This window comes from Dendrobates tinctorius, unplaced genomic scaffold (genome assembly GCF_039654945.1).
Source record: "Dendrobates tinctorius isolate UK_male_01 unplaced genomic scaffold, ASM3965494v1 ptg000189l, whole genome shotgun sequence".
Classification (NCBI taxonomy): domain Eukaryota; kingdom Metazoa; phylum Chordata; class Amphibia; order Anura; family Dendrobatidae; genus Dendrobates; species Dendrobates tinctorius.
In genome coordinates, this window is record NW_027361856.1 from 2409419 (window position 1) to 2553597 (window position 144179).

The 144179-nt window shown below is 46.8% G+C and overlaps 2 protein-coding genes across 2 annotated transcripts; one reads left to right on the top strand and one right to left on the bottom strand.

Moving 5' to 3' along the window:
- Positions 1-4440: 4440 nt before the first annotated feature.
- LOC141055621 (galectin-related protein-like) lies at positions 4441-28667 on the top strand. Its single transcript, XM_073552266.1, has 4 exons — positions 4441-4561; positions 22510-22598; positions 23084-23258; positions 24631-28667. Exons 1-4 carry the CDS (start codon positions 4535-4537, stop codon positions 24772-24774), a joined length of 435 nt encoding a protein of 144 aa, XP_073408367.1. The 5' UTR covers positions 4441-4534; the 3' UTR covers positions 24775-28667.
- A 7753-nt stretch (positions 28668-36420) lies between these two features.
- Positions 36421-112414, bottom strand: MAX (MYC associated factor X). Its single transcript, XM_073552267.1, has 5 exons — positions 112048-112414; positions 107957-108026; positions 82120-82227; positions 68775-68898; positions 36421-39640 (listed from the first exon to the last, which is right to left on the bottom strand). The coding sequence occupies exons 2-5, from the start codon at positions 107990-107992 to the stop codon at positions 39453-39455; spliced, it is 456 nt and encodes a 151-aa protein (XP_073408368.1). The 5' UTR covers positions 107993-108026; positions 112048-112414; the 3' UTR covers positions 36421-39452.
- Positions 112415-144179: the final 31765 nt, after the last annotated feature.

Sequence of the window (144179 nt, forward strand, 5' to 3'; positions counted from 1 at the left end):
TGTGTACGAGGTCTACGGAGTGAAGCCATGTGTGTACTGAGTGGAGCCATGTGTGTGCGAGGTGTACGGAGCGGAGCCGTGTGTGTGCGAGGAACAGAAAGCGGAACCGTGTGTATGAGGTGTACGGAGCTATGCGTGTACAAGGTGTATGGTGGGGAACATTCATACCTCACAACTGTCTCGATTTTAAGAGAGAGTCTGCCCTGGTAGGGAGCTTACTTTTCCCGTGGACACAGGAGTACACGGCAGAGCCCTGAGGAGCACTTTAAAATTCGCACGTGACGTTCCACCTGAAGTGATGTGCTGGAAGCTGACCAGAAATTAGGTAATTTCGGGAGGAGATTGTGACGGAACCATGGAGGCACTTCAAGGAATGCTTCACATCCATCACCATCTCCTCCGACAGCGCGGACAGCGGGATCGCCTTGGACTCGGGGATGTCAGCCATGTGAGTGGATCATGATATGTCCTGCATCGGGAGGCTCAAGTGGGCACTACAATGGGAGCAGGGCTGCTATAGTATCTTCATAGAATCTTTCTCTGTTTCTCTCTCTCTCTGTTCTTTCTTTCTCTCTCTGTTCTTTCTCTCTGTTCTTTCTTTCTTTCTCTCTTATTTCTTTCTTTCCCCTCATCCTTTCTCTCGCTCTCTGTTCTTTCTTTCGCTTTGTTCTTTCTTTCCCCTCTTTCTTTCTCTCTAATCTTTCTATCTTTCTCTCTCTAATCTTTCTTTCTCTCTCTCTGTTCTTTCTTTCTCTGTTCTTTCTTTCTTTCTCTCTGTTCTTTCTTTCGCTCTGTTTTTTCTTCTTTCTCTCTCTCTGTTCTTTCTTTCTCTCTGTTTTTTTCTCTCTCTCTGTTCTTTCTTTCTCTATAATGTAGCCCCCTTCATATGGTATAATACAGCCCCCCAAAGTATATAATGTAGCCCCTTCAGAATATAATGCAGCCCCCCTCATAGGGTATCATGCTGCCCCCGTCATGGGGTATTATGCTGCCCTCCCTTATGTGGGGTATCATACTACCCCCATCATATGGGGTATCATGCTGCCTTCCATCTTACGGGGTATCATGCTGCCCCCCCTCATACAGGGTATCATACTACCCCCCTCATACGGGGTATCATGCTGCCCCCCATCATATGGGGTATCATGTTGCCCCCTCCTCATGCGGGGAATATCATGCTGCCGCCCCCCCATACGGGATATCATAATCATGCAACCAAGATTCACTATATAAATTTAAAAAAAACTATACTTGCCTCTCCTCCTCGCTCCCACACTGATTTCGGCGGTGGCTCTGCTCTGATGTCAGGAGCTATGCTGCAGTCAGACAGGCACACAGCGGGGACGCGATGAAGTGACGTCATCGCGCACCCGCTGTGTGTCAGAGGAAGAGGGTAATGATGAGAGAGGGAGCGTCATGTGACGCTCTCTCCTCCATTATTGCGGCGCGCACTGGGGGGCCGTGCTGACGCCGCAATAATGGAATATATATATATATATATATATATAGATTATATATGGGCAGCATGGTGGCTCAGTAGATAGCACTGCAGCTTTGCAGCGCTGGTGTCCTGGGTTCGAGTCCCACCAAGGAAAACATCTGCAAGGAGTTTGTATGATACCCGCGTGTTTGCATGGGTTTCCTCCGGGTACTCTGGTTTCCTCCCACATTCCAAAGACATACTGATAGGGAATTTAGATTGTGAGCCCCATCAGGGACATTGATGATAAAACTGTAAAGCGCTGTGGAAGGAATATGTTAGCGCTATAGAAAAATAAAGATTATTATTATTATTTTTGGCAACAGAGCGGTCATCTGCTGAGGTTCTCTGTTTAGGGGCCCACTCAGAAGTTTCGCCCCCCCCTGAACTAAAACCCTAGCTACGCCTCTGGTCAAAAGCTCAATATTCTGTTCTCCGTAACTACTGACATTCCTGTGGCCGAGTTTCTCACCAAGGGCTTCTGTAGAATTTTGGAGGACACCAAGGCCACATTAGTGAAGTTTTCGGAACCGATGAAGAGACACGTGAGCAAGAGGTGTTTAGAGTCGCCTCTGTTTAATGAGTTGGGTCCTCGGTTTATCGGTCCTTTTCAGATTCTTAAACAAATAAATGCCTTATCCTCTTGTTCTCTTTACGGATCCTCATTTCATTCCATGACGGGGTACTACTCCTGCTGCAGTCAGCTCAGAAAATATTTTCTAGGTAGAAAATATTCTGGCCACACAAAGGGTAAGATGGAAAACCTTTTTTCTTGTGGATTGGAAGGGGGTTCGGTCCTGAGTAGAGGTCTTGGGAGCCCAAGGAGAACATCCATGCCCATCTCCTTATGAAGACACTTCTTGCGGGCTAGAAGAGGGGGCATAAAGGGGGGTAATTTAGCGTCGGTGTCCCTGCATGATTCCTATATTCCTGTCACCTGGCAGGGATGCTGACTTACTTGCCACCGCGGCCTTCGGCCTGCCCTTCCTCCTGCTGCGACCTCCCGGGGTTTGCCTGCATTTGGCAAATCCCAGGGTACTGCCTGTAGGATATGCTCACGCTCCCGGTCTTGTAAAGAGGCAGCACGCACCATCCTAAAGTATCCCAAGCCAATTGCTGGGAGACACTTATTATTTAAGGGACCTCCACCTTTTTGGAAGTTCCTGAGCGACGTGTTCACTCTCCTTGTCTGCATGGTTGCTAGTTCTCAGGTCCCCCAGGTCCCCTATTCTAGTGTACCTGTCTGTAAATGCCTGTACCTGCCTGTATCTGCCTGTATACCTGCCTGCATCTGCCATGCATGTCTGTATACCAGCTGTACCTGCTAGCACTTACCGTGCCTGTCTGTATACCAGCTGTAACCACCAGCAATATCAATGTATCAATTTCCTGGGATGAATGGGCAGGGGCCTCAGTGGATCAGATCTGCAGGGTAGCAACGTGGTCCAGCCTAAACACTTACTGCAGGCATTACAAGTAGGATGTTTTGTCTAGTCAGCAGACTGCCTTTGGGAGCAGGGTCAGAATTAGCGGCAGCCAGACCAGGCAGCTGCCTAGGGCCCCCACTCCTCCAGGGGCCACCAGCCAATGACCGCTATGGGATCCGTAAGAGGCCCCCCCATCGCTCATTCAACTGTATTGGCATCATACTAAACGTCGATACAGTTGAAAGCAGTGATGGAGGAGAGAGCGTCAGATCACACTCCCTCTCCCATCACTCTCTCTGCTTGTGACTCAGCAGTGGAGCTGATGAGACCGAAGAAGAGCCTGGAGCAGCGCGGGGAACAAGGAGGAGAGGTAAGGTGTGTGTATGTGTGTGTGCGCTGCATTATAGTGTGTGTCTGCACTATACTGTGTAGGGGGACTGCATTATAGGGTGTGTGTCTGCACTATACTGTGTGTTGGGGGAGCTGCACTATACTATGTGAGGGGGAGCTGCACTATACTGTGTGTGGGGGAGCTGAACTATATTGTGCGTGGGGAGATGCACTATACTGTATGTGCTGTGAAGGGGGGCTGCATTTTACTGTATGTGGAAGAGGGCTGCATTATATTGTGTGTGGAGGGGGCTGCATTATACTGTGTGTGGAGGGGGCTGCACTACAGTGTGAGTGTGTAGCTGCATTATAGTGTGTATGTGTGTGGGTCGCTGCTGTATACTCTGAGGTGGGCTGCATTATATTCTATGAGGGGGCTGCAGAATAATCTGAGGGGGGCTGCAGTATACTCTGAGGGGGGCTGCAGTATACTCTATTAGGGGGGCTGCAGTATACGCTGAGGGGGGCTGCATTACACCCTGAGTGGGGCTGCTTGAGCTTATATGAAGCTAACATCTGTAGAAGGAAAGTCAATAAAATTGGGTTCCATCCATCCTGGTGTACTTGGTAGAAGACACTGGTCTTGTGGGTGAGGGTGGGGGGTTATTTATCCTAGTATGTATTTCCTGTCCCATAGAGGATAAGAGGACGTCCTCCTATGGTGCTGTCATGGTGGACTAATTCATCATTTTTATACATTTCTGAATTTTTTATTCACCATTTATATATAAAAAAATAACAATGAAAATTTGGTGTTGCTGAAATCGCACTGAAATGGAGAATCACATAACCAGGTTATTTTTTACTGTATAGTAAATGCTGTAACAGTAAAACCCCAAAAAGCAATGGTGGAATTGCAGCCACTGTTTTCCCACCATTTCACTTTTTCTAGTACAATGTATGGTGTCATTCAATGCTAGAACTCGTCCTGCAAGAAAAAAAAGCCCTCATATGGGTTGGTCGGCAGAAAAATAAAAAGTTATGGAGGAAAAAAACAAAAGCGCAAAATGGAAAATTGTCAGTGTCCTTGGTGATGGTTTAGTGTCTCCTTGGTTACCATCTCAGCCTTGCGACATGGCTGCAGTTTGTGGTGGGTGGCTGAGCTGTCAGAGGCCTGTCTGGGGTAGATAAGCTGCCCGCACGTCTCTTTCCTATTGTAGTGTTTATTTTTAAAAAGCGAGCCAAAACTTCACGTCTGACAAGAGGAGTAGTCAATTCCGCCATTGCCAATCACACCATGGCCGAGACAGCAACCTGCACCAACGTGAGTATATCACCGGACTACTACGTATAATACCACATTTATTGGTCTTATAGCTGTTGTTTGAGCCCATTTTCAAGATCTAGCAAAAAACAAGGAGCTTGAGGACACTACAAAATATCTACGGGGGCCTGCCGACCAACACACCTAATTACACGAAACATGAAATGAGAGAAAAAAGAGGTTTGCAAAACTGGACGCGATCAACCCCAAAATCAGAGAAATTAGAAAAATAATAATAATAATGTATGTCACATAAATATATGAGAAAAATGATAAATAAATAACAAATAAAAATTTATCATTTTTCTCATATATTTATGTGATATACATTATTATTATATTTCTAATTTCTCTGATTTTGGGGTTGATCGCGTCCAGTTTTGCACACCTCTTTTTTCTCTTATTTCATGTTTCATTTTCAAGAACTCTGCTTGTTGTCAGTGACTAATAAGATTCTTATTTGCAATCAGTTGCCGAAAAATACCGTACTTATCGCAGCTGATCACCTGCTACAATAGCATCCAGCCCATTCAGTTTGTTGTATTTCACACTACAACACCAGTTCTGACCGCAGGTCTTCTGACCCTACCAAACAGCCTCATAGACCCGACCTTACAGCCTCATAGACCCGACCACATAACCTCATAGACCCGACCATGCAGCCTCATAGACCCGACCTTACAGCCTCATTGACATGACCGTACAGCCTCATAGACCTTACTGCCTCATTTTTTTTTTTTTTGATCTCTGGAGGTACATTATTTTGAATCAAGTCAGATTTTCGATTATCCTATGTAGTTTGCACTCTATGGAGATACAATAATGTTTTCTTGCTGGTTATCCTAACCCCCCATGTTGGAGACCAATTAGTCCTGTCTTTTTAATATAATTATGTTAATTTTAATTGATGATTAATAAAAATTGTATTTTTACATTTATCATTGTCTTCACTTCTTGAGTCTTCATGGTACCTCCCATGACGATTTTTGTTGAGATATGCCTCATAGACCTTACAGCCTCATAGACCTTACAGCCTCATTGACACGACCGTACAGCCTCATAGATCTGACAATACAGCCTCATAGACCCGACCATCTGCACTCATAGACCCAACCGTACAGCCTCATAGACCCGACCTTACAGCCTCATAGACCCGACCGCATAGCCTCATAGACCCGACCGTACAGCCTCATAGACCTGACCTTACAGCCTCATAGACCCGACCTAACAGCCTCATTGACATGATTGTACATCCTCATAGACCTTACAGCTTCATAGACCTTACAGCCTCATTGACACGACCGTACAGCCTCATAGATCCGACCATACAGCCTCATAGACCCGACCGTCCGCACTCATAGACCCTACCGTACAGCCTCATAGACCCGACCTTACAGCCTCATAGACCCGACTGTACAGTCTCATAGACCCGACCGTACAGCCTCATAGACCTGGCCGTATAGCCTTATAGACCTGACCCTACAGCCTCATAGACCAGACCTTATAGCCTCATAGACCCGACCTTACAGCCTCATAGACCAGACCTTACAGTATCATAGACCCGACCGTACAGCCTCATAGACCCTACCGTACAGCCTCATAGACCTGACCTTACAGCCTCATAGACCCGACTGTACAGTCTCATAGACCCGACCGTACAGCCTCATAGACCTGGCCGTATAGCCTTATAGACCTGACCCTACAGCCTCATAGACCAGACCTTATAGCCTCATAGACCCGACCTTACAGTATCATAGACCCGACCGCGCAGCCTCATAGACCTGACCTTACCACCTCATTGACCCCACCTTACAGCCTTACGGATTTAAAGCTGTAAATTCGAGTTGGGAGACCCGAGGTCAGAAGGGGCATTGCCATCGGAATACGGAGCATGAAATACCCTAGTCTGAACCTGGCCCAACAGGATTTCTGTCTTCGGATGCAGAAAGAAATCTTACAACTTACTGACAGCAAGCAAAGGTGTAGGAAAGTGTGAGAAATTGATCTGTAGAATATATTAACCCCATAAGGATGCAGCCATTCTGTTCATAACCTTTTTACATTTCCATCAGATTAGCCATTTCAGAGCTCGTTTTTTTGCAGGATGAGTTGTAATATGGCAAAATGAGCAAAAAAATGACAAGTGGAGTGAAATGGTGGGGAAAAAAACAAGCAATGCAGTAAAATGACATGGGAACATGATTCCCCCGGGGTCAGTATGATTATGGTGATGTAGATATTTTTAATATTTTACTTTCTAGCTTCTTTAAAAAAAAAAAAAAAAACTCAAAATGTGAGGGCTCATTTTTTTTACGTGATGAAATGACAATGCTGTTGACATAATATGGTTCATGTACAATTTTGTCATCGCTAGTTATTTCATTTTTTGGTGTGAGATGCACTGACAAACAAACAGCAGTTTCAGTGCTTTGATTTTTTGTTTCTCATTACATTTTACACACTGGTTAAACAAGTTTACATTTTGATAGATCAGACTTTTACTGATGCGGTAATTCCATCTAATATATATATATATATATACACATAAATATATATATATATTTATATTTTTTTCTTCTTTACGTCATTTTATTTTTAATTAGGGAAAAGTGGGGCTATTCAGATTTTTTTACATATCTATATATTTAGCATATTTTACTTATTTTTTCAGATCCCAGAAGGGACTTAAACCTTCTTAATATTATTAACAAATACAATGCTGGTCACCATTATCGGCACTCCATTTTTTTCATAGACTGTACAATATCTTCAGAAATAAATGTAAATGTACCATAGTTATATCCTCTTGATTTTTTAATTGGTGATTCAAGGCTATATAACAATAAAACATTGTTTTTCAACTTACGTGTTACAATTTCAAAGAATGCAAAACAGAAGCCGCGGAGACACCATCACATGTTTCTCAACGCAAGCAATGACTAGCCAGGTCTTTCACCGGGAAGGAACAACCACGGGAAGGGCAGTCTCCAATGAAGGAAACCACCTATGCCAAAACATGGTATCCATCCACAGACAGCTGTTTCGGGGTATTTGCCCCTCATCAGTGTGGAGTAGGAAACTGGCTAGTAGGAGCAATGCCTAGTAGAATACTGTGAAAAATGAGGATGATTGACCTCATGGAGATCAACATCCAACACTGCGGAGACACCATCTCCACACTGATGAGGGGCAAATACCCCGAAACAGCTGTCTGTGGATGGATACCATGTTTTGGCATAGGTGGTTTCCTTCATTGGTGACTGCCCTTCCCGTGGTTGTTCCTTCCCGGTGAAAGACCTGGCTAGTCATTGCTTGCGTTGAGAAACATGTGATGGTGTCTCCGCGGCTTCTGTTTTGCATGCTTCTGCATATTTCCCATAAGGGATGGGGGCAGTGCTCTAGAATCACTGCGTTGAGAAACACGTGTTGGTGTCTCCGCAGTGTTGGATGTTGATCTCCATGAGGTCAATCATCCTCATTTTTCACAGTCTTCTACTAGGCATTGCTCCTACTAGCCAGTTTCCTAATCCACACTGATGAGGGGCAAATACCCCGAAACAGCTGTCTGTGGATGGATACCATGTTTTGGCATAGGTGGTTTCCTTCATTGGAGACTGCCCTTCCTGTGGTTGTTCCTTCCCGGTGAAAGACCTGGCTAGTCATTGCTTGCGTTGAGAAACATGTGATGGTGTCTCTGCGGCTTCTGTTTTGCATGCTTCTGCATATTTCCCATAAGGGATGGGGGCAGTGCTCTAGAATCACTGCGTTGAGAAACACGTGATGGTGTCTCCGCAGTGTTGGATGTTGATCTCCATGAGGTCAATCATCCTCATTTTTCACAATTTCAAAGAAGAAACAGAATAAACAGCATGGGCAACAATAAAGGCACCCCTAATTAATACTTGATTGCATGCCCTTTAGCACTGATGACGGCCTCCAAATGTTTCTTGTAGCTTTCTATAAGCTTTTTGCATTTCTCAGCAGGTATTTTCTCCCACTCTTCCTTTGCAGTTTGTTCAATCTCCTGAATGTTTGCAGGGTTCTTTTTCCCAATGGCAGATTTCAATTGACCTTAAAGAATTTCAATGGTATTGAGGTCAGGACTCATTGCTGGCCATTTTAAAACCATCCACTTTCTTTTTCAACTATTCCTATATACTTTTGGATGTCTGCTTTGGGTCAATGTCTTGCTGAAGGACCCATGATCTATGACTCAAACCAAGTTTTCTTACACTGAGTAAGACATTTCACTCTAAAATCTCTTGATAATTCTCTGATTTCATGATTCCTGTGATACAGCCAAGGTCTCCAGTACCAGGTGCAGCCCTACAGCATTATGAATCCTCCACAATGCTTAACTGTTGGTAGGGTGTTCTTTTCCTTATAAGCTTCATTGCATTATTTTATCTGTTGTGGTGTGACGGGTGGTCGAGTGGTTAATGAGAGATATATGTCACATGGATGGATGCTCCCTGCGATGCAACCCAGAGTATTGTGTTGCTAGTGTCCATGAGCACTAATATGGCATTTAATGCACTGGGTCCGGGTTGTGGGTAGCTATGAGAGATGGGAGGGTCTGACTACCCATATTGCCTCACCTCTGGGTCAGGGTGTTGACTGTACCCCTGTTTTCCTTCAGGACTTGCAGAAGTTTCAGGACCTGCCGTGAGGTCATGACCATGTGACCAGCCCATGTGATCCATACCTCACCTGTGGGTGTGGTTACAACCCACATAATGGAGGCTGTGTTTAGCACATGGGCAGAGAGTGTTTGGGAGTCTGGGAGTGTGCACAGACCTCCATGTGTCCAGGTGGAACATTACAGAGTGGTCTCTGTGTTCTCAGGAAGGAGAAGCCCGCCTTTGTGTACGGCTCAAGACGGAGCCTCCGGGCTAGACATTGCCCTGGCCTGTGTGTGCACAGGGCCTGAGGGAACAAAGCCCAGCTAAGTGCTGTTAATGTTGCTTTTCGAGTTTCGACTGCTGCGAAGGCTGGAAACCGTGTTTGGTTGCTGTGAGGTTTATGGAGGAAATAAAGCGAATGGACTCATTTTAACCCTGAGTGTGCCAGTGTTTTACCTCCAAGACCGGCAGCGTGAGTAATCCCCATCCACTCATATGGTGGAACGTTACAATTAGTGCTAGACTGTGGGCAACGGTCCAGGAAGCACGTGTGGCAGTGCTGGCGATTCGGAGCCAGGAGAGCGTACGGTCTGACAACTGTGAGTAAAACTGACCGGGGTCAGTGAGAGCTATTTTTGGGATGCCTCTGTGGATAAGAGGTACCCGGGAACCTGTGTGGCTGACACCAACAGGTAACAGACCTGAGTCTGTGGTACGCTGACCAGGATCAGTGAAAGACTATATGAGAAGTGGCTATAGGATGGATAAGAGGTACCCGGGAACCTGTGTGGCCGACACCAGCAAGTAACGGACATGGGTCCACAGGTACTGACCGGGGTCAGTGAGAGACTGTGTGTGTTTTTGTTTATTTTCTCTCTATAAAGCTGAAGGTGTTTGCTGTGACTCGGCGGGGTCACAAAGTTTTTTTTTCTCAAGTCAACTTGCCGTGGCTCAGTGGGGTCACGAAAGTGAAAAGCGTCTGGATGTAACTCGGCGGGGTTACGAAGCTTGCGGTGGATCAACGGGTCCACAAAGTCTGTGGTGCGGAGCCGTGCAGAGACTTGTGACAGCGGGAGCTGCAGTTGCAAGTTGCAGCAAGAGGTTCTGCAGCAGCAGGAACTGCAGTGGCAGCAGAAGTGGCTTGAGAGCGTCAGCCGGAGGTGCCGGCGGTTTGTGGCTACAGCCAGAGCTGTGGCAGTGCCAGTAGGAGCTGGTGAGGTGCCATAAGGACATCAAAGGTCCAGAGCGGGCTACCTCTTAAAGGGCCAGTTCAAGCCCAGAAAAACCTAAGTGTACTGTTGGGGCGGATAGACTGCTGTGTACAGGCCTCTAGAGAGATGGAGTCCCAAAAGGGGATAGTGGCCCAAAAAGGGGCGGAGCTTTCAAAAGGGGCAGCACTGGTTACCTCAGTGGACATGTCTGGGGAACAGCTGTGATTGTGTCTGACTTATTCTGAGTGCGGCATAGACTTTCCATTTGACAACAAGCCGCAGGTGTGTACCGTGATGCTACACCGTGAAGGAGACTCTGGATGGCTGGACTCAAAGAGTCAAGTGACTCTGACGGGAATTCCTCTTGTTTTCTGTCTGACCGAGAAAAAGGTCAAGGTTCGCTGCAACCATGGGGCCACTGTGGACTATACTGTGGACAGAGTGATGATTGAGGTGTCCAAAAGTGTTGAGTGCCAAGGTGGCAGTAAACCACCAAACTTATTGTATCCCTTTGAGAGGGGCCGGGACTTTGTGTTGTTTGAAGATGCATGGGAAGTTGATGAAGTGTGGGGCTGGAATTAAAACAGACCTGTAGTAGACCCGCAGAGACCATAGAGGTGGATGCAGGAACAGGTGGACCTCTGAAGAGGCAGAGTATGGGTGGGCAAGAGAGCCCATCTGAAAATCTGATTAAAGAACTGATGGTGCGACACGTGCTGGTTGTAACGCTAGCGGTACCTAAGATAGAGAGTGGACCCTCTGGATCGCGGATCCGGAGCCCCAGGGTCGAGCACACCAGGTGAAGACCGACCCCTATACAGGGATCGTTTGGGGCAGGACCACAGAGGACGGAGGCGCGACAGCCGGAACCAAGAGGGACGGCTCCAAGGACAGAAGGAGAGGGAAGGCAATGGTACGTTGGAGGACCTAGACGGGCAGAAGAGGAGGACGGCACCGGAGATGGGAGACAGTGCACAGGCAGGCTGGGAGGGAAGGACGCAGGAGACAGAGAGCGACAGGGAGTGTCAGGCGGAACGCGGAAAGCTACAGTAGAACTGTAGAGGCCAGAGAGTGCAGGAAAGCTACACGATCGTCAGGCGTCCTCCTAACTGCGAGGACGCCTGAAGTACAGCAGCCCCCGGATGCTCGTCACCCAAACCCGCCCTTCGGCGCCGCCCATCGCAGGGGAGACCAGGCCCGCCCCTCAGCGCCGCCCATCATGGGAGAACGAGGAAAGACGGCGGCGAGCGCGAACCAGGGGGCGGGAAGGAGGAGCCGAGGAGAAGAGGAACTGACGGCGGCCACGTGACTGAGCGGGAGCGCGCAGGTGAGGGGATGCCGCAGCGGCCGCCGCAGCGAAAGGGGCATCGGCGGGCATAACCGCCGATGTCACAGTACCTCCCCCCTTACGGCGTCCCTTAGCGAGATTGGCCAAAAACTTTTTTAGAACGCGAGGGGCGTTGATATTCTCCCGGGGCTCCCAGGACCTCTCCTCGGGGCCAAAACCCACCCAATCGATAAGAAAAAGGGTCTTACCCCGGGCTTTTTTCATAGCCAAGATGTCCTTGACCTCGAAGACGTTATCAGAGATGGCAGGAGGGGGAACGATGGAAACCGGTTGGAACCGGTTCAGGACTACGGGTTTCAGGAGCGAGACATGGAAGGCGTTGGGCACCCGGAGCGAAGCAGGCAACCTTAGTTTGTAAGCCACGGCATTAATACGTCCAATCACCTCAAACGGTCCAATGTACCGAGGACTCAGCTTGTAAGAGGGAACTCTCAGACGGATATGTCGAGTTGAAAGCCAGACCTTGTCACCAGGATGGTACGGGGGTACGTCCTTCCGTCTCTTGTCTGCATGCTTCTTGATTCGGTCGTTGGCACTTTTGAGCGCATCCCGGGTCTCTCTCCAAATCTGCGAGAATTTTTTAGCAAGAGAATCAGCTGCGGGTACCTCGGTAGAGGTAGAAAAAGGCAATGGAATATTTGGGTTCTGACCGGTTACCACAAAAAAAGGTGACCTGGTGGTAGATTCACTGGGATGATTATTGTGTGAGAATTCAGCCCAAGGTAAGAGCGCAACCCAGTCGTCTTGATGAGCGTTGGTAAAGTGACGTAGGAAGGTGGTTAACCCCTGATTAATTCGTTCCACTTGCCCGTTGGTCTGAGGATGATATGCGGAGGAAAAGTCGAGAGATGTACCCATAAGCCGGCAAAGTGCCCTCCAGAAGCGGGAGGTGAACTGGACCCCCCGATCCGACAGAATCCGCTGAGGAAGACCATGCAGCCTGAAGACCTGGTGGATGAAGATCTCAGCCAACTTTGAGGCGGACGGTAGTCCCGATAAGGGAATAAAATGGGCCATCTTAGAAAAGCGATCTGCCACGACTAAGATGGTGGTACATCCGGCCGAGCGGGGCAAATCGGTCACAAAGTCCATGGCGATCTGTTGCCAGGGGGCTTCAGGAACTGGCAACGGATGAAGAAGACCGGCGGGCAAGGTCCTAGCCACCTTGTTCCGGGCACAGATTGTGCAAGAGGCCACGTAGTCCATCACATCCTGGCGAAGCGTAGGCCACCAATAATACCGGGAAAGCAGGAAGAGAGTCTTCTTGGTCCCCACGTGTCCAGCAATTTTGGAGGAATGTCCCCAGCACAACACCTCTATACGTTTGCCTGGAGGGACGAAGGTCTTACCGGGCGGAGGGGTAGCAAAATTCACAGGAGCCACGGTGATCATCCTGGAAGGCTCGATGATACAGGATGGGATTTCGTCCCTCTCAGAAGACTGCAACGACCTGGAAAGGGCATCGGCCTTGACGTTCCTATTACCCGGTCGGAAATGAAGTTGGAAGTCAAAGCGGGAAAAAAACAAGGCCCACCTGGATTGTCGGGCATTGAGCCTTTGGGCGGATTGCAGATAGGCCAGGTTTTTGTGGTCTGTGAGGATGGTAAAGGGATGTACAGCTCCCTCGAGTAAATACCGCCATTCAGTTAAGGCCATCTTAATGGCCAGTAATTCACGGTCTCCAATGGAGTAGTTGCACTCCGCCGGTGAAAAGATTTTAGAGAAAAAACCGCATGGAACCAGCCGTCCGGACGAAGCCTGCTGGGACAAGACCGCCCCAGCTCCAGTGGAGGAGGCATCCACTTCCAGGACAAAGGGTCTGCTGGCCACAGGCCGATGCAAAATGGGTGCTGAGGCAAAAGAACGTTTCAGAGTTTGGAAAGCTTCCTCCGCTTCAGGGGACCAGCTGTTGGTCTTCGTTCCTTTACGGGTCAGGTTCGTGATGGGTTTGGTAACCGTGGAAAAGTGAGGCACAAACTGGCGGTAATAGTTTGCGAACCCAAGAAACCGCTGGATGGCCTTAATCCCCACAGGACGAGGCCACTTGAGAACCGCATCGAGTTTTTCGGGATCCATGCTTAGACCGGAGTCGGAAACGACATATCCCAAGAAGGGTAGTGACGACTGCTCAAAAAAGGCATTTCTCGATCTTGGCGTAGAGTTGGTTCTCTCGGAGACGATGCAAGACCAAGCGTACACTCCTGCGATGAGAAGGCAGATCGGGGGAGAAAACGAGGATGTCGTCCAGGTAGATGACAACACAAGAATAGAGTAGATCCCGGAATACCTCATTGATAAATTCCTGGAACACAGCGGGGGCATTGCAAAGGCCGAATGGCATGACTAGATATTCATAATGCCCGTCACGAGTATTGAAGGCCGTTTTCCACTCGTCCCCAGCACGGATTCGGACCAAATTGTAGGCTCCCCGCAGGTCTAACTTCGTGAAGATCCGGGCTCCTCTCAACCGGTCAAAAAGCTCCGGAATCAACGGAAGAGGGTAACGATTCTTGATGGTGATTTTGTTCAGGCCCCGGTAATCAATGCAAGGCCGCAGTGATCCATCTTTCTTCCGGACGAAGAAGAAACCTGCGCCTGCAGGAGAGGAAGACTTTCGGATAAACCCCTTGGAGAGGTTTTCGTGGATATATTCCGTCATGGCAGTGGTCTCGGCTGGAGAGAGAGGGTATGTTCTACCTCTGGGAGGAATCGCTCCAGGCATCAGGTCGATGGGGCAGTCATAAGACCGGTGCGGTGGCAGGGAATCCGCCTCTCTTTTGCAGAAAACATCAGCATAAGCGTGATATGGCACAGGAAGACCAGGGAGGTCTGTAGGCTTGCGCTGAGGCTGGGGACGAACCAGGTTACGTAAACAGCTTGCATGGCAGGCGTGCCCCCAGCGCAGGATCTCTCCGGAGCGCCAATCGATAACAGGCTCATGCCGCCTGAGCCAAGGTAGCCCCAAAAGAATGGCGTGGGACAACTGAGGCAAGACATAAAAGGCAATCCTTTCAGAGTGGAGGGCGCCAACTTGCAGGTTTACTTCAGTGGTTACCGAGGTGACGAGCCCAGGAAGAGGTTTGCCGTCAACGGAGGTGATTGCTCGAGGATTACTTAGGACGACCACGGGAATCTGGAGCCTGTCCACCTCCTCCTGGTGGATGAAGTTGCCTGCCGCGCCCGAGTCCACATACGCCTCCACAGAGCTACGCCCCCGTCCTGAAATAAGCAGAGCTGAAACAGTAAGTGGAAGAGAGGGGGTAGAATCACCTAGGGGGCCCTCTCCTACCTGGCCTAGGCGGATGCGTTTCCCGGTCTCTCAGGACAAGTGCGTATGAAGTGGTTGGCCCCTCCACAATAGAGACAGAGTCCCTTGGACATTCTCTCCCTACGCCGTTGTTCAGACAGCTTGATGCGATCAACTTGCATGGGCTCAGGAGCGGTGTTACTAGGAGGGGCAACGGTGCGCGGAATAGGAGCTTGGTATAACCTAAAGGACCTCTTCTCCCTAGCCGACTCTCGGGCGCGCTCCTGAAAACGCAGATCAATACGAGTAGCCAAGGAGATGAGATCCTCCAGGGTGGTAGGGAGGTCACGCCCGGCCAACTCGTCTTTGATTTTACCAGAAAGTCCTCTCCAAAACGCACCAACCAGGGCTTCATTATTCCACCCCAGCTCCGAGGACAAGGTCCGAAAACGGATGGCGTATTGCCCTACCGTAAGGGACCCCTGGCAGAGGTTAAAAAGGGCCTCAGTGGAGGAAGCAAGGCGTCCAGGTTCATCGAAAACCTTGCGAAATGTCTCCAAAAAACACTGGATGTTGGTCACCACCGGGTCATCCCTCTCCCATAATGGATTCACCCAAGCCAACGCCTCCCCCTCAAGGTGGGAGATTATAAAGGCCACTTTAGCACGGTCCGTGGGATACTGTTGGGGCGAAAGATCAAAGTGCAACCTGCACTGATTTAAAAATCCCCTACACAATTTTGGGTCCCCACAGTACCTGGGTGGTTTACCGAGACGGGGAGGGGGAGTAGAGACGGTGTCCCGGGCTAGGGTGGAAGCGGCCGTAGAGGACTGCAAAGAAAGCAGCCTATCATCCACGGAGGCCATATACCCCAAAATGTGAGACTGAGCATCGCGCTGTTGTGCGAGCTCCTGCTGGAGACTGACTAATAGGGGCGCGTGTGCTGGGTCTGCGGTCTGAAGAGCGGAGAGCCGGGTGTCCATGGACTTCATGAATGACATGATACGGTTCTGATTTTCTCTAAGGAAGAGCAGTTCCTTTTGAGTGGCAGCCGCGGCACCGGCGGGGTCCATGGCCTGACGATACTGTAACGCTAGCGGTACCTAAGATAGAGAGTGGACCCTCTGGATCGCGGATCCGGAGCCCCAGGGTCGAGCACACCAGGTGAAGACCGACCCCTATACAGGGATCGTTTGGGGCAGGACCACAGAGGACGGAGGCGCGACAGCCGGAACCAAGAGGGACGGCTCCAAGGACAGAAGGAGAGGGAAGGCAATGGTACGTTGGAGGACCTAGACGGGCAGAAGAGGAGGACGGCACCGGAGATGGGAGACAGTGCACAGGCAGGCTGGGAGGGAAGGACGCAGGAGACAGAGAGCGACAGGGAGTGTCAGGCGGAACGCGGAAAGCTACAGTAGAACTGTAGAGGCCAGAGAGTGCAGGAAAGCTACACGATCGTCAGGCGTCCTCCTAACTGCGAGGACGCCTGAAGTACAGCAGCCCCCGGATGCTCGTCACCCAAACCCGCCCTTCGGCGCCGCCCATCGCAGGGGAGACCAGGCCCGCCCCTCAGCGCCGCCCATCATGGGAGAACGAGGAAAGACGGCGGCGAGCGCGAACCAGGGGGCGGGAAGGAGGAGCCGAGGAGAAGAGGAACTGACGGCGGCCACGTGACTGAGCGGGAGCGCGCAGGTGAGGGGATGCCGCAGCGGCCGCCGCAGCGAAAGGGGCATCGGCGGGCATAACCGCCGATGTCACACTGGTCAAAAGAGAGCAGGACCATCAGATAGAGCTGTTTAAAGAGACTGTAAAAGAGCATGTTGAATGAGAAAGGGTCCTAAGAGAAGCAGCTGAGCACAGAGTGGATGAGCTGGCGAAGGAAGTCTCTGAGCTCAGAGGTCACCTGTCAGCGTGTCAAAAAATAAGCAAAGTATAGTGAAAGATATGGAGGTGCTCAGAGAGGCCGAAGAAAAGCATCAGCAGGAGCTTCTCCAGGGAAAGGATGAGCGTTGCTGCCTGGCAGAGGAGCGAGAAAAAGTTCTTAGAGAGCTCATGATAGAGAAGCAGACTAATACCCAGCTCCAGAAATCCATGGATGACGGGGAAATTGAACTGTTATGCTCTCCCGATCTGATCGTTATGAAGGAGAGTGAACTGGAGAGGCTGACCAAAGAAGAGGCCTCCATGGAGGAAGAAATCGAGCAGGGGAAGAGCCATGCAGATGGCCATACAAGGGACGTCGATGTCTTGGAAAACTGCACTGATGCTCAGGACGAGGAGGTCCAACAGTATGTCCAGGAAGGGGAGACTTCACTTTTCAGGTGTATAATAGAGGTACCCGAAGACATGCGAGAAGCGTGTGCCATTGAGGATGTGCATGAGGCCTTTAGAAAAGCTATAGAAGCATGTAGTGCGAACTGGGCACCAGAGACGAAACAGTTAGTCATACTGTCAACCAGGGAAGTCACAGTGAAGCGGGTGGCTGTCCTGAGGGATATGCATCTACAATGCCTCCGAACGAAGCAGATGATCCTCTTGAGGAATAAGGAAGCCGCTTGACGTCTAGAGCGTGCGAGGAAAGTTCACAGTCAGCGGGACATTGCAGAAGGCATCATTCAAGTGCACAGAGATCTGGTGAGGAAGGTCATTGGAAGGTTTGGGTAAGTGATGCAGGAGATGGTGAATAGGTCCGGTGTGATGAGAGTGAGGATTCCGGCTGATGACGAAGCCCAGGACATGGGTGAAGATGGGATGGTTCCATTCCTTGTTGTCGGATCCATGGAGAGCCTTGGGAATATCCGGATGCTCCTGGAGTATTGCGTGGCCTGTATGAAAGAACTAGAGCAGCTAAGACTTGAGAGGGAGCAGATCAACAGAGAGCTGCAGGAAATGGAAAGATGGCCGCCATCTTCAACTCGCAGTATAGAGAGGCGAAGAGGTTCGCTTAAGACTGGAAGTCCTCAAGCTGGAGATAACAGAGAACATAGAGACAAATGGAAGGACTGCTCTCCAGGCAGTAAAGACCATAGGAGAAATGGCCAGCAGAGAGATGACAGTAGGTGGCCTGACGGAAAAGGTAGAAGTAGTGACACCTCAGTTAGCTCTGGACTGAGTGACCTAAGCGGAAGACCCTGTAGTGGACATGGTGACAAAGAGTCAGACCAGACAGATGGTATGGGTGCAAGAGAATTGCGATGCCGGATTGACCGCCGGGGGTGCGAGTGGTTTGACAAGCGGTCATCTCTATTAAAAGACGTGATGGATGATGGGTATCTACAAAAGGGTTCAGTAGCAGGGCCCGACTTTGACAGACCGTTTGACTGGCAGAGACGACAGAGAAGGATCTCTGGTCGAGTAAAAGAAAGTGCCAAGCCTCACCGCTTTAGGCAGAGGGGGGACATGTGGTGTGACGGGTGGTCGTGTGGTTAATGGGAGATATATGCCACATGGATGGATGCTCCCTGCGATGCAACCCAGAGTATTTTGTTGTTAGTGTACATGAGCACTAATATGGCATTTAGTGCACTGGGTCCGGGTTGAGGTAGCTATGAGAGATGGGAGGGTCTGGCTACCCATATTGCCTCACCTCAGGGTCAGGATGTTGACTGTACCCGTTTTCCTTCAGGACTTGCAGGAGTTTCAGGACCTGCCGTGAGGTCATGACCATGTGACCAGCCCATGTGATCCATATCTCACCTGTGGGTGTGGTTACAACCCACATAATGGAGGCTGTGTTTGTTTAGCACATGGGCAGAGAGTGTTTGGGAGTCTGGGAGTGTGCACAGACTTCCATGTGTCCAGGTGGGACATTACAGAGTAGTCTCTATGTTCTCAGGAAGGAGAAGCCCGCCAGTGTGTACGGCTCAAGACGGAGCCTCCGGGCTGGACATTGCCCTGGCCTGTGTGTGCACAGGGCCTGAGGGAACAAAGCCCAGCTAAGGACTGTTTATGTTGCTTTCGACTGCTGTGAAGGCTGGAAACTGTGTTTTGTTGCTATGTGGTTTATGGAGCAAATAAACCGAATGGATTCATTTTAACCCTGAGTGTGCCAGTGTTTTACCTCCAAGACCGGCAGCATGAGTAATCCCCGTCCACTCACATGGTGGAATGTTATACTGTAAACAAACTGTTGCTTTGCATTGCCAAAAAGTTCTGCTTTTGTTTCATCTGTCCACAGAACATTTTCCCAGAAGGATTGTGGTTTGTCAGGGTACTCTTTGGCAAAGATCAGCGGTTCCGTTTATGTCTTTTCTTCAGAAATGGTTTCTTCCTTGGCCATCGCTCATAAAGCTCTGCTTGGTTTATTGTGCAGCGTATGGTACTTGCTGAAACCATGACCCCAGACTGTTCAGGTGTTTGGATGTTTCACACGGTGTTTTTTCCACCATTCGCACTAACCTTTGAATACATCTCTCGTTAATTTTCCTCTTTCCCCCATGTCCAGGGAGGTTCTTGATGGTTCCATGTTTGGCAAACTTCTTAATAACATTGCTCAATGTTGAAACTGGGATACCATTGTCTTTGGAGATGGCCTCATACCCTTTGGAAGTCTCGTGCAAATAATAGCAGATCTGATGTTCTCAGACAGCTCCTTTGTCTTCACCATTGTGAGAAAGGAACAGAGTCTACCATGTGACTTTTTAAAACATTAAATTAGAAGTTTAGTATAGTTCTTCTGATTTGTTATGTCGCTTACCCCATATGCAGGGCATTTCAGTAGCTTAGGTATCTCATTCTGTGCATGCGCCACCTCGGGCAGCATTTTCATGAAGACCGCTGGAGATCGATCTGCACATGCGCTGGTACGACTAACAAGAGCACCGCCCGCAGCTAAGACAGTGCCAGCCCAAAATTTAAATGAATGCAACAAAAGCAGTGGAGGGGTCATAGCTGAGCCCTCTGACCCTACCCACAGTTCCTCCCACAAGTCCCGCCACAAAGCACCAAGGAAACAGAAATTTATCATCATGATTTACCTAAATCCAGGCTACAGATTTTTACACTAAATGCATGCATTAAATCAGTATGACAGCACCATTCTGCCCATACCTTCAGTTTAACATGTTTGATCCTGATGACAGGTTCGGTTGGTCCACTACTTCTATATTGATGACCTATCCTATGGATAGGTTAATCGATATCAGATTGGAAATGTATGCGAAACCTGATGGGATTGGTGTATTTACTTTGAAAGTCCCCATCAGAATAGCTGTAAAATCCCAATATGAAGATGAGCATGTTATTTATTAATTAAAACATGAACTCTCATGAAGACCAGGAAAAACTTTGAAAAGGAATATCCAGTCATTATGACATGGATTTTCAAAGAAAGCACACCAGCCTCATCAGGTCAAGGAAATCTAGGAATTAAAGTATGAAGTCTTTAGTGTGGAGTCTGGTGACAGCAACTTCGGGCATTGGCATTCTCAGATGGTCCCCCCTTCTGAGCAGCTGTGTGTACAAAGGATGTTTTTACATTGAATAGAAATTCTGAAGAAAAATAGAGAATCACACTTTTTTTTTACCAGACTGGAAATGTGAAGCTGCATGTTTTCCAGATGTAATTGTTCAGTTCTTGGAGGATAGGCAGGGCAGGCGGGAAATTTGAATGCAAGAAATCCTTATCTGTGATGGGCACGAGGCGGTCACTTTTTGAACTCTATATTTTTTACAAGCTGCACTCCTCTACAGTTAGGCTAGAAATTGCAAAGTTGAGTCATGGTAAAACTACTGCAAAAATATCTAGCACCCCCCAGTGTGAACATAACCTTAAAGCATGTGTACACAGAGGCTTTTTCACAAGGATTTTGAAGCAGACTTGTTCCAAGTCTTTAAATACATTTTGAATACTCTTTATTTTCGAAGTAAAATCCAGTTTACGGTACATACAACTAGATTTTTTTAGGACTATTTCTGCCGAGATTCTGAAAAATCAAGGGAATGGAGGCAGATCCTCAGGAGGTTCTGTGTCCCACCCAAAGTTCTTAGAAGCTAATTTACATGTTAATTAAAACATAGATTTCACATGAATGGATCGCAGATATGAAGGTATAATTTTATTCGACTTTCTATGACCAATAGGTCCATATGGACAGCTTAGCAGGATGATCCACTGACAGATTCTGTGCAATACCAGTGGATGTCTGCACTCCACATTTATGGGGTCAGCAGAGCGGTGGTGACTTTTCTGTCCTCTGCTCCTCAGCACTCTATGACCCCGCTCTGTAACTTTATAACGCTGAGTTGCTGCGGTTCCTTCTACTTCTCAATAATATCACTCACAGGTGATAGGGGAAGATTGAGGAAAGAAGAAATGTTAAAGACTTGCTCCACTGGTTGGTCCTATTACAGGACCGTGCTGGTATCCTTGAGCTCTGCACCACCGGCCGTTCTGTCACATTAGTCAAGGCAGTCAACAAGGCGAGGGGCTGGATTTTATGCACCGGGGGGGTATGGGGCTGGATGTTATACACTAGGGGCAAAGGCTGGATGTAGGTGGGATGGGTAATATACAATGGGGGAAAGTGAAGGATGTTATACAGTACATCTGGGGCAAGGGGCTGGATGTTATTCACAGAGTGTAGGGGGGGCGGATGAGTATACACCAGGGAATGTTGTATACTGGGGGCAAGGGGCAGGATGTTATACACAGTGGGCTAGGGGCTGGATGTTATACACCTGGATCAATGGTTAGGGATAACACATAGAGGGAGCAAGGGGCGGGATGTTATACACCGAGGTTGAGGGGTCTGATGTTATATGCCGGGGGGGTCAGAGGACGGGATGTTATACACCGAACGTGAGGAGTAATGGTTCTGCATAGTATACACCGGGGGCGAAGGACTGGACCTTATACACCGAATGTGAGGGTTCGGATGTTATACACCAGGGGCAGGGGCTTGATGTTATTCACTGGGTGTAGGGTGGGCGGATGATATATACCAGGGGATTTTGTAGACCTGGGGCAAGGGACTGGATGTCATACACCGGGGGTGGGGGGCCAGATATTATACACCAGGAGCTGGGGGCAGATGATATACACTGGGGGTCAGGGATCTGGATGTTATACACCCGGGGCAATGGTTCCAGATGTTATACACCGGGATGAGGGGCCGGGTGTTATACATTGGAGGTTATGGGGCCAGATGTTATACACCATTGTCAAGAGGCAGGATATTATACACTGGGAGTGAGGGACCAGATGTTGTACACCAGGGGCAATGGTTATGGATAGTATACACAAGGGGGCAATAGGGTCAAATGTTAACCACCAAGGGGAAAGGGACAGATGTTATACACTGTGGGTAAGGGGGACTGATGATATACACTGGGGGCAACAGGGCCAGATGTCATATACCTGGGCAATGGGAATGAATGGAAATGCCGATAAATGATTAAGACGTGGCACCTACCACTTTTGTCCACATAGCTTATATTACATGAGACAGACAATACAATTTGTTTCAATTACAACCCCTTCATACTGACAAAGCTAATTCCCTGCTGTAATACATTTTAAGGGAGAAAAATATGTTGGTGATATAAAAGGAGGGATGAAGCCGGCCATGAAGATCACCATGATGGGAATGGTAGATATCAGACCTAAGAGGTAAAATGAAAAGAATTTTCTTGTTTTACTCTAAATCCTGTTTTGGAAAAGTAACATATTTTGATTTTAGAGAAGCAATAAAGCAAAGTAGGACCCTGCTCATTTCATATTTTTAGGCAGTTTTACAACTACTTTCAGCCTACACTGACAATACTGCCATAGATAATCCATATGGTACCACTGCATAGTGCCTGATCTACTAAAGGTCTCGCTAATAGTGAAATTAATTCTCTAAATAATACCACTATCCAATGCTAAACAGGTTTTTAAATCCTGGGGCACAATTTTCCATAGTTGACCTCCCTAAAATATGCTCTTTAAAAGTGTTGGGGGAACCATGGCAAAACAAAAAATCAAAACTGGAAACAAATAAGCGATGGCTGTCGGAATACGGCAACTATAAAAATTTTCTACCTTTCAACAAAATATTGCAAGCACATGGGCATTTATTTGGGGGCCACTGATTAACACAGCCTTGTGCTTAGCTTTACAGTCGATTTGCTGTGCAGGCCTAAAGATTTGGAGGAGGATGTCGCTCTTCAACTAACCATAAACTTCCAAGACAGATCTGTAATCAGGAATGCTAAATTTGCGGGAGTTTGGGGTGCAGAAGAGAGAAAAATTCCATATTTCCCATTCACTGCTGGAGACAACTTTAAGGTAAGGGTCAAAATATTAATATTAGATCGAACTTGAGCCACCACAATATTCAGCAACACTGTTCTGTAAGATTAGAAAGATTTTAATCTTACAGTAAAAAAATCCTACTGCCCTGATGGTAAATGCCCAATCCATAAAGATTAGCTTAACAAATTATATACATTGATCTAGTGGATTTACAAGGGAGCATAAAGGTGTGTTCAAATTGAGTCTTTCTGCCGAGTTTTAACGAAAACTGAGTGGAAACTCAGTTTTGAGGAGGATTTTGAGTGATTCCGCTCAGTTTCTGCTTCAAAAACTCAACAGAAAGATGTGTGCACATTAGGGTGACCGCAAAAAATCGATGTCGGAATTTTGTCCGTCTGGACCCCACAAAACGATTCCCCTTTCCAGATATTGAGATCGCCAAAATTTGAGCTCGATCAAACGACGTTAACCCGTGCTGCTCGTCGCTCAAAGTTTGAAAAAATCCAAATTGAGGTATTTTAAGATTTAGGTATTTTGCATAGTCTGTTAGACTATAAAGAATGTGACAACAACATTGCAGAAATAGCCCTGACCAAATTTTCGAACCATTTGTGGTATTTGAATGCAGAGTTGGTGGGATTATCGTTTTTTGATCCCACCATTACAGACAATGAAAAGTTGTTAATGGCTAATAAATTGCTCAGTAGCACAGATGAACCATCAGAGCACGCTAGGGTTGTAAATCCAAAAGTTAGGAAAGAAAAATTAAAAGAGGTAGGAAGTAACCGACTTTAACGACCTTCTGACAAAAGATGAAGAACAAAAGCAATATGTCCTGCAAGTTGTAAGCAAATGCCGAGCATTATATTCTGACGCTTCAAAAACTACTTTAACAAAAGCTCTAGAATAGATTAGATAACTATGTAAAATTATCAACTCATGTAGGTTAGCGTGCTCTGATGGTTCATCTGTGCTACTGAGCAATTTATTAGCCATTAACAACTTTTCATGGTCTGTAATGGTGGGATCAAAAAACGATAATCCCACCAACTCTGCATTCAAATACCAAAAATGGTTCGAAAATTTGGTCAGGGCTATTTCTGCAATGTTGTTGTCACATTCTTTATAGTCTAACAGACTATGCAAAATACCTAAATCTTAAAATACCTCAATTTGGATTTTTTCAAACTTTGAGCGACGAGCGGCACGGGTTAACGTCGTTTGATCGAGCTCAAATTTTGGCTCTCTCAATATCTGGAAAGGGGAATCGTTTTGTGGGGTCCAGACGAACAAGATTCTGACATTTTTTCCCCCCCATATGAGATCCGGTCACCCTAGTGCACATATATTACACGCCTGTGACTATACTTGGCTGCTGGACAAAGCTCGTTCTTTCTCATTACAGATGGAGATCGTCTGTCAGCACCGACAGATGCAGGTTTTCTTAGATGGACATCGTCTCTGCGACTTCACACATCGTGTGCAACAGCTCAAAACGGTGACTGGCCTTAGAGTGACCGGAGACATTAAACTTACCAAGGTGGCATAAAAGGGAGGACATTAACAGATGCTTATTTGTTTGGTACCATAGTTTTACTTGCTTGGTTCCTGTCCCACTACTACACTAGTACCATTCAACTCGTTGCTTAGTACCAGTCCTCTATCTGCCTGGCATCATTCTACTCCTTGCTTAGTACCAGTCCTCTATCTGTAGGCACCAGTCTACTCCTTGCTTAGTACCAGTCCTGTATCGGCCTGGCACCATTCTACTCCCTGCTTAGTACCAGAACTCTATCGGTCTGGCACCATTCTACTCCTTGCTTAGTACCAGTCTTATATCTGCCTGGAACCATACTACTCCTTGCTTAGTACCAGTCTTCTATCTGTCTGGCACCATTCTACTCCTTGCTTAGTACCAGTCTTCTATCTGCCTGGCACCATTCTATTCCTTGCTTAGTCCTAGTCTTCTATCTGTCTGGCACCATTCTACTCCTTGCTTTGTACCAGTCTTCTATCTTCCTGGCACCTTTCTACTCCTTGATTAGTGCAAGTCCTCTATCTTCCTGGCACCATTCTACTCCTTGCTTATTACCAGTCTTCTATCTGCCTGGAACCATTCTACTCCTTGCTTAGTACTAGTCTTCTGTCTGGCACCATTCTACTCCTTGCTTAGTACCAGTCTTCTATCTGCCTGGCACCATTCTATTCCTTGCTTAGTCCTAGTCTTCTATCTGTCTGGCACCATTCTACTCCTTGCTTAGTACCAGTCTTCTATCTGCCTGGAACCATTCTACTCCTTGCTTAGTACTAGTCTTCTGTCTGGCACCATTCTACTCCTTGCTTAGTACCAGTCTTCTATCTGCTTGGCACCATTCTACTCATTGCTTAGTACCAGTCCTTTATATGCCTGATACCATTCTACCTCTTGCTTGGTACCAGTCCTTTACATGCCTGGCACCAGTCCTCTATCTGCCTGGCACCATTCTACTCCTTGCTTAGTTCCAGTCCTCTATCTGCCTGGCACCATCCTATGCCTTGCTTAGTACCAACCTATCTACCTGGCACCATTCTACCACTTGATTGGTACCAGTCCCTTATTTTCCTGGCACCATTCCATCAATTGCTTAGTATCAGTCCTCTATCTTCCTGGCACCTTTCTACTCCTTGCTTAGTACTAGTCTTATATCTGCCTGGCACCATTCTACTCCTTGCTTAGTACCAGTCTTCTATCTGCCTGGCAGCACTCTACTACTTGGATAGCACTAATCTTTAATCGACCTGGCACCACTCTACTCCTTGCTTAGTACTAGTCTTCTATTGGCCTGGCACCATTCTACTCCCTGCTTAGTACCAGTCTTCTATCTGCTTGGCACCATTCTACGCCTTGCTTAGTACCAGTCCTTTATATACCTGGTACCATTCTACCACTTGCTTGGTACCAGTCCTTTATATGCTTGGCACCATTCCACCTACTAGTCTTCGATCTGTATGGCACCATTCTACTCCTTGCTTAGTACCAGTCTTCTATCTGCTTGGCACCATTCTACTCCTTGCTTAGTACCAGTCCTTTATATGCCTGGTACCATTCTACCAGTTGATTGGTACCAGTCCCTTATCCCTTATTTTCCTGGCACCATTCCACCTACTAGTCTTCGATCTGTATGGCACCATTTTACTCCTTGCTTATTACCAGTCCTCTATCTGCCTGGCACCATTCTACTCCTTGCTTAGTACCAATCTTCTATCTGCCTGGCACCATTCTACTCCTTGCTTAGTACCAGTCCGTTATATGCATGATACCATTCTATCTCTTGCTTGGTACCAGTCCTTTACATGCCTGGCAACAGTCCTCTATCTGCCTGTCACCATTCTACTCCTTGCTTAGTACCAGTCCTCTATCTGCCTGGCACCATTCCATGCCTTGCTTATTACCAATCTATCTGCCAGGCACCATTCTACCATTTGATTGGTGCCAGTCCCTTATTTTCCTGGCACCATTCCACCAATTGCTTGGTACCAGTCCTGTATATGCCTGGCACCATTCTACCACTTGCTTGGCACCAGTCCTCTATCTGCCTGGCACCATTCTACTCCTTGCTCAGTACTAATCCTTTATATGCCTGGCAGCATTCTACCACTTGCTTGGTACCAGTCCTTTATATGCTTGGCACCATTCCACCTACTAGTCTTCGATCTGTATGGCACCATTCTACTCCTTGCTTAGTACCAGTCTTCTATCTGCTTGGCACCATTCTACTCCTTGCTTAGTACCAGTCCTTTAAATGCCTGGTACCATTCTACCAGTTGATTGGTACCAGTCCCTTATCCCTTATTTTCCTGGCACCATTCCACCTACTAGTCTTCGATCTGTATGGCACCATTTTACTCCTTGCTTATTACCAGTCCTCTATCTGCCTGGCACCATTCTACTCCTTGCTTAGTACTAGTCTTATATCTGCCTGGCACCATTCTACTCCTTGCTTAGTACCAGTCCTTTAAATGCCTGGTACCATTCTACCAGTTGATTGGTACCAGTCCCTTATCCCTTATTTTCCTGGCACCATTCCACCTACTAGTCTTCGATCTGTATGGCACCATTTTACTCCTTGCTTATTACCAGTCCTCTATCTGCCTGGCACCATTCTACTCCTTGCTTAGTACTAGTCTTATATCTGCCTGGCACCATTCTACTCCTTGCTTAGTACCAATCTTCTATCTGCCTGGCACCATTCTACTCCTTGCTTAGTACCAGTCCGTTATATGCATGATACCATTCTATCTCTTGCTTGGTACCAGTCCTTTACATGCCTGGCAACAGTCCTCTATCTGCCTGTCACCATTCTACTCCTTGCTTAGTACCAGTCCTCTATCTGCCTGGCACCATTCCATGCCTTGCTTATTACCAATCTATCTGCCAGGCACCATTCTACCATTTGATTGGTGCCAGTCCCTTATTTTCCTGGCACCATTCCACCAATTGCTTGGTACCAGTCCTGTATATGCCTGGCACCATTCTACCACTTGCTTGGCACCAGTCCTCTATCTGCCTGGCACCATTCTACTCCTTGCTCAGTACTAATCCTTTATATGCCTGGCAGCATTCTACCACTTGATTGGTACCAGTCCTTTATATGCCTGGCACAATGCTACCACTTGGTTGGCACCAGTCCTCTATCTGCCTGGCACCATTCTACCACTTGCTTGGTACCAGTCCTTTATATTCTTGGCAGCATTCTTCCACTTGCTTGGCACCAGTCCTTTATATGCTTGGCAGCATTCTTCTTCTAACTTGGTGCCAGTCCTTTATATGCCTGGCAGCATTTTGCCACTTGCATTGTAAAAAGTCCTTTATACACCTAGAACCATGTTCTGTTTTTGGAAGCTTAAGGCCGGGTTACCACAATCCGGAGCTAGCAGCGCTTTGGAGGTAGTGTATGTTCGCTGCCGTCTATGGAACACAGGTGAATCCGGATGTGATCACTGAACCGTTCGGATTTACCGCAGCCAATACATTCTATTGATGTAATTTCTGTTGCGGAGACTTGCAGAATGTCAGTGTCCAAGGGTGATCCACAGGCGACTATGCACGCATAATGGACATGGGATTTCTAGAAATCCCATCCACTTTTCTGTCACTGCTGCCACATAAATACGCAGCGTCAAACCTGCAGCAGTTCCTGATCATGCGCACGTACCGACAGAAGCCTTCATTAGTATTTCTGATGCTCAGATGAAACACTGTTCCAGTAGATTGATAAAAAAAACTATCCATTTTTTCACGTAAAAAGGCATACAGACTTCTGAATCAGGCCTAAATCCAAATAGCGGACTTGAATGCAATTAACAGATTTGACAAATATCTGCCCTTGTTGTAGATACAAGATCATCTGATTCTGTCAGGGTGCTATCTTATGTAATATCACAATATTGTGTAAGCTTTTATTATCATGGAAAATTAATAAAAACTGTATCTCTGCCTCTTGAGTCAAAACTGAGAGGGATTATAAAATGCTTCAATAGTAAAATCTCACATTTGTAGCTGATGGCAGGTGTAATGGATTAACATACATGAAGAAAAGAAAGTCCCAAAACATGTAGTACTGGCAGAATGCTGATAAAGAGGCGCCACTGCCTCAAAAAGACAAATTATATAGCACTGTAGCAAAATTACACTATTAGGCTGGAGTCACATGAGCATTTAAAAATTTGGTCTGATGTTGAACCAGGAAAGTAGGACGAGTGTCAAGCAAGTGGCGATGCCAGTACAGTGCGAATTTTGTCACCTAGCATCCGAGTGACATGCGAATACAATAGAGAGTTTTCAAAGGAAATATTCTTCAATACGTATACCGTGGGGCAAATAAGTATTTGATCCCTTGCTGATTTTATAAGTTTGTCCACTGACAAAGACATGAACAGTCTATAATATTAAGGGTAGGTTAATTTTAACATTGAGAGACAGAATATCAAAAATAAAATCCTGAAAATCACATTGTATAAATTATATAAATTTGCATTTTGCAGTGAGGAATAAGCATTTGATCCCCTACCAACCAATTAAAGGTCTTACTTCTACAGCCCAGCTATACACTCCTAATCAATCTATATTTATACACTGCTCAAAAAATAAAAGGAACACTAAGATACCACACGGTAGATATCACTGAATGAAATATCGCAGCTGCAAATCTTTATTCATTACATAGTGGCATGCGTTGAAAACAAGAAAACATAAAAATGATCAATGTACAGTATGCCTTGCGAAAGTATTTGGCTTCTTGGAACTTTTCAACCTTTTCCCACATGTCATGCTTCAATCATAAAGATACAAAATGTACATTTTTGGTGAAGTTGGACACAATTGTGAAGTTGAATGAAATTTATTGGTTATTTTAAATTTTTGTGGAAATTCAAAACGGAAAAGTGGGGCGTGCAATATTATTCGGCCCCTTTACTTTCAGTGCAGCAAACTCACTCCAGAAGTTCATTGTGGATCTCTGATCCAGTGTTGTCCTAAATGACTAAAGAATGACTAATAATTACCTGGGCAATACTAAGGAAATCCTGAAAACATGACCTGTTGGTGGCTCTAGAGGACCGGAGTTGGGGAACACTGGCCTAAGACGTTTGTGAGGCCCATTAATGAACTTGTTCTCATACTGCCAATCGAGGATGTTCCAGTAGGATGAATAGGACCGGATTCTGCTTTGAAGATCTTCCCTATTCCAAAAATGGAAATAATAAGACAATACGTTTACGTATTTATTGTCACATGCTAACATGCCTTTATTGTTACAGGTTGTGGAAGTTTACTTTCAAAGGACATTAGTTCTATAGTAAAATCCCTTATGGAATTTCAGATACGGAGTGTGCTGTTCCCCAGATATAATTACTATTCAGCTGTTTCAGTTTGTATATTTTACAGTATAGATTTTGCATTGCTTCATCAAGTCAGGTGTATTACTATTGTTAGACATATCACTATGTCTAACAATATCTGCAGGCCAGCTTGTAATCAGCGCATGAAGTCCCTGCCATGCGCTTACAAGCATAAAGCAGATGCTGGCATTGGACCAAGATGCTGCGAGGGAGCGCAGAAAGGTAATTGTAATAGTTTGTTTTTTTTAATATTATTCTGATGGGGCTATGCATACCAGGACGGGGATGGGGGCCAATCATACCAGGATGCTATTAAAGAGAAATGAATATTCATCGCCCTCCACGCCCATGGGCGTGGAATGCAGTGAATATTCATTTCTCTTTAGCAGCAAGCACTGGAGTTAGCCACAGCTGCCGGCTTCTGCCTCCTGTGACCCGCTGCCGCTCCCCCACCACAGCCAGAGCCAGTACATCTGGTCTATAAGACACCCCCATCTATTTCCTCCACATTTTTAGATGAAAAAAGTGCATCTTGTAGTCCGAAAAAATGATACATCACGCATATATTTGTAGCTGTTCATTCTATACATTTATATCCATTCTACAGGGTGGGACATTTATATGGATACACCTAAATAAAATGTGTATGGTTGGTGACCCAGATCGGCGTGCTGAATTTGCAGAATGGGCAAAGCAAAAATTGGAACAAGACCCTCAATTTACACAGAACATTGGACCCCAAAAGTTGTGCAATTTCTCCTGAGTATGCGGATACCCCATATGTGGGGGTAAACCACTGTTTGGGCGCATGGCAGAGCTCGGAAGGGAAGGAGCACCGTTTTACTTTTTCAACGCAAAATTGGCTGGAATTAAGATCGGGCACCATGTCACGTTTGAAGAGTCCCTGATATGCCTAAACAGTGGAAACCCCCAAGTGACACCATTTTGGAAACTAGAGCCCCTATGGAACTTATCTAAATGTGTGATGAGCACTTTGAACCCCCCAATTGCTTCACAAGTTTATAACGTAGAGCCGTAACAATAAAAAAATATTTTTTTTTCACAAAAATCTTTTTTCCCCAATTTTTTATTTTCCCAAGGGTAACAGAAGAAGTTAGTGTTATTGTGCAATTTGTCCTGAGTACGCTGATACCCCATATATGGGGGTAAACCACTGTTTGGGCGCAAGACAGAGCTCAGAAGGGAAGGAGCGCCAGATTTTACTGTTGTGGTTTGCAGGTGCCATGACCCACTGGGAGAGCTGATGAGGTGCGAAAACAGCAAAACCCCCCATAAGGGACCTCATTTTACGAACTACACCTCTCAATGAATTTATCTAGGGGTGCAGTAATCATATTGACACCATGGGTCCCACAATTTACTGAACGTGGCAATACCCCATATGTGGCTGTACAGTGCAGTGCTACTTAGCTATGCAGAGACTCGGGAGGAATGGAGCACTATTTGCCTATTCAAGTGAATGGGTCCGTGCACATGTCAGTGTGTTTCCATGGACCTTGTGTCCGTGGGCAAAACACGCTGACATGTCCTTTTTTTAATGTCAGCACGGGCCACAAAACATCCAGCATACATGTATATGCATAGGCGCCGGGGAAGAAGCGTTACAGAAAGCGCTTTTTCCCGGCGCCGGGTACTGAACATGGCTCTCATCATTCTCCCCTGCTTGTGCCGATCGCCGGGGGATCGCCGATCTCCGGTACCGGAAATATCAGGCTGTGTGAAAGAGGCCTTATAGCAGGTTTTTATGTTTGGCTGCCGTCACACGCTAAAAGACGCTTTTTATAGCAAAAAAATCGTTTTTGCATCACACATTTTGAGAACTATAACCTTTCCATATTTTGGCCCACAGAGTCATGTGAGGTCTTGTTTTTTGTGGGACGAGTTGACGTTTTTATAGGTACCATTTTCAGGAATTTTCAATAATGTCACATGGTCCTCACAATATTCATGGTTATACTGTGATGTGGTATCTCTACATACGTGTATTCCGCACGGTGTAGCTATCAAAGCTTTGCAGCTCCATCTGACTCGATATAGTAACTATACTGATGATCTGATTAATTTTATTTTGGCTGTCACTGTTTTTTTGTTGTCACACAATTTCTTTTCCTATGATGGCAAGTACTATCTGCAAAAAACAGGTGTGACGATGGGGGCTAAATTTTCGTCTTCCCTCGCTAACCTTGTCATGTCTTATTGGGAAATGGAGTACATTTTTTCTTCATCTAATCCCTTTGTTGATTGGATGGTCTGGTATGGCAGATAAATCGATGATACCCTCATTATATGGGGGGGCGATGTGTCTGCCATACCAGATATATCCGATACATCAATTCTAAAGAATTTAATATTCAGTTTACATTTAGACATGATTCTACTCATATATCGTTTTTGAATTTAGATCTCACAGGTATCAATCAGGCTACTATTATTACAAAAACGCATCATAAACCGCTATGCGGTAATACTATCTTGCATGCTAAAAGCAGCCATAATAAACACACTATTAGATCTGTGTCAGTTGGAGAATTTACACGGATTAGGCGCAACTGCAGTGACAAACGAGATCTTCATCTCAGGAATTCATACATATATAAAAAAAAAAAATCAGAAATCGTAGCTACCCTAATTGGATGGTAGATAGGGCTATACAAATCACTGACAACAAAAGCCGCAGTGATCTCATTTCTTTTTCTAAAAATCCATACAAAAACAGTGCTAAAAATAAGCCGTATATCTGTTTCCAGTACAGTTGTCAATTCTCGAAACTAAAACAAATAGTAAATAAATATTTACCAATTTTATTTGAGGATGAAAAACTTGCTACAATTCTCAAAGAGGGAGTTAATGTAGCATCACGTAGAGAGAGCCCCGACGATTGGTAACAAAATATCACCTAGTGTTTTTTCTTCGAAAAATAAAAGCTGTACTTGGCTAAAATGTACAGGATTCTATCAATGCGGCAGTAATTACTGTAAAATGTGCAAATATGCAAATGTAACTAAAAGTTTCTATACCCAATCCAATTTGAATAGTTAGAATATTAAACAATATATAAATTGCAATACCTCTCACGTCTATAAAATAGACTGCAAGGCATGCAATTTGAGTGATATTGGATGCACATACAGAAAGTTAAAAATCAGAATTAGGGAACATTTATATGACATTGTTCACACCACCAACCAAAATCGAGGAGTATCTGCTGCATCTAGACATTTTATTGATAATCATGCACGCTGTGTTTCTCATTTCCAGGTGCAGGGTATAGGAGAAATTACTATGCCTGGGCGAGGTGGAGACCTCAAGCGGCGTCTCCTCACTCGGGAGGCATTTTGGATTCACCATCTCAATACCTGCTATCCAGCGGGGTTAAATAAACGGAACGATCTCATGCTGTATTAGGCTAGTTTCACACTAGCGTTTACTCGATGCAGCGCACGTCGCCGCTAAGCCCCGCCCCTTGCCGGCTCCCTACCGGCCCCATCCGGTCATCACCGCCTACTATCGCACATGGACGCTTGCGATCTGCGCACCCTATCTTTAGCATAGGGTGCGCAGATCGTGCGCTGACCGTGCGCTAGTAGGATTTTGGCGTGCGCTGCGCACTTTTGAAGGTGCGCCCGTGCGCGCCGAACGCAGCATGTTGCATTTCGGCGCGCACGGTGCACCTTCAAAAGTGCGCAGCGCACGCCAAAATCCTACTAGCGCACGATCTGCGCACCCTATGCTAGAGATAGGGTGCGCAGATCGCAAGCGTCCATGTGTGATAGGCGGTGATGACCGGATGGGGTGGGTAGGGAGCCGGCAGGGGGCGGGACTTTTGCACACAGCCTAGAGCGTATCCCACAAAGTCAATTAAAACATAACCTTTAATGAACCATTAAAAGGACTTAACACACAAAAACATTACAAAAAAGTGCTCATGTGAACCAGTGCTCAATAAAAAATGGTTTGGTCTCACCATTGGTATTAGATATAGCATTCCAGCATCAGGGCGTATCCTGCTGGAGAGACGATCCACTCATGGGGAGCTGAGACATGGGAAAACCAGTGTTAATGTAGAGTATTCCCCTACACTCCCTGTCGTACCAAGTGGACTCCACTTGTAGTGACAGGGACAGTCACACTAGTTTTTTAGGCACCTCGCCACTGCACAGCTTGTGGACTTAACGGATAACACTAATTCTATATATCCTTTCATACTGCTTTATATCTATTTGACTCCCCTGATGAATCCCCACCATTGGGGAAGAAACGCGTAGGAAGCTTCTGTTTTTCCCCTTATCAGTGGGGGTGTCCACTACAGGATCCACTTGGGGCCTGTCCTTGTTCGGACAGGAGTAACACTGGGGCACGACAGGGAGTGTAGGGGAACACTTTACATTAACACTGGTTTTCCCATGTCTCTGCTGCCCATGAGTGGATCGTCTCTCCAGCAGGATACGCCCTGATGCTGGAATGCTATATCTAATACCAATGGTGAGACCAAACCATTTTTTATTGAGCACTGGTTCACATGAGCACTTTTTTGTATTGTTTTTGTGTGTTATGTCCTTTTAATGGTTCATTAAAGGTTATGTTTTAATTGACTTTATGTGGGATACGCTCTAGGCTGTGTGCAAAATTTTTTGTGGGACAAGATGATGTTTTCAGCGGCACCATGGTTATTTATATCCGTCTTTTTGATTGCGTGTTTTTCCACTTTTTGTTCGGCGGTGTGATGATAAAGCATTGTTTTTTTGCCTTTTTTTATGATGCTCCCAAAAGGGGTTCACTAGTGGGACAGTTTTATCGGTCAGGTCAGTACGGACTCGGGGATACCCAATGTGTAATTTTGTTGTTTAGATTTTTTCAAAATGTATTTAGTGATGGAACAAATATTGATTTTTTAATTATTTTTTTTTTAACTTTAACTTTTACACTTTGTCCCACTATGGGACAATCATTTTGTGCAGACTGACCGCTTCTATAGCATGCTTACTGCACACTGACCTGAGAGACTTCCTGACATACACTGCGCATGACAGGAAGCTTCTTAGCTCTGGTAACCCGTATGTCATCATGACATCGGGTCACCATGGCAGCGATCGAGACCCCACGTCATGCCGCGGGGTTTCCGATCCAAAGGCAGAGGGGCTTGTCAGCCCTCTGCCTGCTCTCAGAATGCGTGTTCGATCGCGGCATTTTAGGGGTTAAAGTACCGTGAGTGGTCTGTGACCACTCGTGGCACTTAGTGCCCAGTGTCAGATGTGAGAATCAGCTGACACCAGGCCGATAGCTATGACGTACTATACCATCCATGGTCAAATTGCGCCAGGTCACATTGACAGTATAGTGTGTCAGCTGGCAGAAAAGGGTTAAAGACTGCATTTTGTGATTACTTGTGTTATCTTTGTTTAATATTTACATTTGTTTGGTGATGTGAAACATTTAAGTGTGACAAACATGCAAAAGAATAGGAAATCAGGAAAGGCAAACACTTTTTCACACAACTGTATATCTGCATGATCCCTATGGGTGAGTGTGCTGTGCTGTTCAACAGGAGTAATCCACTCCCTACTGTGGCAAGTGGCACAGCAACACACCCTACTTTAACTCCCAGCAGTTGCCTGTTATAGAAATTGGTTCTGCCAATTTGAGTTCCGTTTTTGACAATTCCTGTCCATTACCTCCTGGTATTAACTTTATTGCCAGACGGTTCCAACGGGAACTCCTTGGACCCAACCCACGGAATCCTGTGTGAGACAAGATACCTGTAGGCCTGGGTAACTCCTTGGACCCAACCCATGGAATCCTTTGTGAGACAAGATACCTGTAGGCCAAGGTAACTCCTTGGACCCAACCTACCGGATCCTGTGTGAGACAAGATACCTGTAGGCCAAGGTAACTCCTTGGACCCAACCCACAGGCTCCTGTGTGAGACAAGATACCTGTAGGCCAAGGTAACTCCTTGGACCCAACCCACAGGCTCCTGTGTGAGACAAGATACCTGTAGGCCAAGGTAACTCCTTGGACCCAACCCACAGGCTCCTGTGTGAGACAAGATACCTGTAGGCCAAGGTAACTCCTTGGACCCAACCCACAGGCTCCTGTGTGAGACAATGTACCTGTAGGCCTGGTTAACTCCTTGGATCTGGTAGACGGAATGGCTAGTGTTAATATGGCTTCCATGGACAGACTTAAGAGCCACCAGGCCCCTATTCCAAGTATTTTATAATATCATGCACTATTAATTTATGTAAAAAGTTGGTTGAACCGACCATGATGATTTTCAGACAAAACAAGCAGAGGCTTTTAAGGATAAAATAAGATTTTATTTATAGTTTTATTGTAAAGGTGAACATTACTTTGAGATGGCCAATTAGACTTATATACAATATACCTAGTATTTCAAAGAGGATGGAGGCGGGAAGAAAACATAAAAAGTATCTTGCTTTACTGGGCACACAAACTTTTTAAAAACGTAAAGAAATAAAAAATAACAGGAAATGATAATTTACTATTCACCAACATTGAACCAATAATAATATATATGTGACAGGCTTGGCCATCCTGAACCTCTCTGGCAGATGTGGTGTCAGTCGTAGAGAATATTAAAAAACAAATACGGTAATAGTAATAATTTGTATAACCTGCAAAACTGAATGATTGACAACTAGACATATACATAACCTAATGATGCCCCACAGTGAGGGCAATCTAACTCATCTCCTGCATGCACACGTAATACCACACGAACCAAGACGTCCTTCTCAGACGCTCAATGGAAAATAGCTGCCACCAACTTCATATAATGTGCTATATAATAGCTGAATTAAAGGGGTTGTTGATCTGCAAGGGAAAAAAACCTCAATGGATGGGGGGGGGGGGGATAAAATATCAAAAGAATTACTTCCATACTCAATTGCTGGTAAATAAAGACTAGAGAAGAGCACCAGCATGGCAATGCTAGATTACATTGGTTATTTTCTTCTATTTTATACCCCCCACCACCCTCTTAGGGCTCATTTTTTCTCGATCAAATGAAAATGATTTGAAAGTCAGTAGATGTTCATTGAGTGCGGAAATCGCAGTGCACCTGATACCACAAGATATTAGATTTACCTATACATAAAACAATCATATTAAATATATATAGATTTTTAATTAAGACTACACAGTACTACTATAATAATGTGCAGGCGAATTAAAGCCATGTCTCTGGTTGCTACCGCTACAAATCCATGGTGAATGTCACCTTGCCAAGTGGCAAATATAGTTTGTTACATGGCTACTAGGGTGCTGAATAACGAAGCATACTTGTCAGTGTACGGGAAATTAACACCCCCCTCACCTCTGCCGAATAATCAGGACGATGCAACGATTTACATTCGCTATGGTACCTGGAGTATTATTCTAGGTTTTAGGTGATCCAAGACTACAGACTACATTATGGCAATTTTTATTTTTTTTTCCCCAGAAAGAAAGGGTTCATTGACTCAATTAAATGGCGGTGTTCAAAAGACAAAAAAAAACAAAAAAACATTACAATGGAAAAAAAAACACTAGAAAAATAATGATAAAACCAAAATCAAAAATTCTAAAACAAAAAAAAATAGGGAAAAGCTGGAAAAAAATAGACTTGGCCAATTACGAACAGAACACTCCCTTAATGAAGTCTCAAGATTGGAAAACAGGAGATGGAAGATTATACTCCTAACCTATCAATTCAATGGCTACACAGCACCTCCGATCTCACACTATAGAATAAAGACTAACGGTGACTCGATCGCTGTGATCGAGCTGTTCCAATCGTGACAAGACCTTAAGTGATCCTTGGATACAATGATCAAAGCTCTATTCTCAAACAGGAGCCTTTCATCTACAACAGGTAGACGACTAGGACTTTTCACTGAGGAGGGGCATACGTCGGATGGAAACATTACACAAAACGACTACCTGTCGAATTGGGAAAGTCATACAGAAACACGCACGCACAATTTGGACGTTGGTCAAATCAAAAAGGTTTTTTCAATGCAAGTACGATATCACAATACCGTTAGGTCGTTCTTGGGAAAACACATTTGTAAACATGAGGGCATCTTCCTGAGCATCACCATAGCACATGCTCGGCAAGGAGAAGTGTGCCTATCACTGCATAATGGCAGCAACCTTGGTCTTCTTGGATTAGGATTCACATTACAGATCAGAGTGAGCAGAGGAAGTATGTGATCAAGGAGACCCAGATTGTTGTTTTCTCAGTCTCTGGTTGGGATTCTTCGTCTTAATTATTTCCTGTCAACCTGAAATTGAGAATCCCAACCAAAGACTATGAAAAGACAACAATCTTGGTCTTCTTGGTAGAAGAGGATTCACATTACTTCACCTGTCCCCTCCGATCTGTACGGTGAATCTTCATCTACCAAGACTAACAATATTTTTTTCATCTCCGAGTCTCTGGTTGGGATTCTTCATCTTGATCAATTACTCTACCGAATCTGATCTGTAATGTGACTCCTCATCTGCCAAAAACACAAAGACTGTTCAGTCTCTGGATGGAATTCTTACTTTCTATCACATCCTTTGCCCTCTCTAATCTGTAATCGAAATTCAAAACACCAACCCAGAGACTATGAGAGGAAAACAATCTTAATCTTCTTGGCTTATTAAGATTCACATTTAAAATCTGATGGTTGGCAGAGGAAGAAATCAGTAATAAGAATCCTAACCAGAGACTATGAGAAGACACCATGAATCCTTCTTAATTTGATTACAAAGCTGTTTGATGGGCATGAAAACAAGTGCAAAAATATATATTTTTTTTTTAAGTTTGCAATTTATATAATGTAAAATAAAACAATTAGCAATTCAATTACAGAATTTGTGCCAAATTATTTTGGCTCAGGATGTCAAATGCTTGGACAGTTATTTTTTTATGTGGCACATTAACTACTCCAAAAATGTAAAAAGAAAAGGTCTGTGTGATGTTCTAACCTGCCATGTTCACCTTGTGATGCCTGTCGCACAAATATCAAACTGTAGACAGGGACTATGGGGTAACAGCTCAACAGTGAACATTGACGAGTGCAGAATTGTTTATTCGTAAGCATGGATGGGTTAACGAGGTTTAAATAACATATAGGAAGAGGGGAGATGTATAAGTGAAAAACGATGCAGTTCGGTTGTTCAATGGGAATAGGAAGGAGAAAAAAGTATTGGGGAGTGGACAAACAATAAGATTAGGCAGAAGTCCTTACAGGAGCTGAACAGGGGCTATTAAGGGCTATGGAGGGTCTGAAGTTGATAAGCTTGGTACAGATTGCTGGTTTTATTGCTTGCGTTTGCTTAACTCGCTTCCATCCGGATCTTCTTTCTGCTTTGGGGTTCCTCGGGTTCGGACTCTGAGCTAGAGTCAGATCCTCCATCGAAGGCGGATATGGTGCTGCCATTGGGATTGGTGTAAAGGCTGCTGTCGGAGGACGAGTAGTTTGACTGAAGCCGAGAATTAGATCTTGTTTTCTCCAACGCACGGACTGTGGAAACAGACCAGATGCCAAGTTAGGAAATTTCGCTACAGAGCATCGATAAAAGCGTCAAGGGGATACCAGGTGGATAAGAAGGAAATGACTAAAAATAATCAATTTTATAGTTAAATTAGGTTTAACCCCTTTGATAGTAACACATCAGGTCCACAGATATGAAGCAAGCTCAACAGATGAGCCTGTAACACACCTGGCAGATGACAGCTGTGTAAGGCAGCTGTGTAGGCAGCAACCTACCGTAGCAGCAGCAGTGAGCTCAGATCATGGTATTGCTTATGTGTGTAAGCACTGGCTCCGATTGGGGTGCCGATAGGCAGTATGGTGCCTGATGGACGCCCATCCACCTTCCATCTTAAACCTCTATCTTTTGTCTGAGCTTGACCCCTTCATGCCCAAGCCTGTTTTCACCTTCATGACCAGGCCAAATTTCTACAATTCTGACCACTGTCACTTTATGAGGCCATAACTCTGGAACGCATCATCACCCGAAAATTCAGAGATTATTTTTTATGACACATTGTACTTTATGAAAATATCGAAAACTTGACAAAAAATTAGAAAATGTAGCAATTTTTCAAACGTTTGCAATTTTAAACCAGATCATACCACACAATTACATAAATAACATTCACCACATGTGTACTTTACATCTGTGTCATCATTGAAACTATTTTTTTTTTTTGTTAGGAAGTTAGAAGGTTAAAAGTTTAGCAGCAATTTCTAATTTTTCTGACAAAATTTCCAAAATCAATTTTTTAGGGCCCACATTGCATTGGAAATGACTTTGGAGGGGTCTATGTGACAGAAGATACCCAAAAGTGACACCATTTTAAAAACTGCTCCCCTGAAAGTGCTCAAAACCACATTCAAGAAGTTGATTAACTCTTTAGGTGCTAAATAGCAATTAACCCCTTTATGACCTTGGATATATAGGTAAGTCCAAGATTGTTTCCCTGCATTTGATGCGGCTTCGGCACAAAGTCGGCATCTTTCCCTGCACAGAACAGCTGACATGTGCCTCTAACAGCAGCAGGTGAATACGCGATCCCCCAGCGGCTGATAACATGTTAAATGCCACCGTCAATCTCTGACAGCGGCATTTAACTTGCACAAACCAGAAGCGTGCCATAAGGCACACTCTTCGGCGCCCCTGATCATGGAGCGCTGATAGGTTGTCATTACAGCTGGGTGTCTGGGGAAGACCGCCGTGCCATGGCCTGCGTTCAAAGGAGATCATGACTTTTGCTACATACAATCGCAACTTCAAGTCTCCTAAGGGGTCTATTACATTAAAGTAAAAATTAGAAAAACATGTTTTAAAAAATATTTTAAAAAATGGGGGAAAAAAACCTCAAAAACTTCTAATAACCCCCTTTTTCCCCATTGAATAAAAAAAAACACATTTGGTATTGCCACATGCAGAAATATCTGATCAAAATATAAGGTAAATTAATCAAATCGGTAAACGGCATCAACGAAGAAAAAAAAAAAAATCAAAAAGCGAGAATTACTTTTTTTGGTTGCCACAGCTTTGCAATGAAATGCAGTAACAGGCAATCAAAACATCGTATCTACACCAAAATGGTATCCATAAAAACGTCAGCTCAGTGTGCGAAAAATAAGACCTCACCCAACCCGAGATCCCGAAAAATGGAGACTCTACGGGACTCGGAAAATCACACCATTTTTTTTTCTCCACTTAAATAAACACAGAACCTAGACACGTTTGGTGTCTATAAAATTGTAATGACCTGTAGAATCATAATGGCAGGTCAGTTTCGGCATTTAGGGAACATAGTAAAAAAAAAAAAAAAAACCCTAAAAAAAAAACAATTGTGGAATTGCACTTTTTTTTGCTATTTCACTGCACTTGGAATTTTAATTCCTGTTTTACAGTACATTATACTGTGTCAATCAACAGTACAACTCGTTCCACAAAAAAACAAGCCCTCGTACAGCTATATTAACAGATGATAAAAAAAAAGGTATGGCTCTGGGAAGAAGGGGGGAAAAAAACAAAAATGCAAGGTGGTGAAAAGGTTAAAACAACGTGGAAAGAAAAAATGGACATTTAATTTTTTTTTACCACAAAAATGTTGCATTAGCCCCCAAATTTTTCATTTTTACAAGGGTAACAGGAGAAAATTGACCAGACAGTTTGTTGGGCAGTTTCTCTTGAGTAGTGATGAGTGACTAACCTTAACAGTGGCGGGACATGCAGCCATGGCGATGCAAACATAGTATTAGAGCACACTGAAAATGCTCTGCTAGCATTCAAGCAAGCTTGTATACTCCTGAGTCCACAGATAGCTCTTATGGGGTGAAAAACTACTGTTTGGGGAAATGGCAGGGCTCGGAAGGGAAAGAACACAATTTGACTTTTAGCGCAAAAAATTGGCTGGAATAGTTAGTTAGTGGACACCATGCTGTGTTCGCAGGGCTGCTATGATGCCAAAACAGCAGAAACTCCCCACGTGACACCATTTTAGAACGTACACGTCTTGAGGAATTCATCTAGGGGTGTAGTGGGTATTTTAAATCCACAGATAATTCACAAAATTGTTTAACATTGGGCTGTGAAAATGAAAAATTAAATTTTTTTCACTAAAATGCTGTCATACCCCTAAGTTTTTAATCTTCAAAAGAGCATATAGGTTAAAATGGACTACAAAATTTGTTCTGTGATTTCTCCCGAGTTTGCCAATGTCCTATGTGTGGTCGGAAACTACTTTTTAGGTACAATGCAAAACTCAGGAGGGAAAAAACTAAATTACTTATCAGTAATGGTATTTTCAGAGCCCATTACAGCACCACGTGAGAGAGATGGGATCCACCCTTCAAGGACAGTAACCTACTGAATAAAAATGGGGAACCTTCCCCCCGCATCATTTGAGTTACAGAGCATGAGAGGACTTCTAAGACAGTTACATGAACATATCGTCACCAGACAATAACCCCAATACCTTTTAAACTATACACCTAAATTTAAATAATGCCAGCGAGAGGGAGGAAAATTATAAGGGTGCGGTTATGGGCTCTGGAAAATAACATTACAGGTAAGTAATTTAGTCTTTTCCTCTCCCACCATGACAGCACCACATGAGAGATTTACGGAGTAACTAAATCCACCTTGTGAGGGACCACCGATTGTAGAACCCTTCTCCCAAAGGATAGATCAGTAGAGGAGGACAGATCAAGCCTATGTTGATTATATAAGGATGAAGGAGAGGGCTATGTTGCTGACTTTCATATTTGTTTGAAAGACACCTTTGCCTTCTCTGTGCAAGAGGTTGCAATAGCCCGAGTAAAATGAGCTCTTACACTACCGTTTAAAAGTTTAGGGTCACTTAGAAATTTCCTTATTTTTGAAAGAAAAGCAGTTTTTTCCAATGAAGCTAACATTAAATGATTCAGAAATACACTCTATTCATTGCTAATGTGGTAATTGACTATTCTAGCTGGAAACGTCTGGTTGGTAATGCAATATCTTCATAGATGTATAGAGGCCCATTTCCAACAACCATCACTCCAGTGTTCTTATGGTACTTTGTATTTGCTAACTGTGTAAGAAGGCTAATGGATGGTTAGAATACCCTTGAAACATGGATTTTTGTGAGTACTCACCATAAAATCCTTTTCTCCGAGACGCTCATTGGGGGACACAGACTGTGGGTGTATGCTACTGCCGTCTGGAGGCCGACATAAGTATACAAAAAACAAGTTAGCTCCTCCTCCGCCGCATACACCCTCGCCCCGATAGCAGGCGGAAACCAGTTTAGTGCAAAAGCAGTAGGAGAACATAAAAGCGAATTAGCCTTACCGCAGAAAATCATATGTCTTGAAAAAGGACCACCCAATAATAAACCAAGAATTACACTAATCAAATAAACAAGAGCCAACTGGCTATCAGGGTGTGTCCCCCCAATGAGCGTCTCGGAGAAAAGGATTTTACGGTGAGTACTCACAAAAATCCATGTTTCTCCTTCATCTCATTGGGGGACACAGAGACTGTGGGATGTCCTAAAGCAGTCCCTGGGTGGGAGCAACTCACCGATCCAAACCGCATGCCCCCCTATTTAAAGGTGTGCCACTGCTGCCTGGAGAATTTTCCTACCTAGGCTCGCATCTGACGAAGCCTGAGTATGCACATTATAATGTTTCGAAAACGTGTGCAGGCTTGACCAGGTTGCCTCCTTGCATACTTGCTCTGCCGAAGCCTGGTGCCGAAGCGCCCGAGAGGCACCCACTGCCCGAGTAGAGTGCGCCCCAATAACTGTTGGAATCGGCGTGCCTCTAATACGGTAAGCCTCTTGAATAGTTAGGCGAATCCATCTGGCTATGGTTGACAGTGAGGCTGCGAGCCCCTTCTTGCGCCCTTCGGGAATCACAAACAACGAGTCTGTCTGGCGAAAAGGTGCTGTCCTTGACACATACCTCCTGAGGGCCCTTACTAGGTCCAATGTGTGGAGCGCCTTTTCCACTCTGTGTACTGGAGCTGGACAAAACGAAGGCAAAACAATGTCCTCATTAATATGGAAAGAGGACACAACCTTCGGCAGAAACGGCGGCGGTGGTCTAAGGACTACCTTATCCTTTAAAAAAGTCAGAAACGGAGCTCTACAAGATAGGGCTGCCAACTCCGAGACCCGCCTAATGGAAGTTATGGCTACCAAAAATACGACCTTTCTGGAAAGGTATGACAATGAGACTTCTTGCAATGGCTCAAAAGGAGTTTCCTGCAAGACACCCAGAACCAGGTTAAGGTCCCAAGCATCTATGGGCGCCCTAAAGGGGGGCACCAAATGAGAGATACCCTGAATGAATGTCTTGACCTGCATATTGGTAACGATCTTTCGCTGGAAAAGGACAGACAAGGCCGATATCTGCCTCCTCAGGGAACTCGGGGCCAAACCTGCGTCTAGGCCTGACTGCAAAAAAGCCAGGATGTTGGAAACCGAGAAGGACAAAGGCGCAACCCCGTGCTCTCGACACCAGAGAAAGAAAACCTTCCAAGGGTTATGATAAACCCTCGCCGAGGCCGTCTTCCGGGCGCTAACCATTGTAGCAACCACCTCACGCCCAAACCCCGCCTGGGTCAGAATCCAAGATTCAACAGCCATGCCGTCAAACACAGGGCCCCTAAGTTCAGGTGGCAGATCGGCCCCTGAGACAGTAAGTCTGGCCGTTCCGGTAGACGCCACGGCACGTCTGTGAGGAGCTGTACTAGATCCGCGTACCAAGCTCGACGGGGCCAGTAGAATTGCCGTGACCCTCTCTGTCTTGATCTTTCTGATGACCCTCGGGAGAAGCGGCAGAGGAGGAAACAGGTATGGGAGCCGAAACTGGTTCCATGGAAGGACCAATGCGTCCACTACAATTGCTCGCGGGTCCTGAGACTGAGCGACAAACATGCCCACTTTGGCGTTCTCCCTGGAGGCCATCAGATCCACGTCCGGAGTCCCCCACCATTGGCAAATCTGCAGGAAGACCTCGGGGTGCAGGGACCATTCCCCGGCCACGACACCCTGCCGACTTAGGAAATCTGCTGCCCAATTTTCCACGCCTGGTATGTGAACTGCTGAGATTACCGAGTGGTGCCTCTCGGCCCAACGGAGTACATGCTCTATCTCGCGCATGGCTGCCCTGCTGCGCGTGCCTCCCTGGTGATTCACGTACGCCACTGCCGTGGCATTGTCTGACTGAACCCAGACAGGGCGTCCTGCTAGCCAGTGCTGAAAATGCTGCAACGCCAACCGCACCGCTCGAATCTCCAACAAGTTGATTGGGAGACGAGCCTCTTGGGGCGACCACTGCCCCTGGGCCGTGTGATGGCGAAACACCGCTCCCCAACAGAGAAGACTCGCGTCGGTCGTGATCACCAACCATTGGTCTGGGGGAAAGGGTTTCCCCTGAAGAGAGGAGTCGCGCGTCCACCACTGAAGTGCTCGTCGGACTTGAGAGGACAACCTGCACTGAAGACCGAGGGAGAACGGACTCCTGTCCCAAGCTGTCAAGAGAGCGTGCTGCAGGGGACGAAGATGAAATTGAGCAAACGGAATTGCTTCTATTGCCGCTACCATCCTCCCTAGAACCCTCATCCCGTATCGAATAGTGTGAGGGCCTGGTTGTTGAAGACTCCGAACTCCCTGCCGGAGCACCCGAGCCTTGTCCTGAGGGAGAATTACCAACCCTCGGGAAGTGTCGAAAATCATCCCTATTGCAAAAAAGGGGGAGACAAAAAAGCGCAATAGGGTCTTATCCACATTACAAAAGACAGTATATCATGAAATATGCTCACCTGGTTAGGATGAGATAAGAGCGTGTAGGTAGCGGCTGCTGCAGATCCACAGGTCTTCAGCGACCAAAGAAATCATGAATCCAAAGGGAGTTTGTAGCTATATTCCGCGCTGCCGCTTTAGACAAATTCCAGGAGAATGCTGTATGATTGCAGTGATTTTATTCTACGCGTTTCAGGGGTCTCATGCCCCCTTCATCAGGAAATACCACAAATACATACAGGTATCACAGACATAAATAGGTTTGAAAGGATGCTGGATTTCAAAAAAATGAGTGCCAACAAGTCAGATGGTGCAGTGTCAAAGTTCAATGACACCACATGATTAACAGTTAACCTAAGATATATTACAAAAGAATACGTATTTTAAAAGATTTTTTGATTAAATTTTCGTTTACAAAACAGATAATAAAGTCAAATTTACGATTTAAACAAAAAAAAAAAAAAAAAAAAGGGAAGGGGGGAGTTTATTCCTGTTTAGAGGTGGATACCTTACAAGTGGACTATCGTATGGAAACAGCAAACCGCTTTTTTTCATTGAAAGCATTGCAATCTTTATACAAAAAGGGAAAAAAGTAAAAACATAATTTTAATTCTTTACCAATAAAAAATATATAATTTTAGTTAAATTCTAAAAAATTAAATATACAGTTATTTTTTAGTATAGAGGAAATGGGTTTAAAAAATAATAAAGGATGCTAAAAGCAGCAACACACGAGAAGCTGCACAGCAGTCAGCGCTGCTCAGAATGAGAACGCGGACAGCATGGATTCATTACTTCACTGATACAAAGATCATGGGCAAATTTTAGATTTAACATGAAGCACATAAAAAAAGGGGGTTAATATCAGATGCAGCAACACACAGGACGCTGTGCAGGAGCCCACTACTGCTCAAAGTAAAAACGCAGGATAAAGCAGCAGAGTGAATGGGTGGCTTCATTAATAGATAAGATCACAGGCAGCTTTTGTGTTCAACACGTGACACATAAGTCTTTTCACTGTGAAGGAGTGGCAGTAACATTCTTGCACTGTTCACTAATCTCTATGGCTAGGCAATATATGCATGGGAGTTGAGTTAAAGGAGAAATGAGGTACTATTATCAGCCGGGGTCATTCTTTCATGTCAGACTAGTAGAATTAGTAGCGCTTACCTGGGCTTAATTAAAGAAGAAAAAAAAAGAAAAAAAAAACTCTTCAAAAAATACAACTAACAGAGATAATGTTTAAGACAGAGGTATGAAAGTGATTGCTCCCAAGGGCAAAAGGAGCTAAACCTGATAGGAGGCTATACAGGATTTTCATATATATAACACTCTTTTAGAGCTAACGCACAAGCAATATTTAAGTAAATACATAAATAATTTTTTTCATTAGACCAAGGAGGCACAGTATTGTAAAATTAATTATAAATATAAATATAAAATTGCAATTAGGTATTGCATTAAGTGCAAACAAATCTATAAAAAATATATGAAAACCACAAGGCGGGGACTGCATAACTAGGTTATTATCAACAAGGGAAACTGACACAAATAGTGCATATAAAATTTTAAATTTAAATAGAACAAAGAGAAATTATCGCAAAGAACTCAGAAGCCATCTATACACATGAGGGTTTTTTTTTTTTTGGTTACAGAGCATGTGAATATGGGTGTGAACAAAAATTCCACTGTCTAGGTAAAAACCTCAGTTATTTCACTTAAACCCTGTGGTTTCAGACTCCCTAATTTGTAGATCCAATAGGCTTCCTTTCTATTTAATTTTGTTGATCTGTTCGGTGCACATTTAGGTATATGATCGATAGGGCTAATTTTATTAATCTTATCTATTAATGAAGCCACCCATTCACTCTGCCGCTTTATCCTGCGTTTTTACTTTGAGCAGTAGTGGGCTCCTGCACAGCGTCCTGTGTGTTGCTGCATCTGATATTAACCCCCTTTTTTTATGTGCTTCATGTTAAATCTAAAATTTGCCCATGATCTTTGTATCAGTGAAGTAATGAATCCATGCTGTCTGCGTTCTCATTCTGAGCAGCGCTGACTGCTGTGCAGCTTCTCGTGTGTTGCTGCTTTTAGCATCCTTTATTATTTTTTAAACCCATTTCCTCTATACTAAAAAATAACTTTATATTTAATTTATTAGAATTTAACTAAAATTATATATTTTTTATTGGTAAAGAATTAAAATTATGTTTTTACTTTTTCCCCCTTTTTGTATAAAGATTGCAATGCTTTCAATGAAAAAAAGCGGTTTGCTGTTTCCATACGATAGTCCACCTGTAAGGTATCCACCTCTAAACAGGAATAAACTCCCCCCTTCCCTTTTTTTTTTTTTTTGTTTAAATCGTAAATTTGACTTTATTATTTGTTTTGTAAACGAAAATTTAATCAAAAAATCTTTTAAAATACGTATTCTTTTGTAATATATCTTAGGTTAACTGTTAATCATGTGGTGTCATTGAACTTTGACACTGCACCATCTGACTTGTTGGCACTCATTTTTTTGAAATCCAGCATCCTTTCAAACCTATTTATGTCTGTGATACCTGTATGTATTTGTGGTATTTCCTGATGAAGGGGGCATGAGACCCCTGAAACGCGTAGAATAAAACCACTGCAATCATACAGCATTCTCCTGGAATTTGTCTAAAGCAGCAGCGCGGAATATAGCTACAAACTCCCTTTGGATTCATGAAAATCATCCCTAGGAATAGAATCCTCTGAGCTGGGGTAAGGGATGACTTCTTCCCGTTGATCAACCATCCTAGGCGAGATAGGGTATCCAGCGTGATGCTGACGTGATGCTGACATTTTCCTCGCACGCCCGAAAAGACGGACCCTTTACTAAGAGGTCGTCTAAGTACGGCAAAACCATTATGCCCCGAGAATGAAGAATGGCCATGACGACCGCCATTACCTTCGTGAATATCCTGGGAGCCGTGGCTAACCCGAACGGCAGAGCCACAAATTGGAAATGCCGACCATCTATTGCAAACCGAAGGAACTTTTGATGCGGGGGAAAAATAGGGATGTGCAGGTAGGCATCCTGGATATCGATTGAGGCCAAATATTCTCCCTGCTCCATGGCCGATATCACTGACCGGAGGGATTCGATCCGAAAGTGCCTGACTCTAATGAACCTGTTCAGGAGCTTTAGGTCCAGAACCAGTCTCACTGTTCCGTCCTTCTTGGGGACCGCGAACAGATTGGAATAAAATCCCTGAATCTTTTCTCCCTCTGGTACCGGGACAATGACCCCGTTGCATTGAAGACTCCTGATGGCCCCTAGCAACGCCTCTGCCCGGGATTCTGATTTGAGAAGCCGGGAAGGAAAAAATTGTCTTGGAGGATGTCCGATAAACTCTATTTTGTACCCGGATGAGACTAATTCCGCCACCCATGCGTCGTGCCACCTTGACCCAGACGTGGCGGAACCTGAGCAGACGTCCGCCTACTCTGCTGTCTTCGGGTACCTGATGCCTCGAGTCATTTTGCTGAGGGCCTCTGGGACCTGGCCCCCCTTGACCTGGGCGGTCGGCCCCGCATCCTACCCAGTGGGTTGGCTTTATACGTGACCTGATGCTCTCTGTCTTGGATGTAGCGAGCTGGGGCGGCAGAACTGGCCGCTGTTGCCCATCCGGGAGTGCGAAATGCTCGAAAGCGCGCCTGCGGTTGACGAAAAGGCAGTCTAATCTTCTGCTGTGGGAGAAAACTCCTCTTTCCCCCTGTGGCATCCGAAATGAGTTTGTCTAATCCCTCTCCAAATAGTCGGTTACCCTGATACGGCAGGGAAGTTAACGATTTCTTAGAAATTGAATCAGCCCGCCATAGCCTTAGCCACAAGGCTCTCCTAATGGCGATAGCGTTTGCCACCGCTAGTGCCGCACAATTAGCCGCATCTAAGGATGCATTAGATAGTCAAACGCCATCGCGATCTGATTTGCTATCTCAGACACCTCTATCGGCAAGTCTCTATCCTTAAGGACTCTATTCAAAGACTCTGACCATGACATCATGACTTTGGCCACCCATGTTGCCGCAAATGAAGGCAAAAGCGCTGACCCCGATGCCTCATACACCGAGCGTGCTAAACCTTCTATGAGCCGATCCGTGGGGTCCTTAATGGAAGAACCACTAGGCACTGACAACACTGATCTTGAGGCCAGGCGTGTCACTGGGGGATCCACAATCGGAGATTCCACCCATCTCTTACAGAGCTCTGGCGCAAACGGGTATCTCGTCTCTAGCGTTCTTTGTCCCGAAAAACGCTTGTCTGGACATTCCCTGTGCCGCTGCACCATGTCCTCGAACTCTGGATGAGTGCTAAACACTCTATGTGGTCGCCTGGCCTTTTTAAAACATTTTATGCCCTGCGGTTAGGGAGACATCCTCCTCAATACCCAGAGTCTGATTGACAGCTTCAATGAGACTGTCTACCGTTTCCCGACACCCCGGGGTATCCAGGTCCAAGGATTCCTGCATGTCCTCATCCAAACTCTGCTTGCTCCCAGAAAATGGTGATGTGAGCGAGACGCCGCACTCACGGATGCCGAAGCACCGGAGGGGCCCGGAGACGCCATTTGGGTTCTCTCCCTGTACGTCTGCTTAGAGAGAGTGCGGCCCCTGCAGGCCGGCAGCCCTTGTGAGGTGGATGAACCCTCCCAAACAGGCGAGCCGTCATCTCTACCCCTATCCGGGGCCTGAAGGGTCTCAATCGCCTTCGTAAGCGAAGCCACAGACCGAGAAAGTGATAACGCCCATTCCGGGGGATCCGGACCTCTGGGCTCCGTTGGAGGGGAGGGCCCCTGGGAGCGTTCGGAACTACAGGCTTCACATAACTTAATAGACTGCGCTCGCGGGAACACAACCCCACATGTTGTGAGTTCATTTTCCCCTTCGTCACTGGGGTCTGGTGAACTCCCTATTCTGGTAAAGGAAGGTAATGAGCCTGATTATCAGGCACCTGAGTCTGAGGATGACTGGCTGAGTGGAGTCACGGACTGGATATAAGGCTGCCGACGCCCTTCTGCCCTGCGGGTGATTTCTCTGTGGACTTCTAGGACACCAGTCTGATTCCTGCTCCTCTCAAGCTAAGTTTTCTGTTTTGCCTGTTAAGCTTTTGGTTTTGTTTTCCTTGCTTTTCTGTATTCTGCCATTCCCTGCTGGGGTGAGCTGAATCTCCTTTTGCCTGTAGCTCTGTCTTCAGTATATTCCTGAGTACTGACATAGCTTTTTGAAGCCTAGCGTCTTCAGGGCCTTTTTCATTGTCAGTCTGTTGGCTCTTATTTTCATAGGGTTTTTCACGGATTGCAGACAGCAGCCTTCCTGTCCTTTTCTGTCTAGTTAGCTTGGGCCCCTCTTTGCTCAGTCTATCTTTCTGTCTGTGTTAGTATTTTCATCTTGCTTCACCGTCATTATATGTTGGGGGCTGCCTATTGCTTTGGGGTCTGCTCTGGGGCCTATTTAATTCTCTGGCTGTGATCGAGGGGTCTAGGGCATCGTAGGAACCCCCAACGGCTACTGCTAGTTGTGTTGATAGGTTCAGGGGTCTGCAATCCGATAGCTGCCAACTTCTCTGGTTTTCTGGACTTAGCTAGCATTTCTGTTTTTTGCCTCCTACGGTGACTCAATCATAACACCCACAGGAAACGCATGCGGTATAAAAGGACGTGTGCTTTTTCCCTTTCCCAGACATACTGCTGAAAAAGGCCAATTTTCTCTCTCTTTTTTTTTTTCCCTAAGGCTTAAGGGAAATTGAGGAGAAGGAGGGTAACCTGCCCTAGTGTGGCTCCGGGACGGGGTCGCACTGACCCAGCTCCTCGTGTCTCCCCGCGCTCCTGATTCTGGCTGTTACATCCTCTCTGGGTAGGCTGCGAATGCTGGCCTACCTTGTTCTGAAGCCAGGGCCCCGGATATGACGTCACGTAGGGGGGCGGGCCTCCTCCCCGCGGCCTAGGCCGAAGCCGCGGGCTAAATTTGGACACTGCCCGCCCGTGCATGGGCGCGCCATCCACGCATACCGGACTACAGGTATGGGATGAGGGAGAGAGGAAGGAGGGAAGAGGAGGGGGAGGAGGGAGGACGGAGGGAAATGGCTGCTGATCACAGCCCTATGCAAACTCTGCGGCTCCAGCACCTGTGTTGCTGGGGCATACGGACTGCGCTGAAGCCTCTCACTGCCCAGGGGCCCTCCCCGCACATCCATACCTGCCCTGAGGTCATGAGGTATCCATCTTCGGACGGTGCAGGCACCCTAGCTCCGTCCGCCTTGTCTGGGCGAGGAGAGGGACCGTCCGCCGCCGCCATGCAGCACTGCCGTCATGCGTTGGTGGAGCAGTGGGGGCCGCACAGACTAGTCTTGTGCCTCTGTGCAAGCCCATGGTTTCGATACCTAGGGGTGGACAGGGCTAAGTCTGGCATAATGTCCCACGTCGCGGGAGAGGAAACGTGGAGGGACACTCGTACGTGGTCGCCCGTTGCTGGTTTGGGGAAAATTGGATCCTTTCAATAGGATGCGTTGCCCCTGTCTTATCTTCACAAAATAAAAAAGAAAAATAGATGTCTGGGGAAAAGTCCCAGAGATGTCCCTCGGTGCGGGAAAGGATACGCGGAGGTGACAAGCAGACAGTCCATCCATGTGTATAAAACGCAGCGCTCTATGTACAATCCCTGGCACCGAACATGGTGCCCCTCATAGACCAGCACACTGCTCTCCTGAAATACTCTATGCTGCTGTCACCCTGCTCCTTCCGCCATAATATCAGGCCCCTGTCGCCTCACTTTCACACATCGCCAGGACAGGATCTGAGGAGAAGAATGGGGTCTTCAGTCACCGAGGATGGCATGCAGCAAGGATTCTGGGAGCAGGGTGACAGCAGCAGAGAATATTTCAGGAGAGCAGTGTGCTGGTCTATGGGTGGCACAGAGGGAGATATATGGGGAGGAGCAGGGTGACAGCACCACAGAAATCCAAGAAACATTTCTTGCAAGTGCAGGGGCTGCAGCTGGTCCGGTGTTTGGGAAAGAGCAGCTCGGTCTCCAGGAGCTCGTCCTGTATCCTCTCCTGCAGCTGGTATGTGCAGAGTGAACATCCAAGCCCTGTTATGCTGGAACAGTACAGCATCCAGGGCATGCAATAGAGTGTAAATGGAGCTAAAAGGAAAGCACTGGGCTCTAATAAAATGGCTCCTGGCCAGACCTACAGCTGTGAATTGAGCTGCCCACAGAGGCGTGCCCAGTTCACTCCTTTTTTTTTTTTTTTCCCTCAATTATTTTAATTGAGTTTGAACAAGAAAACAAGTCAAAAACAAATGACAACCATAGTTACAACCACCATATATATGAAACTAGGGGAACGAGAGGAGAAAATAAGGAGCAGAAAGTGGGGACCGACAAATGAAAAACAGGAAAGGAAGGGGGGGAAGGGGTGAGGGGAGGAACAGGCATTAGTGGCATCGATAGAACTATGTATAACAGCAAGTACACATAATAAATCTCAGTGTTCTGCAGTACAGTAATATATTCCAAAAAGGAAAGAAAACAAACAACTTCCAATATCTAATATCCGGCATCTTAATTATATACGGCTAAGCAGGCTGGAGCGGGGCAACCGTGGAGTGTCTACTATGTATCCAGGGGTGCCAAATGTTCTGTCTTTTTATTATGGCGGTCATCGAGTGAGCTAGTGCTAGTTCAAGCTGGCAGTGAGTGTTAATTCTATCAATTAGTCCTGCAACCTCTGGGGGGGTGGGATCTTTCCATCTAGCCGCTGTCAACACTCTAGCAGCTATCAAAATATGTGACAGCGTACCTCTAAGAATATGAGGAATTTCGTTCAGGCCAATGTGTAAAATGGCCTGGCTTGGGGTCAGAGTCATCTGGATACCCAAGACTTGTGAGATCAATAAATCAACACCCCTCCACCAAGGCTGGAGCACCGGACAGGACCACCAAGTATGCTCAAGAGTACCCCTCATCCCACACCCTCTCCAGAATTCACCAGACCCACCAGCTCCAAAATGTGCCGTTCGGACCGGGAACTGGTACCATCTCAGGTGCGTCTTTTTCAACTGCTCCAGATGGTTCACACATGAAGAGACCCGTACAACTTCACACAATCCTTCCTCCCAGTCAACAGGTTCGGAGAGAAAACCCAGATCCCGCTCCCACCTGATCATATAGGGCAGTTTTGTATTATCCGGCGGGTCATTCAGGGCTCTATATAATAATGAGATACCTCTCGGGCCAGAATCAGGCAGCAGAAAATAACCGTTAACTGTGTTATTTAGTTGTGAACTGAAAAATACAATACAGAGTCCGGTGAATTATGCAACATATGACGTATTTGTAGGTATTGGTAAAAACACCTCCGAGTGGCCGGAAACTCAGCAGCCAGTTGGTCAAACGGGATTAACCCACCACTCCCCACCAGGTCTCCCAGACTCACAATTCCGGCAGCAACCCATGACTGAAGATTAAGGTATGGAATATGCATCTCAAGGGCCTTTAACGATATGGAGTGGCGTGATAGTTTAATAAGAGATGGGACCACTGTCCTCCAATGATGTAGCGCAGCTTTCATAGTTGGCAAAAGTGGGGAATATTTAGTAGTTTTAATAGCTTCAGCCTCCAAAATATATCGGGTAGATCTGGCGGTAGCATAATAGTTTTCTATTTGAAGCCATTTATGGTCTCTGTCCGCTTGCCACCAGTCTCTCAGTCCCATCATTATAGCGGCTTTATGATACTTTAACAAGTTTGGTACCCCCAGTCCCCCTTTTTTATACGGGAAATACATTAGGGCCCTGGAGATCCTAGACTTTTTATATGACCAAATATAACTATATGCCATAGTTTGTAATCTTAGAATTCTTTTTTTTAGGGATTATCATTGGTATGCACTGGAGCAGGTACAATATTTTAGGTAGGACAATCATCTTAAAGGCATTAATCCTTGCAATCCAGGAGGTCTGGACAGCATGAAGCTGCTCCAATTGTTTCTTAAGCTGTATTTCCAAACTAGTAAAGTTCCTATCCACAATCTGCTCAGAACCCGTCAGTGTAATGCCCAAATATGGAATACCCTCTCTCATCCACTTAAACGGAAAAATGGCCTCCAGCCTTGTCTTTGCCGCACAAGGAACCGCCACCGGAAACAACAGGGATTTTGTGGGGTTCAGTTTATAGTATGAGACCTTGCTAAATTCCCCAAGTTCACAAATAATCGCAGAAAATGAACATTCTAAATTTACACAGGATAGAATGACATCATCGGCGTATAGACCGACTTTGTGCTCCACCTGTCCAACCCTAATCCCACAAATGCCCGCCGACATTCTAATGCGCTCGGCAAGCGGCTCCATGCACAGAGCAAAAATAACAGGCGAGAGCGGGCACCCCTGTCTCGTACCGTTCGTGATCTGGAACGGGCCGGACAAGAAACCAGACGTCAAAACCCTGGCGCAGGGGGTCGAGTACATGGCACAGATTGCGGATAATATAGGGCCCGACAGTCCAAATTTCTTCAGGACTGCTCTTAAATATCCCCAGTGCACCCTGTCAAAAGCTTTTTCAGCATCAAGTGACAGGAATGCACTGGGTTGGCCAGACAGCTCAGATATTTTAATCAAATTCAACATACGTCGTATGCCATCCTTCGTCTCCCGTCCTGCAACAAAGCCCACCTGATCTGGTGACGCTATAGTCGGTATAATTAGTTTCAGTCTAGATGCTATGATTTTAATAAACAGTTTGATATCTGAATTTAACAAAGCAATGGGTCTGAAATCTCCAGGATGTGTGAGTGATTTCCCCGGTTTTGGTATAGTGGAAATAGTGGCCTCTAAATTAGGGGCCATCACAGTACCAGCGTCTCTCCAGGGTGTGAACAGACGCTGTAGATATGGTGTTAATTGCTGAGAAAAGGTCCTATAATAATCATTCGTTAAGCCATCCGGGCCTGGGGCTTTATGAAGTTTAGTCTGTTTAATCGCCTGCTGAATTTCTGCAGCCCCGAAGGGGGCGTTTAAATAATTTAATTGGTCAATGGTAATACATGGCAAATTAACAGAATCTAAGTATGCATCAATAGAAGTTTGGTCAGGTTGAGGGGTGGAGGCATCATCTTTTAAATTATAGAGGGCAGTGTAATATTGAGCAAAGGCTTGCACTATGTCCCGTGGGTTCCTAAGGGCTCTACCTTGCTCATCCAATATGTAGTCAATTCGTGACATGACCTCCCGTTTACGAACTCTGCAAGCTAGAAGCGCTCCCGCCCTGTCCCCGGTAGCATATAAGTTAGTTTTAAGTTTCCTCATATTGTATGCATATTTGTATAGGAAATTTTCCCTTAATTTAAATCTAATTTGGGAGATCTCCTCAGAGACGGAGGGCGTATGTGCAGCCTTATTAATAGCATCTAAATAATGTAACCGGGAGAGCAGAGCCTCTCTACTGGCTTCTCTTTTCTTCTTTAAATATGAAGCTTGTTGAAGGAGAACCCCCCTAACCACCACTTTGTGAGCAGACCAAAGGGTCTCATCAGAGACCTCCCCATTATCGTTTATTTGAAAGTAGCCCTCCAGCTCCGAGGAAACCTTATCAACCACCTCCCCCCTCAGCAGCAATGAGTCATGAAGACGCCACCTGAACGCAGGGTCAGCCTGGTGGGCAAGAGCAAGGGTCAGAGAGACAGGAGCATGGTCAGACCAGGCGATTAGGCCAATAGTGGCATTTAGACACCTGCTTAGGGTCGCACTATCTATTAAGAAATAGTCGATACGGGAGTATGTGGCGTGCCTAGGAGAATAAAAAGTATAATCTCTTTTCGATGCGTGTGAGTATCTCCAAAAATCATGCAGGTGAAATTCATGGGATAGGAGGTTCAAACCCCTCCTAGTTCTCTTCCTTCCTGAAGAGCAGTCAAGGTCTGCATTCATGGGGAGATTGAAATCACCACATATGATACTGCTACCCTTCGCTTTTAAAGAGATATCATTAAAGGTAGTTCTCAAAAATTTGTGTTGGCCTTGATTGGGAGCATATACATTTGTCAACGTGTGCACCTCTCCATTTAGCAGGCAAGTGACTGTCAAGCATCTACCTACGGAGTCAGCATATTGTGATAACAATTGAAATGCTATTGTACATTTCACCATAATGCACACACCAGCCTTTTTGGTCTGACCATTAGCAAAAAACATGTGGGGGAAGTGAGGGTGTCGAAGTCTGAAATTATCGGCTTCCAATAGATGTTTCTTGAAGGCAGACAACATCCGCCCATGACCTCCCCACCTCCCTCCACATCATAGAGCGTTTTTCAGGGGAATTTAGGCCCCTAACATTCAAGGATAAGATTTGTATACTCATAATACTGATACGAGAAGTTCACAGTGCTGCCGGCAGAATAGAACTGCACACTTAATATAATCACATATAGCATGCTAGAACCAACACGTCTACAAATACACTGAGAGTCCATTGTAGCACATAGATGCCTCGGTATTTGGGAGGAAAAAACCTGGAAGAAAAAATGGGAGCAGATATACTTACAGACGGGCCAGAGTATTGACCCGAAAGGATGCCAAAAAGAAAATAAAATAGAGAACAGACAAAAAAAGAAAGGAAAAGTAAAAAAGAAAAAGATAAGAAACCAAAACATAGTCAAATATACGAGAGCCACTCGTATAAACATCCAGAACAGATCGGACGATCCGCAGATCAAGGATCTACGAGGGGGGTGGAAGTGAAAAGTTCACGAACCAAGGCCCACTAGGAAGCGTAGCAGGAGAGTCCAGTTATCCAGACTCATACCATGCAGTACAGTCAAGCCATAGACCACTCCGAAGCCACCTTCCGACCCGTTTCAGCTTGTCTCGGTGAAAAAAGGATCTTCCAGCTCGTGAGCTTCTCCTCCGCTTGCTTAGGAGAGGAACAGACAACTGTACTTCCGTCATGAGTAATGAAAAGCCTCACAGGAATGAAACCCCACCGATATTTCACGGAGACCTCCCTTAAGGCTCTGCAGACGTGGGCATATTCCCGCCTCTTAGACAGCGTAGCAGCCGACAGATCTGGGAAAACTTGCAGTGCCTGTAACTCAGAAGGAAGCTCAGGAGGATTTCTTATTTGTCTCAGAAAGGTCTCTTTAGTAGTATACAGGTGTATCCTTGCAAGAGTGTCCCTGGGGAGAGACGAATCCAGGTGCTTGGGTTTGGGCGTCCTGTGGACCCTGTCAACTAACAGGTCCCTTGGGGAGAGCGATGGCAGGACAGCTTGCATATAGTTTTGGAGGAAGGGGGCCAGATCTTTATCTCCTATAGTCTCTGGGATGCCTCTTATACGAAGATTATTTCTTCTAGATCTGTCCTCCAGATCGTGTATTTTATCAAATGCCCCTGCCAATCTACCTTTCATGGCATGATTCTCATCCACAAGAGCGTTGATAACAGAAACACACTCAGACATCTTGTTTTCTAAGTGGTCTGTACGTACTCCTAAAGAGTTAACTTCTCCTCTTATCTCCTTTAACATGTCCTGCATGTCCTCCCTTAAAGAAGTGCCTATAGATGCCAGGAAATCCCTCATGTCCCCCCTAGTCATAGGTACAGAGTTACTGTGATGTGTATCTGCTCCCAGTTCACTCCTGATGCAGCTGCAATGAAAGCGATAGGGTCGGGATTGTTATGTCTTATGCCCAGGGACTGCCGTAAATGAGCATGGAAAGTGTCGATCAGCAGCCAGAAAGGTAAGATGGCAGCCCCCAGTGGCTGCATTAATACAGTAAAAAAAAAACCAAAACATACACACCACCGAGTCAAGCTTAGGGGACAATATCTTTTTATACTATTTACTTTTTTACATTAAATTATGAAAAAACACAGCACCTTCCCTTTAAAGGGAACCTGTCAGCTGGATTGTGGTTCGCAACCAACATACCGTGTTAGGTCGGCGCCGTTACACTGATTAAAATGAAACCTGGTGATGCAATCCATTTTGTGGTTGCTGTGTAATCTGTGTTTTCAGTTTTGAGTTAATGATATGGTTGTATGCCGGGTCGGCCTGTGGGAGGGGGGGGGTCTTCATGTGGTGCTCCAGTTAGGTATTCATCAGTATGGATTCTGACAAGTCACTGATCCCTCACTGACCTGCCCTCTAGTATCTGTAATGTGTATTTAATGGGAATCTGTCACCTCATTTTTGGGCTTTGAGATGCATCCACCGCCATCAGGGGCTTATCTACAGCATTCTGTAATGCTGTAGATAAGCCCTGATGTAACCTGAAAGATAAGAAAAACGAGTTAATACTCACCCGGGGGGCGTGGTCCAGTACGGTGGGTGTCGCAGTCCGGCGCCTCCCATCTTCTAGCAATGACGTCCTCCTTCTTACTTCTGCCACGGTTCCTACGCAGGCATACTTTATCTGCCTTGTTGAGGGCAGAGTAAAGTACTGCACTGCGCAGGCGCCGGACCTCTCTGACCTTAATAGGGCAGATAAAGTATGCCTGCGCAGGAGCCGCGGCAGAAGTAAGGAGGAGGACATCATCGCTAAAAGATGGGAGGCTCCGGACCGGACAGAATGCTGCAGATAAGCCCCTGATGGCGGTGGCCGCATCTCACTTCCCAAAAATGAGGTGACAGATTTTTTACCCTCCTCTGGACCCCCGAGAACTGAAGCTACCACTTCAGGTGAAAAGTCACCAGCTCGCTCATCATCAGGGTGTACCACTTGCAGAGCACCATGCGCATGTGCAGACCCCATACGACATGGCGGCGGGCAGACACACGGAAAGTGTTTGACACTCATGACCGCATGAGTCCTCACTGGACCAGCGGCAACACCTCCAGGACTAGACACTGGCGATACAGGCAAGGAGCCGTTGTTCCAGGCAACCGAGCCGGCCCTTGGTAACCTCCTTCCGTTCCTTTAACACGCCTGGTCTTCAGATATAGGTTTCCTCAAGGACAGGAAACCAACTGATGCAAGAGAGAGGTTCAGTCTTTTTTATTCAGTAGGTTCCTGTTCTTGATGGGTGGATCCTCTCTCTCTCGTGGTGCTGTCATAGGGGAAAGGAAACAGGGATTTTTGTGAGTACTCACCGTAAAATCCTTTTCTCAGAGACGCTCATTGGGGGACACAGAGACTGTGGGTGTGTGCTACTGCCGTCTGGAGGCCGACACTAAGTATACAAAAAAACAAGTTAGCTCCTCCTCCGCATGCACCCTCGCCCCGATAGCGGGCGGAAACCAGTTTAGTGCCAAAGCCGTCGGAAAAGCTGACAGCAATTTAGCTCTACCGCAGAAAATTATATGTCTGAAAAAAAAAAGGACCACCCTACAAAATAAGGGTTTATACCCATCAAAAATAAACAAAAGCCAACTGGCTATCAGGGTGGGTGCTGTGTCCCCCAATGAGCGTCTCGGAGAAAAGGATTTTACGGTGAGTACTCACAAAAATCCCTGTTTCTCCTTCGTCTCATTGGGGGACACAGAGACTGTGGGACGTCCCAAAGCAGTCTCTGGGTGGGAGCAACTCATCAATCTACACCGCATGCCTACCTGTTCAAAGGTGTGCCACTGCTGCCTGGAGAATCTTCCTACCCAGGCTCGCATCCGACGAAGCCTGCGTATGTACGTTGTAATGTTTAGAGAACGTGTGCAGGCTTGACCACGTTGCCGCCTTGCATACCTGCTCTGCCGAAGCCTGATGCCGAAGCGCCCAAGAGGCGCCCACTGCCCGAGTCGAGTGCGCCCTTATTCCAGGTGGAACCGGCGTGCCTCTAATACGGTAAGCCTCTTGAATAGCAAGGCGAATCCATCTGGCTATGGTCGACCGTAAGGCTGCGAGCCCCTTCCTGCGCCCTTCAGGGATCACAAACAACGAATCTGTCTGGTGAAAAGGCGCTGTCCTCGACACATACCTCCTGAGGGCCCTCACCAGGTCCAGCGTGTGGAGCGCCTTCTCAACTCTGTGTACTGGAGCTGGACAAAATGAAGGCAAAACGATGTCCTCATTAATATGGAACGAGGACACCACCTTCAGCAGGAACGGCGGAGGTGGTCTCAAGACTACCTTATGCTTAAAAAAGGTCAGAAACGGTGCTCTACAGGATAGGGCTGCCAGCTCCGAGACCCGCCTAATAGAGGTTATTGCTACCAAAAACACGACCTTCCTGGTAAGGTATGGCAATCCGACCTCCTGCAATGGCTGAAAAGGAGCTTCCTGCAGTGCCCCCAGCACCAGATTGAGGTCCCAGGCGTCTAAGGGAGCTCTAAAGGGGGGCACTAGATGCGAGACTCCCTGAATGAAAGTCTTGACCTGCATAATGCTAGCGATCTTTCGCTGGAACAGAACAGACAAGGCCGAGATCTGTCTCCTCAGGGAACTCGGAGCCAACCCTGCGTCCAGGCCTGACTGCAGAAAGGCCAGAATGTTGGGAACCGAGAAGGACAAAGGCGCAACCCCGTGCTCTCGACACCAGAGAAAGAAAACCTTCCAAGTACCATGATAGATCCTCGCCGAGGCCGGCTTCCTGGCGTTAATCATCGTGGCTACCACCTCACGCCCAAACCCCGCCTGGGTCAGAATCCAAGATTCAACGGCCATGCCGTCAAACACAGGGCCCCTAAGTTCGGGTGGTAGATCGGCCCCTGGGACAGTAAGTCTGGCCATTCCGGTAGACGCCATGGCACGTCTGCGAGGAGCTGTACCAGATCCGCGTACCAGGCTCGACGGTGCCAGTCTGGGGCCAGCAGAATTGCCGGAACCCTCTCCCTCTTGATCTTCCTGATTACCCTCGGCAGAAGAGGCAGAGGGGGAAACAGGTACGGGAGCCGAAACTGGCTCCATGGAAGAACCAACGCATTCGCTGCAATCGCTCGCGGGTCCTGAGACCGGGCAACAAACCTGTCTACCTTGGCGTTCTCTCTGGAAGCCATCAGATCCACGTCCGGAGTTCCCCACCGTTGGCAAATCTTCTGGAAAACCTCAGGGACCATTCTCCGGCCACGACCCCCTGCCGACTCAGGAAATCTGCTGCCCAATTTTCCACGCCTGGTATATGGACCGCTGAAATTACTGAGTGGTGCCTCTCGGCCCAACGGAGTACGTGTTCTATCTCGCGCATGGTTGTCCTGTTGCGCGTGCCTCCCTGGTGATTCACATACGCCACTGCCGTGGCGTTGTCTGACTGGACCCGGACTGGGCGACCTACTAGCCAGTGCTGAAAATGCTGCAACGCCAACCGCACTGCTCGAATCTCCAACAAGTTGATCGGCAGAAGGGCCTCCTGGGGAGACCACTGCCCCTGTGCTGTGTGATGACGAAACACTGCTCCCCAACCGATAAGACTTGCGTCGGTTGTAACCACCAGCCATTGATCTGGAGGAAAGGGTTTCCCCTGAAGGAGAGAGGAGTCGCGCGTCCACCATTGTAGTGCCCGCCGGACCTAAAGGGATAACCTGCACTGATGATCCAGGGAGAAAGGACTCCTGTCCCATGCTGCTAAAAAAGCATGCTGCAGGGAGCAAAGATGAAACTGCGCAAACGGGATTGCTTCTATTGCTGCTACCATCCTCCCTAGCACCCTCATCCCAAATCGAATCGTGTGAGGGCCTGGCCGCTGAAGACTCCGAACCCCCCCGCCGGAGCGCCTGGGCCTTGTTTTGAGGGAGAATTACCAACCCTTGGGAAGTGTCGAAAATCATCCCTAGGAATGGAATCCTCTGAGCCGGGGTAAGACATGACTTCTTCCCATTGACTAACCATCCCAGGCGGGATAGGGTATCTAGCGTGATGCCAACATTCTCCTTGCATGCCTGAAAAGACGGTCCTTTCACTAACAGGTCGTCCAAGTATGGCAGCACTACTATGCCCCGAGAATGAAGAATGGCCATAACGACCGCCATCACCTTCGTGAAAACCCTGGGTGCCGTGGCCAACCCGAACGGCAGAGCCACAAACTGGAAATGCCGGCCATTTATTGCAAAACGAAGGAACTTCTGATGCGGAGGAAAAATAGGGATGTGCAGGTAGGCATCCTGAACATCGATTGAGGCCAAATACTCTCCCTGCTCCATGGCCGATATCACTGACCGGAGGGATTCCATCCGAAAGTGCCTGACCTTGATGAACCTGTTTAGGAGCTTTAGGTCCAAAACCGGTCTTACTGTTCTGTTCTTCTTGGGGACTGCGAACAGGTTGGAATAAAATCCCTGGGCCTCTTCGCCCTCTGGTACCGGGATAATGACCCTGTTGTACAGAAGAATCCTGATGGCCCCTAGCAATGCCTCTGCCCGGGATTGCAATTTGGGAAGACGGGATTGAAAAAAATCTCCTTGGAGGGTGTCCGATAAACTCTATTTTGTACCCGAATGACACCAATTCCGCCACCCATGCGTCGTGTGCCACCTTGACCCAGACGTGGCGGAACCTGAGCAGACGACCGCCTACTCTGCTGTCCTCGGATACCTGATGCCTCAAGTCATTTTGTAGAGGGCCTTTGGGACCTAGCTCCCCTTGACCTGGGTGGACGGCCCCGCATCCTCCCCAGCGGGTTGGCTCTATACGTGAACTGGCGCTCTGTCTTGGTTGTGACGAACCGGGGCAGTAGAACCGGCCGCTGATGCCCATCCTGGGGCGCGAAATGCTCGAAAGCGCGCCTGTGGTTGACGAAAGGGCGGTCTGCTCTTCTGCTGTGGGAGAAAGCTACTCTTTCCCCCTGTGGCATCTGAAATAAGCTTGTCTAGCTTCTCTCCAAAAAGCCGATTACCCTGATAAGGCAGAGATGTTAACGACTTTTTAGAAATCGAATTGGCCCGCCATAGCCTTAGACACAAGGCTCTCCTAATGGCGATAGCGTTTGCTGCGGCTAGCGCCGCGCAATTAGCCGCATCCAAGGATGCATTAGATAGTCTCCTGCCATCGAGATCTGATTTGCTATCTCAGACACCTCTACCGGCAAGTCTCTGTCCTGCAGGACTTTGTTCAAAGACTCCGACCACGACATCATGGCCTTGGCCAACCATGTTGCTGCGAACGAAGGCAAAAGCGCTGACCCCGATGCCTCATACACAGAGAGGGCTAGACCCTCTATGAGCCGATCCGTGGGGTCCTTAATGGAAGAACCACTAGGCACCGACAACAACGATCTTGAAGCCAGGCGTGACACTGGGGAATCCACAATCGGAGATTCTGCCCACTCTTTACAGAACTCTTGTGCAAACGGGTACCTTGTCTCTAGCGTTTTCTGCCCTGAAAAACGCTTGTCTGGGCGTTCCCTGTGCCGCTGCACCGTGTCCTCGAATTCTGGATGAGTGCTAAACACCCTATGTGGGCGCCTGGCCTTTTTAAAAGATATTTTATGCCCTGCGGTCAGGGAGACGTCCTCCTCAATACGATGAGTCTGATTGACGGCCTCAATGAGACTGTCTACTGTCTCCCGACACCCGGGAATATCCAGATCCAAGGCTTCCTGCCTGTCCTCATCCGAACTCTGCTCGCTCTCAGACAATGGTGATGGAGAGCGAGACGCCGCACTCACAGATGCCGAAGCACCGGAGGGGCCCGGAGACGCCATATGGGTTCTTTCCCTGTACGTCTCCTTAGAGAGGGTACGGCCCCTGCAGGCCGGCAGCTCATGTGAGGTGGATGAACCTTCCCAAACCAGAGAGCCGTTGTCTCTACCCCTATCCGGGGCCTGAAGGGTCTCGATCGCCTTCGTAAGTGAAGCCATAGACCGAGACAGTGATAACGCCCATTCCGGGGGCTCCGACCCCCTGGGCTCCGTTGGCGGGGAGGGCTCCTGGGCGCGTTCGGAACTACAGGCCTCACATATCTTAATAGTCTGCGCTCGCGTGAACACAGCCCCACAGGAAACGCATGCGGTATAAAGGAAGGTGTGTTTCTTTCCTTTTCCAGACATACTGCGGAACAAACGGCCAGAAAAAAACCTTTTTCTATTTTTTTTTTTTTCTTATGGCATCCAGGGGTATGAGAAGGAGGACAACCTGCCCTAGTGTGGCCAAGACGGGGTCGCACTTACCCGAGCTCCTGCTGTCTCCCCGTGCTCCTGTGCTGCTGCTCGCTCCCAGCTGCTGGTCTCCCTGGGTAGGCTGCGATGCTTCCTGACCGCGGCCTACCCCATTCTGACGCCGGGGCCTCCATTTTATCCAGCACCCGCCCAGTATCCGGGGGCGGCGCTGAATCTGACGTCGCGTCGGGGGGCGGGCGCCGGATCTGACGTCACGCTGGGGGGGCGGGCCTTCCCCCTCCGTCCTAGGCCGACGCCGCGGGCTAAATTTCGGCCCTCTTCCCCGCGGCCTACCTCGCCCCGGAACTGGCGCTACTCAGCCACGCGCGCTCCTTCCCCAGCCCGGCCACTGCAGAGGGCCGTGGCAAGGGAGAAGGGGAACACGCCGCTGCCCCTGCCGCGCCGAGGAAGCCCTCCTGCTCTGCCTGCAGGCAGGAGAGGGGAGCCGCTCCAGCCCCTGGAGAGTACGCCGCAGCCCTGGCCTGGAAACCTCTCGCTGCCCAGGAACCCTGCTTACCCTGAGGTAACCCATATCTTCGGACGGTGCAGGCACCCTAGCTCCGTCCGCCTTGGCTGGGCGAGGAGAGGGACCGTCCGCCACCACGCAGTACCGCCACCTGGCGTTGGTGTAGCCGTGGGGCCGCACAGACTAGTCTTGTGCCTCTGTGCAAGCCCATGGTTTCGTTACCTAGGGGTGGACAGGGCTAAGTCTGGCCTATTGTCCCACGTCGCGGGAGAGAGAACGTGGAGGGACACTCGCACGTGGTCGCCCGTTGATGGTTTGGGGAAATCGGATCCTTTCAATAGGATGCGTTGCCCCTGTCATATCTTCTTTAAAATAAAAAAGAAAAAATAGATGTCTGGGGAAAAGTCCCAGAGATGTCCCTCGGTGCGGGAAAGGATACGCGGAGGGATACTCGCGCGTGCTCGCCCGTTGATGTTTGGGGGAGATCGGACGCTTTCAATAGGGTCCGTCGCCCGTCTCCTCTTCATAGTAAGAAAATGTTAAAAAAAAAAAAAAAATAGACTGGAGAGACCCAGACTGCGTGTGCCTCCATCAGACACTAAGCAAAAACTGGTTTCCGCCGGCTATCGGGGCGAGGGTGTATGCGGCGGAGGAGCTAACTTGTTTTTTGTATACTTAGTGTCGGCCTCCAGACGGCAGTAGCACACACCCACAGTCTCTGTGTCCCCCAATGAGACGAAGGAGAAAAAGTGCCATATTGGAGTGCAGATTTTGCTGGAAAGATTAGTGGATGCAGTGTCGCATTGTCAGAGCCTCAGATGTGCCAGAACAGCAGAAGCCCCCCATAAGTGAACCCATTTTACAAACAACACTCTTCAATGACTTCATCTGGGACTGCAATGATCATATTGACACCACAGGTGTGTCACAGAATTTTATATTGGGTGATGAAGAAAAAATAATTACTTTTTAATCACTAAAATATGGTTTTATCCCCAGATTTTTCATTTTCATGATGATAAAATGGGTAAAAAAAAGCCAAGTTTGTTACACCATTTCTCCTGAATGTGGCAACACATGATAGGGCTCGGGAGGAAAGGAAACACTATTTAACAGAGCCACTGATGAGCCTAAACAGTGACCCCTCCCTCAAGTGACCCCTTATTGGAATTTACACCCCTCAGGGAATACACCTATGGGTGCAATGACGATTTTGACTCTATGGGCTCTATTGGCGACCGCTACGTCATCAGAGGTCATTCTCGCAAAGCACGCCTGGGACCAGGATCGCCGCTGAGGAGATCGGGGGCCGACAGAAGGAGAGTACATCCATATATTTTATTATTTTTAGCATTCTATCTTTTACTATTGATGCTGCATAGGCAGCATCAACAGTAAAAAGTTGGTCACATTTGTCAAGCACTATGATTGACAAGTGTGACCAACCTGTCAATCACTTTTCCAAGCGATGCTTCAAATCGCTTGGAAAAGTGCTAGCATTCTGCAAGCTAAAAACGCTTGTGTTTTGCGGGACAATGCATGCGAATTCGCATTTCTGCAATGTAGGCACATAGCCTAAGTGGGCTCTCCTCACTACGTTAATGTCAAATATTTGGATGCTAACTGCGGTTTAAGCCAATTGTGAAACGCAGAATGGAGGAGGGCATTTGGATTTGGGAGCACAAATTTCGCTGGATTTCTTTTAGTGGTAGCCATGCTACTTTTCCAGAGCCTTTGTGCTATCAGACCAGATTAGGGACTCGATTTTTGTGGGTTGAGTTGAATTTTTTTTTTGTGGCATTTTGGGGTAGAGAACATTTTGGATCAGATCACAGTTTATCCTGCGCACTACGCTGAGCACTTATATCGAGGTTTCTATCTAAATCTCTAACACAGGATTCAGATGAAACCCACAATGAATCCATTCACTAATGATGCAGCAGAGGCAATCCGGACTCAGTTTGGACTCAAAGCTGTGGTGGACCGCGCTTTTACACACACCAAAAAAGACGGACACCGCCAGATCACAGGTTAGACAGCGTCCACATTGTCTCCATGTGCCTCATTATAGGGAATCTTCCGCAGGAGGTTCTGTCTAAATCACGCATATGTAAGAGCTCAGAGTAGAGCGCAGGATAAATGTGCGCCGAGCCTTACTGCAATCTTTGGGAGGCAGAATGGAAAAATCAACAGCAGGCGAAGAATTGGTTTTAATTTATTTTTTCCGTTGTTCCTAGTGCAGTATAAGTGATTAGACGATTATTCTTCAAGTTGGTGCTATTAAAACAATACGATTTATATTGGTTTTGTATGTTTGGCTGTTGTCACACACCAAAAAAAAAAAAGCTTTCTTTTAACACAAAAAAACGTTTTTGCATTTCCATACTTTGAGAGCTATAATTTTTCCATATTTTGACCAACAAAGTCATAAAAGGGCTTGTGTTTTTGCGGAATGAATTTACATTTTTTTTGGTACCATTTTCGGGTTCATGCCATTTTTCGCTTTCTATTCTGATTTTTGGGAGGCATATTGAACAAAACTGCGTAATTCGGGAATTATTTATTTAATAAAGTTCACTGGGTTGTAAAATTGATTAGACTGCTTTATTCTTCACCTCAGTATGATTACAGAAACACCAGATGTACACTTTTTTTTTTTAATGTTTTGCCGCTTTCACATTCTAAATATAATATGTTATAGAAAAATATTATTTTTGCATCACTTTATTCTGAGAGCAATAACTTTTTTATTTCTCCGCTGATGGAGCTATATGGTGGCATGTTTTTTGAGCGACAAGATGAGGTTTTCAGTGTTACAACTTTTATTTCATGTTGTCTGTCGCGTTTTATTCCACTCCTTTGGAAGTATGATGAAAAACCATAGTTTTTTTGCCCCTTTTTTTTTTTTTTTTTACAAAAGGGGTTAACTAGAATGACAGTTTTATAGTCCGGGTTGTTCTGGATGTGGATGCGTGTACTTTGCTTATTTTTGTTTTTACATAAATAATGTACATATATATATTGGTTTCTTTTTTTTATTATTTAAAATAAAAATTATTTTTAAACTTTTTTTTTTTTTTAACTTTGTCCCTCTGTGGAACTTTTATTGCTTTGATCTTATTACTTTTATAACGGTGCTTTCACATTACATTTTACCATTTGTTCTTTGGTCTTTTCAGTGCTTGTGCCCGAACCCCCCAAACAAAACGCGATTCGGGCGTATACGTCAAAGGCCATAGACAATAATAGTGCTCACAGAGTGAACGTGCGCTCTGACGTGCATCATTTTTGGACATGTGTGTCTCCTAAAGGCGGACACTCAGACGCAGCCATACCTTGTTGTTCTAATAGAGCATTTTGTCTCTTTAGGTCATCGATGTCTTGCTGATGTGTGTGATTTTTCCTTCTCATATACTGTATATATTCTGTAGCTTTGTCCAGTATTTGAGCCCGTGAAGCCTTAAAGAGAGAGAAATTAAAATGGTTTACACCTAATCACCATTTTTATCATTAATCATTATAAGGAAAGGCAATGAAAACTGACACCAGGCTAAAGCTGGAGTCACACATAGCGACTTACCAGCTATACCGACACCTATATCAAGGTGTCAGGATCGCTGGTAAGTCGCTATGTGATCGCTGGTGAGCTGTCACACAGACAGCTTCACCAGCGATCAGCACAGCGACGCCGAGCGCCCGGCATCGCTTGCTATCCCTGTAAAAAATAGAATTAAAATAAAAAATATTGTTATTCTCACCTTCCGACGCAGTAATCCTTTGCGAGAATGACCGCGAGAGTCACGGTCTCGCGGGAGCGCGAAGTCTCGCGGTCATTTGTGCAAAGGATCACTGTGACCGGAGCGTGTAGAGAGGAATGCTGCGCGGGACGTCGGAAGGTGAGAATAACAATATTTTTTATTTTAATTCTATTTTTTACAGCTGATCGCTGGTCTCCCGCCTGTCACATGCAGCGATGCGTGCTTGCCAGCGGGAGACCAGCGACGAAAAATATGTCCAGAGGTTTCTTACAGCGATCAGCGATGCCGGCAGGGGGGCCGCTCGCTGATCGCTGTCACACACAGCGATCTCGCTGGTGAGATCGCTGTTACGTCACAAAAGTTGTGACTCAGCAGCGATCTCAATAGCGAGATTGCTATATGTGACTCCAGCTTAACACTTTTATGTTAATTATTGCTATGTTTACAGAATGGAAGCCCCAGCACTTGTAGCGCAGCGGTACTGATCAGCGATAACGTTACTGCCAGTAGGACTCAGATGTCTGCTTGACCCCATAGAGATACTGCAATCCGCAGTAAAACGCTTACAGAAGGTCAGCAGACGTGGGCTGATGAGACTACTACTACCATCAGGCCACGTCCGCTGTCACTGATAGCAGAAGCCGCTGATGGGAGAAGTAGTCTCTCTCGTCAGCCAGCATCTGTACTCAAACTTTAAAAAAGAAAAAAAAAAAAAAAAAAACAACATGTAAGGCTAGTTTCACACTAGCGTTTTGAGGCGCAGCGCACGCTCGCCGTAAAGCTCCGCCTCCTGTCGCGCCTCCTCTGGTCAGCTCCGCCTATGGGCGCATGACGCTACATGCGACCTGCGTACCCCATCTTTAGCATTGGGTACGCAGGCCGTGCACAGGTATGCTTTTTCCAGCGCATGTGCCCTTTTGACGGTGCGCCGGCCGCAGCAAAATGCAACACGATGCGTTTGGTGCAGGTCGGCGCACCGTCAAAGGGATGCATGCGTCAGCAAAAGCATACCTGCGTACGGCTTGCGTACCCAATGCTAAAGATAGGGTACGCAAGTCGCATGCAGCGTCATGCGCCCATAGGAGGAAATGTCAGGAAGAGATGCGGCAGGGGGCGGAGTTTCACAGCAAAACGCTAGTGTGAAACCAGCCTAAAATGATTACATACATATTCAAATAAAAATAATAAAACACATTCACCTAACACCACATCCCCGATGCCCTTGTCTCCTATGAAAAATGTAAAATATAAAAACAACATATGCTCACCTTAACGCCTAATCCCTGATGCCCAGGTCTCCTATAAAAAAATCAAAAATAATAAAGCACCATATACTTACCTGTCCGCCGTAGTCCACGTAATCCAGAGCGTCCCTCGGCAATCTCACGTGTAGAACAATCACATCGGGAGATATGACTGCTCTAACCGGCTGCTGGCGATACACTGACAGGAGGTAACGACTCTCGCAGTGTATCACTGAGCTACCATGAGAGAATGCACAGAAGTTCTCACGCAGCGGTGATGCTATTAGGGAGGTTACCGGAGCTGATCAGATTATGAACTCTCTCACGGCAGCTCAGTGCTATACACTGCGGGAGCGATTACCTCCAGTCTGTGTATCCCCGGATGTGTTTGAGAGCAGTCACATCAGTGACTGTTCTCAAAGTCATCAGGATCGTCGAGGGACATTATGGATTATCTTCTCCGCGGACAGGTGATTAATATTATTTTTTGATGCAGGAGAAGTTGGCGTCGGTGGATTAGGCGTTTGGTAAGTATGGTTTAATTTAGATTCAATATAGGATTCTGTGTCATTATTTCAAATAAAAGTACTTTATTCTGGGTGTGTGTTTTTTATTTACAATCTGACTATGGGGTTAGTAATGGAGAGGCGTCTTATAGACGCCTCACCTGACAATACAAGGGGGACATCAACTCCCACCCCCAACCATTAAGCCACTTGCCACAGCTACAGGGCATAGTAATAGCCTGGGAACCTTTATGGCTCTTGGCTCCTTCCCAAAATATTAACATCAGCCCTCAGCTTTCCCTCTAATGGTTATTAAAATTACAAGGGAGCCCAAGCAATTTTTGTTTTTTTTAAATTAAGTGTTGCGGTTTGGTTACAGCCTATGTAGGTTCATTCTGTTAAGGATCCTACATAGGCTGGTGACAATGTGTGTGTGTCTGGCTGACACCTTTTCAATACTAAACCTAGGGTGGTGTCAATGACAGCTGCTGACACCAAATCCTAAACTCATTACCGTGATGCCATTGCATCAGAATGAAAAAAGTGTTGTTGAAACAAGAAATTACCTAACAAAACTTTTTTTTAAAGTTCAAAAAAGCCTCCAACAAAATCGCATAACAAACACAGCAAAATGCGCATTTTTGTTGCCAAGAGATGCAGAAACCTTGCAAAAATTTCTGTACGTAAATACTCAACGTACGCACATACCCTAAGGTTTTGTGTACACGTAGCTTTTTTTGCGTTTGCACGGCGTTTAACCGTGAAAACGCAAAAAAAAATCCCATGCAATCCTATGGCATTCCGCACATGCTGTGCTAATGCTGCGTATTTTTCCGCGGCGGAATCGCATCGTGGAAAAATACGCAGCATGCTTAATCTTTGTGCGGAATCGCGGGAATTCCGCACATGTAGGAACGCATTGCTCTGCTTACTTTCCGCGTGTGGCTATGCCCACAATGCGCAAAGTAAGCGGACCATGTGCGGATGGTACCCAGGGTCAGGAGGAGATGAGACTGTCCTCCAGGCCCTGGGTACCATAATCCTGTAAAAAATAGAATTAAAATAAAAAATAGTAATATACTCACCTTCCGGCGGCCACCGGAGTTCTTCCCGCCTCTCACCACGCTCCCGGCATCTTCCAGTCCCAGTAATGCTTTGTGCGAATGACTGCGATGACACTGCGCTCTCGCGAGCGTGACGTCATCTCAGGTCCTTCGCGCAAAGCATTACTGGGACCGGAAGATGCCGGGAGCGTTGTGGACAGGCGGGACGGCTCCGGCGGCCGCCGGAAGGTGAGTATATCACTATTTTTTATTTTTTTATATTATTTTTAACATTCTTTCTTTTACTATTGATGCTGCATAGGCAGCATCAATAGTAAAAAGTTGGTCACACTTGTCAAGCGCTATGCTTGACGAGTGTGACCAACCTGTCAATCACCTTTCCAAGCGATGCTTGAAATCGCTTGGAAAGCGCAAGCATTCTGCAAGTGAAAAATGCTTGTTTTTCACGGAAAAACGCATGCGAATTCGCATGAGTTTTATCCACGGTGGGAGTTGCAGAAATATTGCGGAAATTTCTGCAGCATTTCTGCAACGTGGGTACATAGCCTAAAAGTCAAAGTACCATAGTGGGACCAAGTTAAAAAAGTAAAAAAAATGTAAAGTTTTTTTTTTTTTTTAAAATCACTAAATAATAATTATGGTAATATTTTACACTGTAAAAAATAAAAAAGGCAAAAAACAATGCATTAGCCTAACAAAAAGTGGAATAAAAAGCAATCAACAAGGCGAATGTAAATAAAAATAGTATAGCTGAAAACGTCATCTTGACCCGCAAAAAAAAAATAAGCCATCATACAGCTCCATCAGTGGAAAAATAAAAAAGTTATATCTCTCAAAATAAAGCGAAGCAAAAATAATTAGTTTTTCTATAAAATAGTTTTTATTGTGCAAAAGCACAAAAAAATATATAAATGAGGTATCTCTGTAATCGTACTGACCCTTACAATAAAGCTGCCTTATCAATTTTACCACATGGGAACTGCCTCTCAAAAATCTGAATAGAAGGTGATCAAAAAATGTGATGTGCCTGAAAATGGTACCAATAAAAACGCCATCTCGTCTTGCAAGAAACAAGCCATCGCATGACTCTGTCAGCCAAAATTATAGCTCTCAAAATATGCGCATGCAAAAACTAGTTTTTGCAAAAAAAAAAAAAAAAGGTAAAAAGGTGTCTCTTCATGTGTGACAGCAGCCAAACGAATACCCGATATACAAAAAGTTAATTTATTTCAGTTCTTCAATACAAAAGGTGACACTCATATTAGATAGCGTCATTACAGAGTGATCTGTTTCCAGTGTTTATTTCTGTTTATGATTATGGCTTGAAGAATACTTGTTGATCTCCGAGTATTTTGGCGTGCTTGGAGATTTAGTTTCTGTCGCCTCAGCTGCATGATTTATGGCTGCCGTCCTCTTCTTCCCTTCCTGTATTGGCTCCGGCGCACTGCTCTGCCCTGTTGAGGGCAGAGCAGAGTCCTGCAGTGTGCAGGAACTACTACAGGAAGGGAAGAAGAGCACGGCATCGTATGAAGATGGGAGGCGTCGGACCGGACCGCGACACCCATCGGCCCGGACTGCCCCCTCCGGTGAGTATAATCTAATGTGTTTTTCTTATCTTTCAGGTTACATCGGGGGCTTATCTACAGAATTACAGAATGCTGTAGATAAGTCCCTGATGTCAATGCCGGCAGCTGATAGGCCAAAAAAGGGTGACAGATTCCCTTTAAGATCAGGTGAGTTTGATGGCCAATCAAGCACAGTGATACTGTTGTTTGTAATCCAGGTATTGGTATATTTAGCAGTGTGGACAGGTGCCAAGTCCCCCTGGAGACTGAAATTTCCATCTCCAAAAAGCTTGCTGGCAGAGAGAAGCATGAAGTGCTCTAAAATTTCCTGGTCTTGATAAAACACAGTGGACCTACACCAGCAGATGACATGGCTCCCCGAACCATCACTGATTGTGGAAACTTCACACTAGACCTCAAGCAGCTTGGATTGTGGCCTCTCCACTCTTCCTCCAGACTCTGGGACCTCATTTTCCAAATGAAATGCAAAATTTATTTTCATCTGAAAACAACACCTTGGACCACTGAGCAACAGTCCAGTTCCTTTTCTCCTTGGCCCAGGTAAGACGCTTCTGGAGTTGTCTATTGGACATGAGTGACTTGACACAAGGAATGCGACACTTGTCCTGGATACGTCTGTGGGTGGTGGCTCTTGAAGCAGTGACTCCAGCAGCAGTCCACTCCTTGTGAATCTCCTCCAAATTTTTGAATGTCCTTTTCTTAACAATCCTTTCAAGGCTGTGGTTATCCTGGTTGCTTGTGCACCTTTTTCTACCACACTTTTTCCTTCCACTCAACTTTCCATTAATATGCTTGGATACAGCACTCTGAGAACAGCCAGCTTCTTTAGCAGTGACCTTTTGTAGCTTACCCTACTTGTGCAGTGTGTCAATGACGGCCTTCTGGACATCTGTCAAGTCAGCAGTCTTCCCCATGATTGTGGAGCCTACTGAAACAGACTAAGGGACCTTTTTAAACGATTAGGAAGCCTTTGCAGGTGCTTTTTGTTAATTATTCTTATTTACTGAGATAATGACTTTTGGCTCTAAATTGGCAGTAAGCCATAATCGTCAACATTAACAGAAATAAACACATGAAATAAATCACTCTGTTTGTAATGACTCTATATATGTGTTTCACTTTTTGGACTGAAGAACTGAAATAAATTGACTTTTTGATGATATTTATTGAGAAGCCCCTGTAAATCTGTTATCACTGTAATTGCACTGACCCAAAGCATAAAGCCGCTGTTCATTTTTTCTGCAAATTCTGAAATTGTGGGACAAATTTTGGTCATTTTTACCCACTTCCCCTTGTAAAAAATATAAAATCTTGGGCTTAAACACATTTTTTGGTAAAAATGTAATTACTTTTTCTTCACTGGCCAATGTTATAAAATCCTGTGACCCAACTGTGGTGTCAATATGATCACTGCACCCTTAGAAGAATTAAGAGCTGTAGTTTGTAAAATGGTGTCACTTAAGGTGGGGTGACACCATTCTAAAAACTGCACCCCTCAAGATGCTCAAAAACAACATTCAAGAAGTTTACTAACCCTTTTCACTGTTGAGCAGTGAAGGAAAAAACACAGGACCACATTTTTCCCACAAAAATGTTTTTAACCCCCAAATTTTGCATTTTCATCAGAAGGATAACAGGTGAAATTGCACCATACAATTTGTTGTGCAATTTCTCCTGAGTACGCTGATGCCCCCTATGGAATCGAAAACTACTTTTGAAGCACAATGCAACGCTCAGAAGGGAAGAAGCGCCATATTGAAGTTCAGATTTTGCTGGACTGGATTGCAGGTGCCATGACCCACTGGAAGAGCCCATGAGGTGCCACAACAGCAGAAACCCCATAAGTGACCCTATTTTACTAACTACACCTCTCAATCAATTCATCTAGGGGTGCAGTGATCATATTGACACCATGGGTGTGTCACAACATTTTATACCATTGAGCAGTGAAGAAAAAATAATTACATTTACCATCAATATTTTGCTTTAGTCCCAGATTTTACATTTTCACGTGGGGAAGTGGGTAAAAAAAATGCACCAAAATTTGTCCCACAATTTCTGCTGAATGTAGAAGTACCACATATGTGACTATGCAGTACTGCTTAGGCATATAGCGAGACTCAGGAGGGACTAAGCAGTATTTGCCTACTGAAGCGCAGATTTTCCCAGAATATCATATTTATTTACATTCATCTGTTTGATTACGTTTTATTCCACTTGTTGTTTGTCGGTATTATAAAAAAGCACCATTTTTTGCCACGTTTTAAACTTTTTTTTTTACAGTGTTCACCAAAGGGGTTAACTAGTGGGACAGTTTTATAGGTAGGGTCGTTCTGGATACAGCAATACAAAATGTGTACTATTTATGTTTTATTCTTTTTATAAAAATGCTTATATTGCATTGCTATAATTTACAAACTGCGCTGCACTGGCACACAAACTTGATGCTCTGAGCATGGTTTAACTAGTTTGCTAGCTCTGGTGACCCGAATGTCGTCACGATGACATCGGGTCACAAAGGCAACAATCCACCCCCCCCCCCCCTGATGGAGGCAGATGCCGAAACGCGCGTCGGCGTGGATGCATCCAAGGGACAGTCCTCACTTGTATCAGTTAATACCTACATCATTGCTTCCAACCGCAGTATGTCACCAGAATAAGAATCTACCCTTTCTTACTACCATTGTGAGTTATATATTACTTTTTATTTATTTAGTTGACATTTTCTGCTGTTGGATATTTTCTAGGCACTATTGCACACGCACTTTAATTGCCCTCTCTTTCTATTCCCAATACAATACATACGGTAGTTGATTGCCCTACATTAACCCCTTCATGACCCAGCCTATTTTGACCTTAATGACCTGGCCATTTTTTGCAATTCTGACCAGTGTCCCTTTATGAGGTAATAACTCTGGAACGCTTCAAAGCATCCTAGCGATTCTGAGATTGTTTTTTCGTGACATATTGGGCTTCATGTTAGTGGTAAATTTAGGTCGATAATTTTTGCGTTTATTTGTGAAAAAATCAGAAATTTGGCGAAAATTTCGCAATTTTCAAATTTTGAATTTTTATTCTGTTAAACTAGAGAGTTATGTGACACAAAATAGTCTACTTTACACATCAGCACAATTTTGGAAGCAAAATATTTTTTTGTTAGGAAGTTATAAGGGTTAAAAGTTGACCAGTGATTTCTCATTTTTACAACAAAATTTACAAAACCATTTTTTTTAGGGACCACCTCACATTTGAAGTCACTTTGAGGGGTCTATATGGCAGAAAATACCCAAAAGTGACACCATTCTAAAAACTGCACCCCTCAAGCTACTCAAAACCACATTCAAGAAGATTATTAACCCTTCAGGTGTTTCACAGCAGCTAAAGCAATGTGGAAGGAAAAAATGGACATTTTAATTTTTCCAACACAAATTTTCTTTCAGCATCAATTTTTTCATTTTCACATGGGCAACAGGATAAAATGGATCCTAAAATTTGTTGGGCAATTTCCCCTGAGTACACCGATACCTCATATGTGGTCATAAACCACTGTTTGGGCGCACGGCAGGGCTCAGAAGGGAAGGAGCGCCATTTGACTTTTTGAATGGAAAATATGCTGGAATATTTAGCGCTTGCCATGTCGCGTTTGGAGAGTCGCTGTGTGCCTAAACACTGGAGCTCCCCCACAAGTGACCCCATTTTGGAAACTAGACCCCCCAAGGAACTTATCTAGATGCATAGTGATCACTTTGAACCCCCAGGTACTTCTCAAATTGATCCGTAAAAAAAAAAAAAGTACTTTTTTTCACAAAAATTATCTTTTAGCCTCAGTTTTTTCATTTTCACATGGGCAACAGGATAAAATGGATCCTAAAATTTGTTGGGCAATTTCTCCTGAGTACACCGATATCTTATATGTGGTCATAAACCACTGTTTAGGTGCACGGCAGGGCCCGGAAGGGAAGGAGCACCATTTAACTTTTTGAATGGAAAATTAGCTCCAATCGTTATCGGACACCATGTCGCGTTTGGAGAGCCCCTGTGTGCCTAAACATTGGAGCTCCCCCACAAGTGACACCATTTTGGAAACTAGACCCCTTAAGGAACTTATCTAGATGTGTAGTGAGCACTTTGAACCCCCAAGTTCTTCACAAAAGTTTATAACATAGAGCAGTGAAAATAAAAAATCATTTGTTTTTCCTCAAAAATGATTTTTTAGCATGCTATTTTTTATTTTCACAAGGGTAACAGGAGAAATTGGACCACAAATGTTGTTGTCCAGATTGTCCTGAGTACGCTGGTACCTCATATGTGGGGGGGGGGGGGGGGGCACTGTTTGGGTGCACGGCAGGGCGCAGAAGGGAATGGGCGCCATTTGGCTTTTTGAAATGAAAATTAGCTCCAATCGTTAGCGCATGCCATGTCGTGTTTGGAGATCCCCTGTGTGCCTAAACTTTGGAGCTCCCCCACAAATGACCCCATTTTGGAAACTAGACCCCCTAAGGAACTTATCTAGATGCATAGTGAGCACTTTGAACCCCCAGGTGATTCATAGAAGTTTATAATGCAGAGCAGTGAAAATAAAAAATCCTTTTTTTTCCTAAAAAAAAATTTTTTAGTTGGCAATTTTTTATTTTCACAAGGGTACCAGGATAAATTGGACCCCATAAGTTGTTGTCCAGTTTGTCCTGAGTACGCTGGTACCCCATATGTGGTGGGGAACCACTGTTTGGGCACACGTTGGGGCTCAGCAGGGAAGTAGTGACATTTTGAAATGCTGACTTTGATGGAATGGTCTGCGGGCATCATGTTACATTTGCTGAGCCCCTGTGTGCCTAAACAGTAGAAACCCCCCACAAGTGACCCCATTTTGGAAACTAGACCCCCCCATGGAACTTATCTAGATGTGAGATGTGCACCTTGAACCCCCAAGTGCTTCACAGAAGTTTATAACGCAGAGCCGTGAAAATAAAAAATCATTTTTTTCCCTAAAAAAAAAATGATTTTTAGCACGCAATTTTTTTTTTCACAAGGGTAACAGGATAAATTGGACCCCAAAAGTTGTTGTCCAGTTTGTCCTGAGTACGCTGATACCCCATATGTGGGGGATGACCACTGTATGGACACACGTCAGGGCTCGGAAGGGAAGTAGTAACGTTTTGGTATGCAGACTTTGATGGAATGGTCTGCGGGCATCATGTTACATTTGCAGAGCCCTTGATGTACCTAAGCTGTGGAAACCCCCCACAAGTGACCCCATTTTGGAAACTAGACCCCATAAGGAACTTGCCTAGATGTGTGGTGAGCACCTTGAACCCCGAAGTGATTCACAGAAGATTGTAACGCAGAGCCATGAAAATAAAAAATCCTTTTTTTTCCTCAAAAAATGAATTTTTAGCTCGCAATTTTTTATTTTCACAAGGGTAACAGGAGAAATTGGACCCCAAAAGCTGTTGTCCAGTTTGTCCTGAGTACGCTGATACCCCATATGTGGGGAAGAACCACTGTTTGGGCACACGTCGGGGCTCGGAAGGGAAGTAGTGACGTTTTGAAATACCGACTTGATCGAATGGTCTGCGGGCATCATGTTACGTTTGCAGAGCCTCTGATGTGCCTAAACAGTGGAAACCCCCTACAAGTGACCCCATTTTGGAAACTAGACCACCCAAGGAACTTATCTAGATGTGTGGTGTGCACTTTGAACCCCCAAGTGTTTCACAGAAGTTTATAACGCAGAACCGTGAAAATAAAAAATCTTTTTTTTTCTCAAAAAATGATTTTTTAGCCCGCTATTTTTTATTTTCACAATGGTAACAGGAGAAATTGGACCCCAAAAGTTGTTGTCCAGTTTGTCCTGAGTACGCTGGTACCCAATATGTGGGGAGGGATCACTGTTTGGGCACACGTCAGGGCTCGGAATGGAAGTAGTGACGTTTTGAAATGCAGACTTTGATGGAATAGTCTGCGGTCGTCATTACGTTTGCAGAGCCCCTGATGTGCCTAAACAGTGGAAACCCCCCACAAGTGACCCCATTTTGGAAACTAGACCTTCCAAGGAACTTATGTAGATGTGTGGTGAGCACTTTCAACCCCCAAGTGCTTCACAGAAGTTTATAATGCAGAGACGTGAAAATGAAAAAAACATTTTTTTTCCTCAAAAATAATTTTTTAGCCCCCAATTTTTTTTCCCCAAGGGTAACAGGAGAAATTAGTCCCCAAAAGTTGTTGTGCAATTTTTCCTGAGTACGCTGATACCCCATATGTTGGGGTAAACCACTGTTTGGGCACACGTCGGGGCTCGAAATGGAGGGAGCACCGTTTGACTTTTTGAACGCAAAATTGGCTGGAATCAATGGTGGTGCCATATCGCGTTTGGAGACCCCCTGATGTGCCTAAACAGTGGAAACCCCTCAATTCTAACTCCAACCCTAACCCCAACACATCCCTAACCCTAATCCCAACCCCATCCATAACCCTAACCCCAACACACCCCTAACCCCAACACTAACCATAACACTAACCACAAGCCTAACCCTAATTCTAACCCTAACCCTAATTCCAACGCTAACCCTAATTCCAAACCTAACCCTCTTTCCAACCCTAACCCTCTTTCCAACCCTAATCCTCTTTCCAACCCTAACCCTCTTTCCAACCCTAACCCTCTTTCCAACCCTAACCCTAACCCTCTTTCCAACCCTAACCCTCTTTCCAACCCTAACCCTCTTTCCAACCCTAACCCTCTTTCCAACCCTAACCCTCTTTCCAACCCTAACCCTCTTTCCAACCCTAATGGAAAAATAAAAATATTTTCTTTATTTTATTAGTCATGCCTACCTATGGAGGTGATAATCGGGGGGGTTCATTTACTTTTTTTTCATTTTGATCACTGTGAGAGTGATCAAAATGAAATAATGGAATCTGCAGTCGGCAGATTCGGGCGGGCGCACTGCGCATGCGCCCGCCATTTTCTAAGATGGCGGCGCCCATGAACCGGACCCGCCGGACACCGGGAGCGACGGGGGGACTTAGAAGGTGCCGGGGGCGGTGAGAGTGGGTGAGGGGGTTATCGGATGCTGGCAGGGAGCGGAGGGAATGGCAGGGGGGGGGCAGATGATGACAGCGGCGGCAGATCGCCGCTGTCATTCAGTGGCGGGGGGGCGATCGCCGGTGGGGGGGGGGGGGTCGAATCGGTGTCTCCAGCCATGTCCGATGCTACAGCAGCATCGGCCATGGCTGGATTGTAATATTTCATCAATTTTCATTGATGAAATATTACTATCGCTCTGATTGGCTGTTTCACTTTTAACAGCCAATCAGAGCGATCGTAGCCACGTGGGGGCGAAGCGACACCCCCTGTGGTGAATTACAAAGCCCCCTGTATCTGCGGGTCAGGTGACCTTTCAGTGACCCCGGTCACCCGACCCGCAGGGGGGCTTTGAATTCATGACACAGGGTATGCGTCATAGGTCGGATTGGCACAGACTTTCATGACGCATACGCTGTGTCACAGGTCGGGAACCGGTTAACCTTACATGCTTTCTCCGCAATTTACCACCTGTATTTCATAACTATTCACATATGCACTTTCAAATTTGTTTCTACATAAGGACAATTTATGATGTGTCTCTTCATTTTCCTATTAACATACATATTCATTAATATTTGCCTTTGTCCCTAGTGTGTTGCGTGCACTTTTACACTGGTTATTTTCCCACCTTTACCTCATTTTAAACGTTTTTTGTAAAACTAAAAGTTAAAATATTCTCATGTATTTTGGGCTCTTAAATTCGGTTTTCTCCTTGCCTTTTAGGCCTCTTTCACACTTCAGTTTTTTTTACATCAGTCGAAATCTGCCCTTTTTTGAAAAAAAAAAACTGATTTTTTTATTTTTATTTTGCACAATCCGTTTTTTTCTCATAGACTTGCATTAGTGGCTGACTGTGACAGATGGTCATCCGTTATTTGACGGATCCATTGATATTTCAGCGTCCGCCATGCGGAGTAGACGAACATAGTAACGTTTTTTCTCTGTGTCGAACCCACTTTTTTAAACTGCGCATGCCCGGAAAAGCTTCTATTATTGTAATTTAAAATCTCTCTCTCTTGAGTTCTGTTGCTTTAAATTTCATACACTGGCGGCTGCAGCGGATCCATAAAAAAAACGGATCCGGTGCATCCGTTTTTCCCAAAGCGGAAACGGATCCGTTTTTTCACACTTTGACGGTTTGTAACTGACGTCAAAAGACTGAAGTGTGAAAGAGGCCTTATTCAAATATTTAGGCAGAGTTCATTCTAATAAAGGATCCAAAGTGATTGGTAAGTTATCTTGTACCCTACTGATGAAATATAATTTAACAACGTGGTGCAACCCCAGTAGTGAGTCACTAGCGGCTGTAAGAGTATATTCACACAGCGCTTATGAAAAATCAGAGTTGTATTTTATAAGAGAATCAGTGGCAGAAATCAACTTTTGTTGCAGAAATCAGAGATTTGGACAACGTTTAGCCTTCTTATGTTCATCTCACCTTTTCGCCTTGGAGTGAAGGTACGGAATCTCTTAAGCTGTGAAAGCTGTCCTTGATATGGTCCCTGCGCTTGCGCTCCAGTGCATTGTGATGAGCTCTTTTGTCCGCCTGTGAACATAAAATATTGAGCATAATTCAGATGTTCTGTGTTTTAACAGCAATACGAAAATGTAATCTATTGGTATTGATCATCCATAAAAAAGAAACAAACCGGGGTTTTAAAGACAATATAAACATAACATTTCAGAGGTTTTCCATTTCAGAAAGCCCCTCTCCCTCTAAACTGTGCCTTAGTCCACCTTCCTGGGTGCAGAGACTCACGAGCAGGGAGAATGTTTGAGTATGGCTACTATGCTAGAGCAGCAGTTAAAAGCAGCTGGTAAAACAGCATGATCTAGGCAGTTAAAACAGCTCTTTCAGCATGGTGTTTGAGAGATAAGGAAGAAAAATAAGCTCATGGAGTAAATACAATCATTTACAGATTTGCAAGGGCTGATAAATTTTTTTTTAAAAATGTACTCTTTAAAACATAAATGTACAACTTTTTTAAAGGGAATCTGTCGGCAGGATCATCCCTCCTAAGCAGGGCTGTGGAGTCGGAGCCCATTTTGGTGGAGTCGGAGTCAGAGTCATGGAAATTGAGGAGTTGGAGGTTTGGCTTACCGACTCCACAGCCCTGCTCCTAAGCCATCTGTATGGGCATGTAGGTCAGAGAAAGCTGAATAAAAAGAATACTATGATATCCGCGATCCAACGTCTTACTCCAGAGAAATTCACGCTTTTCATAAAATATAAATGAGCTGATGAAATGTATTCACGCCCAAAGATCTTAACAGCTCATTTACATATTAAAAAGATTAATTTCTCTATAATAAAACATGGGATCACAGATATCAAATTATTCAACTTCTTGACCTCCATACCCATATAGGCAAGCTTAGATGGGGTGATCCTGCTGACAGATCCCTTAACCGCTTTGCTACTGCTGTGCTTTGTGCAATGCCGACATTTCTCTACAGTCGGTGGTTTTGCACTGATTGGGACCCCTATGTACCGGTAAACACCGGGATACCAGTGCAGAACGCTGGCTGTGACCCCTGACCTCATCAAGACCCGATTGGTTCAGGTGCTAAAGAGGTCACCGTCATGCCAGCCAATCAGAGAAATCCCTGGGAAATTTTGTTGCAGTAAGAAATTTTACCACTTAATTTGCCTCATTTAAAATACTTTCTTTTCTGATTTTCTGGCAGTGATCGATCAGAGGAGAAACAGCGTAACCAGTGCTTCCGACAAGAGCCATCAGTCAGCGATCAGAGAAGAAACAGTGTATCCAGTGCTTCTAACAAGAGCCGTCAGTCAGTGATCAGAGGAGAAACAGTGTAACCAGTGCTTCTAACAAGAGCCGTCAGTCAGTGATCAGAGGAGAAACAGTGTGACCAGTGCTTCTAACAAGAGCCGTCAGTCAGTGATCAGAGGAGAAACAGTGTGACCAGTGCTTCTAACAAGAGCCGTCAGTCAGTGATCAGAGGAGAAACAGTGTGACCAGTGCTTCTAACAAGAGCCGTCAGTCAGTGATCAGAGGAGAAACAGTGTGACCAGTGCTTCTAACAAGAGCTGTCAGTCAGTGATCAGAGGAGAAACAGTGTGACCAGTGCTTCTAAGAGCCGTCAGTCAGTGATCAGAGGAGAAACAGCGTAACCAGTGCTTCTAACAAGAGCCGTCAGTCAGTGATCAGAGGAGAAACAGCGTGACCAGTGCTTCTCACAAGAGCCGTCAGTCAGTGATCAGAGGAGAAACAGTGTAACCAGTGCTTCTAACAAGAGCCGTCAGTCAGTGATCAGAGGAGAAACCGTGTAACCAGTGCTTCTAACAAGAGCCGTCAGTGAGCGATCAGAGGAGAAACAGTGTGACCAGTGCTTCTAACAAGAGCCGTCAGTCAGTGATCAGAGGAGAAACAGTGTGACCAGTGCTTCTAACAAGAGCCGTCAGTCAGTGATCAGAGGAGAAACAGTGTAACCAGTGCTTCTAACAAGAGTCGTCAGTCAGTGATCAGAGGAGAAACAGCGTAACCAGTGCTTCTAACAAGAGCCGTCAGTCAGTGATCAGAGGAGAAACAGTGTAACCAGTGCTTCTAACAAGAGCCGTCAGTCAGTGATCAGAGGAGAAACAGTGTAACCAGTGCTTCTAACAATAGCCGTCAGTCAGTGATCAGAGGAGAAACAGTGTAACCAGTGCTTCTAACAATAGCCGTCAGTCAGCGATCAGGAGAAACCGCGTAACCAGTGCTTCTAACCTGAGCTGTCAGTCAGCGATCAAGAGGAGAAACCGCGTAACCAGTGCTTCTAAACAAGAGAGCCATTTGTCAACGATCAGAGGAGAAACAGTGTAACCAGTGCTTCTAAAAAGAGCTGTCAGTCAGCGATCAGAGGAGAAACAGTGTGACCAGTGATTCTGACAAGAGCTGTCAGTCAGCGATCAGAGGAGAAACAGTGACCAGTGCTTCTAACAAGAGCCATCAGTGAGCAATCAGAGGAGAAACAGTGTAACCAGTGCTTCTAACAAGAGCCGTCAGTCAGTGATCAGAGGAGAAACAGTGTAACCAGTGCTTCTAACAAGAGCCGTCAGTCAGTGATCAGAGGAGAAACAGTGTAACCAGTGCTTCTAACAAGAGTCGTCAGTCAGTGATCAGAGGAGAAACAGTGTGACCAGTGCTTCTAACAATAGCCGTCAGTCAGCGATCAGGAGAAACCGCGTAACCAGTGCTTCTAACCTGAGCTGTCAGTCAGCGATCAAGAGGAGAAACCGCGTAACCAGTGCTTCTAAACAAGAGAGCCATTTGTCAACGATCAGAGGAGAATCAGTGTGACCAGTGCTTCTAACAAGAGCCGTCAGTCAGTGATCAGAGGAGAAACAGTGTAACCAGTGCTTCTAACAAGAGCCGTCAGTCAGTGATCAGAGGAGAAACAGTGTAACCAGTGCTTCTAACAAGAGCCGTCAGTCAGTGATCAGAGGAGAAACAGTGTGACCAGTGCTTCTAACAATAGCCGTCAGTCAGCGATCAGGAGAAACCGCGTAACCAGTGCTTCTAACCTGAGCTGTCAGTCAGCGATCAAGAGGAGAAACCGCGTAACCAGTGCTTCTAAACAAGAGAGCCATTTGTCAACGATCAGAGGAGAAACAGTGTAACCAGTGCTTCTAAAAAGAGCTGTCAGTCAGCGATCAGAGGAGAAACAGTGTGACCAGTGCTTCTGACAAGAGCCGTCAGTCAGCAATCAGAGGAGAAACCGCGTAACCAGTGCTTCTAATCTGAGCTGTCAGTCAGTGATCAGAGGAGAAACAATGTGACCAGTGCTTCTAAAAAGAGCTGTCAGTGAGCGATCAGAGGAGAATCAGTGACCAGTGCTTCTGAGAAGAGCTGTCAGTCAGCGATCAGAGGAGAAACAGAGTAACCTGTGCTTCTAAAAAGAGCCGTCAGTCAGTGATCAGAGGAGAAACAGTGTGACCAGTGCTTCTGACAAGAGCAGTCAGTGATCAGAGGAGAATCAGTGTGACCAGGGCTTCTGACGAGAGCAGTCAGTGAGCGATCAGAGGAGAATCAGTGTAACCAGTGCTTCTAACAAGAGCCGTCAGTCAGTGATCAGAGGAGAAACAGTGTAACCAGTGCTTCTAACAAGAGCCGTCAGTCAGTGATCAGAGGAGAAACAGTGTAACCAGTGCTTCTAACAAGAGTCGTCAGTCAGTGATCAGAGGAGAAACAGTGTGACCAGTGCTTCTAACAATAGCCGTCAGTCAGCGATCAGGAGAAACCGCGTAACCAGTGCTTCTAACCTGAGCTGTCAGTCAGCGATCAAGAGGAGAAACCGCGTAACCAGTGCTTCTAAACAAGAGAGCCATTTGTCAACGATCAGAGGAGAATCAGTGTGACCAGTGCTTCTAACAAGAGCCGTCAGTCAGTGATCAGAGGAGAAACAGTGTAACCAGTGCTTCTAACAAGAGCCGTCAGTCAGTGATCAGAGGAGAAACAGTGTAACCAGTGCTTCTAACAAGAGCCGTCAGTCAGTGATCAGAGGAGAAACAGTGTGACCAGTGCTTCTAACAATAGCCGTCAGTCAGCGATCAGGAGAAACCGCGTAACCAGTGCTTCTAACCTGAGCTGTCAGTCAGCGATCAAGAGGAGAAACCGCGTAACCAGTGCTTCTAAACAAGAGAGCCATTTGTCAACGATCAGAGGAGAAACAGTGTAACCAGTGCTTCTAAAAAGAGCTGTCAGTCAGCGATCAGAGGAGAAACAGTGTGACCAGTGCTTCTGACAAGAGCCGTCAGTCAGCAATCAGAGGAGAAACCGCGTAACCAGTGCTTCTAATCTGAGCTGTCAGTCAGTGATCAGAGGAGAAACAATGTGACCAGTGCTTCTAAAAAGAGCTGTCAGTGAGCGATCAGAGGAGAATCAGTGACCAGTGCTTCTGAGAAGAGCTGTCAGTCAGCGATCAGAGGAGAAACAGAGTAACCTGTGCTTCTAAAAAGAGCCGTCAGTCAGTGATCAGAGGAGAAACAGTGTGACCAGTGCTTCTGACAAGAGCAGTCAGTGATCAGAGGAGAATCAGTGTGACCAGGGCTTCTGACGAGAGCAGTCAGTGAGCGATCAGAGGAGAATCAGTGTAACCAGTGCTTCTAACAAGAGCCGTCAGTCAGTGATCAGAGGAGAAACAGTGTAACCAGTGCTTCTAACAAGAGCCGTCAGTCAGTGATCAGAGGAGAAACAGTGTAACCAGTGCTTCTAACAAGAGTCGTCAGTCAGTGATCAGAGGAGAAACAGTGTGACCAGTGCTTCTAACAATAGCCGTCAGTCAGCGATCAGGAGAAACCGCGTAACCAGTGCTTCTAACCTGAGCTGTCAGTCAGCGATCAAGAGGAGAAACCGCGTAACCAGTGCTTCTAAACAAGAGAGCCATTTGTCAACGATCAGAGGAGAAACAGTGTAACCAGTGCTTCTAAAAAGAGCTGTCAGTCAGCGATCAGAGGAGAAACAGTGTGACCAGTGATTCTGACAAGAGCTGTCAGTCAGCAATCAGAGGAGAAACAGTGTGACCAGTGCTTCTAACAAGAGCCATCAGTGAGCGATCAGAGGAGAAACAATTTAACCTGGGCTTGTGATAAGAGCTGTCAGTGAGCGATCAGAGGAGAATCAGTGTGACCAGTGCTTCTGACGAGAGCAGTCAGTGAGCGATCAGAGGAGAAACAGTGTGACCAGTGCTTCTGACAAGAGCCGTCAGTCAGCAATCAGAGGAGAAACCGCGTAACCAGTGCTTCTAATCTGAGCTGTCAGTCAGTGATCAGAGGAGAAACAATGTGACCAGTGCTTCTAAAAAGAGCTGTCAGTGAGCGATCAGAGGAGAATCAGTGACCAGTGCTTCTGAGAAGAGCTGTCAGTCAGCGATCAGAGGAGAAACAGAGTAACCTGTGCTTCTAAAAAGAGCCGTCAGTCAGTGATCAGAGGAGAAACAGTGTGACCAGTGCTTCTGACAAGAGCAGTCAGTGATCAGAGGAGAATCAGTGTGACCAGGGCTTCTGACGAGAGCAGTCAGTGAGCGATCAGAGGAGAATCAGTGTGACCAGTGCTTCTAACAAGAGCCATCAGTCAGTGATCAGAGGAGAATCAGTGTGACCAGTGCTTCTGACAAGAGCTGTCAGTCAGCGATCAGAGAATCAGTGTGACCAGTGCTTCTGACAAGAGCAGTCAGTGAGCGATCAGAGGAGAATTCGTGTGACCAGTGCTTCTAACATGAGCCATCAGTCAGCGATCAGAGGAGAATCAGTGTGACCAGTGCTTCTAACAAGAAGCGTCAGTCAGCGATCAGAGGAGAATCAGTGTGACCAGTGCGTCTGACAAGAGCTGTCAGTCAGCGATCAGAGAACCAGTGTGACCAGTGCTTCTGACAAGAGCCGTCAGTGAGCGATCAGAGGAGAATCAGTGTGACCAGTGCTTCTAAAAAGAGCCGTCAGTCAGTGATCAGAGGAGAAACAGTGTGACCAGTGCTTCTAACAAGAGCCGTCAGTGAGAGATCAGAGGAGAATCAGTGTGACCAGTGCTTCTGACGAGAGCAGTCAGTTTGCGATCAGAGGAGAATTAGTGTGACCAGTGCTTCTAACATGAGCAATCAGTCAGCGATCAGAGGAGAATCAGTGTGACCAGTGCTTCTAACAAGAGGCGTCAGTCAGCGATCAGAGGAGAATCAGTGTGACCAGTGCTTCTAGCAAGAGCCGTCAGTCAGCGATCAGAGGAGAATCAGTGTGACCAGTGCTTCTAACAAGAGCAGTCAGTGAGCGATCAGAGGAGAATTAGTGTGACCAGTGCTTCTAACAAGAGCAGTCAGTGAGCGATCAGAGGAGAATCAGTGTGACCAGTGCTTCTGACAAGAGCTGTCAGTCAGAGATCAGAGAATCAGTGTGACCAGTGCTTCTGACAAGAGCCGTTAGTGAGAGATCAGAGGAGAATCAGTGTGACCAGTGCTTCTGACGAGAGCAGTCAGTGAGCGATCAGAGGAGAATTAGTGTGACCAGTGCTTCTAACATGAGCAATCAGTCAGCGATCAGAGGAGAATCTGTGTGACCAGTGCTTCTAACAAGAGGCGTCAGTCAGCGATCAGAGGAGAATTAGTGTGACCAGTGCTTCTGACAAGAGCCGTCAGTGAGCAGAGGAGAATCAGTGTGACCAGTGCTTCTGACAAGAGCAGTCAGTGAGCGATCAGAGAATCAGTGTGACCAGTGCTTCTGACAAGAGCCGTCAGTGAGCGATCAGAGGAGAATCAGTGTGACCAGTGCTTCTGACAAGAGCTGTCAGTCAGCGATCAGAGAATCAGTGTGACCAGTGCTTCTGACGAGCGCAGTCAGTGAGCGATCAGAGGAGAATCAGTGTGACCAGTGCTTCTGACGAGAGCTGTCAGTTTGCGATCAGAGGAGAATTAGTGTGACCAGTGCTTCTAACATGAGCAATCAGTCAGCGATCAGAGGAGAATCAGTGTGACCAGTGCTTCTAACAAGAGGCGTCAGTCAGCGATCAGAGGAAAATCAGTGTGATCAGTGCTTCTAGCAAGAGCCGTCAGTCAGCGATCAGAGGAGAATCAGTGTGACCAGTGCTTCTAACAAGAGCAGTCAGTGAGCGATCAGAGGAGAATTAGTGTGACCAGTGCTTCTAACAAGAGCAGTCAGTGAGCGATCAGAGGAGAATCAGTGTGACCAGTGCTTCTGACGAGAGCAGTCAGTGAGCGATCAGAGGAGAATCAGTGTGACCAGTGCTTCTGATGAGAGCAGTCAGTTTGCGATCAGAGGAGAATTAGTGTGACCAGTGCTTCTAACATGAGCAATCAGTCAGCGATCAGAGGAGAATCAGTGTGACCAGTGCTTCTAACAAGAGGCGTCAGTCAGCGATCAGAGGAGAATCAGTGTGACCAGTGCTTCTAGCAAGAGCCGTCAGTCAGCGATCAGAGGAGAATCAGTGTGACCAGTGCTTCTAACAAGAGCAGTCAGTGAGCGATCAGAGGAGAATTAGTGTGACCAGTGCTTCTAACAAGAGCAGTCAGTGAGCGATCAGAGGAGAATCAGTGTGACCAGTGCTTCTGACAAGAGCTGTCAGTCAGAGATCAGAGAATCAGTGTGACCAGTGCTTCTGACAAGAGCCGTCAGTGAGCGATCAGAGGAGAATCAGTGTGACCAGTGCTTCTGACGAGAGCAGTCAGTGAGCGATCAGAGGAGAATTAGTGTGACCAGTGCTTCTAACATGAGCAATCAGTCAGCGATCAGAGGAGAATCTGTGTGACCAGTGCTTCTAACAAGAGGCGTCAGTCAGCGATCAGAGGAGAATTAGTGTGACCGGTGCTTCTGACAAGAGCAGTCAGTGAGCGATCAGAGGCGAATCAGGGTGACCACCAGTGCTTCTGACAAGAGCCGTCAGTCAGCGATCAGAGAATCAGTGTGACCAGTGCTTCTGACAAGAGTCGTCAGTCAGTGATCAGAGAATCAGTGTGACCAGTGCTTCTGACAAGAGCCGTCAGTGAGCGATCAGAGGAGAATCAGTGTGACCAGTGCTTCTGACAAGAGCTGTCAGTCAGCGATCAGAGAATCAGTGTGACCAGTGCTTCTGACGAGCGCAGTCAGTGAGCGATCAGAGGAGAATCAGTGTGACCAGTGCGTCTAACAAGAGCCATCAGTCAGTGATCAGAGAATCAGTGTGACCAGTGCTTCTGACAAGAGCTGTCAGTCAGCGATCAGAGAATCAGTGTGACCAGTGCTTCTGACGAGAGCAGTCAGTGAGCGATCAGAGGAGAATCAGTGTGACCAGTGCTTCTGACAAGAGCAGTCAGTGAGCGATCAGAGGAGAATCAGTGTGACCAGTGCTTCTAACAAGAGGCGTCAGTCAGCGATCAGAAAAGAATCAGTGTGACCAGTGCTTCTCACAAGAGCTGTCAGTCAGCGATCAGAGAATCAGTGTGACCAGTGCTTCTCACAAGAGCAGTCAGTCAGCGATCAGAGAATCAGTGTGACCAGTGCTTCTAAAAAGAGCCGTCAGACAGTGATCAGAGGAGAAACAGTGTGACCAGTGCTTCTAACAAGAGCAGTCAGTGAGCGATCAGAGGAGAATCAGTGTGACCAGTGCTTCTGACGAGAGCAGTCAGTGAGCGATCAGAGGAGAATTAGTGTGACCAGTGCTTCTAACAAGAGCCGTCAGTCACCGATCAGAGGCGAATCAGTATGACCAGTGCTTCTAATAAGAGGCGTCAGTCAGCGATCAGAGGAGAATCAGTGTGACCAGTGCTTCTAACAAGAGGCGTCAGTCAGCGATCAGAGGAGAATCAGTGTGACCAGTGCTTCTAACATGAGCAATCAGTCAGCGATCAGAGGAGAATCAGTGTGACCAGTGCTTCTAGCAAGAGCCGTCAGTCAGCGATCAGAGGAGAATCAGTGTGACCAGTGCTTCTAACAAGAGCAGTCAGTGAGCGATCAGAGGAGAATCAGTGTGACCAGTGCTTCTGACGAGAGCAGTCAGTGAGCGATCAGAGGAGAAACAGTGTGACCAGTGCTTCTAGCAAGAGCTGTCAGTCAGCGATCAGAGGAGAATCAGTGTGACCAGTGCTTCTAGCAAGAGCCGTCAGTCAGCGATCAGAGGAGAATTAGTGTGACCAGTGCTTCTGACAAGAGCCGTCAGTGAGCAGAGGAGAATCAGTGTGACCAGTGCTTCTGACAAGAGCAGTCAGTGAGCGATCAGAGGAGAATCAGTGTGACCAGTGCTTCTGACAAGAGCCGTCAGTGAGCGATCAGAGGAGAATCAGTGTGACCAGTGCTTCTGACGAGAGCAGTCAGTGAGCGATCAGAGGAGAATTAGTGTGACCAGTGCTTCTAACAAGAGCCGTCAGTCACCGATCAGAGGCGAATAAGTGTGACCAGTGCTTCTAACATGAGCAATCAGTCAGCGATCAGAGGAGAATTAGTGTGACCAGTGCTTCTGACAAGAGCCGTCAGTGAGCAGAGGAGAATCAGTGTGACCAGTGCTTCTGACAAGAGCCGTCAGTGAGCGATCAGAGAATCAGTGTGACCAGTGCTTCTGACAAGAGCTGTCAGTCAGCGATCAGAGGAGAATTAGTGTGACCAGTGCTTCTGACGAGAGCAGTCAGTGAGCGATCAGAGGAGAATCAGTGTGACCAGTGCTTCTAACAAGAGCCATCAGTCAGTGATCAGAGAATCAGTGTGACCAGTGCTTCTGACAAGAGCTGTCAGTCAGCGATCAGAGAATCAGTGTGACCAGTGCTTCTGACGAGAGCAGTCAGTGAGCGATCAGAGGAGAAACAGTGTGACCAGTGCTTCTGACAAGAGCTGTCAGTCAGCGATCAGAGAATCAGTGTGACAAGTGCTTCTGACGAGAGCAGTCAGTGAGCGATCAGAGGAGAATCAGTGTGACCAGTGCTTCTGACAAGAGCCGTCAGTGAGCGATCAGAGGAGAATTCGTGTGACCAGTGCTTCTAACATGAGCCATCAGTCAGCGATCAGAGGAGAATCAGTGTGACCAGTGCTTCTAACAAGAGGCGTCAGTCAGCGATCAGAGGAGAATCAGTGTGACCAGTGCTTCTCACAAGAGCTGTCAGTCAGCGATCAGAGAATCAGTGTGACCAGTGCTTCTCACAAGAGCAGTCAGTGATCAGAGGAGAATCAGTGTGACCAGTGCTTCTGACAAGAGCTGTCAGTCAGCGATCAGAGGAGAATTAGTGTGACCAGTGCTTCTGACAAGAGCCGTCAGTGAGCAATCAGAGGAGAATCAGTGTGACCAGTGCTTCTGACAAGAGTCGTCAGTCAGCGATCAGAGGAGAAATAGTGTGACCAGTGCTTCTGACAAGAGTCGTCAGTGAGCAATCAGAGGAGAATCAGTGTGACCAGTGCTTCTGACAAGAGTTGTCAGTCAGCGATCAGAGGAGAAATAGTGTGACCAGTGCTTCTGACAAGAGCCGTCAGTGAGCGATCAGAGGAGAATCAGTGTGACCAGTGCTTCTGACAAGAGCCGTCAGTCAGCGATCAGAGAATCAGTGTGACCAGTGCTTCTGACAAAAGAGCTGTCAGTGAGCGATCAGAGGAGAATCAGTGTGATCAGTGCTTCTGACAAAAGAGCCATTAGTGAGCGATCAGAGAATCAGTGTGACCAGTGCTCCTGACAAGAACTGTCAGTCAGCGATCAGAGGAGAATCAGTGTGACCAGTGCTTCTGACAAGAGCAGTCAGTGAGCGATCAGAGGAGAATCAGTGTGACCAGTGCTTCTGACAAAAGCTGTCAGTCAGCGATCTCGTCATACTCTAAACACACAAATCAATAAATTCCAAACTTTCCCAGATAGTCCCATCAATTTCTTAGTTCGGATACAGGGTTAGATAGGGTAGGTGTTTAGTATATTATGATAGTATAGACTTTCTCACGGTGCTACCGGAGATCTCACTGAGGACACCGCAGTTCAGCCCAGCTGGCAACGGAGCCTAACTGACCGGAGGTAACCTTGATGACGTCACCGCTAGTCACTGAGGCTGCGCTCTCAGGAGCTCTATCACCAGTGGTTCTCAGTCTGGACGATTGCATCTTGGTGCCGTCCAGGTTGAAAATGGTTTATCCCCCAGACATGGATTACGGCGTGGGACAGAACGACAGAGAGGTGAGGAATATTGTTGTTTTAGTACATGAGACAAGGGATTCAGTGGAATTAGGCGTTTGGTGAGTATAACTGTGTTTGTTATTTTTAAATAAAAATGGAAAAGTGTGTTTTGTTTCATTTCAAATAAAAGATTTTATTCTGGCTGTGTCATTATTTACCATGTAACTATAGGATTAGTATTCGATAGGTGTCTTATAGATGCGCCTTTTCTGGGCTGCTGTGGGCTGCGATTTTTAGGCTTAGGGGGGACCAATATCCATGGTCCTCTTACCTGTCTGAGAATACCAGCCCACAGATGTCTTCTTTAGCAAGGCTGGTTGTCAAAAATGTGGGGAACACCACAACTTTTTTTATTTATTTAAATAATTAAAGAATATGGCGTGGGGACCCCTCTATTCTTGATAACCAGCCTTGCTGAAGCTGACAGCTGAGGGTTACAGCCCCCAGCTGTGAGTTTTCCTGGCTGGTTCATCAAAAATACAGGGGAACCCATTCCATTTTTTTCTAATTATTTATTTACAGTGCAGGAGTCGGGTGATTAATACTCCCATCAGTCGCTCCTGCTCTCACTGTGACTAGAGACAGCAGGTGTCGGCTCATGGGAGTAGTAGTCCCATCAGCGGGCAACAGTTACCGGATGTAAACTTTATGCCTCCGATCACAGCTGTGCGGTCATGCTGTCATTTGCCAGCATGTTAACCGCGGCTGTCTGACCGGTGGTGATGATTTTACCACTGATCAGAAGTGATGTTTGCATGACAGCACAACAAACACCTGATGTTCGGGCAGCTGATCCCGAACAGTAACACGGACTTGCTGATGAGTCAGTGTTCGGTGTCTGTGCCCGAACAGTAGGTGCTCGGTACCGATGCTGAACTTTACTGTTCGGGTTTGCCCATCTCTATTAATTACATTAATTTTCTCATTTTTGTAAAAATATACACATACAAATACTATATAAACATAATCTGATAGGAACGTATTTTCTATTAAAATAAAACTAATAATGTAGAGTGTACACTCCTATATTAAAAATATAAAAAGTAATAAAATGGTCCGTTGGTCTTATGCTGCAGAGAAGGTGTCTGCCCTTTCACGTTCTAAGGCTGAGTTCACATGGTGTTTTTTTCGCGTTTCCGCGGCGGTTTTAACCACGGGATTTTGCTGCGAAAAATAAGCATCCCATGCATTCCTATGGGATTCCGCAATGCTGTGCTAATGCTGCGGTTTTTACCGCGGCGGAATTGCTTCGCGGTAAAAAACGCAGCAAGCTCATTAACTTCGCGGAATCGCGGCGATCCCGCACCCATAGGAATGCATTGTTCTGCTTACTTTCTGCATGTGGCTGTGCACACCATGTGAAAAGTAAGCAGAACATTTGTGGATGGTACCCACGGTCCGGAGGAGAGGAGACTGTCCTCCTGGCGTTGGGGACTATATCCCTGTAAAAAATAGAATTTAAAATAAAAAATATTATTATTCTCACATTCCGACGTCCCGCACAGCCTTCCCGCCTCTCTCCACGCTCCCGGTCCCAGTAAGCCTTTGCGAGCGATGACGTCCGTTCTCGCGGGATCGCGAGACGTCGCGATCCCGCGAGAACGGACGTCATCGCGGTAATTGTCGCAAAGGATTACTGGAACCGGGAGCGTGGAGAGAGGCGTCGGAAGGTGAGAACAACAATATTTTTTTTTTTTTATTATTATTTACATTCTATCTTTTACTATTGATGCCGCATAGGCGGCTTCAATAGTAAAAAGTTGGTCACACTCGTCAAGCACTATGTTTATACCTAGGGCTTCAAGGTGCTCACAACGCATCTAAATACAGGTGCTTCTCACAAAATTAGACTACCATCAAAAAGTTCATTTATTTCTGTTCATCAATACAAAATGTGAAACTCATTATATAGAGACATTACAAACAGAGTGATCTATTTCACATGTTTATTTCTGTTAATGTTGATGTTTATGGCTTACAGTCAATGAAAACCCAAAAGTCATTATCTCAGTAAATTAGAATAATTAACAAAAAACACCTGCAAAGGTTTCCTAAACGTTCCTTTGCTCTGTTTCAGTAGACTCCAGAATTATGGGGAAGACTACTGACTTGACAGATGTCCAGAAGGCAGTCACTGACACACTCCACAAGGAAAGTCAATTTTGCATTTCATTCGGAAATCAAGGTCGCAGAGTCTGGAGGAAGAGTGGAGAGGCACATAATCTAAGCTGCTTGAGGTCTAGTGTGAAGTTTCCACAATCGGTGATGGTTTGGGGAGCCATGTCAACTGCTGGTGTAGGTCCACTGTGTTTTATCAAGACCAAAGTCAGCGCAGCCGTGTACCAGGACATTTTAGAGCAATTCATGCTTCCCTCTGCCGACAAGGTTTTTGGAGACGGAAATTTCATTCTCCAGCAGGACTTGGCACCTGCCCACTCTGCCAAAAATAGAATTAATTAACCCAAAAAAGTCCACCAATGCTACAATGGCACTTCCTTAACAATATACATCAACCAAGAAGACAGTGTTTAGACTGACTCCTAATGAAGAGAACCATAGATGGATAACAAATAAATTTATTAAGCCTATTAAAATACATAAAATGCTACCTGTATTCAATACAAACAAACATACCCCAGGGGAGTAGCACAATACAGGAACACAAAAAAACCTCAAAAGATATTATAAAATTCCCTTGAGCACACCATGTATAAAGTGGAGTAATAAACAGGTCAATTTGCATGTGGAGAAAGGGACCAAAAAGTCTTATTATTACTTAGCCAACGGCATTAAATTACTAAGGTAAGCAAGCAGGCGAAACGCGTGTTGGGGCGCGGGGACAGCACAACGGGCTGCAATCACCTCTTTTTCCCTTTAGTAAGTACACTCTTCCTAGACCATTGGCACTCATGCGATTTGCAATATATATAATTGCGGTATAGCTTTATTACAAATGGTCAATTATAGGAAAGAGGGCACCTTAGTAATTTAATGCCGTTGGCTAAGTAATAATAAGACTTTTTGGGCCCTTTCTCCACATGCAAATTGACCTGTTTATTACTCCACTTTATACATGGTGTGCTCAAGGGAATTTTATAATATCTTTTGAGGTTTTTTTGTGTTCCTGTATTGTGCTACTCCCCTGGGGTATGTTTGTTTGTATTGAATACAGGTAGCATTTTATGTATTTTAATAGGCTTAATAAATTTATTTGTTATCCATCTATGGTTCTCTTCATTAGGAGTCAGTCTAAACACTGTCTTCTTGGTTGATGCAAAAATAGAATTAGACTTACCGGTAATTCGGTTTCTAGGAACCTTCCACGACAGTCACCTTGGAGGATGTCTCCCCGCCCTAATGGGGGACAGGAAACACAAATAGGTTAAATAACCCTCCCCTTCCTGCTACCTCCAGTGTTTTTTTATGGACATACTAGCATGAATAGTTACCGCCAAAGTGCAGGAATCATCCAATAAGGTATTTAGATAGGGAGTGAAATTAGTGCTGTCGTGGAAGGTTCCTAGAAACCGAATTACAGGTAAGTCTAATTCTATTTTCTCCAGTCACCTTCCACGCCAGTCACCTTAGAGTCATACCAACACTAATTTATTAGGGAGGGACCACAGCTTGTAGAACACGTCTGCCGAATGTTAGATCCCTATCAAAATTTAGTCTCTAGTGTCTGGTAAGGGTGTGCACAGAGGACCAGGTGGCTGCTCTGCATATCTGCTCCGATGACGCGTTCCCTCTGGCTGCCCAGGACATAGCGACTGATTGAGTGGAGTGGGCCTTTAGAGACTCGGGAGGAAGGAGATCTTTTGACAAATATGCCAGGCAGATGGCCTGTTTGATCCAGTTCACAATTGTGCTTTTTGCGGCTTTCTTTCCTTTATTCTGTCCTGAATATTGGATTAAAAAGTTCTGGTCAACTCTCCACTCCTTGGTTAGATCAAGGTAATGGAGAACCACTCTGCAAACATCCAAAGTGTGGAATCTTTCTTCCTTCGCATTAGAAGGATTTGGGCAAAATGAGAGCAACACGATATCCTGACCCCTATGAAAGTCTCAGACAACTGGGCATAAAGGAGGGGTCCAGACGTAGCACTATGCTGTCCGAGTTGAGCGACAGGTATGGCTCTTGTACCGATAGGGCCTGCAATTCACCTACACGTTTAGCTGTGGTGATTGCTACGAGAAAGACTGTCTTAAGTGTCAAGGTTTTTAGTGAAATTGAAGGTAAGAGTTTGAATGGGGCCTGTGTTAGACTATTGAGGAGTAAAATAAGATACCAGGGGGAACCCGACTAGGAAGTGTAGGCCGTATCCTGCTTGCAGCGGTCATAAACCATTTGATCCAACGGTGTCTAGCAGGTCCTGGTCAAAGAAGGAACTAAGGGCAAAAACCTGTATCCTCAATGTGCTTGTGGCAAGCCCTAGCTCTAAACCCTTCGGGAGGAAATCTAGGACCTGAGCAGTGTTGGGATGGAAGGGATCACGGACACTAGGAAGACACCAAGAAGAGAACTTCTTCCATACTTTGCCATATATGGCATTGGTTACCGGTTTTCTGCTTTTTTGGAGAGTCCAGATAACCCCATCCGAGAGACCTCTGGCTTTCAGGATGTTGGCCTCAGTAACCAAGCCGCAAGGTTTAGTTTGTTGAGGTTTGGGTATATAGTAGGGGACCCTGATGAAGGAGGCCGTTTTTTTTGGGGGTAGGAGTAAGGGACCTTTCTGGGCTATATCCATCAGAGCGCTGTACCAGCTTAGCCCTGGCCACATTGGAGCAATAAGGATTGTCGTGACCTGGTCCAATCGGATCTTTAGTAGCGTCTTAGGGATTGGCGGGAAGGCGTAAGATAGGCTGAAAGCCCACGGATGGACGAAAGCGTCTATCTCCCAGGTTCTGTACGAGGGACTGAGGAAGAAATATGTTCCTGTTTTTGCACTTTGAGCATTCGAAAATAAATCGACCTCTGGGTCTCCCCATCTCGCGGTCAGGGATTGGAAGACCGCTTGGTTCAGACACCATTCTCCCGGATGGACATCCTTCCTGCTGAGGAAGTCCGCCTGAATGTTGCCCGACCCTTTCAGGTGTACCGCTGATATGGACAATACGCATTTCTCCGCCCAGAGGAATATTCTTGCCGCCACTGACTTTAGGCTGGCATACTTCGTGCCCTCTTGGTGTCTGAGGTAGGCTAGCGTAGTTACATTGTCGGAGTAGACCCGAACATGATGGTTTTGGATGAGGGATGAAGCGGCTTTCAGTGCTTCTTCCACCGCCTTCAATTCTCTTAGATTCGAAGATCTGGCTCTTATTTCCTGGGACCATTGTCCTTGGAAGTAAGATTCCTCCAACACAGCTCCCCAACCTCTCAGGCTGGCATCGGTACAAAGTACTTTCAGGGGAAGCTGATCCCAGCTCACCACCCACCTCACGTTTCGGCAATTCAGCCACCATGAGAGGGTTGATTTCACATGTCCTGGAAGTGGAATTCTTCTGGACAGAATGTTTCGATACTTCCTTGAGTTTACCAGGACGTATGATTGAAGGGTTCGAGTATGTGCCTGAGCCCAGGACACTTCCTGAATACACGACATCAGGGACCCCAGAATGGACATGGAGTCCCTTAGGGTCGGTGCCCTTTGTTGTCTGAATCTGGCGATTCTCTGGCGAAGGTTGTGTTGACGATCCTTGGGAAGGAAGGATGTCCTTTTTTCCCCCCGAGTGTAAGAGAATCCCCAGGAATTTCTTTCTTGGGGAAGGGTGAAGGTCCAACTTCTGAAGATTCGGGATCGAGCCTATGGATTTGAGGATTTCCAGAGTTTTTGACACATCCTGGTTTAGTCAAGATATTGATGGAGCAATGATGAGCAGGTCGTCTAAATATGGAACAATACATATTGATTGAAGACGGATGAAAATGACTGTTTCCCTCATGACCTTCGTGAACACCCTCGGCGCCGAAGACACGCCGAACGGGAGAGCATTGAACTGGAGATGGCTGATCCCAGGTCGTGGGAGACTGCGAGCCTGAGGAACTTCCTGTGATCCGGATGGATTGGTACAGGATAATAAGCGTCCCTCAGGTCTATCGTAGCCATCAGCCAGCCCTGTTCAATGAGGGGGATTGCTAATTTGTCCGACTCCATCTTGAACCTCCGGTATTTGATAAACTGATTCAGGGGTTTCAAGTTTATGATAACCCTGTATTTTCCGGAGGGCTTCTTCACGAGGAATAGGCGGGAATAGTGTCCTCTGCCTAGCTCTTGCTGGGGTACATATTACTTCTTCCCGTAAGAGATCTTGTAGTTGAAGTAAGGTTTTTTTGAGATCTGGGGACTGTAACGGGGTAATTCTCAGACACTGGGGGGGGGGGGGGACGTTCGAATTCCAACTTCAGCCCAAACTGAATGGTGTGAAGAATCCACTGGTTTGTGGTTGTGGACTGCCATTGGGCGAAGAAACGTGTGAGTCGACCCCCCACAGGAGAGTCACTGTTTGTCCGGGGCCTGCTGTTGCTGAGGGACAAGGATGTTCTTCCCTCTGCCTCCCTTCAGGTAGCTCCACCGTCCAGTCTTGCCCTTTCCCCTGAACTCCTTCTGGGAGGGCTGCTCACGTAGGGGGGGGGGGTCGAAAAAACCGCCTCCTGGTAATTTTCTGTTCGGGTAGCGATTTCTTCTTATCCGAAGCTCTTTCAAGGATATCATCCAAGACTGGCCCGAATACGTGGTGTCAGCACAGAGCTTCGTTTTAGAGGTGATGTCACCGCCCCACGACTTCAGCCAAAGCGCTCTTCTTGCGGAATTAGAGAGGACTAAGGATCTTGCTGCCACCCGCACCATCTCTTCTGAGGCATCAGCTATAAAGCCCGTTGCCTTTTGGAGAAGGGGAAGGGAGTCTAGAATCTCTTCCCTGGAGGTCCCCTGAGAGAGGTGCTCTTCCAACGTGTGAAGCCAGAGAAATAAGGCCCTGGTGACGCATGTAGAGGCTACCTTTGCTTTGATCAAATTAGTAGAAGCTTCCCAGAATTTTTTTAGGTGGCTTTCTATCTTACTATCCATAGGATCTTTCAATTGGGAAGAATCCTCGAAAGGGAGGGACGTTTTCTTGGTCACCTTAGAGACCTGGACGTCTATCTGAGGGATATCCCAAATAGAATTGTCACCTTCGAGGGGAAAGCGACTCTTTAGCTCAGATGGTACGCTAAGTCCTTTCTCAGGGGAGGACCACTCCTGAAATATCAGATTTTGGACATTTTCATGAACCGGAAACCCTTTCCTACCTCTGGGTTTCAGCCCCCCAAACATCTCATCCTGAACTGAGAACTTCACCTCCTCCTCCTCAACCCCCATGGTGTTTCTCACCATGGAGACCAACTCTTCCATATCCTCAGAAGAGAACTAGTACTTTTTCCTATCAGGTTTAGGGGTGGATGTGGAGCCCTCATTTTCCCAAATATCCTCAGACCCTGAGGTACGAATTTCACCCGAGTCTGAGTTGGTCTCCGTAGGTACTATTTTCCTCTTTTTAGAGAGAGGGGAAAGCGGCATCGGGGTCTGGGAAAAGGCTGTCATGGAGGTCTGCACCTCCTGCTTAATGAGTGTTTTGATACTGTCCCAAGAGGGAGAGTTGTTCGGTGCGTAGTATGTCCTGCATACAGGGTTGGCACAGCTTCTTCTTATAATCAGAGGAAAGCCTGGAACCACAAACACACGTGGCTGGGTTTATTCTTTGGGCCAGAGACCTTTTCTCCCTAAAAAGGAGAGAGAAGGTATACTCAATGACCCATGCCACCAATGTTTGGACAGTAAGGGACCGGCCCTGCTACTCACGGTAGGAAGGGGAACGCTGGGTTCCACAGACGCAGCTGCCAAAGTTTTGTCGCCGTCCATAGTCAGCACAGTCACACCGACAGACACACTGCGCCTTACCTGGAGCTCCTGACCCGGGTATATAGGCCTCCACAGCGTTCAGTTTTGTGCCCCTCCTCCCTCCTGGTCCGCAGGGAGGAACCTTTCGGAACGACCCTGGCACCATTCCACCGCCGGAGCCCTCTGATCCTCTCCCGGGCATCTGCGTTCCAGTGTGGAACTGTCAAGTTCCTGTCAGCGCCGACGAACTGCCAAGGCTGAACAGGGTGACTTACTCACACCGCAGGGAAGCCCAGGGTCAGATGTTGCTGGAAAAGTTCAGACAGATGGGACCTGAGCAGTGCATTGAAAGAGGACGCTAATGGAAGCAGAGAGCAGAAGGACCTATGATCATGTGACCACAGGGGGCGGGACTTAGCGTCTTGCTGCTGGAGATGACTGCAGGTTGCTACAGGTACCCTGGAGCAGGGGAAAGGGGACCACAGGACACCAGGGAGAGGACAAGGAATCAGAGGGAGACGAAATCCAAGACAATCTGAGGTCAGTAAAGGAGAGAGCTAATGCGGTACACAAGGGGCAGGCAGAGGGTAGTCAGAACGTAGCTTAGGGTCATACACAGAGATGGCAGTGAAGTACAGGAGAGACAGGCAGAACTCGTAACAGGGACAGAACCGGGTCAAAACCAAACAAGCATAGAGTAGCACAGGCACAAAGCACAGATACACCAGGGTCACACACACTCGGCCGAGGGTCAAAGTATAAGTGACGAGGAATGACCCCACACTGAGGCTATAAGAAGCCTCCCAGAATGAGGCTGTCCAGATTAACCTCTGAACTACCTCATCCCACAAACTAAGCAGATCATAACAGGAACACAGTAGGATGCAAACGGGAAGTGCGCCGCGACGTCACGCCGCCCCGCTTTACCCCCAAAGAGGCGCGGGGGGGGGGTCCCGAGTCGCATAGCATGGAGACGGGAGCAGCTACCTGGAGGATGAGAGGCGAACCCCCTGACCTCGGCTGCCCGGCATGGTAAGTTTGAAGGAGCTCCGCTCTCCGGACGTGGCAGCACCTGTAACCTCTTCATGCCCCACTGGGGGACAGGAAAAACACTGGATGTAGCAGGAAGGGGAGGGTTATTTAACCTCTTTGTGTTTCCTGTCCCCATTAGGGCGGGGAGACATCCTCCAAGATGACTGGAGAAACAACAGTATCACCGTGCTTGATTGGCTGGCAAACTCACCTGACTTTAACCCCATAGAGAATCTATGGGGTATTGTCAAGAGGAAAATGAGAGACACCAGACCCAACAATGCAGACGAGCTGAAGGCTGCTATCAAAGCAACCTGGGCTTCCATAACACCTCAGCAGTGTCACAGGCTGATCGCCTCCATGACACGCCACATTGATGCAGTAATTGATGCAAAACGAGCCCCGACTAAGTATTAAGTGCATTTACTGAACATACATTTCAGTAGCCCAACATTTCGGATTTTAAATAATTTTTCATGCTGGTGTTATAAAGTATTCTAATTTACAGAGATAATGACTTTTGGGTTTTCATTGGCTGTAAGCCATTATCATCAACATTAACAGAAATAAATACTTGAAATACATCACTCTGTTTGTAATGACTCTATATATGAGTTTAACTTTTTGTATTGAAGAATTGAAATAAATTAACTTTTGATGATATTCTAATTTTGTGAGAAGCACCTGTATGTTCACTGAGTGGTCTAGTTTTCAAAATGGTGTCACTTGTGGGGGGTTTCCACTGTTTAGGCACATCAGGTGCTCTCCAAACGAGACATAGTGTTCGTTAATTATTTCAGCAAACTTTGCATTAATAAAGTCAAATGGCGCTCCTTCCCTTCCGAGCCCTGTCATGCGCCAAAATAGTAGATTCCCCCACTTATGGGGTATCGGCATGCTCAGGAGAATTTTCACAACAAATTGTATGGTCCATTTTTTCCTGTTACTCTTGTGAAAGTAAAAAAGTTAGGTCTAAAGGAAAATTGTTATGAAAAAAAGTTAAATGTTCTTTTTTTCCTTCCACATTCCATTAATTCCTGTGAATCACCTGAAGGGTTAATAAACCTCTTGAATGTGGTTTTGAGCACCTTGAGGGGTGCAGTTTTTAGAATGGTGTCACATTTGAGTATTTTTCTGTCATACAGCTGCCTCAAAGTCACTCCAAAAGTGAGGTGGTCCCTAAAGAAATATGGTTTTGTACATTTTGTTGTAAAAATGAGAAAATCGCTGGTAAACTTTAGCTTCCTAACAAAAAAAAAAAAAATGATGTTTCAAAAACTGTGCTGATATAAAGCAGACATGTGGGAAATATGTTATTTATTAACTATTTTAGGAGATATGACTCTCTGCTTTAAGGGCACAAAAATTAAAAGTTTGAAAATTGCAAAATTTTAAAAATTTTTTGCCAAATTTCCCTTTTTTTCCAGAAATAAAGTCATTTCAAAGATATTTTACCAATATCATGAAGTACAATATGTCACGAGAAAACAAGCTTAGAATCAGTGGGAGGATCCGTTGAGGCGTTCCAGACTTATGACCTCATAACAGTGGTCAGAATTGAAAAAATTGGCCTGGTCAGGAAGGTGAAAACAGGCCCTGGGGTGAAAGCGTTTTTAAACTGTACTAATTTATCCTACTTCGTCATTCAAACATATGGCTGAATGAAAAATTGAAGTGGAGCGCTCTAAATTTCCAGGGTGGACGTCTACAGAGAAACAAGCTGGGCACAATATATTAGTCGCTACAATGGCAGATTTTGCTCTAAAACATCCACTACGTGCTTGTTTCTGGAAATCGTCCAGGGCGTGAAAATGGATACTACAACCATTGATGAATTCCAATTTCCAATATGGGGTCACTTCAGGGGGGAATAATTCTGCGGTTCGGGCATTTAGCGACTCTGCAAATGGTGTCAGCAAACTATTCTCGAAAAATCTGTGCTCCAATAGTCAAATAGCACTCCGTTCCTCCTCAGTCCTGCCGTGTTGCCAAACAGTACTGCACAGCCACATATGGGGCATTGCAAAAATCGTGACCACTTTTACCTATTTTCCCATGTGAAAATGTAATTTTAGTGGTAAAAAAGGAAATATTTTTTCTTCACCACTCTACAATCTAAAATTCGAAGACAGCTGTGGTGTCAATATGCTCACTGCAACCCTGGATGGGAAATAGGTTGTAAAGTGGGGTCTCTTAAGGGGGGTTCTGCTATTCTTGCACATCAGGAGTTCTACCAATGTGACATAGCAGCAAAATCTGAACTTTTAGACTGAAGGGTTCATTTTCTCCTTTTACCCTTGTGAAGAAAATGAAAACTTTGAGGATAAATCAACTACCATGAAAAAAATGTAAAACTGAATTTTCACATCCCAATACGCTAACCCCTTCACCCCCAAGGGTGGTTTGCACGTTCATGACCGGGCCAATCTTTACAATTCTGACCACTGTACCTTTATGAGGTCATAACTCTGGAACGCTTCCATGGATCCCGGTGATTCTGACAATCTTTTCTCGTGACATATTGTACTTCAGGATAGTGGTAAAATTTCATTCAAATAACTTGGGTTTATTTGTGAAAAAAAATATGGAAATTTGGTGAAAATTGCGAAATTTTCAACTTTGAATTTTTATGCCCTTAAATCACAGAGATATGGCACACAAAAAACGTAATAAATAACATTTCCCACATGTTTACTTTAAATCAGCACATCTTTGGAACCCATATTTTTTTTTTTTTAGGAAGTTATAAGGGTTAAAAATTGACCAGCGATTTCTCATTTTTACAACACCATTTTATTTTTACGGCCCACATCACATTTGAAGTCACTTTGAGGGGTCTATATGATAGAAAATACCCAAAAGTGACACTATTCTAAAAACTGCACCCCTCAAGGTGCTCAAAACCACATTCAAGAAGTTTATTAACCCTTCAGGTGCTTCACAGGAATTTTTGGAATGTGGAAGGAAAAAATAAATATTTACTTTTCTTTCACAAAATTTTCCTTTAGGCTGGGTTCACACGTAGCGGAACTCTCGCGGAAATTACAGCGAGAATTCCGGAATTCCTTTCCGCGGGAAAATCGCATTTTAAATTCACGCGGAAAAACTAGCATTTTGCAAGCGTAACCGTCGGAAGGTGAGAATAACAATATTTTTTATTTTAAATTCTATTTTTTACAGGGAAATGGTACCCAAAGCCCGGAGGACAGTCTCCTCTCCTCTGGATCGTGGGTACCATCCGCAATTGCTCTGCTTACTTTTCGCATGGTGGGCACAGCCACATGTGGAAAGTAAGCAGAACAATGCATTCCTATGGGTGCGGGATCGCCGCAATTCCGCGAAATTAATGAGCATGCTGCGTTTTTTATCGCGAAGCGATTCCGCCGCAGTAAAAACCGCAGCATTAGCACAGCATTGCGGAATCCTATAGGAATGCATGGGATGCTTATTTTTCGCGGCAAAATCGCGCGGTTAAAACCGCCGCGGAAATGCGAAAAAAACGGCACGTGTGAACTCAGCCTTAGACCAAACTTGTTTTTACTTTCACAAGGGTAACAGGAGAAAATGTACCATACATTATGTTGCGCAATTTCTCCTGAGCATGCAGATACCCCATATGTGGGGGAATCTACTGTTTGGGTACGCGGCAGGGCTTGGAAGGGAAGGAGCGCCATTTGACCTTTTTGAATGTAAAATTTGCTGGAATAATTAGTGGATGCCATATCACGTTTGGAGAGCCCCTGATGTGCCTAAACAGTGGAAACCCCCCACAAGTGACACCATTGAAGCCCCAGGTACTTCACAGAAGTTTATAATGTAGAGCCGTGAACATTAAAAAAGAAAAAATCTTTTTTAGCTACAAAATTCGCATATTCATAAGGGTAACAAGAGAAAGATATCCAATATGTGGAGGAAATTACATTTAAATATTGAATTTGAATGTAAAATTTGCTGGAATAGTATCAGCTGCCATGTCGCTCTCCTCACCGCAGTGACGTTATTGCCCCCGCGGTCACCTCATCGCTCTCCTGTCTCCATTGACGTCATCGCTCTCCTCTCTGCGGTCACCTCATCGCTCTCCCCTCTGCGGTCACCCCATCGCTCTCCCCTCTGCGGTCACCCCATCGCTCTCCCCTCTGCGGTCACCCCATCGCTCTCCCCTCTGCGGTCACCCCATCGCTCTCCCCTCTGCAGTCACCCCATCGCTCTCCCCTCTGCGGTCACCCCATCGCTCTCCCCTCTGCGGTCACCCCATCGCTCTCCCCTCTGCGGTCACCCCATCGCTCTCCCCTCTGCGGTCACCCCATCGCTCTCCCGTCTGCGGTCACCCCATCGCTCTCCCGTCTGCGGTCACCCCATCGCTCTCCCGTCTGCGGTCACCCCATCGCTCTCCCGTCTGCGGTCACCCCATCGCTCTCCCGTCTGCGGTCACCCCATCGCTCTCCCGTCTGCGGTCACCCCATCGCTCTCCCGTCTGCGGTCACCCCATCGCTCTCCCGTCTGCGGTCACCCCATCGCTCTCCCGTCTGCGGTCACCCCATCGCTCTCCCGTCTGCGGTCACCCCATCGCTCTCCCGTCTGCGGTCACCCCATCGCTCTCCCGTCTGCGGTCACCCCATCGCTCTCCCCTCTGCGGTCACCCCATCGCTCTCCCCTCTGCGGTCACCCCATCGCTCTCCCCTCTGCGGTCACCCCATCGCTCTCCCCTCTGCGGTCACCCCATCGCTCTCCCCTCTGCGGTCACCCCATCGCTCTCCCCTCTGCGGTCACCCCATCGCTCTCCCCTCTGCGGTCACCTCATCGCTCTCCACTCTGCGGTCACCCCATCGCTCTCCTCTCTGCGGTCACCCCATCGCTCTCCTCTCTGCGGTCACCCCATCGCTCTCCTCTCTGCGGTCACCCCATCGCTCTCCTCTCTGCGGTCACCCCATCGCTCTCCTCTCTGCGGTCACCCCATCGCTCTCCTCTCTGCGGTCACCCCATCGCTCTCCTCTCTGCGGTCACCCCATCGCTCTCCTCTCTGCGGTCACCCCATCGCTCTCCTCTCTGCGGTCACCCCATCGCTCTCCTCTCTGCGGTCACCCCATCGCTCTCCTCTCTGCGGTCACCCCATCGCTCTCCTCTCTGCGGTCACCCCATCGCTCTCCTCTCTGCGGTCACCCCATCGCTCTCCTCTCTGCGGTCACCTCATCGCTCTCCCCTCTGCGGTCACCCCATCGCTCTCCCCTCTGCGGTCACATCATCGCTCTCCCGTCTGCGGTCACCTCATCGCTCTCCCCTCTGCGGTCACCTCATCGCTCTCCCCTCTGCGGTCACCTCATCGCTCTCCCCTCTGCGGTCACCTCATCGCTCTCCCGTCTGCGGTCACCTCATCGCTCTCCCATCTGCGGTCACCCCATCGCTCTCCTCTCTGCGGTCACCTCATCGCTCTCCTCTCTGCGGTCACCTCTTTATACCACAGACACAACTGGTCCGACCAGATATTTTGAGCATTTTCTCTTATAGCAGCAAAACTTTGACAAATACGGACTAGGACAGCGTTTCCCCAGGACCCCCGGGTGGGGGGATTCTAATATTAGGATTTAGGCTGCCCTATATAACGCTCACTCCTCCACTGCGGGGGCCCAAATTGTCCACCATTGCGGCCTTAAAGGGGAACACACCCTAAATTACGGAGGAGAGGAGCAGCACACAGCACCCAGCAGAGAGCCATTTTTGAACGGGAAGTAGGATGTGCACTCACGTCGCTTTCCACCTCGATGTCATCGTTATCGCTCATACTTTCATAGGAAGCTTGGACCCGGAGAGATCAGCTGTAGTAAAACGGTAGATCCGTGGTGAAAAAGCAAGGAAAAAAACTATAAAAAAAAAAAAAAAAAAAATATTGTTATTCTCACCTTCCGACATCCCGCGCAGCCTTCCCGCCTCTCTCCACGCTCCCAGTCTCCGTAAGCCTTTGCGACAATTATCGCGATGACGTCCGCTCTCGCGAGATCGCGACATCTCGCGGTCATTCGCGATGACGAGAACGGACGTCATCGCTTGCAAAGGATTACTGGGACCGGGAGCGTGGAGAGAGGCGGGAAGGCTGCGCGGGACGTCGGAAGGTGAGAATAACAATATTTTTTATTTTAAATTCTATTTTTTACAGGGAAATGGTACCCAAAGCTCGGAGGACAGTCTCCTCCGGACCGTGGGTACCATCCGCAAATATTCTGCTTACTTTTCGCATGGTGTGCACAGCCACATGCGGAAAGTAAGCAGAACAATGCATTCCTATGGGTGCGGGATCGCCGCAATACCGCGAAATTAATGAGCATGCAGCGTTTTTACCGCGAAGCAATTCCGCTGCAGTAAAAACCGCAGCATTAGCACAGCATTGCGGAATCCTATAGGAATGCATGGGATGCTTATTTTTCGCGGTTAAAACCACCGCGGAAACGCGAAAAAAACGCCACGTGTGAACTCAGCTTTAAACCAAATTTGTTTTTACTTTCACAAGGGTAACAGGAGAAAATGTACCATACATTATGTTGCGCAATTTCTCCTGAGCATGCAGATACCCCATATGTGGGGGAATCTACTGTTTGGGTACACGGCAGGGCTTGGAAGGGAAGGAGCGCCATTTGACCTTTTTGAATGTAAAATTTGCTGGAATAATTAGTGGATGCCATATCACGTTTGGAGAGCTCCTGATGTGCCTAAACAGTGGAAACCCCCCACAAGTGACACCATTTTGGAAACTAGACCCCCCAAGGAACTTATCTAGATGTGTATTGAGCACCAGGTACTTCACAGAAGTTTATAATGTAGAGCCGTGAACATTAAAAAAGAAAAAATCTTTTTTAGCTCCAAATTTCGCATATTCATAAGGGTAACAAGAGAAAGATATCCAGTATGTGGAGGAAATTACATTTAAATATTGAATTTGAATGTAAAATTTGCTGGAATAGTATCGGCTGCCATGTCGCTCTCCTCCCCGCAGTGACCTCATCGCCCCCTCCCCGCGGTGACGTCATTGCCCCCGCGGTGACCTCATCACTCTTGTCCCCGCGGTCACCCCGTCGCTCTCCCCTCTGCGGTCACCCCTTCGCTCTCCCCTCTGCGGTCACCCCGTCGCTCTCCCCTCTGCGGTCACCCCGTCGCTCTCCCCTCTGCGGTCACCCCGTCGCTCTCCCCTCTGCGGTCACCCCGTCGCTCTCCCCTCTGCGGTCACCCCGTCGCTCTCCCCTCTGCGGTCACCTCGTCGCTCTCCCGTCTCCTCATCGCTCTCCTCTCTGCGGTCACCTCTCTGCGGTCACCCCATCGCTCTCCTCTCTGCGGCCACCTCATCGCTCTCCCCTCTGCGGTCACCCCATCGCTCTCCCCTCTGCGGCCACCCCATCGCTCTCCCCTCTGCGGCCACCCCATCGCTCTCCCCTCTGCGGCCACCCCATCGCTCTCCCCTCTGCGGTCACCCCATCGCTCTCCTCTCTGCGGTCACCCCATCGCTCTCCTCTCTGCGGTCACCCCATCGCTCTCCTCTCTGCGGTCACCTCATCGCTCTCCCGTCTCCTCATCGCTCTCCTCTCTGCGGTCTCCCCTCTGCGGTCACCTCATCGCTCTCCCCTCTGCGGTCACCCCATCGCTCTCCCCTCTGCGGTCACCCCATCGCTCTCCCCTCTGCGGTCACCCCATCGCTCTCCCCTCTGCGGTCACCCCATCGCTCTCCCCTCTGCGGTCACCCCATCGCTCTCCCCTCTGCGGTCACCCCATCGCTCTCCCCTCTGCGGTCACCCCATCGCTCTCCCCTCTGCGGTCACCCCATCGCTCTCCCCTCTGCGGTCACCCCATCGCTCTCCCCTCTGCGGTCACCCCATCGCTCTCCCCTCTGCGGTCACCCCATCGCTCTCCCCTCTGCGGTCACCCCATCGCTCTCCCCTCTGCGGTCACCCCATCGCTCTCCCCTCTGCGGTCACCCCATCGCTCTCCCCTCTGCGGTCACCCCATCGCTCTCCCCTCTGCGGTCACCCCATCGCTCTCCCCTCTGCGGTCACCCCATCGCTCTCCCCTCTGCGGTCACCCCATCGCTCTCCCCTCTGCGGTCACCCCATCGCTCTCCTCTCTGCGGTCACCCCATCGCTCTCCTCTCTGCGGTCACCCCATCGCTCTCCTCTCTGCGGTCACCCCATCGCTCTCCTCTCTGCGGTCACCCCATCGCTCTCCTCTCTGCGGTCACCCCATCGCTCTCCTCTCTGCGGTCACCCCATCGCTCTCCTCTCTGCGGTCACCCCATCGCTCTCCTCTCTGCGGTCACCCCATCGCTCTCCTCTCTGCGGTCACCCCATCGCTCTCCCGTCTGCGGTCACCTCATCGCTCTCCCGTCTGCGGTCACCTCATCGCTCTCCCGTCTGCGGTCACCTCATCGCTCTCCCGTCTGCGGTCACCTCATCGCTCTCCCGTCTGCGGTCACCTCATCGCTCTCCCGTCTGCGGTCACCTCATCGCTCTCCCGTCTGCGGTCACCTCATCGCTCTCCCGTCTGCGGTCACCCCATCGCTCTCCCGTCTGCGGTCACCCCATCGCTCTCCTCTCTGCGGTCACCTCATCGCTCTCCTCTCTGCGGTCACCCCATCGCTCTCCCCTCTGCGGTCACCCCATCGCTCTCCCCTCTGCGGTCACCCCATCGCTCTCCCCTCTGCGGTCACCCCATCGCTCTCCCCTCTGCGGTCACCCCATCGCTCTCCCCTCTGCGGTCACCTCATCGCTCTCCCCTCTGCGGTCACCCCATCGCTCTCCTCTCTGCGGTCACCCCATCGCTCTCCTCTCTGCGGTCACCCCATCGCTCTCCTCTCTGCGGTCACCCCATCGCTCTCCTCTCTGCGGTCACCCCATCGCTCTCCTCTCTGCGGTCACCCCATCGCTCTCCTCTCTGCGGTCACCCCATCGCTCTCCTCTCTGCGGTCACCCCATCGCTCTCCTCTCTGCGGTCACCCCATCGCTCTCCTCTCTGCGGTCACCCCATCGCTCTCCTCTCTGCGGTCACCCCATCGCTCTCCTCTCTGCGGTCACCCCATCGCTCTCCTCTCTGCGGTCACCCCATCGCTCTCCTCTCTGCGGTCACCCCATCGCTCTCCTCTCTGCGGTCACCCCATCGCTCTCCCCTCTGCGGTCACCCCATCGCTCTCCCCTCTGCGGTCACCCCATCGCTCTCCTCTCTGCGGTCACCCCATCGCTCTCCTCTCTGCGGTCACCCCATCGCTCTCCCCTCTGCGGTCACCCCATCGCTCTCCCCTCTGCGGTCACCTCATCGCTCTCCCCTCTGGGGTCACCTCATCGCTCTCCCCTCTGCGGTCACCTCATCGCTCTCCCCTCTGCGGTCACCTCATCGCTCTCCCCTCTGCGGTCACCTCATCGCTCTCCCGTCTGCGGTCACCTCATCGCTCTCCCGTCACCTCATCGCTCTCCCGTCTGCGGTCACCCCATCGCTCTCCTCTCTGCGGTCACCTCATCGCTCTCCTCTCTGCGGTCACCTCATCGCTCTCCTCTCTGCGGTCACCTCTTTATACCACAGACACAACTGGTCCGACCAGATATTTTGAGCATTTTCTCTTATAGCAGCAAAACTTTGACAAATACGGACTAGGACAGCGTTTCCCCAGGACCCCCGGGGTGGGGGGTTCTAATATTAGGATTTAGGCTGCCCTATATAACGCTCACTCCTCCACTGCGGGGGCCCAAATTGTCCACCATTGTGGCCTTAAAGGGGAACACACCCTAAATTGCGGAGGAGAGGAGCAGCACACAGCACCCAGCAGAGAGCCATCTTTGAACGGGAAGTAGGATGTGCACTCACGTCGCTTTCCACCTCGATGTCATCGTTATCGCTCATACTTTCATAGGAAGCTTGGACCCGGAGAGATCAGCTGTAGTAAAACGGTAGATCCGTGGTGAAAAAGCAAGGAAAAAAACTAAAAAAAAAAAAAAAAAAAAACAAGACCGGGGAAAAACCAGGGAAACCGGAGGCAGAGGGAGCCCCTCACTGTGCCCAGGAAAACAGATCAGCGGAAGCCACACGTGACTCAGACACTGCTAGGGATCATTAGCCAGAACTGTCGCCTCCGACACGGTGCCCGCAGGGCATGACGGGAAATGTAGTCCGGCAAGCACATTGTAGTATGCTGAAGGCGGCAGCTCACAACTACAAATCCCACAGCGCGCAGGGGATTGGGAAGAGGTGATGACGCATGCGCATGTACCGCACTGGCCGCCGGTAGTTGTAGTCGATAATGCTAAGATTTCCCGGAAGACAGCTGGAGACACGTGGAGGCTGCTGGGTGCAGTGTTTTTGGGCAGTGGTCAGGCCCGTGAGGTGGGCGCTTGCAATAAAGGGCTGCCGCCTTCCTGTGCTCATTCTAGAAGTGAAGCATGCTCTAATACTTCGTGTCCTCTCGTTATCCAACATCACTGGCTTATTAGGACATCACTTAGATAACTTCCTAAATTGGTTTTGTGGCGACAGCTTCCTGTGCAATAGAATAAGAGCAGCTTCCTCAGGCGCAGTGGCCTGCTCACGGTGTGCTGTAGAGTGTGTAAGCACTGCTCTGCTGCCAGATTACCAGCATGGTCTGCCATCATTAGTGGGAACGGGGTAGCCTCAGAATATAGATTGGGGGTCCGAAGCCTCAGAATATAGATTGGGGGTCCGACCACTGGGATCTTCACTGATCAGCATGATGAGGCCGGATGCCTGAGCGCCTCTAACCATTCTCTATGGGGGCAAATGCACCAATCTATTCCCCATAAAACTGCCCTGTGGGAGGATGAGGGCCAAGGGGGGACATATTGGTGCAACCTGCGCGGCCGCACAGGGGCCCAGGAGTTAAGGGGGCCCATATCTTGTTCTTGCACGGGGCCCTTTTCTGTCAGTGGCCGCCGGTGATGAGGGCAGTCTGAAAACCTCTACATACTCACAGAAAGGCCTAGTGCAGTGATATCAGAAGTAGGGATGAGTGAACTCGAACAGGAAAGTTTGGGGCCCTACCGAACACCTATTGTCCGTTACCGAACCCCAAACAGACTTTTTACTGTATGTCCAGTTTCCTGTTCTGGTTCTCTAGTCTAATAAAGCTTGTTGAAAGGCTGTAGCTCAGCAAATCAACATGTTTTTGGACTGTTGGCACTTCCGGAGCCATCACAACTAGTGATGGGCAGGCACTAAAATGCTCGGGTCGACCATATTGAAATGCTCGGGTGCTCAACCCGAGTGTTACACCCGCTTCTGGCCCTGCTCCCAGTTCTGGTCCCTCACCAGCTCCTGCTCACGAGGTTGCCCCTGTAACTCTGTGAGGTCCCTGTCAGGATCTTCGCTCTCTGTCTGTCCCTCGGTGTTCTACTGTTTCTCTCTCCTCCACATCCTGGCACGCTGACAGCAGGCCTCCAGGGAGAATGCTTAGGACAGAAGCGCGCTTACCTCCTGCCTCTTAAAGGCACAGCGCACATTTTTTGAAAATTTCAATTAACCAATGGCAGCGCACTGATTACTACTACTCGCCCCTCCGTCATAGGGAGGGTGCCGGAGGAACAAGTATCTACTCTTGCTATTTCCGGTTCTGTTCCTGTTCTGTCTGCGCTGTTATAGCATTCCTACTTGCACTCTGCTTATACTATTTGTTTCTGCAGAATATCAGTCACCACTTGTTCACCTATCTTAAGACGACTCGTGTACCTATATACTCAAGTGCCATCCCGTTCTGCCACTCGCCATCCGAACCCCTGGACGCTAAAGTTGTTGGAGCCAGCTTCCCATCTACCAGGAACCTGACTACCCTCGCCAGAGCCAGCTTCTCTCATACCTGGTGTCCGCCGGTCAGCTCCACCATATCTGTATTATCTGTTTACCTGTTTGTCCCACTGGGACAGCTGCCACATGTCCAGGGTCTAACTGGAGGTAGCACCTGTGTCCCCCAGGGATTCCACTCTGGTCCTGTTCGAGGGATCTTACTATGGATACCTGGGGCTCACTAGTTACACCGGACCGAGGTTCCACTCAAAAAATAAAAAACGAATGTGAACTTCATCACCTGTGCCTCCGCTTCCATTCGTTACAGATTGCTCCTGCCATGGAACCCGCTGGATCCCAGAGGTCTCTGACTGTGGAGCTTTGTCAACAGGTGACCCATCTAAGGGATCAACAGGATAATATCACGACTTATCTTCGCAGCTTGTCTACCCGCATGGATTCCCTGCTGTCCCTGACTGCAACCGACTCGTCTACCATCACCCAAGCACCCACCTGCATGGCAAGTAAAGGTTCTCGCCTGGCAGCCCCCACCTGCTGCCATGGCGATCCCACTCAGTGTTGGGGTTTCATCAATCAGTGCACGCTGCACTTCGAAATCCTGGGGCATATGTTTGCTTCCAACCGAGTCATGGTGGGCTTCATAATATCACACCTTACCGGAAAGGCCCTCTCCTTTCTGAACCCTCTTTGGGAGAGAGGGAACCCTCTGGTTAATGATCTTCAGTCTTTTCTAAAAGCATTTCGCAGGACCTTCGATGAACCTGGCCATGTCACGTCGACAGCTTCAGCTCTGCTCTGCCTACGTCAAGGAACACTCACGGTGGCTCAGTATGCTGTTCGGTTCCGCACTCTCATCCGAATTATTCTGGAACAATGAGTCCTTGCTGGCTACCTTCTGGGAGGGTTTGTTGGGAAGAATCAAGGGTGAGCTGGAGGGACGGGACAGGCCTACTACCTTGGATGATCTGATATCCCTTGCAACCCGAATAGATCTGCGTTTTCAGGAACGTTCCAAGGAGTTCAAATGAGACAAAAGGCCCAACCATCTGGGCTTCACCTAAGTCGGCTACCTCGTCTTCCTCCCCTGAGGCCATGGAGGTTGATCATGTAAGTTTGGCCCACTGCCTCCAGGAGGCGCGTTGCAAAGAGGGAAGTTGTCTCTACTGCGGTAGTCTTGAGCGCCTGATTCGTACCTGTCCAAAGAGGTCGGAAAACTCCAATGCCTAGGTTCGGTTGGAGAGACCACCCTAAGTAAAGAACTTTCCTCTCCATCATTGCAAATCACGGTCTCCGTGTCCTTCGGAGCAATAAAATTCTCTGAACTTTTTGCTGGATTCTGGAGCTGCAGGAAACTTCATCCAGCAGGCGATTGTGGATCGTTACCGCTTACCAGTCCAGTGTCTTACTGATCCATTGCAGGTGACCACCATAGATGGCAAACCACTGTCCGAGCCCATCCCGTTTCAGACCTAGCCTGTGGAACTCTGGGTAGGTCTAACGCATTCTGAAAGAATCCACTTTTATGTGTACCCTGGTTTGTCTCATCCCTTGCTTTTAGGTATACCATGGCTTCAGATGCATGAACCGGTCCTAAATTGGAGAAAAGGTGAGGTTCTGCATTGGAGACATTGCTGCATGGATCAGTGCCTAATCCTGATTCAACCTATTTTGCCTCCAGTCCAACCAGTTTCCTTGCCAGGGTTACCTTCCTCTTATTGGTCCTTCTCTGATGTCATTGGGAAAAAAAGAGTCTGAGAGACTACCTCCACACAGGTCGTATGACTGTCCGATTGATCTTCTCCCTGGAACATCTCCCCCTCGTGAGAAAGTTTATCCTCTTTCTCAAGCAGAGACTCAGGCCATGTTGGACTACATCCAAGAGAACCTGGCAAGAGGATTTATCCAAAAGTCATCTTCGCCGGCAGGAGCAGGCTTCTTCTTTATGAAGGAAAAGGACGGATTCCTGCGGCCCTGTATCGACTACCGGGGTCTAAACCAGATCATGGTAAAATCCTGGTATCCATTACCTCCTATTTCAGAGCTGTTTGATCATCTCCGAGGGGCCAAGATCTTCACCAAATTGGATCTCAGGGCGGCCTACAACCTGATCCGAATCTGAGAAGGAGACGAATGGAAAACAGCCTTCAACACCCGTGATGGCCACTAGGAATACCTGGTAATGCCATTTGGCCTAACCAATGCACCCGCGGTCTTTCAGAAATTTGTTAATGACATTTTCAGTGATCTGCTCTATACCTGTGTCATTGTCTACCTGGACGACTTTCGGATGTTCTCTGCAGACTTGGCCTCACACCGGAGGCAAGTGCATCTGGTCCTACAAAGGCTCAGAGAGAACAGGCTTTATGCCAAATTTGAGAAATACCTCTTTGAACAATCCTCTTTGCCCTTCCTTGGTTACATTGTATCCTCCACATGATTAAAGATGGACTCAGAGAAGTCTGCCGTCCTCAAGTGGCCTCGTCCGTCTGGGCTAAAAGCCATACAGTGATTCTGTCAGGATCCTAACAGCGCCGGCGTACAGCCTTCGCTGCACAAGGACTCACCCGAACTGTAGGGGCCTTGGGGACAGGAACAGCTGGAAAGTACAGATGCACAGGACCTGAACGCTGAAGTTTTAGCAAGCAGGCACAGGACCTACGGTCATGTGACCGCAAGGGGGCAGGGCTTAGCGTCCTTACTGAGAAGGTAGAACACTCAGAGTCGGGCAAACCGGAGGTCATACACAGTATGGGCAAATGAGGTACAGGAGGGATAAGACGGGAGGTCAGACGAAGCTAAAGGTCATACACAAGAGGGCGGTGCGGTACCAAAGGGACGAGCAGAGAGCAGTCGAGTCACAAGCAGAGAGTCATACACGAGAGGGTGGTGCAGCAGAAGAGGGTCAGGCAGAACTCGTAACAGGGACAGAACCGGATCATAACCAAACAAGCAACAAGTTATCAGGCACAAGGCACACGTATACAAGAGGTCACTTAACTCAGCCGAGGGCAGGAGTATAACTGACACCGGACCTAGGTCCAGTGAGCATTAAATAGCCGCCCTCTGCCAGAGAGAGGCAGAAACAATTAACCCCCTGTCTGACCAGGACGGGCGAAACCCCGTCCTGGATCATGACAGATTCCTGCAGTTCGACAACCACTACCGGCAATTTATCAGCAACTCATCACCCGTTACTACTGGTGGCCTGCCATGGGTAAGGATATCCAGAAGTATGTCGCAGCCTGGCCTTCATGTGCCCGTAATAAGACTGATAAACGCCTACCAGCTGGTAGGCTTCAGCCTCTTCCAATTCCTTCCACTCCCTGGCAGTACATTGTGATGGATTTCATCACAGATCTTCCCATCTCTTCCGGCTGTTCAGTGGAATAGGTTGTGGTGGACCGCTTCTCCAAGATGGCTCACTTCGTTCCGCCACCCGGTCTCCCGTCTGCTTCTGGACTTGCGGATCACTTCATTCAGCACATCTTCCGTCTCCATGGATTTCCTCTCCACATCATGTCTGACAGGGGCGTCCAGTTCACCTCAAAGTTCTGGAGAGCGGTCTGTAAACTGGTAAAAATAGAACTGGATTTTTCTTCGGTATGCCATCCCTAATCCAAAGGGCAAGTGGAGAAGACCAATCAAATCCTGGCCGGATTCCTGCACCATTTTGGCAACGCACACCACAAATACTGGGTAGAGTTACTGCCCTGGGTGGAATTCTCCTACAACATCCAAGTAAGTGAATCTTCTGAAAAATCTCCCTTTCAGATTGTGTTTAGACTCCAACCCGGAATTCCTCTTCCTACTTCTGGACTGTCTGGCGTTCCGGCAGCCGATACCTTTACCGAAGATTTCTCAAAGGTTTGGAGAGATACCAAGACTGCTTTGGAGAGAGCCTCTCAATGTATGAAAAGGCATGCAGACAAAAGACCCTGGATGCTCCCACCTTTCGCCCCGGAGACAAGATATGGCTCTCCTCCAAGTACATCCGTCTGAAGTTGCCTTCCTACAATTTGGGTCCCCGTTTCATTGGGCTCTTTGAAGTCTTGAGACAAATCAACCCGGTCTCTTACTGTCATGGTCCAGTCCGGAGTTTATCTTCTGCTGTCTTCACTCCGGACTGGTCATGCGGGGTTAATCTCCTCAGCCTCGTTCTGGAGCTAGCTGGGCTATTTCAATCCCTCACAGCCTGCTGACCAGTGTTAGTGATAGCTCAAGCTTGCAGTTTAGAGCCGCTGACCCTTGTACCCTGGTGATCCTCCTGCCTTGGACTGATATTCACGTGTATGACCCGGACTGATTTCTGACCCCGTCTCTTGGTATTTGTTTCTGCTGTTACGTTCCCTCTCTGGCATCTGACTCCCTGGCTTGTACCCCGACCACGTATTTCGTCTCACGTTTTGGACCCTGTGCTCATGTTCTGGCTTTCTGACTCTCGGCTTTGGTATTTTGACTACGTGTATTGCTGCTCCTTCTGGTACGTCTGCTCCTGTTAGTTTCTGACTCGGTTCGTCTGACTATTCTCTCTCGTTACCTGTGGCACCTGTGCTGTTGCTCAGGGTTGCTGCTCTTAGTGTATAACCTCTCTTCCCTCACCAGTTCCCCCTGGTGGAGGTTTCACTACATTATCACTAACCCCACATTTAAACGGGATTTTGCTTTTTTTTTTTTTCTCTGGCCATGGATCTGCTGCATAACTTGGCAGATCAAGTGTCAAGTTTGACACAGATGGCGCAGGACTTTTCTGTGAATCATCAGTCCCTTGTCATGTCTCAGACCCACTTACAGAAAGAACTGACTGAGACTATTAAGACCATGCAGGGAAACACCTCTCATATTGTTTGTCCACCAGGTGACTCTGTAGATGTTATTTTGCACTCTCCTGAACCCTCAGTTAAACTTCCTGACACATTTTCTGGTGAAAAAGATAAATTTCATATATTCAAGGAGAGTTGTAAATTATGGTTTTCTCTTAGACCCCGATCGTCTGGGGATGAGACTCAGCGGGTGGGGATTGTTATCTCCTTACTTAGGGAGGGTCCCCAATCCTGGGCTTTTTCATTGCCCCCTACTGCCCCTGAACGGATGTCGGTAGATAGGTTCTTTGAGGCCCTAGGACTTATCTATGACGAACCGGACCGTGTTAGGGTGGCAGAGGACACTATTTTGGGTCTGGGGCAAGGGAAGCACTCAGCCGAATGGTACAGCTCCGAATTCCGTCGATGGTCCACTGAGGTGTCCTGGGACGACTCTGCACTGAGATGTCTGTTCAGGAAGGGACTGTCGGATTGCTTGAAGGACGCTCTGGCTCTCCATCCACCTCCCAGTTCATTGGAGGAGGCTATGACTCAGGCTATCTGTATGGATCGGAGACTGCGGGAGAGAGATGTTACTCAGCGAGGGGTTCCGTTTTTCCCTGCTAACCCTGATGTTTTGCTTCCATCTGAACCTATGGAGGTGGGAGCCATCAACCCCCAGGAGAAAGAGAGGAGACGGCGACGTGATGGAAAATTGTGTTTTTACTGCGGAGATCCCGGACATTGGAAAAAAGACTGCCCCTCCTGTCCTCCGACTAACAAGCGGCTGAGTCTGGGTGATAATCGTGGAGGTCACCCAGACTCTCAGGTACCTTTATCTTCCTTTTCAAGAGTACTGCTAAAGGTGGAACTTGGTGTTGAGAACGGCTTTTTCCATACTTCGGCTTTTGTAGACTGTGGGTCATCTCTGAACCTGATTGACTCTAAGCTGGTTGCTCGCTGTAGATTAGGGACAGTTAGGTTGGAGACTCCCTTAAAAATTGTGGCTATTGATTCTACACCTCTCACTAAGGATGGTCTCCATTTCAGTTCTAAAGAATTTACCCTCAGGGTGGGGGCCCTACACCAGGAGCGCATGTCATGCTTTGTTTTGGATAACCTCCCTGCTGGCCTGGTGTTAGGGTTTCCCTGGTTGCAACGGCATAACCCAGTTATTGACTGGGGGTCCCGGGATATTGTTAAATGGGGACCTGGGTGTTCTGAAAATTGTCTTGCTACTGTGTCTATGTCATCCGTCAACCTGGAGGGTATTCCGGAGTACCTAAAGGGTTTTAAGGATGTGTTCTCCGAAAAGGAGGCTGAGGTTCTACCACCACACCGCCCATTCGATTGTGCCGTGGATCTTGTTCCCGGTGCCAAATTGCCCAAAGCCCGGCTGTACAATCTCTCCGGCCCTGAGCGGGCTGCTATGAAGGAGTATATCTCTGAGAGCCTCCGTAAAGGGCATATACAGCCATCTGTCTCTCCCGTGGCAGCGGGGTTCTTTTTTGTAAAAAAGAAGGATGGTGGTTTACGCCCATGCCTCGATTTTCGAGAACTGAATAAAATAACCATAAGAAATGCCTACCCTCTCCCACTGATACCTGATTTGTACAATCAATTGTCGGGGGCCAGGTGGTTCTCTAAGTTGGACCTCAGGGGAGCATACAGTCTCATCCGTATGCGGGAGGGGGATGAATGGAAAACTGTGTTTCTCACCTCTGAGGGTCTGTTTGAAAATTTGGTTATGCCCTTCGGTTTGACTACCGCACCAGCGGTATTCCAGAATTTCATTAACCATGTTTTTTCTGATTTTATTGGACGTTTTGTAGTTGTTTATCTTGACGATATACTTATATATTCTTCTGATAGACAGTCATATGGGTCATCTTCATGCGGTTCTCCAGAGGCTCAGGGAGAACTCACTCTTTGCCAAATTGGAGAAGTGTTCATTTTTTACTCAAGAAGTGTCCTTTCTAGGGGTCATCCTGTCCGCTGAGGGGTTTCGTATGGACCCTAGGAAGGTACAGGCCATTGTGGATTGGGTGCAACCCAGAGATCTCAAGGGTCTTCAGCGATTTCTGGGTTTCGCAAATTATTACAGAAAATTCATCAAGGGGTTCTCTCAAGTGGTCAAACCCCTCACTGATCTCACCCAAAAGGGAGCGGATCTTAAAAACTGGTCAGCTCCAGCTGTGGCGGCGTTTTCTCTGTTAAAAGAACGTTTCATGACTGCTCCGGTACTGGTGCAACCTGACTTGTCTAAACCATTCATCGTAGAAGTGGATGCCTCTGAGGTGGGAGTGGGGGCTGTGTTGTCCCAGGGGCCCACCACATTAACTAACTTAAGACCCTGTGCCTTCTTTTCTAAAAAATTTTCCTCTGTTGAAAGGAATTATGATGTGGGTAACCGAGAGTTGTTGGCCATTAAATTGGCTTTTGAAGAATGGAGGCATTTTTTGGAGGGGGCTGTCCATCGTATCACTGTCATTACAGATCACAAGAATCTGTCTTACATCGAATCCGCCAAAAGTCTGACTCCGAGACAGGCAAGGTGGTCACTTTTTTTTTCCCGATTTCAGTTTTCCATCACTTTCAGACCAGGTTCCAAGAATGTGAAGGCGGATGCCTTGTCTCGCAGCCTAGATCTGGTATCGCCTCCGGAGCCTCCTTCCTCCATTCTTCAGCGCGGGGTGGTGGTGGTCTTGGTGTCCCAGAGATTGGAGCAGGAGATTCGTGAGGCCCAATCTCTAGCTCCCCCATCCATACCTGAAAATAAGCTCTTTGTGCCTGTCCAGTATCGGTTAAGGGTGCTTCGGGAGTTCCACGACTCGGCTCTGAGTGGGCATCCAGGAATCTCGGCCACTCGTAAAGCCATCACTAGGCTCTTCTGGTGGCCCTCGTTGACTTCTGACGTCACTGGTTTTGTGTCCTCCTGTGAAACTTGTGCCCGCGCTAAAGCCTCCCACAACCGGCAGGCCGGGGAATTGGTGCCACTGCCAATTCCGGATAGACCGTGGACTCACCTCTCCATGGATTTTATCACCGATCTCCCACCCTCTAATGGCAAAACCGTGATCTGGGTAGTTGTGGATAGGTTCAGTAAACAAGCACATTTTGTACCCTTAACGGGCCTTCCTAATGCTGAGACTCTATCTAAGCTATTCATTGAGCATGTGATTCGGTTGCATGGTGTGCCTGTCAGTGTGGTGTCTGATAGAGGGGTGCAATTCGTGTCAAAATTCTGGAGAGCTTTTTGTAAAAGGCTGGGCATCAGTCTGACCTTTTCATCGGCCTACCATCCCGAGACCAATGGTCAGACTGAAAGGACCAATCAGTCTTTAGAGCAGATCCTGCGGTGTCTTGTCACATCCAGACAGGATGATTGGTGCTCTATGATACCTATGGCGGAATTCGCCTTCAATAATCGTGTCTATCAGTCTACTGGTACTTCTCCTTTCTTCTGCAACTATGGGTTTCACCCTCATTTTGGTGAATTCTCCAGACTAGATTCGGAGTGTCCAGGGGCTGATTCAGCCTTTTTGCGGTTGGAGGAGGTTTGGAGGGAAGTTCAGAGAAACATTGGGGAGGCTCAGGGCAAATATAAGTTTTTTGCAGATAAACGACGCTCGGTGGGGCCAACTTATCAGGTGGGGGATAAGGTATGGTTATCCACCAAAAACATAAGGCTGAGAATTCCCTCTGCTAAGTTGGGTCCCATGTTTATTGGTCCGTATGAGATTTTAGAGGTGATTAATCCTGTGGTCTTTCGCCTGCGGTTGCCTCCGTCATTACGGATTCCTAATGTGTTCCATAAAGCGCTTCTGAAGCCATCGGTGCCTTCCTCTGATGAGTCTCCCTCGCACCCGCCGCCTGTTATGGTAGATGGGCAGACCGAGTACGAGGTGGAACAGGTGGTGGATTCTCGTATGCTCCGTCGTTCACTTCAGTACTTGGTCCATTGGAAAGGATACGGTCCAGAGGATCGGTCATGGGTGCCGGCGCGTTCGGTCCATGCGGATCGGTTGGTCCGGGCCTTTCACGCTCGTCATCCAGGGAAGCCTGGGGGTCCAGTGGCCCCCCATTGAGAGGGGGGTACTGTCATGGTCCAGTCCGGAGTTTATCTTCTGCTGTCTTCACTCCGGACTGGTCATGCGGGGTTAATCTCCTCAGCCACGTTCTGGAGCTAGCTGGGCTATTTCAATCCCTCACAGCCTGCTGACCAGTGTTAGTGATAGCTCAAGCTTGCAGTTTAGAGCCGCTGACCCTTGTACCCTGGTGATCCTCCTGCCTTGGACTGATATTCACGTGTATGACCCGGACTGATTTCTGACCCCGTCTCTTTGTATTTGTTTCTGCTGTTACGTTCCCTCTCTGGCATCTGACTCCCTGGCTTGTACCCCGACCACGTATTTCGTCTCACGTTTTGGACCCTGTGCTCATGTTCTGGCTTTCTGACTCTCGGCTTTGGTATTTTGACTACGTGTATTGCTGCTCCTTCTGGTACATCTGCTCCTGTTAGTTTCTGACTCGGTTCGTCTGACTATTCTCTCTCGTTACCTGTGGCACCTGTGCTGTTGCTCAGAGTTGCTGCTCTTAGTGTATAACCTCTCTTCCCTCACCAGCTCCCCCTGGTGAAGGTTTCACTACACTTACAAACTGAAATTGCCTTTTCCTTTCGTGTGCCTAACTCCTCTCATGTTTCCCTCCTCAAACCAGTAGTTTTGAGTTCCTTCTTTAAGGACCCGGGGTACCACTCCAGAACCTGTCACTGAGGATGATGTTTTTGAGGTAAATCATATCTTGGCCACTAAGAAAGTAAGGGGTTTGACCTATTCCCTGGTGGACTGGAAGGGTTTTGGTCCTGAGGAGAGGTCTTAGGAGCCTAAAGAGAGCATTCAGGCCCCTCTCCTTAACAGATTTCACGCAGGCTTGAAAAAGAGGGGGTGTAAAGAGGGGGATACTGTTACACCCGGTTCTTGCCCTGCACCTGGTTATGGCACTGCTCCCAGTTCTGGTCCCTCACCTGCTCCTGCTCCGGAGGCTTCCCTGTACCTCTGCGATGTCCCTGTCAGGATCCTCGCTCTCTGTCTCCCTCGGCGTCCTGCTGCTGCTTCTCTCTTCTCCACTTCCTGGCACGCTGTCAGCAGGCCTCCAGGGAGAATGCTTAAGACACACCTCCGGTCTTTTAAAGGGACAGCGGACATTTTTTGAAAATTTCAATTAACAATGACAGCGCACTGATTACTACTTCTCGCCCCTCCGTCATAGGGAGGGTGCCGGATCAACGAGTATCTGCTCTTGCTATATCCGATTCTGTTCCTGTTCTTTCTGCCCTGTTATAGCATTCCGATTTGCACTCTGCTTATACTGTTTGTTTCCGCAGAATATCAGTGACTAGTTGTTCAGCTATCCTAAGACAACACCTGTACCTATATACTCAAGTGTCATCCCGTTCCGCCACTTGCCATCCGAACCCCTGGACAACGCTAAAGTTGCTGGAGTGAGCTTCCTCCCATCTACCCGGAACCTGACTACCCTCACCAGAGCCAGCTTCATCTCTCATACCCGATGTGTGCCGGTCAGCTCCAGCATATCTGTATTATCTGTTTATCCGTTTGTCCCGTTGGGACAGCTGCCACGTATCCGGGGTCTAACTGGAGGTAGCACCTGTGTCCCCCAGGGATTCCACTCTAGTCCTGTTCGAGTGATCTTACTACGGATACCTGGGGCTCGCTAGATGCGCCCCCTTTGGAGCCCCTCGGACCGAGGTACCCACTCAAAAAATAAAAAATTAATGTGAACATCACCTGTGCCTCCGCTTCCACTTGTTACACCGAGTAAGGAGCCCAATGTAAGTCTTTGGAAAACTCGAGAGTTTATAAACTGCGGAATTCGATGGGAACAGTGCTCAATGACATGAGAACATCATGGGGAAGACCCCTGGAAGCATTTCTGACTCCCAGGTTGCTGCTGTGAACAATGTCAGAGTCTTACGCCACTTTTATAGACTCACAATAAAACATACAAAAATGAAACCAAAATGGATTTTCCTGGGAAATATGTAAAGGAACAGCCTTTCCAGGGTAATTACTTCTATTTAAGGCAAAATAAATAACCCAAAACAAAAATGCTCCTCCACCACTTGGCCTATGTTAATACGTAGCGTTTTTCATGCGTTTTTCAACTTTAGCATTGCTTTCAACCAAGACAAATGCATTCACTGGAAAATGTCATTTTAACATTTTTCAACCCTATCTGGCCATGTGGTGTGTGACGCTTCATCAGACACATCCTGTTTCTTTTATGAAGGAGGGACTCTAAAAGTCACAGCCTATTTTTATAGGGCCAGCAGGCGACCTTTACTATTCATCCATCAGCTATGCTTTGTTGTACTCATTATTAAACAGTGGGTCTCCTATTCTGTTATTGTGTATGCAGTGACAAAATTTGGACACACCCCAATACTCCTTTGACGAGATGTACAGGAGGGCCAACTGAAATCAATGTTCCCATTATTAGGAAGTTGGTAATCCCATACTGTTTGCCTATGCAGTGAATGCAACACCTGCCCCAAATTTCGATACACCCCAATACCCCTTTGAAGCTACGTACAGGATGGCCACCAGAAAGCAATGTTCCCATTATTAGGAAGTTGGTACTCCCATACTGTTTGACTATGCAGTGAATGCAAGGCCTGCCCCAAATTTGGGTGCACCCCGATACCCCTTTTAAGACACAGGATGGCCACCTGAAAGCAATGTTGCCATTATTAGGAAGTTGGTACTCCCATACTATTTGCCTATGCAGTGAATGCAACACCTGCCCCAAATTTAGATACACCCCAATACCCCTTTGAAGCTACGTACAGGATGGCCACCTGAAAGCAATGTTCCCATTATTAGGAAGTTGTTACTCCCATACTGTTTGACTGCAGTGAATGCAAGGCCAGCCCCAAAATTGGACACACCCCAATACCCCTTTTAAGACACAGGATGGCCACCTGAAAGCAATCTATTCTATTATTTCTGAACACTGTTTTTCGGTGATTCCTTTGTATCCCTGTTCATACTGCACCCACACACACAAATGATACACCATTTGAAAGGTAAACTTGCCCCCTTCAGCAAGAAAATATCCAAACAAACCACGATTTGATCACAAAATACAGTTTAAACATTAATTTTGATAAACCTGCAGAAAGACTCAATGACCTGCAGGTGGCACCTGAACCGGAAAAAAATGTTTGGCCTCTACTTATCAAAGCAATTTATTGTATTACCAATCTACATATATAAATACCGGTCTGTGTTCATCAGTTCATGAAATACATTTACATTTGACCAGCTTGCTTTTTCTGAAATTGCCTGCTCCCCCGATGACCAATGTGCGAAAATTTTGCATGGGCCAAGCTAGTGTTACCATAATCAGGAAGTTGGTCCTCCCATACTGTTTGCCTATGCAGTGAATGCAACACCTGCCCCAAATTTAGACGCAGCCCAATACCCCTTTGAAACCATATACAGGATGGCCATCTGAAAGCAATGTTTTCATTATTAAGAAATTGGTACTCCCATACTGTTTGCCTATGCATTGAATGCCAGATCTGCCCTGCATCAAATTTAGATGCACCCCAATACTCCTTTGAAGCCACGTACAGGATGGCCACCTGAAAGCAATGTTCTCATTATTAAGAAGTTGATACTCCCATACTGTTTGCCTCTGCAGTGAATGCAAGGCCTGGCCCAAAATTGGATGCACCCCAATACCCCATTGAAGCCACATACAGGATGGCCACCTGAAAGCAATGTTCCCATTATTAGGGAGTTGGTACTTCCATACTGTTTGCCTATGCAGTGAATGCAAGGCCTGCCCAAAATTTGGACGCACCCCTATATCCCTTTGAAGACACAGGATGGCCACCTGAAAGCAATGTTCGCGTATTTAGGAAGTTGGTACTCCCATACTGTTTGCCTATGCAGTGAATGCAACACCTGCCACACATTTAGACGCACCCCAATACCCCTTTGAAGCCACGTACATGATGGCCATCTGAAAGCAATGTTCCCATTATTAGGAAGTTGGTACTCCCATACTGTTTGCCTATGCAGTAAATGCAAGGCCTGCCCCAAATTTGCATGCAGCCCCATACCTCTTTGAAGCCACGTACAGGATGGCCACCTGAAAGCATTGTTCACATTATTAGGAAGTTGGTACTCCCATACTGTTTGCTTATGCCTTCATGCAAGGCCTGCTGTTAGGGTTGGCGGATTGCACTAAATAAAGATGCATAATAAAGTGCAATTGCAACCCAGGGTCCACTGTGCAGAGATGTAAAACTGCTGCTATAAAGTAATGGCAGAACCAAGACAGCGAGCGATTGCTAGATCACACAGTGTTAGACGCCACAACGTGTGAACAATAAACAGCGAACCCAGCTCCTTTATTTCACTGAGCGGTACTGAACAAATGAGCTCTGAGTGCAATACCCTGTTAAACGTCACAGGGATAAAGCACATATGATGCTAGGTGGGGTCCCTATCGCACCCCCAGGCAAGTCTAGACTGGTGGTTGTGCTTTCTCTGAAACTCAGCTGTGCTAACCGCACACGCGACTGGAGACAGATGCTAAGCCAAGTGGGAATTCCCACCCTACAATGCCTGCCTGCCTAGACACACAGTCACCTCTATAAGAGCGACACACGTGCATATCCACTCACACACAATCACAAATGATACTGGCGTGTGCCTCTGAGAGCCTTTTATACAGTAGGCTCAAGTCCAGTCAGGACCTTGCCCGTGGACCAATCCAGGGCTGCCACATCACCAGAGTAGCTGACAACCAACCACCAAGGAGAAGGTGCCACCTCCCGGACATGCTCAGTATGGTGATCTCCAGACTTAGACTCCAGAGCGTTGGACTGTCCCCGAATATCATTAGTTACTAAAGACTTGGCAGGAAAACCAGCAGTAACCAAGCGCACAGAATGAGCCTGAGCTAGACACTGGGACCGACTTCTATGCTGAGCAGGACCCACAGCGGCCGAGTCCGAAAGGAAGACCGAAGAGACAGACAAGGCTTGGGATCCACCCTGTGCAGCGGGAGATTCCCGGCGCCTAACATTACCCCCCGGTGACGTTTACACGCTCGAAAGCCACAATTAGTTGGGGGGCACGAATGTTCTCTGTAGGTTCCCAGGTACTATCAACTGGCCCATGACTCTCCCAGTCCACAAAAAATTTTTTTGCCATGCACTACCTTGGACCCAACAATGGCATTGACCTAATCATCCAAGGACATGTCCAAACTCCCAGCAGGAGTCCCAGAAGACCGGGTCATTTAGACAGGCTTTAAAAAAGACACATGGAAGGTGTCTGTGATGTTCAGGTCTGGTGGAAGGCTGAGGCAATAAGACTACAGGATTCACCTGTTCATGGACCTTGAAAGGACACAGTGGGGAGTAAATTTAGTGGACTCTACTCGCAGCTTGATGCTACGAGACGGCGGTCACACAAAATCGCCTGGAGCAAAGACCAAGGCAGGACGACGACGCGAGTCGGCGGAGACCCTCATTCTCTCTTTGGAAACTTTGATGGCATCCTTCATGTGATCCCAGATGTCATGAGCCTCCGCTGCCCACTCCACCACCCTAGGATCAAAAGATGAGACAGGCACGGGGACACGAGGATGCTAACCATAGTTTAAAAGAAAAGGCGTCTGACCCGTAGAGTCACAGACATTATTTAGAGAAAACTCCACCCAAGGCAGCAAGGATACCCAGTCATCATGCCTTGCAGAGACAAAATGCCACAAATATGAGATCAGCGTCTGGTTGGTCCTCTCCACCAGCCCAATCGTCTCGGGATGGTACGCCGAGGAGAGATTGAGCTCAATACAGAGCAGCCGACAAAGATCTCTCCAGATCCGAGACGCAAACTGGGGACTGCTGTCACTGACAATCTTGTTAGGCATCCCATGAAGACAGAAAATGTGCTTCATGAATACTATCGCCAAGACCTGCTCAGATGGCATGTGCGGAAGAGGGACCAGACGCACCATTTTGGAAAAATGGTCGATGACCACCCAAATAACCCTGTTGTAACAGGACTTAGGCAGGTCCACAATAAAATCCATTTCGACCATTTCCCAGGGCCTATCTACAACAGGTAAGGGATGAAGCAAGCCTGCAGGTATCTGCCTGGAAGGCTGATTCCTGACACATAAGACACAAGTTTAAATGTAGTCCGTTACGTCACGTGCCATCCAAGGCCACCAATAAGGCCTCGCCAGAAGCTCAGACATCCTCTTGATGCCCACCCAATTTGGAAGTGTGTGCCCAAGAGAGTACCTCCGGCTGCAAGTTGGGTGGTACATAGGATTTGCCCTGGTGTCACAGTTCAAAGACTCCGAAGGGACAATTAGTCGTGGCTCGTCCCCCTCTTCAGCCGAAGCTACGGAACGTGACTGGGCATCAGCACGTAAATTTTTCTCCCCAGACAAAAAATGGATGATGAAATTAAAGCTGGAGAAGAATAAGGACCACCTGGCCTGGCGGGAATTCACCCATTGAGCCATCTGCAGATAGAGCAGATTCTTGTGATCAGTGAAAATCTTGAAGGGGTGCTGAATCCCATCAAGAAGGTGTCTCCACTCCGAGAAGGCCAATTTCATGGCCAGTAACTCCCTGTCCCCAATAGAATAATTCCTCTCCACCGGTGAGAAGGTCTTGGAGAAAAAGAAACAAGGATGTTTCCGACCTTGAGCATTCTTCTGGTACAGGACTGCTCCTGCACCAACGGAAGAAGCGTCCACTTCCAGGATGAAGGGCTTATCCTTATGCGTGTCTCTTCCTGGGGCTGTGGGAGAGGGACCTCTTCCTGTCAGATCAGGTTATGTCGATGTACTGTGTCCCCCTTTGGACACGGTGCATCGACGATATTTTCCTGATCTCGCAGGGACCTATTGATTCTCTTCATGCCTTTATGAAATCTTTGAATGACAATGATTGTAATATATGTATTACCTATCAGTGTGATAGTTCAAAGATTGAATTTTTGGATGTCCTGATCAGTCGTGGAGGTGGCGGTGAACTGCAGACGGATATTTATAGGAAGCCTACATCTACAAACACATTGTTGCACGCCTCCTCTGCACATCCTAGGCATATGATTCAATCAGTACCTACTGGGCAGTTTCTGCGGTTGCGTAGGATCTGCTCCACTAAGGAAATTTTTGCAAAACGGGCTGAGGAGTTAAAGGCTAGGTTCTACGAACGTGGATATAGCCACAGAATGATTAAAAGGGCATATAACCGCGCCAAAAATTATGTTTGCAATGATTTGATTTCCAATACGCCTGAGAGGAAGCAGGATAATGTGGTGCGCTTTGTTACAGACCATCATACATGCTTCTCACAGGTGAGGGATACTATCAGTAAATCCTGGCCTATTCTATTGGCTGATCCTGTTTTAGCCAAATACATCTCCAATAGACCAGTAATTACTACACGACATTCCAGGAATCTTCAAGATTCTTTGGTGGACAGCCATCATGAGGGTAACCCTATACCTACCTTTTTGGATTCTTTTCCCGTGAGAAGTGGATGTGTTCCATGTGGCAGGTGTGTGGCTTGTCCCAACATTGAGAAATGTAATACATTCTTTAATTCTGATAGGTCTATGACCTACAATATTGGGAAGCGCATTACCTGTACCACACGTAATGTGATCTATTTTGCCACCTGCCCATGTGGCTTGATCTATGTGGGCCTTACAACTCGACCTCTTAAGGTACGGATAAGAGAGCATGTTCTGGGTATTTCTGCTGCCTTAAGCCAAACCAATCCATCTACGCTCAAGACCATTCCTCGCCATTTTGGGTCAACTCATGGCTGCGATTCTTCCCTCCTGCGGGTTAGGGGTATCGACTGTATTAACCCTGGGATTCGTGGCGGTAAAACTTCACAGAAATTAGCCCAGTTGGAATCACGATGGATATATGTTTTGAAAACCTTACAACCTAATGGTCTTAATGAGGGCATTAGCTTTGCCACCTTTTTGTGATTAATTGGTTTCTTGTTCCCATTACCTGGTATGGTCCTTTGGCCTCTTTCCATCGTTTGCATGCATGTCTTTTGTGTTTTAATTTTATTTTTTAATTTTTGTTTTTATTTTCCTTAAGACCCCTGTGAGCACGCTTACGTATATGGACACTATCTGCACAATGTTGACTTCTCCCTGTCCCTGCTATGATATTGAAATGAACGACCTGCAACATCTATCCAGACTGTCTGTTTTGACCTCGTTCATCATGTTGGGTCATTGTGACCAATACTATTTTCCTTCAATTGTTATTGTTGCTATTTCATACACAGTATACTTTGGAGTGGCAATGTGTATTATATATTAACTTTTTGACATGTGTCTATATCCTGTCTTCATGTAATTATTTTAAAATCTTTCTATATATTTTATTCTGATGACATGTTGCTTGTGGTATACTGTATGTTCCCTATTATTTTTTAGTGGGGCTATACTGCTTGCTTATCTATGATCTATAAGTGTAATACTTTTCTTAGGCAATATAGGGCCATGTACGCATGCCAACCTCTCCTTTGTTTCTGTCCTGCTGTATGCTGTGTCTTTTGACATGGACTCCCCAGTTCAGACCAGTGGTTGTGACTTGGCATGCGTCAATTTGTGGTCGTAGTATATTGTGCATGTATAGCAAATTATCTATACAATAGAATTGCAGGTTAGAATGTGTGGGTTAATGGACCGTTCTAGTACTCCCGTACATTGTGGCTGGGTATGTGTTGTAATGCTGCTTTAATTATATATCTTATGTGCCTGTCGTTTCTTTTTCCCTGTGTGAGTGGCTATCTGCCATAATATACTGTTAGATCGGTGCTGGGGGCGGGCGCATATACTATGTAGTGACTACCTTTATTTTGTATAACAGCACAGGCTAGAATGTAGGGGTGGAATGGCGTTTTCCTTTCCTTATCGCGGTGGATGATGGGGCTGACGTCACCTTTAATTCTCGCTGTGCATGATGGCGCTGATGTCATTTCTGGTTTTCGGCGGCTACATGCTACACATCTTTGATTCTCGCTGTGCATGATGGCGCTGATGTCATTTCCGGTTTTCGCCGGCTACATGCTACACATCCAGCGTTCTCATTGGTCGCCTTTTCTTTTAAATATCTCACTTTACCGAATTTGGTCACGTCCCCTGACGAAGGCAACGCCGAAACGCATGTTGGGGTGGGTGCAGGCTTCAGGGCATCGTGGTCATTATCACCCGGGTAAGATTATTTTGGCTGAGATGGCTTTATGACCCTTATGGTGTGCTGGTCGCTCTATCGGGTAAACGCTGCATTATATATTTGGTATATGTATGATTACTTAATTGATCTGTACTTTGCAGCGTTTTTTACTTTTATAGATAGATCTCAAAATATTATACCATTTTGATGCCCTGTATTGCTTGTACCTTTTGGGTATTTTTCTGGCGCACATATGCACTTTTTGTCTCCCCCATGTTACTGTTCTTTTTACTCTGATAAAAAAGTTTATATCTTTTTCTAAAATACTGGGCTTTCTTTGATCGCTTTTTTTTAATTAGTTATGTTTGCGATTAGCCCTGAATATGTGGTCCTATACTAGCACCAATATGTGTTATGAATATATGACGATTATTTGTCTATTATAATGATGCGCTATATATTGCTATGTATTTGTTTCACATCGGGCTGATGTAGCACTGGTGCCCTAGCGAATTTGGACTTTAGGGATGTAAAGGCCTTAGAAACCTCAGACCACTGCTTAGGGTTAGCTCCCTTCTTGGTGAAGGAAGAGGGTAGAGAAGTGGGGAATTAACTGGCAGTAATAGTTGATATAGCCCATGAAGCTATGCATCGCTTTAAGGGAATGTGGTTCCTGTCAGTTCATCACCGACTCCAGCTTGGCAGGGTCCATTACCAAGTCCTAGGCAGAAATACCATACCCTAGAAAAGGTAGAGACTCCTGTTTAACCCCTTCCTGACATCCGACGGTATATCCCGTCCATGGGACCTGGGCCCCTATGCCCATGGACGGGATAGTACGTCGGGCGCAATCAGCGGCGCCCACGTGGTGAACGCCGCTGATCGCGGCCAGGTGTCAGCTGATTATCACAGCTGACACCCGGCACAATGTGTCAGGGGCGGTCACGGACCGCCCCCGACACGTTAACCCCTTGCACACCGCGATCAAACATGATCGCGGTGTACCGGGAGTTAAAGGGAAGCATCGGCAGGGAGGGGGCTCCCTCCGTGCTTCCCTGAGCCCCCCACGGCAGCGCAATGTGCAGCGCTGCTGCGGGGGACTCCTTTCCTCCAGGCCCCCGAATCCAAGATGGCGACGGGGGCCTTCGGGGGCCTGAGGAAGCTGGCTTCCTCAGTGCCTGCAAAGCGCAGGCATGAGGAAGCCTTCTGCAGTGCCTGTGTCAGATCGCTGATCTGTCACAGTGATCTGTGATGTGACAGATCAGCGATCTGTCACAGGACAGTGATGTCCCACCTGGGACTATTTAATAAAGTAAAAAAAAAAATAAAAAAAAGTGTAAAAATAATTTAAAAAAAATCGCCAAATAAATTAGAAAAAAAAAAAAAAATATTCCCCCAATAAATCCATTTTTTGGAAATAATAAAAAAAAACAATAAAAGTACACATATTAGGTATCGCCGCGTCCGTAACGACCCGCCCTATAAAACTGTCCCATTAGTTAACCCCTTTAGCGAACCCCTTAAAAAATAAAAATAAAAAACAAAGCAAAAAATAATGATTTATTATCATACTGCCAAACAAAAAGTGTAATAACGCGCGATCAAAAAGACGCATATAAATATCCATGGTACCGCTGAAAACGTCATCTTGTCCTGCAAAAAACGAGCCAACACACAGCATCATCAGCGAAAAAATAAAAAAGTTATAGCTTGCAGAATAAAGCGAAGCAAAAATAATTATTTTTTATATAAAATAGTTTTCATTGCATAAAACCGACAAAAACATAAAAAAACGACCTAACTGAGGTATCGCTGTAACCATACTGACCCGAAGAATAAAACCGCTTTATCAATTTTACCGCACGCGGAACGGTGTAAACGCACCCCCCCAAAAGAAATTCATGAAACGCTGGTTTTTCTTCATTCTGCGTCCCAAAAATCGGAATAAAAAGCGATCAAAAAATTTCACGTGCCCGAAAATGGTACCAATAAAAATGTCAACTCGTCCCTCAAAAAATAAGACCTCACATGACCCGGTGGGTCAAAATACGGAAAAATTATAGCTCTCAATATGTGGTGATGCAAAAACTATTTTTACAATAAAAAGCATCTTTTAGCGTGCGACAGCTGCCAAAAATAAAAACCGCCATAAATAGTAGGGTTAGGGCTAGGGTTAGGGTTAGGGCTAGGGGCATGTTGGGGTTCGGGTTGGAGTTAGAATTGGGGGTTTCCACTGTTTGGGCACATCAGGGGCTCTCCAAATGCAACATGGCGTCTGATCTCAATTCCAGCCAATTCTGAGTTGAAAAAGTCAAATGGTGCTCCTTCCCTTCCAAGCTCTGCCATGCGCCCAAACAGTGTTTTACCCCCACATGTAGGGTATCAGCCTACTCAGGACAAATTGCAAAACAATTTTTGGGGTCCAATTTCTCCTGTTACCCTTAGGAAAATAAAAAATTGGGGGCAAAAATATCATTTTTGTGGAAAAAAATGATTTTTTTATTTTCACGTCCGAGTGTTATAAACTTCTGTGAAGCACTTGGGGGTTCAAAGTGCTCACCACACATCTAGATAAGTTCCGTGGGGGGTCTAGTGTCCAAAATGGGGTCACTTGTGGGGAGTTTCAATAGTTTAGGTACATCAGGGGCTCTCCAAACGCACATGACACCCGCAGACCATTCCATCAAAGTCTGCATTCCAAAACGTCACTACTTCCATTCCGAGCCCCGACGTGTGCCCATACAGTAGTTTTCTCCCACATATGGGGTATCAGCGTACTCAGGACAAATTGGACAACAACTTTTAAGGTCCAATTTCTCCTGGTACCCTTGGGAAAATAAAAAAAATGGTGACTAAAAGATCATGTTTGTGGAAAAAATACGAATTTTTTATTTTCACTCCCGGGCGTTATAAACTTCTGTGAAGCACTGGGGGGTTCAAAGTGCTCACCACACATCTAGATAAGTTCCTTGGGGGGTCTAGTTTACAAAATGGTGTCATTTGTGGGGGGTTTCCACTGTTTAGGTACATTAGGGGCTCTCCAAAGGCAACATGACACCCGCAGACCATTCCATCAAAGTCTGCATTCCAAAACGTCACTACTTCCCTTCCGAGCCCCGATGTGTGCCCATACAGTAGTTTTCTCCCACATATGGGGTAGCAGCATACTCATGACAAATTGGACAACTTTTAAGGTCCAATTTCTCGTGGTACCCTTGGGAAAATAAAAAAATGGTGACTAAAAGATCATGTTTGTGGAAAAAATACGAATTTTTTATTTTCACGCCCGGGCGTTATAAACTTCTGTGAAGCACTGGGGGGGTTCAAAGTGCTCACCACACATCTAGATAAGTTCCTTGGGGGGTCTAGTTTACAAAATGGTGTCATTTGTGGGGGGTTTCCACTGTTTAGGTACATTAGGGGCTCTCCAAAGGCAACATGACACCCGCAGACCATTCCATCAAAGTCTGCATTCCAAAACGTCACTACTTCCCTTCCGAGCCCCGACGTGTGCCCATACAGTAGTTTTCTCCCACATATGGGGTATCAGCATACTCAGGACAAATTGGACAACAACTTTTGGGGTCCAATTTCTCCTGGTACCCTTGGGAAAATAAAAAAATGGTGACTAAAAGATCATGTTTGTGGAAAAAATACGAATTTTTTATTTTCACGCCCGGGCGTTATAAACTTCTGTGAAGCACTGGGGGGTTCAAAGTGCTCACCACACATCTAGATAAGTTCCTTAGGGGGTCTAGTTTCCAAAATGGTGTCATTTGTGGGGGGTTTCCACTGTTTTGGTACATCAGGAGTTTTCCAAACGCGACATGGTGTCCGATCTCAATTCCAGCCAAAAACGTCAAATGGCGCTGCTTCCCTTCCAAGCTCTGCCATGCGCCCAAATAGTGGTTTACCCCCACATGTGGGGTATCAGCGTACTCAGGACAAATTGCACAATAACTTTTATGGTCCTGTTACCCTTGGAAAAATAAGAATTGAGGGTGAAAAGATCATTTTTGTGGAAAAAATATGATTTTTTAATTGTATGGCTTTATGTTATAAACTTCTGTGAAGCCCATGGGGGTTCAAAGTTCTCACCACACATCTAGATAAGTTCCTTAGGGGGTCTAGTTTCCAAAATGGTGTCATTTGTGGGGGGTTTCCACTGTTTTGGTACATCAGGGGTTTTCCAAACGCGACATGGTGTCCGATCTCAATTCCAGCCAAAAACGTCAAATGGCGCTGCTTCCCTTCCGAGCTCTGCCATGCGCCCAAATAGTGGTTTACCCCCACATGTGGGGTATCAGCGTACTCAGGACAAATTGCACAATAACTTTTATGGTCCTGTTACCCTTGGGAAAATAAAAATTGGGGTGAAAAGATCATTTTTGTGGAAAAAATATGATTTTTTAATTGTACCGCTGTACGTTATAAACTTTTGTAAAGCCCTTGTGGGTTCAAAGTTCTCACCACATATCTAGATAAGTTCCTTGGGGGCCTAGTTTCCAAAATGGGGTCACTTGTAGGGGGTTTCCACTGTTTAGGTACATCAGGGACTCTCCAAACGTGACATGGCGTCCAATCTGAATTCCAGCCAATTTTGCATTGAAAAAGTAAAACGGCGCTCCTTCCATTCTGAGCTCTGCCATGCACCGAAACAGTCGTTCCCCCCACATATCAGGTATCAGCGTACTCAGGACAAATTGCACAATAACTTTTGCAGTCCAATTTCTCCTGTTACCCTTGGTAAAATAAAAAAAATTGAACCTGAATTATTTTTTTTATGAAAAAAAGTTAGATGTTCATTTTTTTTTAAATATTCAAAAAAATTCCTGTGACGCACCTAAAGGGTTAATAAACTTCTTGAATGTGGTTTTGAGCACCTTAAGGGGTGCAGTTTTTAGAATGGTGTCACTTTTGGGTATTTTCTATCATATAGACCCCTCAAAGTGGCTTCAAATGTGATGTGGTCCTAAAAATAAAATGGTGTTGTAAAAATGAGAAATCGCTGGTCAACTTTTAACCCTTATAACTTCCTAACAAAAAAAAATTTTGGTTCCAAAATTGTGCTGATGTAAAGTAAACATGTGGGAAATGTTAGTTATCAAGTTTTTTGTGTGCCGTATCTCTGTGATTTAAGGGCATAAAAATTCAAAGTTGGAAAATTGCGAAATTTTCAAAATTTTCGCCAAATTTCCGTTTTTCTCACAAATAAACGCAAGTTATTTGAATGAAATTTTACCACTAATATGAAGTACAATATGTCACGAGAAAACAATGTCAGAATCACCGGGATCCATGGAAGCGTTCCAGAGTTATGACCTCATAAAGGTACAGTGGTCAGAATTGTAAAAATTGGCCCGGTCATGAACGTGCAAACCACCCTTGGGGGTGAAGGGGTTAAACACGCACTTCTCCAAAAGGAATTGGCGCGTAAGAGTTCAAAGACCCTACAGACATCTTTTTGGTGAGTGTTAAGATCTGGAGAGTGTTAGGCGTCAGGTTCCTGTCGCTGCACAGCAGGAATCCCGAGCCTTGCCTTCGGCAGTCTCCCATTCCTCTCTGGCCTCAGATGAGGCCGCTCAGCAGGCTCATCGATCCCAGTGCTCTGACCAGACTAGCAGTGTGGGTTTGGTTGCTGCTACCACCTCTGGTCCAGCTATAGCAACGCATGCTGGTCAGCAGCGAACAGCTCCAGGGTGTCATGGTCACGTGAGACTGGACACACCGCCTCCTGCAGGGCGAATTTATATGACACGCATGACCCTGGATACACCGCCTCCAGCAGGGCGAATTTAAATAATAGAACGTGCAGCCGGATACACCGCCTCCAGCAGGCGAATTTCAGTAGTACACGTATGTCTGGATACACCGCCTCCAGCAGGGCGAATTTCAGAATAAAGGGGAAAACCAGGAAAACAATTACAATGGTGGCCCTGCGATAGGGAACGGGGACGTGGAGACCTCCTGCATTCCCCTGAGTCAGTGTCTCTACACTCCTAACGATCCCTAGGCCGGTTCCGCACCGGGCGCCGATCAGGATACCTGAAATCCCTAGCTCGCCCTGAATCAATCCCTTACTAGTGAAGTGGACGGTGCAGAAACTATTCCCACCACTGCACTAAAACACACATTGAGGAAAGTGACAAACAGGGAAACACCACATAGCTTTGCTCTGTTGCTAATGCTCCAAGCAACAGAGTCCGACAACTGAGTGCATCTTTTGCTCCAACCGGATCCAACACCTGAGTGCAGCTTTCCAGCAACAGAGTCCCGCATCTGAGTGCAGCTTTACAGCAACAAAGTCCAGCATCCGAGTGCAGCTTTCCAGCAACAGAGTCCAGCATCTGAGTGCAGCTTTCCAGCAACAGAGTCCAGCATCTGAGTGCAGCTTTCACCGTAGCTGCCACTCCACCAAGCTTTGCAAGAACTCCTTGCTGACACCATGGCTGCCACTCCACCATGCTTTGCAAGAACTCTTCGCTGACACCATAGCTGCCACTCCAGGATTCTGACAGGGCTGCCCGGGACTCTTCTCAAGTTCCTTCCTTCACCAAGGATGGTTGTAAAACACCAATATCACCAACCGTCAGTGAACACACCTGACACTCCTTTATAAGAAAGTGAGAGCAAAAACACCTGCTAGTGATTCCCGTGTAATAATGCTAGCCACCACCGGGGGCAAACTAGAACAAAAGACACCACTGTGCAATGACCCTAATGGCCTCCGGGGGCAAAACCAACCCTGAGCAAACAGCTCAAAGGAAAAAAAAAGGTTACTTATTCAAAACCTGTCATATCCAACCTGGATCATGACACAGGGACTAAGTCCTCCTTTTGTTGCACTGAGCATGCCCGTTGGGACAATCTCTTATTGAAAATCGGAGGTCACATACTTGGGTCCTACTCCTGCTCTGATTGGACCATCAGGAAGGTCCCAGAAGGTCGTGGCTATAAAAGCCTCGCATGGCCGCTCCGCCATGCGCTATGATAGAGATTAATTCTCATGTTTATAGTGGTGTGTGTGATGATGGATGTACAATATGAGACAGGTGAATTACTTATTATGAAGCCCCTTCCCTTTGATACGCATGTTGGTAGGGTTTGGAGGTTAGAGTCAGCACTCAGTACTGGTACTGCTTAGCAGTCCGCTCTCTTATCCGTTTGCGCCAGTGGGCGCCAGTCAGCACAGGCATCACTACCACATGTGTCGCAGCATCCGTCTGTACGGCGCTGTGCACAGATTGTGTACTTTCCAGCGCTGAGCTCAGGCTGGTTAGTGGCGACCGCAAGCGCAGATGCAGTGCATGCTCAGAGCGGTAGGTTAATGTTTGCTGCACCCTGTGAAGGTTAACAGGGTGCAGCATTCCAGGGGGAACTTTCCTTGGCCCCACAGTAGCGGTTCCGGACGCTAGCGGGTCTAGAGGGGCACTGTTCTCGTGTTTCGGCAGCAGTGTCCTGTGACCTCACGCTAGCACTCCTCTAGCTGTAGCTTGTGAGGTTTAACAGGCTCCGGCATCAGTTCTGTGGACTCTGTGCCGTGACAGAGCCCGCTTCCTATCACACAGGGTCAGTGGTTACCCGCCAGTGTTCAGTGAGCATCTTGCTACACGCTGTCCGTTGTTGTATAGCAGCAGTATTCCATCTCTGCACGATGGACCCCTGGTTGTGATCGCATCTTTTCATAATTTATATTTGGTGCGATCCACCAACCCTAACAGGATCATAGAATCGTAGAGTTGGAAGGGACCTCCTGGGCCATCTGGTCCAACCCCCTGCTCAAAGCAGGATTCGCTAAATCATCCCAGTCAGATGTCTGTCCAGCCTCTGTTTGAAGACTTCCATTGAAGGAGAACTCACCACTTCTCGTGGCAGCTTGTTGCACTCATTGATCACTCTAACTGTCAAAAAGTTTTTTCTAATATCTAATCTGTGTCTCCTCCCATTCAGTTTCATCCCATTGCTTCTAGTCTTTCCTTGTGCAAATGAAAATAAAGTTGATCCTTCTACAATGTGACAGCCCTTTAGATATTTGTAGACAGCTATTAAGTCTCCTCTCAGTCTTCTCTTTTGCAAACTAAACATTCCCAAATCCTGCAACCTTTCCTCATAAGACAGGGTTTGCAGACCGGTCACCATTCTGGTCGCTCTTTTCTGAACTTGCTCCAGTTTGTTGATGTCTTTTTTAAAATGTGGCACCCAAATCTGGACACAGTATTCCAGATGAGGTCTGACCAAATGACCAAAGAGGAGTAGAGGGAAATAATGACTTCACGTGATCTAGACTGTATGCATCTGTTAATACATCCTAGAATTGCATTTGCCTTTTTTGCTGCTGCATCACACTGTTGACTCATATTCAGTCTGTGATCTATTAGTATACCCAAGTCTTTTTCACATGTGCGGTTGCTTAGCCCTTTTCCTCCCATACTGTATATGCTTTTTTCATTTTTATTGCCCAGATGTAGTACTTTGCATTTTTCCCTGTTAAAAACCATTCTGTTAGTTGCTGCCCACTTCTCCAGTTTATTTATATCTTTTTGAATCCTCTCTCTCTCTTCTCTAGTATTAGCTATCCCTCCTAGCTTTGTGTCATCAGCAAATTTAATCAGTTTACCCTCAATTCCTTCATCTAAATCGTTGATAAAGATGTGGAACAATACAGGGCCCAGGACAGAGCCCTGTGGTACCCCACTTGAGACATTCTTCCAACTGGATGTGCAGCCATTTACGACCACTCTTTGGGTCCGATCACTAAGCCAGTTATGAATCCACCTAACAGTTGTCTTGTCCATTCCATACTTAGTCATTTTTTCAATAAGGATTGTATGAGATACTTTGTCAAATGCTTTGCTGAAGTCAAGATATACTATATCTACAGCATTTCCTTGATCCACCCAATCAGTGATTCCTTCATATAAGGAAATTAAGTTAGTCTGACATGACTTATTAGTTACAAACCCATGCTGACTCTGTTTAATCACTTCGTTCTTATCCAGGTACTGACATACATGTTGTTTAATTATTTGTTCAAAGATCTTTCCTGGTATAGAAGCCAGACTCACCAGCCTATAGTTGCCTGGTTCCACCTTCTTCCCCTTTTTGAAGATAGGAACAACATTTGCTCTTCTCCAGTCTTCTGGGACTTCTCCTGTACTCCAAGAATTTTCAAAGATTATGGAGAGGGGTTCAAAAATTTCTTCTGCTATCTCCTTCAGTACTCTGGGGTGTAATTCATCTGGACCTGGAGACTTGAATTCATTTAGGTTAGCTAAGTGTTTCCTCACTATCTTTCTGTTTATAGATATCCTGGATTCTTCTATTCCCTTAATAGGACAGTGAAGAACAGTTGATGTTACATTTCCTATCGATATAGAGATAGAAAAATAGATATAGAGAGAGATAGAGATATAAAAAAACAAATCACAATACTCACCTCTCCTCCTCGCTCCCACGCTGATTCAGGCAGCCGGCTTCTGTGTCAGGAGCTGCCCCGTCTGCCAGACACACAGCGGGTGCGCGATGGTGACGTCATCGCGCATCGGCTGTGAGTCAGCAGAGGGGACTGATGGGAGAGAGAGCGTCATCTTACGCTGATGCCCTCTCTCCCTTTACAATAGAGGGCGGCGCTGGCATAGCGGCTTACTGTGCTGGGGGCGGGACGCCTGGGGGAGTGGACACCTTGAAATGATATTCACTGCTTCCCACGTCCATGTGGGCGTGGAAAGCAGTGAATATTCATTTCTCTTTAGCAGCGGGGACAGGGGCTCCCCCCCACATATGGGGTATCGGTGTACTCAGGACAAATTGCACAAAAACTTTTGTGGTCCAATTTGTCCTTTTAGCCTTGTGAAAATAAAAAATAGAGGGCTAAAAAATCATTTTTGAGGAAAAAAATATTTTTTATTTTCACTGCTCTGCGTTATAAACTTCTGTGAAGCACTTGGGGGTTCAAAGTGCTCACCACACATCTAGAGAAGTTCCTTAAGGGGTCTAGTTTCCAAAATGGTGTCACTTGTGGGGTTTTACACTGTTGAGGCACACAGGGTCTCTCCAAAGGCGACATGGTGTCAGCTAATGATTGGAGCTAATTTTCCATTCAAAAAGTCAAATGGCGCTCCTTCCCTTCCGGGCCTTGCCGTGCGCCCAACCAGTGGTTTATAATTATATATGAGGTATCGGTGTACTCAGGAGAAATTGCCCAACAAATTTTAGGATTCATTTTATCCTGTTGCCCATGGGAAAATGAAAAAACTGAGGCTAAAAGAAACTTTTTGTGAAAAAAAGGACTTTTTTTACCGCTCAATTTGTGAAGCACCTTGGGGTTCAAAGTGCTCACTATGCATCTAGATAAGTTCCTTGGGGAGTCTAGTTTCCAAAATGGGGTCACTTGTGGGGGAGCTCCAATGTTTAGGCACATAGGGGCTCTCCAAGCGCGACATGTCAACCACTAAATATTCCAGCATGTTTTCCATTCAAAAAGTCAAATGGTGCTCCTTCCCTTCCGGGCCCTGCCGTGCGCCCAAACAGTGGTTTATGACCACATATAAGGTATCGGTGTACTCAGGAGAAATTGCCCAACAAATTTTAGGATCCATTTAATCCTGTTTATCATGTGAAAATGAAAAAATTGATGCTAAAACAAAATTTTTGTTGGAAAAATTAAAATGTCCATTTTTTCCTTCCACGTTGCTTAAGTTCATGTGAAGCATCTGAAAGGTTAATAAACTTCTTTAATGTGGTTTTGAGTAGCTTGAGGGGTGCAGTTTTTAGAATGGTGTCACTTTTGGGTATTTTCTGGCATATAGACCCCTCAAAGTGACTTCAAATGTGAGGTGGTCCATAAAAAAATGGTTTTGTAAATTTGTTGCAAAAATGAGAAATCGCTGGTCAACTTTTAACCCTTATAACTTCCTAACAAAAAAAAATTTTGTTTCCAAAATTGTGCTGATGTAAAGTAGACATGTGGGAAATGTTATTTATTATCTACTTTGTGTCACATAACTCTCTGGTTTAACAGAATAAAAATTAAAAATTTGAAAATTGCGAAATTTTCTAAATTTTCTCCAAATTTCCGTTTTTTTCACAAATAAACGCAATAATTATAGACCTAAATTTACCACTAACATGAAGCCCAATATGTCATGAAAAAACATTCTCAGAATCACTAAGATCGCTAAGATCCGTTCAAGCGTTCCTGAGTTATTACCTCATAAAGGGACACTGGTCAGAATTGCAAAAAATGGCCAGGTCATTAAGGTCAAAATAGGCTGGGTCATGAAGGGGTTAAGATCAGCCCCCTTATGAGTGAGATAAGTGAGAGGCTTGACCACCTGAGAAAACCCCTTAATAAATTTTCGATAGTAATTGGCAAAACAAAAAAAAAAACCCTAAAGACCCTTGAGGTCTCTGGGTTGCACCCAATCTACAATGGCTTGTACCTTTCCAGGGTCCACACAAAACCAGAAATAGCAGACCAGACACCAGAACTAGGCATAGAAAGTTAACCCCTGAATGACTAGACTAGGAAAGGAAAGACGACCCAAAACCCGGTCTGGATCATGGCAGTTGCTCTCGGCCCCGGAATCCCCACAAGCCCTCAGTAATGTCAGTGGTCAACCCATAAGACAGAGTGACCTTGAAGGTAATGTGGAGGACACATCTGTCGTGTCTAGAGAACCTCCTCCGATAGCCACTAGACACGGCCGATCTCCCCGATGCCTGGAACATCTAATGGCGTAATGACCAGCCTGCCCACAAGCAAAGCAAATTGGCCGTGAAGGCACAGGAAGGGATGGGACGGGACTCTCTGTAGGACGGAGGGATAGAAGAGATAATACTGGCGCCGTGCTACTGGCAGCCCGTTGCAGCAGCAGCAGCAGCTACTCTGTTTGTTTTTGTTGGACTTTCTTTTGGACCCTGGGAACTTTGATGGACCCCTAACTTTAACCTTGGATTGATGGATGTTTTACACCCTGTTGATCGCACTGTGGATATTTTACACCCTGTGGATCGCACTGTATCTGCATGACGGACCATTGTGGGAAGGTGCCCTTGGACATGCAGCTCTGGATCGGCACCCGGATCTGCCACTACTACATACATCACCCACAGGTACAT

Bases quoted from the DNA above. Each gene is read 5' to 3' on its own strand.
- LOC141055621 (XM_073552266.1), top strand. From the start codon at position 4,535: ATGGCCGAGACAGCAACCTGCACCAAC. The intron at 4,562-22,509 runs GTGAGTATATCA...ATACATTTTAAG, and splicing joins AGACAGCAACCTGCACCAAC to GGAGAAAAATATGTTGGTGA. The intron at 22,599-23,083 runs GTAAAATGAAAA...CCTTGTGCTTAG, and splicing joins GTAGATATCAGACCTAAGAG to CTTTACAGTCGATTTGCTGT.
- MAX (XM_073552267.1), bottom strand. From the start codon at position 107,992: ATGAGCGATAACGATGACATCGAGGTGGAAAGCGAC. The intron at 82,228-107,956 runs GTGAGTGCACAT...TTATGTTCACAG, and splicing joins ACATCGAGGTGGAAAGCGAC to GCGGACAAAAGAGCTCATCA. The intron at 68,899-82,119 runs GTGAGATGAACA...TCTCTCTTTAAG, and splicing joins CTTCACTCCAAGGCGAAAAG to GCTTCACGGGCTCAAATACT.